The 115,368-nt window shown below is 42.1% G+C and overlaps 8 protein-coding genes across 14 annotated transcripts; 6 read left to right on the top strand and 2 right to left on the bottom strand.

Moving 5' to 3' along the window:
• The first annotated feature begins 2,359 nt into the window (after positions 1 to 2,359).
• rorca (RAR-related orphan receptor C a) lies at positions 2,360 to 14,801 on the top strand. The gene is made up of 10 exons (XM_028403809.1): positions 2,360 to 2,691; positions 8,203 to 8,288; positions 8,451 to 8,592; positions 8,747 to 9,187; positions 9,283 to 9,404; positions 9,822 to 9,954; positions 10,796 to 10,903; positions 11,050 to 11,160; positions 11,591 to 11,703; positions 11,833 to 14,801. Exons 1-10 carry the CDS (start codon positions 2,685 to 2,687, stop codon positions 11,992 to 11,994), a joined length of 1,425 nt encoding a protein of 474 aa, XP_028259610.1. The 5' UTR covers positions 2,360 to 2,684; the 3' UTR covers positions 11,995 to 14,801.
• A 1,219-nt stretch (positions 14,802 to 16,020) lies between these two features.
• Positions 16,021 to 26,729, top strand: sh3gl1b (SH3-domain GRB2-like 1b). 4 transcript variants are annotated; one of them, XM_028403681.1, is made up of 10 exons: positions 16,021 to 16,065; positions 19,701 to 19,769; positions 20,245 to 20,317; positions 20,397 to 20,540; positions 20,786 to 20,919; positions 21,071 to 21,229; positions 22,628 to 22,731; positions 22,822 to 22,955; positions 23,515 to 23,562; positions 24,829 to 26,729. In XM_028403681.1, the coding sequence occupies exons 1-10, from the start codon at positions 16,021 to 16,023 to the stop codon at positions 25,020 to 25,022; spliced, it is 1,104 nt and encodes a 367-aa protein (XP_028259482.1). In that variant the 3' UTR covers positions 25,023 to 26,729. The 4 variants fall into 4 exon arrangements, with proteins under 4 accessions (XP_028259482.1, XP_028259485.1, XP_028259483.1 ...); XM_028403682.1 differs by lacking the exon at positions 16,021 to 16,065 and adding an exon at positions 19,541 to 19,576; XM_028403683.1 differs by lacking the exon at positions 16,021 to 16,065 and adding an exon at positions 19,602 to 19,625.
• A 1,082-nt stretch (positions 26,730 to 27,811) lies between these two features.
• On the bottom strand, positions 27,812 to 34,187 carry mpnd (MPN domain containing). The gene is made up of 13 exons (XM_028403711.1): positions 33,526 to 34,187; positions 32,865 to 33,067; positions 32,457 to 32,678; positions 32,111 to 32,210; positions 30,518 to 30,596; positions 30,324 to 30,420; positions 30,170 to 30,242; positions 29,974 to 30,050; positions 29,684 to 29,852; positions 29,203 to 29,273; positions 28,999 to 29,088; positions 28,830 to 28,922; positions 27,812 to 28,757 (listed from the first exon to the last, which is right to left on the bottom strand). Exons 1-13 carry the CDS (start codon positions 33,527 to 33,529, stop codon positions 28,671 to 28,673), a joined length of 1,365 nt encoding a protein of 454 aa, XP_028259512.1. The 5' UTR covers positions 33,530 to 34,187; the 3' UTR covers positions 27,812 to 28,670.
• A 2,611-nt stretch (positions 34,188 to 36,798) lies between these two features.
• Positions 36,799 to 39,295, top strand: armh1 (armadillo like helical domain containing 1). Its single transcript, XM_028404330.1, has 11 exons — positions 36,799 to 37,133; positions 37,297 to 37,365; positions 37,446 to 37,612; positions 37,687 to 37,883; positions 37,954 to 38,038; positions 38,140 to 38,256; positions 38,389 to 38,461; positions 38,651 to 38,780; positions 38,911 to 38,988; positions 39,070 to 39,152; positions 39,222 to 39,295. Exons 1-11 carry the CDS (start codon positions 36,928 to 36,930, stop codon positions 39,229 to 39,231), a joined length of 1,215 nt encoding a protein of 404 aa, XP_028260131.1. The 5' UTR covers positions 36,799 to 36,927; the 3' UTR covers positions 39,232 to 39,295.
• Positions 39,296 to 39,556: 261 nt separating this feature from the next.
• mutyh (mutY DNA glycosylase) lies at positions 39,557 to 43,491 on the top strand. 2 transcript variants are annotated; one of them, XM_028403794.1, is made up of 15 exons: positions 39,557 to 39,743; positions 39,945 to 40,075; positions 40,277 to 40,316; positions 40,401 to 40,474; positions 40,555 to 40,596; positions 40,670 to 40,741; positions 40,883 to 40,996; positions 41,108 to 41,205; positions 41,278 to 41,422; positions 41,519 to 41,606; positions 41,679 to 41,861; positions 42,002 to 42,147; positions 42,232 to 42,381; positions 42,919 to 42,966; positions 43,054 to 43,491. In XM_028403794.1, exons 1-15 carry the CDS (start codon positions 39,638 to 39,640, stop codon positions 43,198 to 43,200), a joined length of 1,584 nt encoding a protein of 527 aa, XP_028259595.1. In that variant the 5' UTR covers positions 39,557 to 39,637; the 3' UTR covers positions 43,201 to 43,491. The 2 variants fall into 2 exon arrangements, with proteins under 2 accessions (XP_028259595.1, XP_028259596.1); XM_028403795.1 differs by having other exon boundaries at positions 42,002 to 42,090.
• Positions 43,492 to 43,638: 147 nt separating this feature from the next.
• On the top strand, positions 43,639 to 46,487 carry elovl8b (ELOVL fatty acid elongase 8b). Its single transcript, XM_028403663.1, has 8 exons — positions 43,639 to 43,933; positions 44,015 to 44,072; positions 44,512 to 44,699; positions 44,844 to 44,924; positions 45,284 to 45,340; positions 45,442 to 45,556; positions 45,750 to 45,877; positions 45,965 to 46,487. The coding sequence occupies exons 2-8, from the start codon at positions 44,015 to 44,017 to the stop codon at positions 46,127 to 46,129; spliced, it is 792 nt and encodes a 263-aa protein (XP_028259464.1). The 5' UTR covers positions 43,639 to 43,933; the 3' UTR covers positions 46,130 to 46,487.
• A 365-nt stretch (positions 46,488 to 46,852) lies between these two features.
• Positions 46,853 to 109,428, bottom strand: glis1b (GLIS family zinc finger 1b). Of its 3 annotated transcripts, XM_028403662.1 has the most exons (11): positions 109,197 to 109,428; positions 108,760 to 109,086; positions 82,457 to 82,649; positions 79,621 to 81,208; positions 63,274 to 63,435; positions 60,744 to 60,854; positions 58,589 to 58,730; positions 55,830 to 56,004; positions 49,079 to 49,212; positions 48,088 to 48,243; positions 46,853 to 47,998 (listed from the first exon to the last, which is right to left on the bottom strand). In XM_028403662.1, the coding sequence occupies exons 2-11, from the start codon at positions 109,037 to 109,039 to the stop codon at positions 47,862 to 47,864; spliced, it is 3,078 nt and encodes a 1,025-aa protein (XP_028259463.1). In that variant the 5' UTR covers positions 109,040 to 109,086; positions 109,197 to 109,428; the 3' UTR covers positions 46,853 to 47,861. The 3 variants fall into 3 exon arrangements, with proteins under 3 accessions (XP_028259463.1, XP_028259462.1, XP_028259461.1); XM_028403661.1 differs by lacking the exon at positions 109,197 to 109,428 and having other exon boundaries at positions 60,756 to 60,854; positions 108,760 to 109,159; XM_028403660.1 differs by lacking the exon at positions 109,197 to 109,428 and having other exon boundaries at positions 108,760 to 109,159.
• A 1,846-nt stretch (positions 109,429 to 111,274) lies between these two features.
• On the top strand, positions 111,275 to 113,785 carry dio1 (iodothyronine deiodinase 1). Its single transcript, XM_028403668.1, has 4 exons — positions 111,275 to 111,682; positions 111,762 to 111,905; positions 112,227 to 112,426; positions 112,644 to 113,785. Exons 1-4 carry the CDS (start codon positions 111,346 to 111,348, stop codon positions 112,707 to 112,709), a joined length of 747 nt encoding a protein of 248 aa, XP_028259469.1. The 5' UTR covers positions 111,275 to 111,345; the 3' UTR covers positions 112,710 to 113,785.
• The last annotated feature ends 1,583 nt before the right edge of the window (positions 113,786 to 115,368 follow it).

The following is a 115,368-nucleotide window of genomic DNA, read 5'->3' on the forward strand; positions in this document are numbered from 1 at the left end:
AAATCACAGTTTTTGGCTGTGGGGTTTGTGGCACAAAACCTTTGTTTTCATATTGAACCTGCAACCTAACCCCGTCTGAAAAGCTGACTTTAAGCACAAATGAAGCACTAGCTGGGCTATTTCTCAGGAGAAGATCAAAGTAAAAACTAGAAGGTGTAACACAAGGAAATGAAAGGGCTACCTTGTAGTTTGGCACACTGACCTAATGATGTGAACCTAGTGCAGGTAAAGGTACAAACCAGATGACATAGCCAGCCATACAGAGAGTCCAAGTGAGAGAGATTAGTGGGCATTTGAAAGAGGAGAAGGGAGAGGGTTTAGCAGGATGAGGGTGAGGAGAGGAGAGAGGATTATGGAAGCCAGAGCCAGGATCCTAAAATAATCCTCTCAGTATACTGGACTTTATGCCGTGTGGGCAGGAGGCCAGTTTGAGCTGTTAAATTTTTATTGTGTTCATTCTCCACACTTAGAGAGTGCAGAGAAGACTTCCAAATATGTGATCACCGCTACAGCAGCTTGTGATGAAGGTGTTTGATTTGATCTTTGGCTTTCTGTTTCATATGAACCGTGCATGTACACATGCACAAGCGCGTTTATTCCATCTGCCTTAATCTGGAAAGCCGGTTGAGAGCTACGTGCCCGTATGTGAAGCTCTAAGCACCTCCTTCTTACCATGCTCCATGTTCTAATTTGGGTATTGCCATGGTTACATAAGATTCAGGGTCAGGAGGTCAGTGACGTCGCAGGCAAACACCGGATGGATGTGTGTGGCTGCTTCACAGCGACACAGGGACACAAGATAACATGTGAAAGATGGCAGATGAGGATCAGGAAGGAAACAATCAGACTGACACAACCACCAAAATGGGAGGAAAAGGAAGTTTACAGCTGCTGAATATAATAAAGCTTATCGTTCATATAGCCCTTTCCCAGCATTGTATTTTTAAACTGTGCATTCAGAAAACACACTACACTACTGTTTTCTTTTTCTTTTGGTTTTTGTTTTGAGGAGTTGCAGAACCTATAGAAAAAACACCTTATATGTACACAAGCCATTGAGCCTGAGAGGGATATGAACATAAACCATGCATAGGTAGTGTTAAAAGAAAGTACATGCTGATGGGATCCGGGACAATGGTGTTCACAGTGGAAAAAGACAGAGGGAGACTCACCACGTTACACACTAGAAAGACAAGAGAGGGAGGGGTGTGAAAGCTCTGTGTTGCTCCACTAACCTACTTACCATAATCTCTCTCTTCTCCTCATTTCATAACTGTGCCTACGTTACATGATACACTCGTCATCCTCCCCACGCTTGCAAATCAATTATTTTCATCAGCACTGTTAATGGTTTGTGTCAGATTATCCTGTGCCAGGGGTGCTTCTGCTGTCATACATGTAAACACACCCACACTTCAAAAGAGAAACCATGACAAGAGCAGAGTTTTACCTGGAGAACGGTAATAAAGCAAATAAGGTGCGGTAGGTAAATTATATGCAGATGGACAGTTAAAAATCCGGACTGCAGCATGTAAGGAAGCAGGCGAAGAATACAGAAAACACAGCACAACAACTGACCACATAACTCCTTTACACAGATTAGTGTTTGTTAATCCTGTGATATAATAAAGACTTACAACGTAGCATCCAGCCAAACAAGAACCCTGCTTTTCTCCCTTGGGCCTGTGTATCTGTTGAATGTGGAACTAGAGAAGCACATAAAAATGCGCTTCTCATTTATTATCTTTTATTCCTATGAAAGTGTTATGGTTTTAGTTCTTTGTGGGTTTTTATGTATTTTATGTGTTTTAGTGTCTTTATTGGTAGCATTCCAAATAAATAAATGCATAAAGAACAATTTTCTGGATGTTTAACCACATTATACTTTCACTATCTAAGAATTTGTTGTTGGACTGCCATTGTTCAAGTATAGCTAACATAAAATAAAACAAATACTGGTAATAACATAATAATTCCTTCAAAAAAAAAATATATATATATATATATATATATATATATAAAGCAAGGTGTACAAAAAAACAATTTAACACTAGAGAAAACAGCACATTACTTTAACTCTATTTCTAAATGTATTTACGCAGCTCGTGATTTTTATGTATTACCTAATGTGTGTTTTAGTCTCTTTTTTAATGGGGAATAGAAACAGCACATCGCCGCAGGTTGAAGGAAAATGATCTGCCAGGGAATAAATGTGCGCCTGTTATTAAATAGTTCCCACGCTGGTTGACTGTCGGTCTGAACTGACACACTGCCACACTTTCCCACGCACGCGAGAGCCTCCTTAAAGCGCGCGGGGGGGTGGCGCGCGCGTCAGCTCACGGGGCACGAGGCGGGCGGACCGCGGGGTGAGGATCATGTGTAGTCCACGCGCCGAAACTAGGTTAGTGCGAGACTCAGACAGAGCCGGAGAGAGCTGCGACAACAGGAGCCGCTGCGCCAGGCTGTTATCTCCACGGTGTTCAGTGACAGGTTGCTGTTATTTGTTTGCAGGGTCCGCACGTCTGTAGAAAGGTTAGAAAATCCATATGAGGATTCGTCGTTGTGACAGTTTTCAGTTGCTCCGGTTTGGAGCGAATACGTGCGCGTCGCTGTCTGTGTTTCTTGGCTTCGTTTTCACCTGGAGTTGTATGAACCGAAGACTTGGTTAGACTTCGCCACCGAAAATGAGAGGTGAGCATGTGGGAATTATTACACTTGTTTGAATTTGCCTGTGACAGCTGCTGTCTGTAGCCTGCATGGCAACTTTGCGGTTGCTTTCGTGCTGGAAAGACTTTGAAAGTGCGTTGACAGCAAGCGCGCAGTCAAATAACCGCGGAATACATGCGCAGGAAAACAAATGTATTTCTTAAGGTTCCGTACGTTTTCCAAGTGCGTCATATTGAAGAGTTTGTCATTATTTACAGAAGATAAAAGCTAAATATGTGGATTATATAATGTTAAAAACTTCATTATTATAATTCCAGATACATTTTAAAGCGTGTACGCATGACAGTGTTTGGTGTGATGTGTTTTGTGCACTTTAGTTTTGCTTGTAGCAGGAGGAATGCGTTGCAGCTGCGGCTACTTTATTTTTGCCAGTGAGCGACTCCAGTTATGTAAGAGCGAGGGAAGGGAGGCAGTGAGCGGAGTGATTCAGAGGCTGTCAAGCCTCATAAAAATCTCTTAGTAGGGATTGTTTACTTTGAATAAGTAGTCCCTTTTTATGGATGTGTTGCCATTTCTTTCAGCATTGTAGAGATTTGAATACTTTTAAGATTGAATATCACTTTAGGTGACTCAGATAATGGTTTAAGGGTTTTACTGTTGACACTTGAGTCTCAGTGTTAAAAAATGTTACAGTGTCGTTATGAGTCGTGAGTGTGTTCATGGTTTGGTGTTTTTACTGTTATAGTTCACATTCAGAGTGTTTTTGTTTTGACAATCAGAAGTATGGCAGACAGTGTGAGGTGGGAGGGAGTGAGAGAAAGAGAAAGAGAGAGAGAGAGGAGGTGCTCCATTGACCTAGTTCTGTCATTGAGGATTACAGCAAATGTGTGCAAGAGTGTGTGTGCGTATGCGGGTGGAGGAGCCATGAGACTGTCATCATTATTGATGAAACATTGTTGATAATTTAAAGTCAGTTGTCAGGGAGGTGCTCCTTCCTCAGCTGCACTGACAAAGCAAACTTTATTGGTTTTGCATTAGCATTCATTGTGTGACAGAGATTTAATTTACAAATCACATTTACAATATTTGTTTTTGTTTACAGTGAAATTAACCAGTGTAAATTTTGTTATGTTTTGCTCTAATGTCAAACCACCACACCACTCTGTGACAAACAGGATATGGGCACAGCAAGCCCACATTTAACCATGAAGCCCAGCAGGGTTCAGTTAAGCTCAGCTTCCTCTGCCAGCTAGGGTTACTTACATCAACCAGCATGTATGCCACTCCAGTAAAGCACAGCTTGTCAATCTGATTTAGTGAAAACGCCACATATTTGACAGTGTCAATTTACAGTATTAAGAAAGAGAAATATAAATATAAGGACTCACATAGTACCTCTGTGTGAGCTGATGTTACAGTTGCAGTTTTCTTGTACTTACAGGTTGCTCCTATAAATCTTTAAATAAACTTTCATAAAAATCTTAGAGGTCAGACAGGGAAATTGCAGTGTAATCAAATAAAGTTCAATAAAGCAGATTTAGATTTTATGCCTCTGTCTGCAAAGTCGCAGCCAAAATCAAAGATATGATAGCAGTAAAGTGGGAAGGGCTGCTCTCTGTACTCGAAGATATGCCGCTGTGCTTAGCTCAGCCTCAAAGCCTCTATCTGTTGAGTGTGCAGCCTTGGGGAAGTTCACAGTAAGTTATAGTATGTGTCAAGGTGCCCTTTTTCTCTGACAGCTGCATGCAAAGATTCCTCTCCCTTTATCATAAGCTTTAACTTTTCAACCAAAAGGCGAAATGCCACCATCTATATCGCTACCCTTTGTGTATTATGACTATAGTTATTGTGTTGTAACGCACACAATGGTTGTCTAATATAATATTTCTATCTTGCTTAGACTCAGGGTCTTTTTGATAAGTGCTATCTGTTTATAAAGCATATGGATTTCTGAGTAGAGAGACTTTAATTCAAGGTGACTGTGGCTGCTGTAGCACAGTCCTAAATTTGTTCCTGCGGTTTCGAGCAGCATGCAAAATTACATGCTGTGAACTGAATTCCTCAGTCTGGTTTTGCTTGTGTTGCAGAGGCCCTCTTGGGTCCAGACTTCGAGTAGTGCTGTGCTGCACAGCACAGTCAAGTGAATCCACTTTATCTATTCTGATCAATGGTGCAGGATTACAGCAGTGCAGAGTACAAGTCCTGGTTTCTTGGCAGGCACAGCAGTGCTGTTCAGCTGTGAATATTTACTCTAAGAGATTTAAAGCAGTGCAAGTGTAATAGTCTAACAGAGAAAATGGATATGGTTTGCATAGTTTTTATTTATATTTATACACCATGCTGACATAATGTTTGTGAGCTGATGCTGATAAGTGCTAGTTAGTTATAATGCACGTTGCCAGATGTCTTCCTTTACATTTGACCAAGACATCGGACATGATTTAAATAACTGTACGATGCTGAATCAACTTTATGCTCAATTCAGCCCTTTAATTGCACATTAACTGCATCTGCTGGGTGATTTTCCAAAACATGCAGTTTTAGTTCTCATATTATTATATTATCTGCACCCTAATGATTGAACCTAATTTTGTTGTATTACAAGTACAAAGAAAGTAAAGATTCTGTTTTATATTATAATCTTTAGGCAAGTCAGGGTAACGAAAATATGCTCACACTGAAGTGGTATAGAAAACAGGTGGGAGTTGGGGCCCCGTATTAGGAGATAAGAGTGGCAGATGTTTGAAGTAGACACAACTGTATTTATTAAAATAACTGCTTCGCCAAGCCCTTCTGTCTGTAACCCAACCATACTGTATGTTGCGCAATACAGCATTTATGCCATTTGACCTGTACAGGCCCTAGGAAGTACACGTAGATGTAGATTAAATATACAGTGTGCCAGGTAAAGGTAAAATGCAAGGCAAATAGCACCTTGGATTCTGTTTGATTAGCTGGGATGAGAGGACAAAGTCTACCTCAGTTTACAGCGCTGGCCAACAGACACAGCGACACACTGACAGACTGACACTGAAATGACTTTAAGATTACATATGTTTGAGTTTAAAGGTTCTTAGTGGTGCTTACCACATATTGTTTTCTGCTCCAAGGTTCCAAAATGTAATAATAGCATGTGATTTTCCACACCATAAAACTTAATATATAAGATATATTAAGTTGGTCATGTGGTTGGATCGACTGGATATTTTTTCCTTAAGTCTAACACTAGTGTGAGCTAGAATTCACGCCTGTGTTTGCTCTTTAAACTCCTCTGTCAAAAACATATTGATTGTAGGGTTTAAGCACATATCAAAAAGCATAGCAAAAAGATTAATAAAAATTCTTTAAGTAAATACGAGTGAGAATAATGGATCTCTTGTTCATGCTCATGTTGCAACATGCCTGAAATTGAACAGCCCCAAACAGCGGCGTGTTTTTAGGCAATGGTCCCTTTATATGCTGTTATTTACTCTAAACAGTGTGCACTCCAGTGCAGTGTTGTGATTTTGCAACATTTATAAGCCATTAGACCAGGACTGCAGCAGCCAACTGCAGCAGAGTAAAAATAGATTTACGGTTCAACTCTCACAGCTGAAATTTCACTCAAATACTTGACATGCTGCAACAAGTTAGGAGCTACTATTAGCTATGTCTGTCTGTCCTACAGCTTACTGTACTAGACGCTTTTGGAAATATTTCCAGATGTTGCTGGACAAGTTGTAAAATGTCCAGTGGGACTGTTTGAAGCTGAGTTTTAAGGTGATCATCCCCCTGTAATCAAAACTCTTCACTCTTCAAACAAACATAAGAAGAGATCCAGCCTCCCCTTACTTACAGGCAGAGTCAGGATTAGTTCCACCTTAAAACCTGCAAGAAACCAGATTGTGTTTCTTGTGAGGGTGCCACCACAAGCACCTCCCCCTCCGCTGAATGGGAAACTGTGTCAGTGGAGCAGCTCCTGTTTGCTGGGCTTGACTGTGCCGCTCAGCTGACTGGCAGGTGAGGCAGCGAGTCACAGACAAACGCTTCCCACTCACAAGCCAATGGGAACGCTGAGGGGTGAGGGAGGATCTGCGCACTGTTGCCAGGACAACCACCTTTGAATGAGTGTGTTCATGGAATGCGGCCAGACGGCAGTTATATAACAGGCTGAAGGGCGGGGTGAGGCTCCAAAGGGGGAGTGATAAAGGGAGCAATGGAGAAAGGGTTTTTTTCCATTGCCCTTTATTTATTTATATCCCTCTGTTGCGATTAATTGGCCAGCACACACTACCAAACCTAGATTATTTTGCCATTTCACCTGCGCTGCACAAAAAAGCTTTTGTAGGCTGAAAATGCAGTGCAGTGTGCAGTCAAGATTTTCAGTGTAATGTCAGTCACTAACCTCTTTTGCTTTGCCTCTGTGTATGACGTAGATCTCTCCCCACACACAGTGACTCATGTGATTGGCCGGTTGTGAGCAGTTTATAAAAGCGCCTTTGGAAAAAAGCAATTTTCTGAAGAGCTGCAAAGCCTTTTCTGTGATTTACAGGTTACCTAATACTCTGTGTGACATAGCAAAAGTGGTTTAGGGGTTGTTTGGCATGCCCTGGAGCCATAGGCAAATCAAATTTTGCACACCATTTACACCTAAACAGTTAGTTGCATTGGTTTTGTGGCATACAACTGCAGGCCTCTAAAGGTTTGGTGCAGCACTTTTGCACAGCCTTTTGTTAACCTACTAACATTGTGCCCATCCCAACCGGAGGAGTGATACGGCGAAGGAGAGCTGTGAAACTTTATAACCCTGGGCCTCAGCTAATGCAATTGACCTGCTATTCTGGGCTTGAGGAGGCCCAGCTACTTAGATAAACAACATAATGAAAAGAACAGGCTGTTCCTGAGTAAGAAGGCTTGGGCTTCCACAATGGACACAAGGTGTATATTGTATACACCTTTTCTTTTTGTGTGTTCCTGACACACCTCGTGTTCACTTACTGTCCTGTAACATTATCACAAATGTAGTCCATTTTATTGTTGGCTACATGTCAGATATTGTTACGTGTACATGTTCTAAAAGGATATGTGAGAAAAAAACAGGAAAGTGAAGCCTCGGTTTGAGTTAAAAATCGTGATCGATAGATTGTTGTAAGATGCCTGTTTGGTTGGTATGGTTGAGGTGTTTTATTCACAGCCAAACATGAAAGGCCAGCCGATGCCTCTGCAACTGGCACTCAACTATTTTTATGATGTCTGGAAGTCCATTGTGTATAATATCCTGCGTGTTACTGCTCGACTCCACTCCATGTCTGTAACTGAGTTGTTTGATTATCCAGGAAACTTAAAAATATCTATATAAAGCATATAAAGTCTTAAGCTAGAGAGGCAGCTTGGCTTCACAAATGCATGAATTGATGAAATCATATTAAGTTGAATTGAAAGCTATTCTTATGACTGCTGTAATACATGACAGCAATTACTAATTAATTATATTATTTTTCGTTTTGTTTTTTACATTTGTTAACAAATCCTTTCTCTCCATTCTTTTCTCTACAGCTCAAATAGAAGTAATCCCCTGTAAAATCTGTGGGGACAAATCATCAGGGATTCACTATGGTGTCATAACCTGTGAAGGCTGCAAGGTGAGCAACATATCCATGCAATAGTGTGTTACAGAGATAAAAGACAGGAAAAACTGGTATCCAGTGTGCTGTCAGCACCACAGCTTAATTATTCAGAGTTTGATCAAAGCGTTCCATGATCTACAAAGAATTCAAATGCTCACAGTCTGTCTGTGTTCACAGGGTTTCTTTAGACGCAGCCAGCAGAACAATGCTATGTACTCCTGCTCACGACAAAGGAACTGCCTAATTGACCGGACCAACCGTAATCGTTGTCAGCACTGCAGACTGCAGAAGTGTCTCGCTCTGGGCATGAGCCGTGATGGTGAGTTCAGTTACTCGATCTATATTTAATCAACTCAGAGTTTCCACCTCCCACTTTTTGCTTATCACAATGAATGAGTCATGCAATCCTTGTCAGCTTACATCCTACGTGATTTCACGTTTCATTTTTATGTCTTCATATCCTCTTGTTACAGCTGTGAAGTTTGGCCGAATGTCCAAAAAGCAGCGGGACAGCTTGTATGCAGAGGTCCAGAAACACCAGCAGTCCCAGGAGTGTGCAGGGGTTGGCGCCCAGGAGGAGAACAGTGACCTGGTTGACCACGGCCGCACCTACAGAAGAGGCTCAGCCGCCACACTCAGTGATCTGGGTGACATTACCACACTGCCTGAGGGCTTGCTTTTTGACCTCCCACTGACACCAGAGGATGCAGGTGGAGAGTACTGCAACCTGGACATGCTGGGTGGAAGCGCAGGCAGCAGCTCTTCCTCTCAGAGTTCACCAGAACAGACCAACTTGGACTTTGTTGATGGCAACCACAGCATCAAGCATGAGTACCAGTTGCTGCATGATTCTGGACTTTTCTCACATGCTATCCTCAACCCACTGCCTGAGGGCTGCTCCCTGCTTGATATAGGTCAGTATTACAGTCGATAAAGCTAATAGCTACAATTGGTTTTAACTTATTCTAATAACATTCCAAAATGTATTCCAAACATTTCTTCCATTCAGATCGTATAACCCAGAGTGTGGTGAAGTCCCATATTGAGACGAGCCAGTACAGCACAGAGGAGCTGAAGAGAATGGCATGGACCTTGTATAGTCCAGAAGAGACACGTGCATACCAGACCAAGGTAAATGTTTAATTTTCTACTGAAGAGACCATCAATTACAAGAGTCCAGAGTACAATTCTCCACCAACTTCCTGCATTTATCATGAACTGCATTGCAAGATATGACGAGTGCCTCAAATTATACAGCTTAGACAAGAAATAAGCCATTTAAAACTATTGATTTTAAATTAAGTTCTGATCCTTCTAATCAGAAATAAATTCATAAATAAAAGACTGCAGAATGTCACTATTGTCAAAAAAAACTATTCTTACACGCAAACACTTTTTTATTTTACTGTCTCGCTAATCAAGGACACAGAACTAATAGAAATGTATGAAATTGAATCTACAAAGAGACAAACCATGTTGAACAATAACATACAACTAGTGTGATTCAGTTGTTCATAGTATTTTCCTGTCTGGCTTTCCCTCTTGCAGTCAGCTGAGGTGATGTGGCAACAGTGCGCCATTCACATCACCAATGCAATCCAGTATGTGGTAGAGTTTGCCAAGCGCATCACTGGCTTCATGGACCTCTGTCAGAACGATCAGATTATACTCCTCAAAGCAGGTCAGTGCATGACACCAATATACACACACCCTGTGGGCTAAAATCTGTTCTACACATTTTCCACAACAAGCTCTGTGTGTATGTTTGTTACTTTGCAAACTTTTAGCTGTGATAAAGAAAGTTGTTGTCCTGTGAACCGTAAATCACCCTGAAGTGGTCGCTGACTTCACAGGACTTCAGTATCACATGTTTGCTGAGTGACTGTGAAAAGGTGCATGGTTGCTTTTCCAAAGAATAGCTGGCTTTGTTTAAATCATGCAGCTTTTTCTGTGCTTCTTTCTCTGATCTTCCTACTGTAAAGGCCCTCAGCCTATGAGGCTGGTGTCTTTATGTACTGAAAATTTAAAACCAGTGTTTCTGGTGGTGAGAGCCAAAGCAATAAATGTATTGCTTTTTGAGTGGCATCCAAGCATCTGTTTTCATTTTATAAAGGTTATAAGAGCATGCACACAAAGACTTTGTTATACAACATGTAATTACAATAATTCAATGCTTCACTGAGAAACCTGTAAAGGTGCCACCCATAAACAATCTGTCACAACAAAACATGATCAAAGAGCTCTGTCTAGCCAACATTTTCAGTTTCAGGATCCAGGGACTTATCCAATATTATCCACATTTATTTAGCTATTCATAGTGTTGCTGTCTTTCATATGTTTACCCAGAAATTATACTTATATAATTAAATACATTTTGAATTGTTATTACACATACAACATACTGAATTAGCATTTGTTTCTAAATCACAGCAGTCCAAACATATTGTGTGTTCTTAGGTCTACTGCACAGCATCCATTTAGATGCTCCTCTTAAAACTTGCTTTTTCTGTGTGTGTTCACAGGATGCATGGATGTTCTTCTGATCCGTATGTGTCGGGCCTACAACCCCATCAATAATACATTGCTGTTTGATGGAAAGTTTGCCACTGCTCAGCTTTTCAAAGCTCTTGGTGAGTCTCTCTTACTCTGTCTCATACAAACTTTACAAAGAATCAGAAATTTTAGATCAGACTTTTATCTCTTTCATCTGTCTCACTATCATCACAGTCAGTAGTTCATGTTTTTAAACACTTTTTTTTCTTTCCCTCTCCTCAAGGCTGTGACGACCTTGTGAATGCTGCATTTGACTTAGCTAAAAGCCTGAGCCGTCTACAGATGTCTGAGGAAGAGATGGCTCTCTTCACTGCTGCTGTGCTGCTCTCACCGGGTGAGAACACATCTCCTAATGTAGTTAACCTAGTATTTCACCTGCTGTAAATTTTATAATTATTTGTTTGGTTATGGTAAAAATCAGATTTAGTAAAACTAAAAATCACATTCGCATTTACTTGTTAAAGCTGCTGCACATGTTTTATGCACAAATGCTGGAAAACAACATTTTTTTAACCACTGATGTCTTGAACTATTTTATACATTTATTATTTTGCAGCTAATAGACTGCTTTGGTAAATCAGAATATTTCTCAAAGTTGAAACCTACTAGCAAAGTTGTACTGCTGAAGATTTAAAAAAAAGATTCTAAAATTGGTTATTGCAGTCCTAAAATGGTACATCTTCCATCACACTATATATTTGTACATTGTAAAGCTTACTATATGATGATTATTGACCGTGTCATGTCCCCACCTTCTCCTGCAGACCGGCCTTGGCTGACAGATGTCCAGAAGATCCAAAAGTTGCAGGAGAGAGTTTACGTGGCTCTGCAGCGCTGCCTACAAAAAGACGGAGCATCAGAAGAGAAACTAGCTAAGGTGAAAAGCCTGTTTTGTCACACGGATGAAAATAATTGACGTGATATGTTGTTGGGCTGCTGTATCAGTATGTTTGGAAGTATTCCTGTCATTCTTATTCCTCCTTTTCTTTCTGTGTTTCCTTTCTAGATGGTGGCTAAACTTCCCATAATGAGGTCCATTTGCAACCTTCACATCGACAAACTTGAGTTTTTCCGTTTAGTTCACCCTGAGACAGCATATACCTTTCCTCCTCTGTACAGGGAAGTTTTTGGCAGTGAAATCACTTTCCCAGACTCCACAGAGGGCTAGCACAATTTAGCTGAATAGCTTGATTCAAACAGTGTCATTGAGGTAAAGGGAGAGGAAGATAAAAATGTGTGACCAGCTGAGGCAAACCAACCAGCAGCTAAATGACAATCCTGCACGCTACACTTTAGCACACACTCCTCTCACCTCTGAACTCCCAACCCTGTGGAGTAGCTTTCACTGCCCTGCAAGCCAGTCCGATCTGCTTAACTGTACAGGACCTGCAGCTTGGCAATCAGTGCATGCTACCTCCTTTTTAGGGAGTTAAAGACATGATTAAAGTAGCCTACATCATTTGTACTCTCAATAATATTTTCCTATCAGAAGACCTTAAACCTCTCAAGTTAAATTCCTTTCAAATATGAATCTGATGTTCTCACAGTTCCTGTAAGCTATTGTTGAATGTAACCCATTTTCCCTTACCCATTCAGCACAGCCATAGGCTTGATATAGAATGTACATACTTAAAACCCTCACCCACTTTGTGGAGATTTGCAGTAATGATGCCTGTTTCAGTTGTCAGTCTAGTAACAGTTTATCGTTTCATTCAGTATTTTTTGTAGCACCCATATTTTGCAGTTTAGTAACCTGAACAAACTGTTTAAAGGGACCATGATCAAATTTTCAAACAGATAAGTTTTTTTTAACTGCGAATCATGGGCAAACATTCAGGGCTTCTTGCCATGCACCTACAAAACTCCTGCACACAGAGCCCAAAACATAGCACTTATGCTGAAATCATTGTAGATGCTTTTACTAGCACACCCTCAGACACTGATGTAAGTGAACTCTTTATTTTTTTTAATGCAATCAGCGACCTCAGTCCTAATACCTTTTCCCTTTGTAAATGCCACTTAGAGAGTAAGAATATTTTCAGATATATATACACACAAACACAGCATCTATATAACCATGTATAATAAGAGAAGTTGTGAATTTATACTAAGTGATGAAGGAAGGAGGAGGAGGAAATGTGCTCAGGTCTCTCAAGTAGAAACTGCCTGCCCTTTCTGGGGTTCTGGGATAGAAAGATTGTTACTCAAATTAAAAAAAATCAGGATAATCAGCCCTTATAACTCAAAACATAGCACTTAATGCTGAAATCATTGTAGGTATTTTACCAGCACACCATCAGACACTGATGTATGTGAACTCTTCTTTTTCTTTAATGCAATCAGTGACCTCAGTCCTAATACCTTTTTCCTTTAAAAATGCCACTTAGTAAGAATATTTTCAGATGTTCTTTACATGTGTGTGTATACACATCTTTACCATCTATAACAACTGATGAGAACTAGGGGGAGGAAGGCAATGTGCTTGTGCTCGGGTCTCTCATATAGAACCTGCCTGCCCAGGATAATCAGCACTTACAACTGCATGTTAGAATCCAAAAATGAACTCTTGGCACAAGAATCTATGGGTTCACAGTCAAACCTGCATCTGTAAAACTTTAAAGCAGTCCAAAATGTTGGACCACTACAGACAAGCTGTATGACTAAGGTGCTAGGAGGCCGACCCCTGTGGAGCTATGTGCTCTGAAGATGAACCAGCTCGTACTGTCACACCTCAGCTCCCTCTGCACAAGCACCATCTCAACCAGGAGGTTGGGAATACAGAAGTGCTGAAATGAGACAAACATCTGGGGCAAAGAATAGAAAGTGGACAGGTGGACGACGGTGTAATTTAAGCTTCTTAGACAACAGTAATAGGGGATTTACTGTCGGCGTCAACTTTAACTTTTTTTTGGGTCGGGCAGATTATGCTGCCAGTAGCAGCCAAGGTGTTCTGATTGAAGAATTAAATCTTCTATTCCTTATTCCCCACTCCCTTACTACCTCACTGTCTACAAACACTACATGGCACAGTAAAGGGTTGACAGAGCCATCAGCTACCCCCCTGAGTCAGTATTTCTGCATTTATATTAAGAGAGCTTCTTTAAAAAATACTGGACAGAAGACAAAAATTATAGTAGATATTGTACTGAGGACCTCCTCTGACTGCTGCAGAGCAGTCCAGGAAACCCAGTATAGATACACATCTATCTGGAGTGAAGTCACATGCGGTGTGTCAAGACTAAACCTCTGAAGCAGGAGGATATACTGGATTCTATGAAACACTTTTGTATCATTTAAGCAGAATTAGTTAAGTAATTTGAAGAAACACTGTTATTTCTATCTTCATCATTGAAGACAATCACGTCAGTCTATGTAGTATTTAAGCTAGTTTTGTTTTGCACTGCTGGGACAGTGCTGTTCCCCATACACCATGTTATCTCACATGGTGTGAAGGGGTATTACCCTTGTCTTGGTACTTAAGACAGTGGCATTGTGGGATTGTGCAATAATGTCTTTCCCATTGTTCTCAGTATGTTGGGGCCTTCGTTGCCATGCGTTTCAAAAGCACTCCAGCACCATAGTAAACTCAGATACACAGTCAGTCAGTCAGTCTCTGTTGCAGATGGCCCAGTGGCCTTTACAGATTATAACAAAGTGCAATACTTTGTGTGTCAAGCCTGAGAATGTGAGCTGATTTCCTACAAAAGAAAAAAAGAAAAAAAAAATCAGTGTACTACAGGCTTAAAACTGATCCCTGAGGCAATACTGTGGTCTACACTACACATTTCCATTCAGAATCACTCAGGGAGATAGCTGGGCTCTCTGTCCTACAGTGTCTGCAGTTAGTCTAGCTAGCAGGACACCTTGCACCAAAATAGAAGACCTTTAAACCTTGATCACTGTGTACAGTACATGTTCGTGAATGTTTGATTACAGAAGTATCAAAGATTTTACCCCTGTCAAATATCATTATTGCAAGACTTTTTTTGAGTTTTTGAGTAATAGATTAAATAGGATATATATATATATATATATATATATATATATATATATATATAAAATAAATATAAAATATGGATTATAATCTCTGAAATCTTGTGTTGGTTTTGTTGTGATCTTTTGTTTCTTAATTTTTATCCTTTCATTGTACTGTTTTTTTCTTATCAGTTTAGTGTCCTTTTTGTCTTGAGAGATGTAATTCTATTTTTTTTAAAAAGAGCGTTTTTAAAAAATGTCTCCCTAAAAGTTTCTCTTTTTGTCATGATCCTTCTGTTTATGATATTTTCACTCTATTTTAAGATTATTATTATTAAATCAAAATAGATTTTAATATGAAATAATTTATGATATGGATATAAAGCCCAAGAGGTTTTAACACAGTGAAGTGTTATTGCACAATGGTGATACTATATGTGGATTAAAAGAATGTAATAAAAGTCTTTTTACAATTAAAAGGAACATGTTTTGGCTTGACCTTACATTTACTCTTGTTATTATTGCTTATTATTGTTGTGGGAGAAGACATGTTGATATTACTGTAATGATTTGGGAAGCTTTTATTGTACTGGTCTCATATTTATTTCAAATTTATCTCCCACAGAATGAGGACTCAGGGGCACCACATGAACCATACATGACTAAAATAATAATATTGATTCATTATAAACATACATTGCATTGTAAAGCACTGAAAATTAAGTTCTATCCTCAAGACCATACTTAGTAATAAGGCCCCATCTCAGACTGCTTCTCAGAGGAGCGTCTACCTGCTGCTTCCTGTAGGGGGCAGTGTGCGCCAACTTTACATCCATACAGCTTCACTTCATATTTACTCGGAAAACTGATTTCTTAGAAGTGGCTAGTGCAGATTTGGTGCTCGTTTTGTACAACACACTTGTGTTTCTACTAACCCTCTCGGTTCCGGATACAGCACTGTAGATTTTGGCGAGTTTTAGCACGTTTTCCCTTCCGTTATCCCCTGTGACAGTCAGCGGGAAGAAGAACCCCTCTCGACGTGGACGTGGTCAGTTGGCGTGTCCTGACTTGGAGTGACGGTTGTGCAGTCCTATGATTCCCCCGAAACATTTTTTTTTTGCACTGGCCCATTTTCTCATAAACTGTATCGCTAAGTTTTCGTAGTATATCGCGACCTATTTTCACCTCCGTTGGAAGCTGAAGACCTCTGGTGCTCAAGATGTCTGTAGCGGGCTTGAAGAAGCAGTTTTATAAAGCCAGCCAGGTTTGCAAAACTTTTTTTCTCCCTCACTGCTAGCTAACTGTCATGTAGCAGCTAGCCTAATTTAGCATCGTCAGCTAAGCGGATGAGCTAATGTTTATAACGCTTTGTAAATGCAAGTTGATGCCGTCAGTGTGTGAAGACAGCAGGAAGGCACCGCTTCAAAGTTGTTGTTGTCAGTCTGTGAATGTTAGTGTTATTTTGTTTGTGGTACTTGTGTGTTCTGCAACAACTAGCGTGAAAATGAACAATATTTGCCAGAATGCTAACTACGGTTAATGTAACTTTATTGTTATTGTGCTGATGGTGGTTTGTTTGAATTTCAGAGTTTCCTTTATGTTACACCGCAGTGCTCCACTTCAGATTCACAGAGTACTCGTCTGTGGTAAACATTAGCTGTGTTTGCCTTAGGGACTCTCCGGTGAGTCAGGGCACTGAGAGTAAAAAACATCGTTTTACTGTAAAAAGTAGAGCTTAATCCCGAGGAAAGATTTAATCATCTACGTGTATCATTTGTGCTGTTTATAGAAATTCCCCTCTCACTGTAAGTTGCACACTATATTTCAGCTTTGAAACGGAGACACCTTTTTTTTACAGCTGTGTATTGTATCTGTTTTTTGTCACGCAAGCCAGATCAATATGTTTAAGCCACAAAACCTACAAAAAAATCAGAGATCATACAGTTCACTGTTGACTAAACCTTGGTGTGAATGTTTTTAATTTGGACCAGCTCTCTCCAGTCATGGGAGGGGACCGTAAAAAAGTCTCTTTTCTTCTTACCCCTGCTGATCTAAGCAGGAAAGACATTTGGTTTCTGCCCCAGTTTCCTGTCAGGAACAGACTCAGATCCCTGTTGGATTTTGGTTTTGAGAAAAAATAACAACATTTCAGTGTTGTGATGTTAAGACTGTTGTAATGTGCTTGCTGTAATGAAATTAATCAACAGTGGTTTGTGAGGATGAGATTGGGATTAGTACATCAGACGGTGAAGGAAGGAATGATGCAGAGAAGGAGGAGGAAAGTGTGCTTTCCCTTTGTCTGACTGCATTGCAGCTTCTTTTCTTGCCAGAATTCTGAGAGTCAATAAAAGGCGACATAGCTCAGTTTTTCTTTGCTGGAGGCATGCAGGGAGTTGGCTGCAGAGCTCCTATCTGTGTCTTTTAGCTCACACATCCTTGTTTTTTTATTTTCTAGGTAATTTGTTTTTATCATTTAGTATCATTTGGATTCAAACCAAAAGTATCAAAATCTGTCAACATTTGACAGTCCCTGATAAGTACTGGTATGCTTACGTGGCCAAACACAGTAAGACATCATGAAAAAATAATGAATTGTATGATCGTAATAGATGATGCACAAAGACCAGGATGTTGCAGTATCTAACACAGATTAGATATTAGTGCCTGGGTGAAACACTGAGTCTTCTTTAACCTTACCTTGAGATAAATGGGCTTCTAGGAAACAAAACGTATCTTTTAGCATTGTCTGGTTACATTATTTATTTACCTTTTGCAGGGCCAAATCAATTGTCTCTGCTAGCTCTGGAAAGTCTGGAGTATCTTTCCGGTTATTCGTGCTGGTCTAACACAAACTGTACATCTCACTAGGTGTTAAGACAATCAGGAAGGATTAGTTTACTTGTAAAAAGTAGATTACAGTTTGCTGCAGACTTTATCTTTGACTAAGCTGGTTTATAGGAATAACATTTGGCCTGTAATATAATCCTAGATTACATTTTATTATGCTTAACATTGATCACTTACTAATACATTTTAATGAAAGTTAAGGGACAGTGGCATTTGCATTGAAGGCGCCTGTCAGCATGCTAGAGGTGGAAACCAACCTTTATTTGATTAATAGATAGATGGTGGCTTAAACAGCAAAAGGCATGTCTGCTATAGTGTGAGTTATACTGTAACTTGCTAAAACAAACATAATGTGGTTCTCCCCATGTTCTGATCTAGGTCACTGTATAAATCAGCTTCCTGGGCTTTGCAATCTTCATGTCATCTAAAACCAAACAAAAGCTTAAACTAGGATTTGTGAACAGACACCCAGTCATTATGACAAAAGAATACCTGTTATAGTCTTATCCCTCTGTGTAGCATGATGAGCTGTTTATACCAAAACCTGATGATAGGAGTATGATAGTATTTTGTGGCTGTTTTGGTCTTTCTCTCTTAGGTTTGAGTACATGTAAATAACAATGTTACACTGTTATGTGCATTTAATATTTCCAAAACATCAACACATAATTCCAACAAGGTGTCAAAACTAAGAAAAACTAATCTCTCTACTGTAATTCTTTTTTAGAAAAACAAGTTCTCAGTCATTAGTTTCATTTTGCTGTTCTGTCCTAAAATATAACAGTAAAGGTTTAGGAATGCAGATTGATATCTCTTGGTGGGAGTCAAATGCTCAGTAGGCTGCGAGTTGTGTCTGTGTCTTTACTTGTGACCTATCTCCCTCAAGGCCCCTCTGTCATGTGCTTTCCACATACAGTAGAGACACAGCAGTAGCGTAGCTACCACAGACTGGTGAGCAAAAACCTGTCAGCTGCTGCTGAGGTATAGTCATATTCTTTTTAATTTCGCAAAGAATTCTAATTTATTTAATCTGTATGTCTCAAGTTCTTTCTGCAAACACATACACCTCACCAACAAATGTTTTGAGTCATATAGGAAATGACTAAAAAGAGCTGTTGTGAATTAGTGTCAGGGAAGATTTATTTCAAATAGTTTACGATTATGTCTTTATTCTGTTTTATTTACTGTCCAGACTATTGCATTTTTCTATCTGTTAACCGGGAGAGTTAAACTGTTTAAATATTATCATTAAGGTTGTTACAGCTTCCCTCAAAAACGTCAATGCACAAAAGCAAGATGGATTAACATTACATTTTATTACTACTAGGGTATTATGGACTGAATCGTAGGTGATGACAAAGAAGTCGTTTAGAGTTTATCTTTTTAAAACTGGTCTGCAGTAAAACAGTAAGAAAACAAAAAGTGGCTTAAAAATCTTACTGGTGCCATGATACCATAGCCATGTAGCTCAAGGATTCACCATTCAGGATCTTTAGGAATCAACCTGAATTAAGTATAATACATACTCACAAAGTGAGAATAACACTTTTATGTATAAAGTTATTATTATGTAATCACACCTCTGTGTGACTCATTTACGCCTTTAAAAAAGCAGTAGAGTTTTGTTTGTTGACTTAAACATGCTGACAGATCTGACCAGATACAAAACCTTTCAACTGACAAGATCAAAGCATTTGCCTTCTCCACTTGCAGCTTACTGATTAAAAGAGAAATAGTGGTGTTTGCTGTTTTTCTTTGCATAACAGTTCAGGATGTCCAAGTTGTAGGCTATTGATTGATTGTTATGGGTTATTCTGCATCCTACTCAACAGTCAGCCATGAATTTAGGGTAAAGGTGGTACTTGCACAACACATGACACAACATCACGCTGTGCTTCACACATGGCATGGTCACAGAGCAGGCATTTGTAAATTACAGATGTGTTTGGGCTTGTGTCCCACTCAAATATAAACCTTGTGAGCAGCATTACTGAATTTGAACTCTTTCTCATCTTCCTTTATTTTCCCCTCTCTCTCTCTCTCTCTCTGCAGATGGTTAGTGAGAAAGTTGGAGGTGCAGAAGGAACTAAACTAGATGATGACTTCAGAGACTTGGAACGGGTAAAAGAAGAGTCTTTCTGTTTTTTTTTATTGGCAAAATTTCTGGAATATCTTGCATGTTGCACACCTCTTGGAGCAAAGTAGAGACCAACACTGAAATTGTGAATGAACAAGTGTATTTTAAGTTAAATGCAAAGGAGGGTGCTTTCTCAGTGTCTTCTGGTTTTAACAGTGAGGCAGACAAAACAAGCAAGCTGTTGGCCTCAACTTGCACATTTTGTAACTTTCCGTGGTCATGTTACACTACTATCTGTTTTAGTACAGACCAAACAATTAATGATAAAAAGGTCCAGAATGTTGAGCTGTGTGCAGTGTCAAAAGTTATTTTAAAGAAAATACTAAAGGATGCTTTTTAAATGCTTTTAACTAACAATCCGTTAACAAAGTGTTTCACCTCCTGTTTTATTTTAGCTCTCTGTGACTAGTGGCTGTTGTAAACCTGTAAACCTGTGATATGTGTTTGCTTGGTGTGTAGAAAGTAGATGTGACCAGTAAAGCAGTAGTGGAGGTGATCTCCAAAACATCAGAGTACCTGCAACCCAACCCAGGTGAGACAAAAACCTGCCTTTTAATTTATAAATTTAAATCAATCAGTACATTCTAACTTTCTTTCTCTCACTTCCACAGCGTCTCGGGCTAAACTGTCAATGTTAAACACCATGTCTAAGATCCGTGGTCAGGTGAAAAATCCGGGCTATCCTCAGGCTGAGGGCCTGCTAGGAGAGTGTATGTCCAAGTATGGGCGAGAACTTGGAGAGGACACTAATTTTGGTAAGATATGTGTGCTTGTGTGTCCATTATCTAGTTAAGGGAAGTAAAGTCTTGGCAGAGGAACATCTGTGTGTGATTATTGGTTTTGCTTATATGTTGCCAATAAAAAGACTGTCCTGGAAATGTTTTGACTGTGTGCGGTTTCGTTGCGAAACTGTTTATTTGTGAACAAATAGCGATAGCTTTTCTGTGGTACTGCACTAAAATTTGTCACTGAACTTTAAATCTCTGTCTGTGTGGTCCAGGGGCAGCTCTAGTAGACGCAGGGGAGACCATGAAGAGACTGGCAGAAGTCAAAGACTCTCTAGACATCGATGTCAAACAGAACTTTATTGATCCATTGCAAGGGCTTTGTGACAAAGACCTCAGAGAGATACAGGTACCTGTTGTACTTTTGTGGTGTTGCTATGATACTTAATTTCTCATTTACAACTTATTTGTCAAATCTTTGAGTAAAGACGTTTTGTAACACTTTTAATCAGACAATTAGATACCAGAAACCAACTTAATTTTGTCACTGACCACTTAAGCACCACCTGAAGAAGCTGGAAGGCCGTCGACTGGACTATGACTATAAGAAAAAGCGTCAGGGCAAGATCCCAGATGAGGAGGTTCGACAGGCCCTGGAGAAATTTCACGAGTCAAAGGAAGTGGCCGAGACCAGCATGTACAACCTGCTGGAGACTGATGTGAGCACTCACTACTGTTTAATGTGTCATGTCTGCATCTGTAATCTGGAGAACAATTTCCAGTCAAGGTTCTTTCTGTGGCTTCTTTCTTCAATTATGTACAGTGGATGGATTATGAAGGCATTCCAGAATTTGTGACATTTACCCACGCAGTCGAAAAAAACATTTACATGTTGTAGACATGCAGACTACTCACGTAATTCATTATTTACCATTTACAGCAAATCCAGTTCTTTTATTCTAAAGGTTTGTTTTTTTAAAATATTAATCAGGAACATACTAAAGAGCAACTACAGTTATTTTCTGCCGGAGCCTTATTATATCTCTACCACAACTGTACAATGTGGAACATTTAGTGCTGTACTTAGGGCTGACAAATAGACACCCACCCACAGGGCAAACATGCTCTTTAGTTACACCTGAAAACGATAAAACACACCTATTAAGCACAGTAATTCTGTCATTGGAGATATTAGTGTCTTGAAATAGCTTCAGCTGCACAGTTGTATCCTTTAGTCTCTATTGGATGTAGTAGTTAAGACTATAATCAAATTCATTGTAGTCAATTATTGCATCATAGCAAATCAGTGTTTTGCTATGATGCTTACAATACCAGCACGACTTGTTCTGTTAGGAAAGAAGTCTGACTGTTTCATATTCCCTTCTATTTCTTTACTGCTTTGTTGTGGGTGTGCACAGTGGTGCAGTGGTGTGCACTCTCCCCTCACAGCAAGGCTTCAATCTGCTGGTCAGCTGGGGACTTTTGTGTGCAGTTTGCACATTTTCTGGCTTCCTCCTATATTCCAAAGACATGCATGTTTGGTTGACTGGGGACTCTAAATTGGCCATAGAAGTGAGCATGAATGATTGTTTCGCTCTGTATGCTAGCCCTGCGATAGACTGGCGGCTTGTCCAGGGTGTATCCTGCCTCTTGCCCCATAAAACACTGGGATAGGTTCCAGCCCTCCGCAACACGGTACAGGATGTAGCCGCTTTAGAAAATTGATGGATGCTATATTGTTCCTTACTACTACCAATTTCTAGCATAAAAACATGAGGCCAGTTGATGCTCTTTGAAAAGCCTCTGTCAGCTCTGGCTCAGTGACTTTCCTTCTGAATCAGTTTTACCCACTGCCTTCATATAAACCCAAAAAGAATTTAACTTGCTTACATCATAAGGCATGGTTGAATGGTCCAAAAAAGCAGGTTAGGACTACTCTGTCAGTTGAGTGTAAATTATTTGTTATGCGATACCTTCACAGTAATGTATCTTTAGTGTGCATTAACTACCTGCACACAGTTACTGAAGATTTTATGTTCATTTACATTATGGGAGTGATCATTAATTGGAATAATAGTAACTATGTGATGTGTTTAAATATTGCTCTGTGTGTGTAGATAGAGCAGGTGAGCCAGCTCTCGTCTCTGGTGGAGTCTCAGCTGCAGTACCACAGACAAGCTGTGCAGGTGCTTGAGGAGCTTTCTGACAAACTCCGAGACAGGTGCAGTGTGAAAGCAACTGTGCATCTGACTTTGCAGCTTTCAGCTCGGTATTGATTCTCCAACATGTTACTTGTAATTCTTTTACACAGGATGAGTGAAGCTCAGTCTCGACCACGTCGTGAGTACATACCAAAACCCAAGCCTATTTTTGACTTTGGAGACAACAACCATTCAAATGGAGGCTACTCAACCTCAATGGCCCCTCCACCTTCACGCAACTCAGGTAAAATATAACCAAATATTTCATTTTGTTTGGGAGATCAGTCAAAATTACAAAAAAATTAATTGAACCTGTCTGTGTTGGCATCTTGAAAAAAATCTCTCTCCTTCATCAATTTGTATTCTTCCTACTAATTGCGTTCTTCTCAGTGCCACACAAAAGAGCAGCATAAGATATGTAAAGATGAGCTGTTAGACCAGAGCTCCAATAACAACAGAACATGCAGCTGTTTTTGAGCAAAAATTCTCCTCATTGCCAACATGATTGCTCAACAACTGCAACCAATCAGTACCACTAAGCAGAAATATGTGAAACACGTCCAGCATGCATCTCTTCCTCACTTCCTCATGCATGCTATCATTTAGAGAGCCTCTGAAGGCCCTGTAAGGCATTTACCAAATGATTGACTTTGTAAATATCAAGACTACGCATAGTTCATGAGAAAATGGACATGTTTGTCATTGTGAGGGGGTGGAGGGACAGTGTGTGTGTGTGTCCTATTCTGTCATCTGGCTAGTCTTTCTCACAATGACCTTGTTCCCCTTTCCTGTGACATCATCAGAGTCATTTTTTCACATGGCCAGATTGTCCTTTCGGAAACCAGGATTGTGTGAGTCACAAATTGTGTGGGCCACTTTTAACCGTCACAGTTGGTGTCATGGTCTTGAAGTGGGCCACTGTGTTTGTGTGCATAGCTTCTGGTGTGAAATAAAGGGCATTGGACAAACGTTGCTTCTCACAGGTTTAGACATAGTCAGAGGTTTATAACAACCTGCATGTGGTTTCAGCTCCACATCCTGTCTTTAAATGCTGCAACCTGACTTACTAAAAGAATATTTTTTATCGTTGGTTTTAGCTACGCCCAAATAAATTGTTTGCTGTACTACTCTTATTTATGTATTTATTAAATTTGTTTTTGTGACTGATAATTGCTTGATTAAAAACAGAGTAAAATGTTTTGAAATTAGGCCTGTTGGTATCAGGCTACTGCTTAGTTTGAGTACAGCAAATCAATAACATGAATCTGTAACATGGTTTTATATGTTAATTTGCCTCTTGTGAGTAGATAACATTCTTGGTACTGTTCAACTAAATAGTGTTCTTAATCTTTGATAATTGTTTGTGGTGGCATTTCATTTAGTATTAACATTAGTGAAATGAACCCTAGTTGTAACCCCTGTTGAGTGTTTATCACAGTAATTGTAATAGCAATTTCTATTTTTCTGTTTCACCACTGTTTTGCATTATTTAGGGGAACGAGATTTCTCATCTGTTTATACACGAGGGAACAATTACACTTTACCTAAAACATTGTGAAAAGCAAAGAGTAAGAAAAGATTCTCTGACATGTGACAAAAACTGATTTTGATCCAATACAAACTAAATAATTTCATCTTCTAATTAAACTTTCTTTTGTAGATTATGATAATGTTGCTTCAAATTTGGACTCATGTCATTTGTTTACTTTATTTTTCTGCCCTTGTAAAATAATACACAGAATGAGTGGCCAAAGCTTTTCCCATCTCTAGCCTGCCCAGCAGTGTGCTGGGTGAACTTGATACAATGAGAAAATTGTTTGGCAACAAAAAAAGCCTAGTTTGTCTGTGTGTGTAGCTCCTTCTCCTCGGCTGATCTGTGTGAGGTCACAGAGAAACAGACGGAGGAGGGGGAGCGACAGGCCTTACAGAAACATGGTGTCAAAGGAAGTTGTAGTTGACAGTCAAAGATTCAATTTATCATCAAAGTTGTTCTGCATGTATCATATATTAATGTTTTACTAACATATTTAATGCATGGACCACTGTACAAAGTGTACAGCGGGATATCCTTTTCTAACACTGAAACTCTTAACATGTTTCTTCCTGTGTCTTGGCAGCGCCAGAACAACCAAGCTGTAAGGCGCTGTATGACTTTGAGCCAGAGAACGAGGGAGAGCTGGGCTTCCGTGAGGGCGATATCATCACCCTGACCAATCAGATCGATGAGAACTGGTACGAGGGCATGCTCAACGGCCAGTCAGGATTCTTCCCTCTCAACTATGTTGAGGTCCTCGTTCCTTTACCACACTAATATTAAGAAAGACTGATGGCCGGGAAGGAGAGAAGAGGGAGTAGATTTAGTAGGCCAAGGGGTTTCATTTTCACCTTCAGCTCCAACATCGTCATCACATATGAGCTCTTTTTGTCACCAGGAGTTCTGGAGAAGATTTCAGAATAGCAGTCATTTTCTTTAAGGGAAGGGATCTAGACTAAAATGGAGACAAAAACCTGCTATCTGACAGTAAGAAACATTTCTTGAGTGCTATTTGATGAAACATTTCAAAGCAATATCTTTATAACCACAAATTAATGAAATAGAATAAGAGAATTTGTATTACATTTGATATATACAGATGAGGTGACACATTCATGTCATGATATTTGTGTGACTGCAGTCAGCTCAGGTAGTTCATCTACTAAACAGTCAGTTTTTAGACTTAAATGTCATGTGTAGCTTGACTGAATACTGTCCTCATTTCCAAATGTGCCTCCTAAGGAGTAGCACTGCTCGATGCCACCTGCTGGCGTCAGAGAGAATTACGTTGACCCAAATTAAAATGAAGCTACACATGGCAGTTAACAGACATGGACAGTTCAGCTGGCTGTATTTCAAAAAGGAGAAGCCAAACCTGGCGTCCGTTTTGACTGTTTTCAGGTTCTGTCTATTTCAGGCTGTGCAGTGGTAACAGCTGTAGTAGACAGGCCTGATTTTTTACTACAGTAGTTTTAAAAAGTTGAACTGGTTACTCAAGATGTGAAAAAATGTTGCACCTTGGTCCTCAAATGAGATTGATGTGTGTTTGACAGACTTACTCAACAGAGACCCAAAGGCAAATGCAGAGGTTGCACCTTTTGTCACTCGCATGTGTTTGTTCTCTAGAGACACAGAAAGAGTAGTGGTTGTCTTGTAGTCTGTTAAATACAGGAGACAGAGCCAAAAAGACTTTATAAAATAGAAAACATATCACATACTGCACCTGTTCATGACTCTGTAACATAGCCATATATTCATTTCGTCTCTGGGCCTGTTTTTTAGTAGCCTTTTCTTCTTTTCAGTCTTCTTCCCCCTGTTTTAGGCACCACTTAACTTCATGCAGTGCCTGAATAGACGAAGCTGCTGGCAGCGACTCTGTCTTATATTCATCATTTACTGTCCTGTTGTTACTGTGTGTCCTCGAGTCTGAAAGAATGTGAAACTTTGTGCTTGGAAATGTGGTCTGACCCTGTTAGTTCTGATCGTTCACATTGGCTCTGACTGGATTGATGTGTTAGTTTGTTGGGCTGACAGAGAAATATATTTAATCTGTTTAGACAAGGCTGGCTTCTTGTTCTGGATTTAGACACAACCCCTACCTGTAGGTAATCCCACAAACACTGCACAGTATGAGGGAACACCTTTAATTAAAAGGGAAAACATCAAGGGAATATGAAGGTAAGCTGATATCCATTTGGATGAATTTGGAGAATTTTGGTTACCAAACTTTTAGTCCATCTGATTCTGAGTATAAAGATGTTGAGAGTCAGAATGTGAATGTCAGACAAGTGCTCTTTAACTGTTTAATTCTGATTCTTTTCTCCTCCTTTATGTGTTTCTTCATCACTCCAAACCTTTCCTAGTCCTGTGTTAGGTCTAAAAATGTTTACATCTCTACCACATTTCATTGCTTGTATGAGTTCAGGGCTAAGAGTGAGCTTTCTGGATCAGGCTGTTATAAAAAAATAAAGTCCTTACTATTTCTGTTTTAGTGTCGTTGGGAGAGAAAAGAGGGAAAGACACAATTTATAGGGCAACCAAATCCTAACCTAGCTACTTAAAAATGGTCAAGAGTTTCCTTTTTTTACACTTTTTCTTCTTGCCAAGGGCACTTTCCTGTGTAAAGGTTATGTGCATGTGTACATATGTCTGCACATGTATGACACTACATGCAGTTTCCTGGACTTTTGTTGAGACTAGTTTGAGGTTTATCAGCAGACCACCAGTGGAAACTGTTTTTAATGGAGATTTTAACTGTTTTAAATTGTCCCGATGATTTCTTTTCGTTTAATCAGTCTTAATTGCTCACAATTAAAGCATTCTGGCTCTCTATAGTATTATTTTTTATATACAAGACCTTAAAACATTTAAATTAATCGTTGCATGTAGTCCTATATTACATCTTGTAAGTGTATATCTTAGATTTAAGTTGCCTTTTTATTTCTGGTATGAACACAGAATTTAACCGCAATATTTTTGTCTTTTATTATTGCAGTATTTGTATGTGCTTTTTTTCTTGTCCCCCGGCCCCACATTCTTAAAATAAATAAAAGAAAACATTCATAATGTTATTGTTGTATTTGTAGCCACATTATGGCTCTCATGTTGTGTTGCTTATAATTAAATAGTGTGGGGAGCACACTATCATTCAACTATAGTCGTTCATGCTTCGATACATCATTTAGCCACAACATTATTGATTGTGTCGTTACAATGCCATCTGTTAATGGATGTGTTATATCTGACAACAAGGGAACTGTTTATTGTTGTGGGCAAGGATAAGAAAGTGAGTGAAATTGACAAGGACCAAATGGTGATGACATCACCAAAAAACAGCAGTTGTGGTCGGGTGTTTCCAGTATGATTGATTACATGGGTGATGCAAAGAAGGACAACTTGTGAACTGATGACACGATGAGTGTCCAGGGTTTATTAATATCCCTGTGGTCCACTCATACAGAAGACCTTATGTTAAACTTTTTTTGCAGCACTGGGGGAGACTTCCCACTGTATTAGGCAGCAATAATTTCAGATATAAGTAAACAAATAACAGACAGACAGTTGGGTTTGAATAGTTCCAGTGTGTATATTTTAATGCTTTGTGGATCATCAATCAGCAGGCTTAAGGCATTGCTCTGTCTTCATATGTGTATATCACACAATCCACAGTTTGTGATAAATACAGTACAGATAAGTAGGAAGCAAATCTGCCCTAACCGACAGGGCTCATGTCTCACATAACCTGACAGATAGACAGTAGACAGGCACCTTCACGACACAACACATGCACACACGCACCTGGTTTGTTAAATTAAGAAACGATGAACTTGCATGGCAGAGTGGATCTACCTGCATGCACACAGCAACACTTCAGTCTGACTGAGGAACACAGACATTCACAGAACCTGTTGCAGTGTTTAGGTCGAACACAGGCAGCTCTGCATACATTGCTAATGTACTGTTGTATATTTTGCACTACATGTTACTTTTTTCCCCAACCACTGTTCCCATTGGTTTAGTCTATAAAGGCAATTACAGATTTACATCGTACATATCTGGCAGTATCTCCTCATACCACAGGGTACTGGCACAGATAGGCACATAGGTCCATGTGTAAAAGAGGCCAGGCAGGCAGGCTGACTTCAGTCTATAAAATGGTTTATCATCCTTGGTTTTGCTAGTTCTTGTTGTAATGCTGTTTGTTTTTGGGATTCACTTTTATTTGTTTTTCGCCACTCCTGATTTAACTTCCAGGAGCTGCTCTGAAGTGTTTAAACTCACAATAATCAAATCAAATCAAAATTAAGTATCACTCAAGATAGAGAGCATTCAAGGCATCTGTATGTTTTTAAGCAGGTTTTACATTATACGCCTGACTCAGTACTGCAGAATAAGGTGTTTGAAACTCGGGGACGCCAGAGGGGTTCAGTGCATGCTGCTCAGCTGACTGTAGACATGTTCTAAGATCTGAGAGTAGGCCTGGTCTTTGGGGGCATGGCAACTTAGAGAGCCCTAAGGAGGAAGACAACGTAGGTCAGCTTAGGAGGTCACCTGCAAGTATAACACAAGCTCCATGTGCCCTACCTTTATCTTGTCCAGCATGGTCGTATCAGGACACCAGTATTGGTTGAAGTGGACGAGGTCAGGAGCTGCTCTGTAGTACTCAACTAGCAGCATCTGTGGAGGAAAGACAACCTTTATGTAATAATTTGCATCTTCCTCTGCAGTATAAGACAGGATTTATTGTCATTACCATCTCATTGAGAACATCACTGGTGAGGAAGTTGTCCTGTACATATGTGACCTCTACAGCCACTGGGATACCGTAGTCGTTTGGCCGTTGCTGCAGAGAGGAAGATGATGTTTAGCACTAAAGTCTGTTAAAATAACCAGCGTCAGAAGAACAAGAAGGCGAGTGGCTTAAAACCTCTTAAGTACTGTATGTCTGTGTCCTCACCTCAGGCGGAGGTACAACCCAGAAAGGAGTAATTGTAGATGCAACACCTTGATTTCCGTGATAATATGGACCTGGAAATAGGAGTTTAAAGTAAATTGACCTAAAGTAGATGCAGTTTAATTCTGAGTGATTTTCAGAGTCTATACAGGACCACACATATATTATTTTTTTTTTTTTTTTTTTTTTTATTTTAGATACTGTATTAATCCCAGAGGGAAATTCGTTACGGCTGCTGCACAAGCAGTGTCATACAATGACTAGCAAGGCGCGCCACAGGCTACGGTGAGGTGTCTTGCCCAAGAACACACAACAGTGACTAGGGAGGAGTTGGGATCGAACCACCAACCTTCCAGTTATTGGACAACCCTGCTATCCCACTGTGCCACTGTTGCCCCCAATGATCTAGGTATCCCAACTGGTTGATCCCTACTTCTGGCACTAAACTAATCACACCATCACCATGCCACATATCTAAACTTACCACAGATGATGCCCAGACAGGGCTGGAAGCCATTGTTGGAGCCCTGCAGCCTCAGCTGATGGTCCATCTGGGAATCGATGTCTTGGAGCGACGGCAGGGCTGGACCTCGTGGGTGACTGTGGTACCAGCCCACCAATGACAGCCCACGCATAAACAGGTTCTGACAGATCTGAATGGGGATACGCACACACTGCTTTGACCAGACGTGGCAGATCTGTTATCTTGCATATCTATGCATGTTGATATTTGCTGGCTGCATGGACACAGTGATTCAGTTGTTCGTGTGTTACCTCCTCCTCAACAGCAGAAGCCGCCTCTCTATCTCCCAGCCTTGTCCGACAGGGGAAAGCCCTTAAGACTGTCAGCACTAAATAACAGCAAGGGCAAAAACAAAGGAGACAGATCAAGAAGCTTCAGTCGGGTCTTCTTCTATTTCCATACCTTGTGGCAGATATGTTCTTATTTCTGGGATAAAGGAACACTCACGTTGTGTGTTGGTGTCCCATCGTCCTCCGAGATATCCCACCACCTCACTGGTGGTAAGGTGACAGTGGAAGTCCTGCAAAGGACAAAGAACAGGTAGGTTTGTCTCTTAGGTGCTGACCAATATTTAGCAGCCGTCCTTTAAGTTAATGCTCACCATTAGCAGCAGTACATTACTGGACACAGCTACATTGAAAGGCTGGAATCTATTGATGGCCGAGAAGGCTGACAGCTCCACTAGTGTGTGTGGATCTCTGAGGGCAGAGGTTCAGCACCGCACTTTATTTCACTTCACGCACACTACTGTATACTGTGTAAGTATGTACAATGCTGTGTAAAAATGTAGAGTACCTGGCGGCATCCCTGGTGCCCAAGCTGCAATATCTGACAGGAATTCTCTCTCTGTCAGTTCTCCGTGAAACCATGACGTCTGTAACACAGTGAAGATGACCATTTGAATATACAGTAGGAGACAAAAGTATTGGCACCCCTGTCAATTTGACATGTTTTGCATTAAGCATTGGTTTAATGCAAATTGTTTTTGAAGTAAACTAAATGAACAATTAAAAACGATTATGTGATCAACAAATAATAAAAAAAAAATTTGCAAAAAAAAAAAAAATGAATTGCTTGATGACAAAAGTATTGGCACTTCAAAGTTAGTATTTTTTTGTATGTCCGCCTTTGGCCTTTACAACAGCTAGTAATCTGTTCTTGTAGCCTGGCATCAACTGCCGACACCTCTGCACAGGTATTTTAGTCCATTCTTGCTGGCAGTCTTCAGTTCAGTCAGACTGGAAGGCTTTCTTGAAGCAACTGCAACTTTCCGATCTGCCCATAACATCTCAATGGGGTTGAGATCTGGGGACTGGGAGGGCCATTGTAGAACAGAAAATGTATTTTTATTCAAAAATTCAGTTGTTGATTTGGCTGTGTGCTTTGGATCGTTGTCATGCTGGAAGTAGAAACATCGACCCAGTAGCTGCCTTTCTGATGGGAGCATTTGATCACAGAGTATTTCCTGATTCATCGTGGCATTCATCTTTCCTTCTATGATATAAAGACTGCCAGTGCCTGCACTACTGCAGCATCCCTAAACCATGATGGAGCCATCATTGTGCTTTATAGTAGGCACCAGATTCTTTACCTCCAAGGCTTTTCCTGGCTGTCTCCAAACACAGGCTGTTATTTTGGAACAGCTCTATCTTCGACTCGTCTGACCACAGTACTTTTGAGAAGAAGCTGTCAGATTCACTTACATACCTCTTGGCATACTCCAGTTGCATCTTCTTGTGGACAGCTTTCAGGTGAGGCTTTTTGATGGGTCGACATCCTCTGTACCCATTTGTTCTCTGTACAGTTCTTGTGTGTACAGATGTTCCAGATAGTCTCTCCTGATATCCCTGGCTGTAAGTCCTTTTTTTGACCTTTTTGACCTCTCGCACAATTTTTCTGGCACTGCTGTTGTCACTTTTTCTTGGATATCCAAATCTGGGCTGGTTTTCAACTGGGGCAGTCATGATAAACTTCTTTATAATTCCTCTCACTGTTGACTGAGGGATTTAAAAACGTTTCTGTAATTTTCTTATAGCTGTTCCCTTGCTGGTGGTCAGTTACAATGCACTTTCTAACTTGCAAATTGATGTATTCAGACTTCACAATGATGCTTAGCTAGTGGGTAATGCAAGTAAAATAAACCTTGGCTGATTCCTTTTTATCTCCGAGCAGAACCTTCCAACAACCTCCGACAGGTATGTCAACCCTGACCCTTCCCCCCTGACCCTTCCACACCTGTCTGCATGATTTAGTCTTGAAAATGTAATATAATGATGAATGAATGAATATAATGAGTGCCAATACTTTTGTCACCAAACAATTATGTTTTTTGTAAAAATTGTAAAATTACAAAATAAGAGGAGAGGAGAGGAGAGGAGAGGAGGATACCATGTAATCCAGGTTTGGTGTTCTTATTCTTCTCGTCTGCCTGCATAGCTGTCTTTCCTTCCTCTTCATCCTCATCATCATCCTCTTCACTCACCAGGCTCTGGCATCACAGGAAATGAACACAATATTTGTCAAAGGGAGGTTAGGAAACATGACAGGATCTATTCAGTCAACTGTGTCTCATTAAATTACATTTTTCTTCCCCTGTGTGCAAAGACAGGATCTGTCACTTGGTTTTTCTCTTCTTTTCTCTGTAGTTAAAGCACGTTTTAATCTTTTTGTCATCTGAATAAAAAATGACCTGGAAATACATTAGGGCAGGGTATTGCCCCTGTTCTCAGCTCACCATGTCTGCGCTGGGCTGATACTTGTGCAGCCAGGTGGTTTTGTACTGGACTAGCTTCTGGCCTCGGTAGCGTACTGACGCCCAGCCACAGCCGGATTTCTTGGCTGGGTTGACCAGGCGTTTACAGTGTGTTGCCCAGGCACTGGGAGAGTTGAAGATCTGACCTGTCTCCACCCATCGGATTTTCCCATCATTCAACAGGTCCCCAACAAAGTTCTTACCCTGAGGGAAAACACACAGAAAGTCTCAAGAAAAGTTTGTGGGGTTACTTCTTTGTGTTGTCAGAGGAACACGGCAAAGGCACGACATTGTGCACAGCTGTGGGTCAGAGAAGGAACTGAACCCCAGGTAGCTTCCACTGACATGATGAATAATAAATATAATATAAGAGCAGATGTGTGTTATTACCAGGTAGTGAATGGCTAGCACGCCGTCTCCTGGCTCCACCAGGCCGTCCTTAAGCAGAACTCTCAGGGTGATGCCTCTGCGGGTCAGCAGGGAGCCCCGGCCTGAGCTGGACCGCAGGTCTGCCTCCTCCCCTCCGCTCAGCTCCTCCTCATCCTCCTCGCCTCCATCCTCCACCACCTGTGGAGAGCTGGGTGGTTCTGAGTCTGAGCACACACACACACACACATATACACCAGTGCTATGTGAGGGTCATGTTAATACTGAAAACCAAACCTAGAATCCTGGCTAGTTAAGTGATTTAAAATTAGCTGAGCAGCTGACTGCTAATAAAACATCTGCATGGCAAAGTTACATCAGCAATGTAAATGACCATTATTTTTAATTGTGATGACTTTCCAGTAAGAGCCCCACTGTAATGGCAGCCGGCCCCATTCATAACTGCAGCAATGCTAAAATGATAGCAATCCTGTCCTGCTGAGGGGAATCTCCAGGGGCCAGAAGAGCCAGAAGATGATCTAAATGACATTAATTACGGCTAAGCTATGCTGCCCTTTGTTTCCACCTCCCATTAGGGCACGGCTGTGTTCGCAAGAAGAGGCCTGCTCCCCTTCTGTTAATTTCACTCACAATCACTATTAAAGCCCTCTTTCATTATTCTCACCCATATCTCTGAAAGCGACGGAGAGCGCCTTTAAATCCAACTCGGTCCAAAGCTGCTCCTTTCCGGGGCACTTGAGGCGGTGCTGGGGTCGGAGCTCCGGGCAGATTTCACAGATACACTTCGCCACACTAGCTCCGGCTATTATTCAAAAACATAAAATGAAGGCGTCTGTGGCTCTGCAGTGTAGTTTCCTTGTTGTGTTGCTTTAATGTCAGTTCCCCTCCCCTTTCTTTCTCCCTCTCCCCGTCCTTGTCACTCTCCCTGTGTTCTTCTGCCTGACGTGCCATGCCGGCTCTGCGCTGCCATTGTTTACTCACACATCAGCTTTTAGAGAAATATAAAAGCTTGATGTGATCTTCAGCTCATGTCGGGACTCATTACGTGTCTCAGATGTTGTTAAAAATGTAAACAATGCCCGCGTTTGCTCCGGAAAAACCAAGTGTCGCCCCGTGCACGTGAAGCAGCCGCCGATTAAAAGTGTATCCAGCAGGTCACTGTGCGTCTCTGTGTGGGAAATACCACACAGCAGCTACACGGAGTGACGCGTGTGGGGATAAAACACGACAATAGTCTGTAGAAGATGTTATTTTACTCTTCATTACGCCGAGATGTCTCTTCTTTATCTCACAGAAGAAGCACCGGGAAGCAGCCTGCGGAGGGCAGCAAACCTCCAGCAGTCAGAGCGCGTCCTGCGCTTATCTCCACCTCCTGGTGGCAGCGCAGGCCTGCAGGTCAGTGCGCGATCTCATTAAAGCTGTGCACATGTCGATGGCCAAAGCGCAGGACCTCCTATCTGCAGGATTTTCCTATTTGCTATTTTCCTAAGGAAGCAATACTTTGTGTTAATATATTAGTGCTATATTCTAAAAAAATAGTGTATTAGCCTATTTATTGTGTATACCTAATATAGGCTATAGTATTTTTTGTAAAGTACTTTCTTGAGAAAAAGTACTTTTTCTCAAGAAAGATAGGAGGTTTTGGATCGATATGACGTTTAATCCTGGTTTGAACATACTGGCAGCAGACCTAGATATATGAAGAAGGAGCTTTCCATGCAGGACAAACTAGATTATAGCTGAGTGAATTCAAATCAATGTTATTGTGTTTAGAGAAACAGCAACAGAACATAATGATGTCATCATATTTGTTTTTTAAACAATGTAACTAAAGGTAATTTTACACACATGAAACAATGTTTGAATGCGTGCATAAAAGTACCTGACTGCAAGCCACATGTTCCGTAATGTAAATTAGCCTCAGTTTTGGACAGAGTTAGCTGCAGCTAATAGCTAACCAGTTAATTCATTCAAGTGATGTTGGCAGAAATAACCACTCAGGCGCACTGTAGAGGCCTTAATCACTTTTTTTTGCAGGTGGAAAATGCAGTTCATGGGGTGTATTGGCTCTTTAAATGTGTTTTAACAGGTATAAATGGGCTGGTTGGATTATAATCTGTTATATCACAGACAAGAATGAAATCAAGTAGTTTTGATGCAGAAATAACCACTCAGGCACTCTGTAGAGGCCTTAATCGCTTTTTTGCGGGTCCTCCTGCAACGGAAATCAGTTTTTGGCAGATTGAGGAGCATTAAAGGCATGCAACACTTCACTCTTCAGTAAGTCATTATTCTTTTTGTTGAGCAATCTGTTGTACTGATATATGCCCTTGCATACAAGCACATGCTGTGAAAAGTAAAGCAGACACTGTTATGAACAGGTTTTTGGAAATCAGATGACTATTGATCTGCTGGAAAAGTGACTGAGTATGCCTGTGTGCAGGTGTAGTCTCTGGGTTTTGTCTCCATGGTTTGTCAGTGTAAATCCTGGGTGTGTAGACACCAGCTCTGTACTGAGCATCCTGAAGAGTAAAGCACTGGACTGAAAGCCCTGCATCTTGCCTGTGTGATACTGTGGACTGCCCAGTGTGTGCAAGTGCTCAACTAGTATCATTGTGAAAGCAATGAGCTTCAGTGGGACCTCAGGAAAAGTCTGAACTAAAGTTCAGCCTCATTCTGAAGTGCTGTCAGACCCCAGTCAGCAGCCATCTTCAGAATGCAGAGAGCAGAGGACTCAGTGATCTCAATTCCTCTGGTGTAGATGTACCTGAAATGGAACATGTTTATTAGAAAGGTTCATCTGTTTCTGACTCAAAGCAAACATGCTGACAGTGACTGCAGATGACAACAGGTTTAAGAGGTTTGGTGGAAATGTCTCACCAGTCAAATGTGTTGGCATGCGACCTGCAGTTAGACAGGACATTAAGGCTGAGGTTGGTGAAGCAAGGCTGTGAAGCTCTGAGGTCTGGGTTGAGAGAAAGGATGACTGTGAGCACAGACTGTCTCCACAATGGTACTACCACTGTGATATTCCACTAAGTCACAGTCACGTCCACAGTCAATCAGTTCTCCAAGCTGATGAGAGAGGTTCTCACTGTGGTCCAAAGTGTATTCATGGGGAAGGTGTTGTCTGTTTTTTTTTGTTAGAGATCAAATGTTTTGTTAGAGATCAAATGTTAAAAGAAATTCGTGCAGAAGTTCATTTATTTGTCAGTGGGAAATTCTGATTTATTTATTTTTACAAGGACTAGCAGCTTGCTCCAGCTCCAGCCTGGTCTGGATGCATTTCTGGGAAGGTTTTGAAGATGGAATATGATTTTGACTTTGTGTAGTTTGAAAATGTGACGTAGTCTTTGAGAGTTGTGTCTAGAGACATTTCAAGTCTTTAGGTCTTGGAGGACTTCTGCAGGATTTATTTTGTTGGCACCAGTTGAGAAGATTTGGAAAACACGCTGAACTTTCTATGTTGAAATCTGTTAGCAATACATAACGCACCACAAAAGCAAATGAATGAGGTATTCTACACTGAGTGGAATTATATTTATTCACTTTAACCATTTTATAAGTGCTGCCCCTTTTTTTAGAGGAATTTCAGTTAATAGTAGGCTGCTGGGTGGAGTGTCAGTCAGATACAGTCCCTATGTAAAGAAATAACCTGTCATCAGGCTAGAGCTTGTTTGAAGAGCAAAACTACATCATGGGTTTTACCTAAAGGTGAAACAGAGTAAACAGAGGGCCTCTCACTGTTAGCTTATTATAGGATGAGACTGGCTGTAACCTGTGCTGCATTTATGACACATTTTCTTATATTCTTTCCTTCCGCAACCCGCGCGCAAATATCGTCGCAAAATCCTTCCTCGGGACGGTCAGTATGCATTATGGGGATTGTAGTTCTGGCGTTGCTTGGCAACTGCTCCATCTTTGCAAACGAAGGCTAGTAAAGGAGGAACTCAAACGAAGACGAGAACCTGTCCTTTTTGTTTTTTCCTGTTTTACTGTGAGAGTCAGTGCGTCTCCACTGCGGCTTCAGATGCGTTCTTACGCATGGAAGCAGGAAAACTAAGCGATGTCGGCACAGAAAGGACAAGCCAACATCGGTAAAGTGCTCAGTTTTCTTCGGGAGTGGGACCGAGGTGACCGGACGGTCCGCAGCCGCATGTTGAACACATTTCTGAGCCACAACTCGGGGAAGACATTTTATGAGTTGGAGATGGAGTTCGCACAGGTTGCCAGCCTCTTCCTGGCTCGACTCACCACCTGGATGAGACTCACGTATCCTTTAGATTAGATTAGATTTACTTTATTAATCCCTGGTGGGGAAATTAAGTCCTTTGTGCAGCTGTCTGGGTTGACCGGGTCGCTCTTTGACTAACCTAACCTGTCCTTCTTTCCTGTCCTTTTCGCATGTGATGAGAGTCCTTCACTGAATATTCAGGTATATGTTTGGGATATTCTTGGGGCTCCAGCTCAAAGCAGTTGGGATTTTCCTGTCTGCTTCTAGTCAGTGAGTGAGCTCAAATTCACCATCAGAATGTTTAAACAACTGCATGACTTTCAGTGACCCACCTGTCTGGTGCTTCTCAGTGATCAGTACCTGATGGAGTTTCTTGCGGATGGAGGGGTTCTCACTCTCTTGGACATTCTGAGCCACCCTCCAAGCAAAGAGGACGACAAAGCTGAAGCCCTCCGTCTTCTACTCTGTGTCTCAAATGCAGGACGCAAGCACAAAGAGATAATCTGTGAAAGCCATGGTAAGGACCAGGTGTGACCAATAGCTTGCTTTGTTTTAGCCCCATATTAAATACTTTTTTCTACTTTGTCTTAGGTGTTAAAGTCATAGCACAGTGTCTAGCAATGTCAAACTCAGAGGAATCCCAGGAGGCAGCAGGGGCCCTGTTGGAGTCTCTATCACATGGAAACCCCAAATATGAAGAGCAAATCTACAAAGCTCTGATCGCTCTCATGACTTGCACCTCACCTAAGGCCCAGCAACTGGCCCTGCACACCTTAATCACTGTGCAGGTAAATGCAGGTTTTGCAATGTGTGTATTTTATTTAAGTCCATAACCTGGTTCCTGTTTTTGTCTCATAGCAAAAATTAAAGTCGGCACACCACAGTATTGTAGAGCCTGTGCTCAGTATGCTCAGGTCCCTGCACCTGGAGGTCCAGGACGAAGGTAAAAATGTTGTATTGGATTTTAATATAGAACACTGAAAAGCTTTGTATGGTGGGCCAAGAGCAGTTAATCATGATCTCCTCTATGTGTCTGTCTGACAGCTACTAAACTGATCTTACACCTGAAGCGGTATGAGGTGAAGACCATGCTGCTCAGTGGACTGCTGACTCTGTTAAGGCCCAATAAAGAAGAAGTGCAGCAGCACCAGATTACAGAAGGTGATGCTTTTGTCTGGTTGTCTGTTGTTTTGTGGAAGTACTGCCAGCTGTTCCTTAAGACTGGTGTATAGCTGAATCGTGCATAGAACCTAAGCAGTTATTCATCATGCAATCCTGTAACATTCCCTTCAGAGGCAGAGCTGATCAGAATGACTGGATCTCTACCTGTGTTTGTGCAACAAGCTGCTGCTGCTAAAACTATACGGTAAGAACCAGGTCCACTGTGTGGTGGTATCTTGTCACTCCCTCAAAAATGATGCCTGCCACTTCAACATAAAAACATAATATGCTCTCTCTTATGATGCCAATTACTTTCACTTGTCTCAGTATCATTTTAGCTATTGTAGTCTATGTACATGTATTCACGTTTTTGATGATGTCTGCTGTGTTGGAGGCTGTTGGCTGAGGAGGATCAACAGCTCTCTCGTGAGCTCCTCTCCCTCGGAGTGATCCAAAATCTTCTGTGTGCCATGGGGAACAGGGAACACACTGATTCCCAAATACAAGCCAGCTTAGCCTTGGAGGTACATACATGCCTTGGGCATAAACATTTTGTATTTTGCTTTTTCTAGTACTTCTACACCTCAAAGTATAAACCCATAGACACGTGCAGACAGACATATAATAACACTAAATGTTTGTTGTCATCAACAGCACTTTGTGCGTTCATTCCCAGCCGTTGCAGAGCCGGTACAGAGGGTCATGGGCAGCACACTGTTTGCAGATTTTATGGTAAGCAGTACAAAACACTACAACAGTCAAAGGTTCACGGTGAAAGCTGGAGAATCAAATGTATTCACTGTCTTTCCACAGACCAGAGCTGACACTTTGTACAAGAGTATGGATGAAACACAAGCAGAAAACCTGCTATCAAACCACATTGCCTTTTTCACAAGGTAATTATTGTTATATATTTTATATATTTCCTGTGCTATGCTATCATAATTGTGTTCGTTTGTTTCCAGTTTCAGCTGATAACAAGTCACCCAGACCTACAGATCACTTCATTAATGCAAACTAATAAAACTGAAAACTTTGTGCCACTTCTGTGTTTGTATGTTAATAAATATTCAGTCATAACTTTGCCATTTGTCTTCTGTGGAATTAAAGGGAAAAACATTTCTAAAACACATTCACGTCTTAGTGTTTTTGCTTCTAATAAATAATCGATACAAAATGATGCTTGTAAAATGAGACCGTCTCATTTGCTGACCTTCCCACCGGAATTACGTATGATGCACGTCACCAGCCTTCCGTACAGCTGATTGGACGAACATGTTCCATCCTTCCTGAACGTGGCGGGAGCCGCAAATGAGTTCCAGAAGTAAACAATCCCAAAATAAAAACAAATCCCTATAGACTATTATATTCTTTAATAATTATGAGTGGACTGCGTTCAGCGATGCATAAAGGAAAGAGGGCCGGACTGGAGGTGATAGAAACAGCAAAGCCGAAGCGGAAAAGGTCGAAGACGACTGTAAAACAAGGTAGCTGCCATGTTACTTAAAACACTGTGGCCTGTTTGTTTGTTTCAGTTACTTTTTATACTTATGCTATAAACTACCAGTCTGTCGTTGTTTGTCTTATTAACGGTGCCTATAAGGTAATTATAAACTCCATGTAATCCAGACTCGTGTTTACACAGTCGCAACGTGTGTGATTAAAGTAAACATTTCTTCCTTTTTTAGAGGAGAGCACAGCTGTTTCCTCACCGTCTTCATACCACACCTTTCCTGATCCTGCTGATGTTGTGCAGCTGCGCTCTCAGCTCCTGAGCTGGTATGACAAGGAGCAGAGAGAGCTTCCATGGAGGACTCTGGTAAAAAGAGACAGTTTGTTGTGTCTGATTGTCTGGTACAGACTGTGTGAAGCAAAGTAATGTGAGATACTGAAGTGCAAATATTCCATGTATAATACAAATACTTTGTTATTACACACTGAATAAAATGCATTCATAAAACTGTCCTAACACAAACATTTGTGTGTTGTCTGTCTTCTGCTCTCTGTGTGTCATCTCCAGGCTTTAACAGAGTCAGACCTCAACATCAGAACCTATGCAGGTAAATCAATCACTTTGGACAAAGATACTGAAGTTTAATTTCAACATACACTCATGTAAAGGATATTTATTTATTTGTTTTTAGTGTGGGTCTCAGAAATAATGCTGCAGCAGACTCAAGTTGCCACAGTAATAGACTACTACAACAAGTGGATGAAGGTATTGTTGGTTTGTGATGTATTCAGTCAAATCACTACAACAGTTATGTATAATTTGCTCTCTTGTTTGTTGTGCTCTAGAGGTGGCCCACAGTGCAGGATCTTGCAGCTGCTACACTGGAGGTGATTCAACATACCAATACAGTCCTTTTAAAGTGAAGTTGAAATGAAATGTGTTGATTATATTGATGGGTAGGAGGTGAACCAGATGTGGGCAGGCCTCGGCTACTACTCCCGTGGGAAAAGACTGCATGAAGGAGCTCATAAGGTCTGTGCTGCGTCAAACCTGTTTGTTGTTGAAATCTCCATTCGGTCTTGTCTGTGTCGCTACTTGTGTGTTCTTGTGTCATTGTGCAAAGGATTTTAAAGTACTGGTAATTGAACTTTTTTATCTGTTTTATTGTTTCAGGTTGTGTCACAGATGAAAGGACAGATGCCTCGGACAGTGGACAGCCTGCTGAAACAGTTGCCTGGAGTGGGACGATACACTGCTGCAGCTGTAGGCTCTATTGCACTGGGGGAGGTTGGTACTGAGACACCTGCAGAGCTGTGCGTACCCGTGCTCTGAAGCAAACTCACAGCCCTCGACAGCCACACTCCCTCATTTATCGCTGACAGCTGTTTTGTTGCCTAGGTTACAGGAGCTGTGGATGGAAATGTGATTCGTGTGCTGTGTCGTCTGAGGGCCATTGGAGCTGACTGCACAAGTCCTGCAGTGACAGAAGCACTTTGGTGAGATTAAGACTAATCTAATCTAACTGACACGGTGATTACTAAAATAAATATGCTGTAACTTTTTTTCAGGAGTCTAGCTAATACCTTAGTGGACCCAGAGAGACCAGGAGACTTCAACCAGGCCATGATGGAGCTAGGAGCACGAATCTGCACTCCTAAAGGAGCACTGTGCAGCCAGTGTCCTGTGCAGACTCACTGCCGCTCTTATCACAAGGTACAGTATGTGTGATCTTGGTTTGTAAACACAGGTGATGCCAGTGCCAACATAGATTGGTTGGTTTGTGATTTTTAAGATTGTGTGTCTGTGCAGGTTTGTGTCAAACAAGAGCAAAACTCCAAGAAGCTGTTGAGGAAGGGTGGCAGAGATACTTCAAACCTGCCTGATATAGAAGACTGCAGTAAGCCCCACCTTGTCTCCTGTTTAGACTCTGAAATGTCTGATATCAAAGTGCTTTTCTTTTTGCTCTCAGTAAACAACATTACATGTCTGCTGTGTCCCTTGGAGCCCTGGGACAATGAGTTGGGTGTTCAGAACTTCCCCAGGAAGCTGGCAAAGAAGCCTCCCAGAGTGGAGCGAACGCTGACCTGTGTGGTGAGCAGGCCTGGAGAGGAGGGAGAGGACGAGTACCTGCTCATACAGAGACCAAATAAAGGTCAGTGTCCTGCAGCGTTTGTGGAGCATTTATGGTATCAAGTCATTCATCATCAGTGCATCTAAGTAATTATTCATGGGTGTGGCAGCAGGCTATATAATTGTGGTTGTTGCCATCATTGTTTTTGTGTGTGTGTTCAGGTTTGCTGGCAGGCTTGTGGGAGTTTCCAAGTCTTCTTCTGGAGGAAGAAAACTCTGAGATGAAACAGAAGAGGTCACTGCGTGATGAAGTAAGCAGAGTACTGGGAACCCATTTGACTGAAAACCTCCTGCAGTATGTGGGAGAGGTACGTTTGACATTCTGCACATATCTGCCATCCACTTTTATACACAAATCAGCTGTTTCTGTAGCTATACTGTGCTCTTTGCAGGTGGTTCACATCTTCTCTCACATCCACCAGACATATGTGGTTTACAGTGTGTGTTTGAAGGAGGCAGACACACACACACAGACTGAAAACACACAGTGGCTCACCAGATCTGCCTTGCTGGAAGCTGCCGTATCCACAGGACTGAAGAAGGTTTGTGTTTTTCTACACACTGTTGGAGTGTCTGAATCCCTGCTGTGTAATTCAACTCAGCTGCAACAAGAGTGGACTTGATTGTGACTCGCAGAAAGCAGCAGTTGGTCCAAATATACTGTGAATACTGAATATTTACTGTGCTCAGATGTGAAACACACCTTTAATCAAAGTGGCCAGTCTCTAAGACCAGAGTATGCAGTGTATGTTCTCTTTTTCACAAAGACACAAAACAGATTATAGATTGGAAATAAAACCCAAAGCCTCAAAGCCAAATAATGCTTCCTCTCTTAACAGCAACACCTGATGCACCTTATATTCTTAAATACTGACAACAAATCAGGGAAGTTACGCTTGTCAGAACAACCTGACTCCTATTGTAGAGACTGATAGAAAATTTTATACCACAAATAATGTAATTCCAACAAAATCTGAGGAGTTTTTATAAAAAAAAAAAAACAATGTTATTTTTCTTTAAAATGTCACGTGTCCACATGTGGTAGCATGTGGTCTGATGGTGGTCTTACTCTCCTGCAGATTGTAAAGCTGTATGATTCTGTGGACTCTGTCAACAAAGCCTCTAAGGTAAGTTCCTGTGTATTTCATAAAGCTGCACAGCCTATGTAATGTTCTCTATAATCCTTGAGTAATATGTTTATTTGGCTTGGTCAGGAGGGAAAAAGGCGAAAGCACACAGACGTAAAAAAGGACGAGAAGCTACAGAGTTCGAAAAAGAAAGGACTGGGTGGAGCTAAGAGTGGAGGCCGGCAGCTCACCCTCAGCTCCTTCTTCAAGACTGTGAAAGAGGAATGTTGTTAGTGCACATACCGCATGTGTACAGGACTGTGTGTCCTATTGTCACTGTCACTATGTCTCCACCTTAGGCTGTAGTTATAGATGCAGTTTTTTAATTGTTATATTCTCATTTATAATGTATCATGTAGGCAATGCATTATGTTTTAAGGACTTTCACTGTATCTGTATCTCTGTTTTACCTCACACTGCAGGAAGTCATGACAGATAACTGCATGTTTTACATTGAAATGTGAAATGATTGTCATTTTTGTATGATAAAATTATTTTGCATATATATAAGTACAATAAAAATATAACCGGAGAAAACAACTCTGTGATATATTTTAATGTTATACTTTAATGCTGTTTATAATACAGAGGCCACAAATGGCTGTAGCTAAAATGTAAGCTGGGAAACAGTGCCCCCTAGTGTTCACACATGCAAACTGCTCCAACCCAAAGAGGAAGGAACAGGAAGTGGTCTCAGTAGTTTCTCCGTTCCCATTCAAATTTGCCTGGTAAAAAGGCGGCTTTAGGTTGTAGCAGTGTTTAAAGTATTTGTTGTGCTTCTGTTGAAGCCGCTAAAGCAGTAGCCTGCGGGGTTTCTGCCTTTATTCATTACTCCAAAGTCTGGGTCCATATTTGGAACTGTCCATGTTGGACTTTGCTAAAAATCATTTGGCAAACAATCCCAGTCTGTGTCCAAAGGTTGTCCAACGCTGTCGATCAAGTTTACTGCTGCAACAACGTCTACAAGGTGAGTACTGGTGAGACGAGTCTTTAATGCTGCTCTGAGTTTTTTTTTTTACTCCTTCATGAGGGTTTCTCTTGTTTTCAGATGGCTTCCGCTTGGCAAACTGTCCTGTCTGTGCACCAGAGTATTGTGGAGAATGGAGGTAAGGCGGTGGTTTTTATTTTTACCATATTCATTGTGCTTTTAGTGCACATCTATTGCACAAAGTTGTACAAGAAATGACTACAAGACAGTGTGTGTGTGTGTGTGTGTGTGTGTGTGTGTGGGAGTGAGGATCTGCAGATGAGCTGTGCAGCTTGGCTTTACAATGACTTCTTTGTGGTTTGGCACGTGATGGGGAACTTTTTTTAAATCATATTATCTGGATGCAGCCAGATTAGCAGTGGGCATATAGCATTAGGAGGCATTAGGAGGGAACACATTTTCAACAGAGTGTGAGTAAACTAAACAAAGTGTCCAGACTCCAGGGAAACATGATGATGGCAGCTGATAACTCTAGCTGGAGATGTTTCCTGTAAAGTGTGTGTTTGTGTCTGAGTAACGTCTGAGCGTCCATGACACAGAGCTGTTCTGTCCCTCAGACAAAAGAACGGACCCCTGGCTGCTGGTCTACTCCCCTGTCTCGGTGTCACTCATCTTCCTGGTTTACCTCTGTGTGGTCTGGGCCGGCCCTCGTCTGATGCAACACAGAGAACCCGTTAACATCAGAGTTTTTCTTATTGTTTACAACTTCGCCATGGTTGGCCTGTCTGCATACATGTGCTATGAGGTGCTTCTGAGTTGCTTTGTGTTCCACTGTAGCAGGTTAATAGTTCTGCACACAGAGACAGGACTTGTGTTTCCATGCATGCTCGTGCCTTTTAGCAGCTGCTTCCACCGTTGTTCTTATATGTGATTGCTCAAATGTTTTCAGTTCCTGGTCACATCCTGGCTCTCAAACTACAGCCTCCTCTGTCAGCCTGTGGATTACAGCACCAGTCCGCTCGCTATGAGGGTGAGAAGCTGAATTTTGTTGGTTTTGTGCAGTAAAAAAAACCCTGAACAAATCCATAAACACATTTGAATATTTAATTAATTAATGTAGGCATTATTTGATTTATAAAATAATTTAAATACACTTTTTTCTGTTTTATCAACTTGTGCTAGAGCTGTGAATTTACTAAAAAAATATCTGACTAATAATTGTACATCTGGCTTTTATTTTCTTAAGACTGAAGGCTGTAATGATTCATTTTTATATAAAAAACTGCAGAATTAACATGAACTTCCAGCCTTTCTTTAATCCCCAGTCAGAGAATCACTTGAGTCATCTGTGTATTTTTTTAAAATGACTGATCTGTTTCCTGCCTACAGATGGCCAGGGTGTGCTGGTGGTTCTTCTTCTCAAAGGTCATAGAGCTGAGTGACACGGTACTGAAACATTCCTGCCATCAGTCACATTGATTAGAGGTGTAAGAATGCAGAGCTGTACTGTGACACGGTGCCACTGTTGCTCTCTTCTTTACGAGCAGCTCTTCTTCATCCTGAGGAAGAAGAACAGTCAGCTGACTTTCCTTCATGTTTACCATCACGGCACCATGATATTTAACTGGTGGGCAGGAGTCAAGTATGTGGCCGGAGGACAGTGTAAGTCTGCTGCTGTAAGATTTGAGCTTTGTGACCACAGTGGAGATTCTGGCTTTCAGCTAATCCCACGAAGACCATAGTAAACTAGTTCTTATTTATATTAACACTATTTCAACATGTAGCCATAATTGCTCTGTATGTTGGATCCTTAAAAAGTTTTTCTTTGGTTCTTTGTCTGCTGCCTGTCCTGCAGCTTTCTTCATCGGGCTGGTCAACACCTTTGTCCACATCGTGATGTACTCTTACTACGGCCTGGCTGCCATCGGCCCTTACATGCAGAAGTACCTGTGGTGGAAACGATACCTGACCTCTCTGCAGCTGGTAAAGAAACGTGTGACAGCTCCTGCACACCCACACACACACAGTGGTTGAATATTTGAACTGATCCTAAGTCTGTTTACTTTCCAGGTACAGTTCCTGCTGTTCCTCCTGCACACGGGCTACAACCTGTTCACAGAGTGCGACTTCCCCGACTCCATGAACATGGTGGTGTTTGGCTACTGTGTCACCCTCATCATCCTCTTCAGCAACTTCTACTATCAGAGCTACCTCAGCAAGAAGAAGAAGAAATAAGCTTCACACTGAATGAGGAGTGAAGACAGAGGCATTTTATACAGTGAAGTTCTGGCTGCAATGTTAATCAGTGTCCACTAGAGGGCACAACATACCCACAGAATGAAGGTATGTTTTTTTTATGGTGCTTCTTATACACACACAGCTGATTTGAACAAAGTGCATGTAGTGTTAACAGAAACAGACATCGAGTGTTCATTCATGTATTTATTCTTTAAATTGAGAAATGACAAACATTCAAATCATTGCTGTAAACAAACTGTACATTTTATACATTTAATAATAAAGTTGTTTGGTTTCTCTGCATCATTGCAGAATTAATGAGGCCAAACGATCACAAAGCAAAAAAAGAAAAAGAAAAAATACAGAAATGCAAACGTTTCTTTTAAAATCCACTGCTAAAACATCACAGCAAAACGATATATTCTTCCTACACTTCAGCCTAAAAGAATGAAAGATGCAGATGAGAGAGAAAAACACAAAGATGTCTTTAACAGTGTGAAAAGATATCCTGTGTATGAAATGTGTTGTTTGTGTTCACATTCTTGGCGATGAAGGTGATTCTGAATCTGAGATGGAAGGTTATGATTTACTGAATAGCAGATGTTTTAAAATACTGTTATTCAGTTCCATGTAATTCTTCCTTCATTTAACCAGATAAAAATAAAAACAGTGTGTGTGTTTAAATATTTTCCTTAATTAATAAAAGCCCTTCTGTCCCAGAGGTCCCCACTTCCCGCCTGGAAGATTCATGGAAGATTTTTTTGTTATTTGGAAAACTGGCCAGCAATATAATCATTCTCAGCATTTCAAAAATGCCCAGACGTTTGCAAACATCTATATTATATTGAGATGTTAAATATTAAAACAAATGTCCAGACGTTTGCAAACATCTATATTATATTGAGATGTTAAATATTAAAACAAAATCGTAACTATGCATATTATTATGCACAGCACAGCCTTTTGTCTGGTCTGGGTTTGGAGGACCAACATCTCAGGACCTGTTCTACCTGTATTCATATTACTTACCACTGAATAAATAATTTATATTGTTGTTGCCCCCATTTAGTCTTACGTTAAACCAATTAAATAATCTTATTTACTTATTTATTACTTATTTACTTACACTGAACGCAGGTTTCCCTACATTGCTAAGTTGACATTGAACTGAAGGTTGTATCAGTTGTGACCTCATCAACGCTAAGACATGCTTCATATTTCTGACACTGCACAAATACAGTTCAGACATATTGCAGCATCTTCTTTTAATTAATTAGGTAGTGGATGACAGTGGATTTGTTGTTCTGCAGGCTGATGTTGATGTCATGTTTTTTTTTGCAGCGTCTCCAATAGCTCGGAAAAAAATGAACAATTTATTTATTTGTTATTCTAGAAAATTCAGTGTTGGAGAATAATACTGGTAATAACCTTGAAACACTTTGAATATAGTATTTCGTTATGTGTAGGGTATTTTTTAAAATTTTAATGGTGGGAAATGTTCACCTTAAAATAACACTGATCAGAGCTGGTGTCACAAACAGTTAAAAGGTCTTAATGGTTGGGGACCACTGCTGTAGCCTGCTTGTAGTTTTCATCTGCTACATAAGCCATTTACAATGTGGGCTGTGTTTTGTTGTGGAAAATGAAAGGAGAAGTGAAGATGCATGTGAAAGGAGGAGGAGTGCAGAGCGGGTGTGATGAAGGTCTGCTGTGCCACTCCAGTGTTGCTTTATGTCTCTGTGTAGACAGACGACATATGGCTCAAACTGCGGTCAAAGCTGCCCACCTGGAAGAATATGCTCTCCTCTGGGCTGGAGGAGAACTGGCACCCTGCGCCTCCTTGCAGCTCCTGGGTCAAGCTGAAGCCTGGAACAGACACAATGAAGCACAGTTTGTTCAGGCGTCTGATGAAATCACTGAAAGCTTTATGATTCTGGCAAAAGAAATGTCCTCACCTGCAGAGCCAGTGTTACTGGTGGACATGTGAAAGCCATTGTGCTGATGGGAAGTGTAGGCGTGAGAGTCTCCTGGGACATGGATACCACCGACGGTCGGCTCCATCCTGTAGGAGTCTCCAAAATGGAAGCAGCTCTGGAAGCTGCCTTGGTATTCTAGGAAATGAAGGAGGATGTAGGAGGAGGAGGAGGAGGAGAGAGAAAAATAGAAGCCAGACTTGATATGCTGCCACCAGCGTTTACGGGTGATTGTTCTCAAGGTCATCCAGCTAAATCTTAATGTGGATCTTCAAATTATGACAATGCTATATTTGTGCTCAATGCTAACGCTGCCAGCTCCACAGTATGTAGCATTTGTCCCCATCGTCTCAGTTTGTACTCTGAATCGACCGCAGGAGTCATGATAATGGGAAAGCAGCCTTTCTTGGAGCGTTCTTACGCAACTCTGTGACCACAGCGTGGTTTCAGAGACGTCCATGTGTAGATCTTTACAGAGAAAACAGTGTTTAAAGCATTAGGAAAAAGGCTCAGGAGTGACAGCTGAGCCTGCCATGTTAGGGTGCTGAGAGACAGCTGAATACATGAGCCAGCATTTTGTTGGCTAATTCAGCGCAGGCAAAAGGCTTCCGGCATGCGGTTTTCCCCACTCTGTCTCTACGACTCTAATCTCTCTCCCTGTCCTAAAAATGCTCTGACAGAGCCACAGGGCTGTATCACTGCTCGAGGAAATGACTTCCCCTCTCTGCGGCCTTTCATGTGGCTCTGCTGGTACAATGAGAAAGAAAGAACACAGGGTGTTCAGAACTGAATCCTATTCAGTCATGCAGTTATGTAAAAAGCTACCAGACAGGCTGCATGTTGCTGCATCACCTGCCACAGGAAACGTTGTAGGATATTAAATTGAAACACCAATGAACATTTTCAAAGTAGAGCCAAAACAGATTTCCTGAAACATGCTCTGTTCAGCCAGGAGTCTGTGGGCCGGCCTTACCGTCGTTGGCAGACTGATGATGGTGATAGTAGGGCTTGTGCTGAGCGTGGACATGCTGTTTCTCCAGCTGTGGAGGAGGAGGAGGTGGTGTTGCTGTTCCCTTCATCCCAGGTGACAAGAGGGGACCCGACACCCTGTAGGAGGCACAGACACCCATGGGTGAATTACACATTTCATTTACGATTCTATTCCCTTCTGTACAATCTCTCTGTAATTTCTCAATAAAAATTCTTCATGCATTATGACATCCCGATCACAGTCGGAGCTGCATGCCGCCCTGCTAAACCACATGATCCAACAAACCCAGTGGAGCAGTTAGTGATCCTAAACACACAGAAGAAGAAAGAGTCCAGGCGTGTGGAAACTTGGGCTCCCCACACGTAACCGTCCTCCTACCGCATATTGTGATCTTAAGTCAACAAACAGCAGCGTGTGCATTTAAATGAACACTCACACACACACACACACACACTGCTGCAGTAACCCCTGGCTTTGTGGCCTGGACACAAACAGCACAATAGTGTTCTTTAGAGGGAAAGAATATTAAGTTATAACATGGTGACTCTAGATTTTGTGGAAACTGATAATGTAAGAAAAGATGTTGGACATGTGATGACCACAAGATGTTTGACTTCTTCCAGAGAAAATAAAGCAAAGTGGTTAATTATTACAGCCATAAAAGCTGAATGTAATTCAGACATTTAGCATCAGCTAAACTGGTTCATGAAGTTACTACATAATACTACATAATATAATGCTGTGAAATCTTTGCTCTTGTGAAAATAATTTCATAATATTTTTATGCTATCCTTTTTTTACCACAAATTTGATTTCACCTTCAGACTAACTGCTTCAGTGTTAAGACTAGCTGCGTACAGCAGCACACATGAAAAGCCTTTAACATGTGCCTTCATCACATCATGGTGATAAATGTACCCAGAAGCAGCACCATGTCTGGTCTTTAGTCAAACATGAGTTCACACAAAACTCATAACGACCATTTTAATGACTTAATGTTGTGCACTTGACATTAACTTAATGAAACAGCAACATGGTCCAGATCCCGACTGATGAGCAACAGACCTGCCTTTAAAAGATGAAGCCGGCCAATCACCTCTGCAAATATTCAGCAGCTACTTACGCCTGCGTATCAGGAATGCCAACACATAAACTGCTGCTGTGTTACTGTGTGCCGCTGTGCTGCACAGGCATATGGTTTGCACTAAGCGCTATATGAATGTGATGACAGAGTGTTGCTGGAGGCGGTCGAGCCCTCAGATGACTGCTCACTGCTGGCCTGGCTGGAGCCTACTATATGACCTACTGCTCTATGCATGATGGGACGTCCCACCCGGCACTCAGTAGCTGGCAGTGGCTGTGTGCAGGGCATTTGGCAGAGTGGCTGATGAAGGGGAATGGTAAATGAAAGTGCAAGAAGCTGGAAAGCTTTCTCGCCAATGGATTTATGTTACATTTTATTCAGCTATGGGACGGAGCAGCAGGCTCACAGTGCTCCTGCCTTAATCAATGCAGGTCATCATTAACTATACATGCTCCTTTAATCCTTTTGTAAGAGAGGCCATGTTTGTTCATGTAACACCTTTGTGTATTCATCAGTGCCACAGAATTATTATTTTCATGTTCATCCTTTTACCTACTCTCTACCTACTGTCTGTAACATTTTTCCACAATTAGAAAATCGATCAATACTGAGTGCTTCCTGCTTGCCATCGTTTAATCACCTGAGTATCCACTTAAAGTGCATGCATTTGACCTGAGTGTCTTTTGCTACAGCACTGAGGATGCCTGTGTGGCACCTTGTGTTTGTCCAGCTCTGGGGCGATGCTAGCAGCTAGCGAGTGTGGCCAATCCATGTGTTGGCTCAGGCCCAGTGTGTAGCCATGTGTTCCTGCAGAGAGCAGCATTCCCCCAGGAGCTGCTGTCAGCACAAACTCAGGAAACAGTTATACTGTTCATATTTTTACAAGCTGCCTCTATGTGCAGCTAAAGTGAATCATAAGCTAATCACTGCCAGCTGCCCCCGGCCCCGCTCTCTCTCTAGTCTCTATCTAGCTAGCCACTCAAGCTCAAGGTATGAGGGGAATCTTTCATATGCTGCATTAATCCCCCCCCCCCCGAAATTCATCTTTGCTGACCATCCAGCGCTGCTCTGCTTTTTCCAGCCAGCCCACCCACTTCTGTCCTGCTGCAAAGAGAGAGCGATTTGACCTGACGAGCTCTCAGGTTGGAAAGAGAGAAGGATCAAACTGAAGGTTAGTGTGAAGGTACGGTAAAGAGTTTGTAGAGATGAGGGCTCACAGAGTGCTGCAGCAAAATCTGAAAGTGCATTCCAAATCCCTCGTCCCAAAATCAAGTATTTAGAAACTTTAACTCAATGTCAAATGCTAACAAGTGTCTACATCGCACTACAAAGGTTACCATTGCAAACATGTTGCATGGTTCACTTGGCCCCAGTGAAGCAACCAAAAATATGGCTCATTTTCTCCAATAATCCAAAAGGCAAGTGGAAAAATCCCATCGGCATTTTAGGGAACCAGACTGATGCTAACCTCCAGGGTGGCCTACAAAACCACGTCATCCCTCTGTCGCTCTGTCAGACCTCACCCTTTGTTCACACAGCTCACTGAGCTCAGTGACCTCGAGCGGCTCAATTTTTCTTGAGTACTATGTTAAAGCTGACACCTTTCTGGGAATGGGATTTTATAGTGTTTTAAAATGCAACAACGCAAACATCAAAAGGAAAATCAGTCCTGAACTTTACACAGCTGCCCTGAAGCCAAACAAACAATACAATACAATACAATGTGTTTAGGAACGTGGGCATGGACGTCATCACTGCTGGCCTGGATCTGTTGTCCAGAGACATTGGAAGAAGAAAAACTACTGGTGAAGACTTGGCTGTCTGTGTGGAGGCGTGATGGGATGGAAAGAAAACCTAAAGATTCATGAAGAGAGCTGCTCTGCTCCTCGTTCATCTTCCTTCACCTGCAGCTAACTGTCCCACATGGGAGCACGGATCAGACCCCATCCTCCACAGACCCAGCGATCTCCACAAAACACCCTCTGCCTCCCCCTTTTGTAGCCCACCATTAAGCCTCTCTGATGGATGACAGGGGCTTCTTTGGCGCAGATCGGTGGGAACGCTTCTGGTTCTGGTTAGTAAACTAAAACAGAGAGACAGACTGCAGCATCCTGGCTAAAGCTAAGCTAAAGCTAAGCCAGCCCTGCAGGCCCCAGTGTGAAGAGCACAGCCAGGGCTCAGGATGTCTTTGTGGGCCTGAAAGCATTCTGTTCAGCCCAGAAAGAAAACGGTCTCAAACACAAAGGATCCATCTTTAATCACCATTCCCCTCAGAGGAATTCTGACAGTAAATCATCAGGATCTTCTCTCTGAGTTAGCTGTTTGTGCAGACAAGCTAATTGAAGACTACACATTATTAACCGAGGACCACAGAATGAGTGACTGACCACAAGCTGCCATGAGCAACTGCCTCAAAAATGTTTTTGTTTGGGTAGTGAGATTGACACTCATTTTCTGGATCACTGGAGAATGATAATGGCTGGAAGACAGACAGTGTAGAGTTACGAGACGTGAACGTCCCCCTTCAGAGCAGGAACTCTTAATGTAGCTCTGTGCCGTCTCTGCCGCCACTCTAATTCAATTAGCCTGTGTCAATCACTGCCGAGGTATCAAACCACCTCAGACTAATATTTGCAGAGGGGCTCTAATATCAATACACAGGTAAAGGCAGTAGCCTTCCCCGCCTGCAATTATATAACCACATATGGCCGAAGCAGTGAATGACAACATTTACCACCCATCTCTCTGTAGCGTGGGCCGCCATGGTCGAACAGCCGCCTCTGTGAGAGAGGGCCCTGCGCTCTCACACACACATGTCCTCGTGCCACAGCAATTGGCAAATGTATTTGAACTGGCATATCTTAATATTAGCTTCAGAAAAATGACACTGGTATTTACAAAGTAAAAAGAGTCTAAATGGCCCATTTGAGCCAGAGTAAACACATTTAGCTATGAGGTCAGAGGCTGCCACACTAGAGGCAGGTTAGTTTGATAATTTTGTCAAAATGTTTAATGTCCTGCTAAACCGTTTGGGAAAAACAAGTGCGGTGCCGATATTGACATTGGCAGCAGCCTGTATACTCAAGGCTTTAAACATGTAAATCAAATGCTCCATCTTCAGGCAAATGTAAGTAGACGTTTCATGCAGCTCTCTGCCACAAGTCGCTTTTTGAGTCTTCACCCCTCCCTCTGTGTGATGAACAGATACAGAGTGTGTTTGTATATGTGCTTTCGTGAGTGCTTCTGGGTCAAACATCTTGATTTGATGAAATCTGTAAATTTGGAAATTGCTGCCATTTTAATGCAGTGTTGTCATCACATCACACGCATGTAGGAGCGTAAGGTGGGGAAGCAAAGATATACATACATGAATGAGGGAGATTACTTATTTTTGGGGATTTAGGTTACATATATAAGAGGAAAAAAGGGATTCTCACCACATCCACACACACATCTACACACACACAGAGTGATCAGATGTTCCTCATCAAGCACCAAGAGGAACAAACCCATGTCTCACATCCAATATGTCACCCTGCCTGTGTAACCCAGTCTCCCCCTCCTCAGGTCCTTTTCACTTTCCATGCCTGTCCTCGAACTGGTAATTGTGCATGCTGCCGAGAAGAGAGGCACACAAACCACAAGGTAATTTCTACAGCGTTCTCCTTCTGGCTTTCAAGGCTTGAAACAACACACCACCTTCCAGATGCTTCCACTGTTGTCCTGACGTCTCTCAAGCAGGGCGCTCGGACGTTTACATCCAGACGCTTTTCACTGCGCTGGCCTGCTGAAGTGTTTGTGCTGGATGTCGAGTGGTCTGCTGTACCTCACACCCCAATCACATGCAATCATGTGTGTTTCCTGGACTACAATGTATAAACTCACACACACATATACGCCAATGTATGCACAGCTCAAACCTTATCCTGTGTTGTATATACTCCCCAATAAAGCACATATACACACACAGACACCCAAAGAGCAGACCACAGAGTTTAAAGAAAGCATGTTTATGTAACACAATCACTTTTGTAACAGAGAGTTTGTGACGCCTGATTCCATCCACTCTTTCTCAATGTTATCAAACTGTAAAAGACTGTTTTCCTTCTCTGCCTCCCCAGTTTTAGACACATCGGTCCATACAGCACACACTGTGCCTCCTGACGACACTCTGCTCTGCAGGCTCCCTGGGGAAATCATCTGCACTAATAGGAAACATGCTGCAGCGCGCACACACACACACACACACACCCAGGAAAACAGAAAATTATATGAAAAGAGCTATCTATCCCTGCTGAAGTGTCCTTGAGCAAGAGCTTCATGAATGGTTGTGTTTTGTTAGTTAATGAATTCCTGTGACTGTATGTTAAATGGAAAACATATTTGTCTTTGCAAACACTGGCACACTTACCAGCATCTTCGGGTTTACTGCCTTTTTCAAAAAAAACATCTCCACATGTACTTATTTTCACAATTATCCAGAAGATGCATCATTGTTCTAGTAAATATCATTAATAAAGTGTTCTGTTTTTTGTCGTATGACAGTTTATGCTGGTCTATAAAGCCTGTAGATCCACAGTAGATTTGAACAATATGAATCTTTGGGCTTAGGTCTGTGGAGGATAAAACAGCCAACAACATAAACACTGGAGGATGATACTATCATGCTGCTTTGATATTTACACTCATTAAAGTGTGAATCATGGAGCTGGTGACGTGTCAGGTTGACCGTGTGGTGACCAGCACTGCCCCTCTTCCCATGAGGGACATCTCAGGGGTTGAGAAGTTGACTTTGTTTCCAGTAAGAAAGCCAAATGGGTTTGTCAGCAGCACCATGAGGCTTAACCTAACATGATCTAAGAGGGTTCGGCCTGGATTCAGGATGATAAATAGGTGAAAAACAAAGAAAGCAAGGGGTGAGAAGTGTAGTCAGATTATCAGGGTAGGGCTTATACCAGAGGAAGAAAGCTTGGTCTTGACTCGGTGTTACTGATCTTTGTGAGTATACATACACACACTGACAGACTGACGTGGTTTGTGGGAAATGAGGGGGAGAGTTTCTGCTTTATTATTTGAGGCACACTGGGCCTGTTGATGGCATTGGCCTTTATTGTATTATATTTGCTATTAAAGGTTTACTTTATGAATCCACAAAGTGAAGATGGACAAGTTCTATAAGACGTTAACAACAGGCTTACGAAGAGTGGATCTGAAGCTCAGTGTAGAGCGTGAGAAGAGCTCTAAGACAGGCAGATAGCGATCTTTATTATGCAAAACCAAAAGTGTTTTTGTAGGATGTTTAATCTTCTATAAAGTCAGCCATATTAACATGGAGGTCTGTGTGGACTGAGCTACTTCTGAAGCCTCTACAGGTCATTTGAGGAACTTGCAGCTTCTCAGCCTCAGAGGCTGTTCCTTGACTTTTATCTTACATATATAGGTTTAGTCCAGTCAGCTATGGTCATGTGACAAAGCCTTACATGAGGATTTGCAGGATTTTCCACTCATTAATCAGTATAAGTGCACTTCTATTAATGTTTATATTTCCCACCCTGCTGACACATTTACAGTTTTCCCACCCTTCGCAGTGACCCAGTATGACACATCTGAACACACCTCCAGCATGTTACACATCCACCGAGGACTCACCCATCTCTCGTGGCGTCCATCGCAGCCAGTGGCGACAGGTGATGAGGGCTGCTGAGGTCCCGATCCAGCCGGTGCTGACGGGAGGGCAGGTCAGTGGCTGAGGTGGGGTTGGGGGTGGAGGAGAGGAGCTCCACTGGGGCGCTGTGATGGGGGGTACTGGAGCCAGCGTACAGCCCTGAAAGACAAACAAAGCTAATTCAGTAAACGTGTCAAATAAACTCACAGGGCCTGCTCTCCAGCTTCCCTTTGAGGAAATTAAAAGCCATTTCATGGCAACGGGATTTTGTTTTGACAACCTTCATTCAATCACAGAGCTTCGTAAAATAAAATGTTCTGTGTAGGAGCTGTTTGTAATTTGGGGTACATTGTTTGCGCTGCCACGGGGATTGACCTTGTTTGTCCTTTCAGATATTATTTCTCATTACACAATAATAAACTAAAACGTTACATGTGTTTGAACACTCAGCTTGAACTGACGTGCATTTCAAAGGAGGAACTCTACAAATACATATTACATGCAGGAGAGAGGAAGAGGACATTATAATCTGCTGCTTTTTGATCATTTTTAAATGATGTTTGATTTTGTTGATGCACTGATCTGTGGAGGTCGTTATTTTCTAACCATGTTGGCAGCATGTTGCAAACTTTTTATGCTCTTTTCAAAGCTGCAAACAATAATTAAACACGGATCCGTTTTCTTAGTCACAATGACTGGCAAACCAGGAACTGTAACTAATAACTGTCACTATTTATTTATTTGTGAAAATGTTCCCAGAGCACCAAAAAATGAAAACATGAAATGTTTATTTTAGGATCAATTTTTGTGCTTGAGCACATTTTCTCTCTTCAGTGTTCATTTCACAAATCTGCTGCAGAGCTTTTAACCCTAATTTTCCAGCAGTTCAATTCCATCAGTATCTACAAATGTTCTCCTTCATTCAAGAACATGAACAAGAACAATGTGAAAACCAAGTTTTGACTTATTCTGCTCTGCTTTGTTGGATGATTTCTTTCCCAGCCTCTACGAGGAGAATGCTGTGCGGACTGTCTGGAGCTGTTAACCAGCAAGGAGAGCAGAAGACAGGAGGAGATGAAAGGAGAAGAAAAGATTGGTGCTCCTGGTTTTGCAGTTTCCAGGCCCAGCTGTTCTCAAGTGGAAGCATGCAGAGACCCGATCTGACAGCACTCTGAAATGGTTACAAGCTTGATTCATTACCCCCAAATCATCAATCACAGACCTTAAATGTTTTCCCCTTTAGCCCCAACATCTGCTACCACACCGGCAAAACAGTCGACAAATAATGGCCGTGATTGCCTTAATTTCAATGCTGGTTCCTTGCGGAGGTAGACGGAGAGGATCTGATGGTGCTCTTTAAGCATTAGAGGAGGATTTTTTTTGGAAGATGTTGTGGAAATGCTCTGAAAAACTTCTAGGTGAGAAGTCATTGTGTGAGAAGGAGATGGAGCGGTACATCAAGTTCTCAGCAGAGCAGCAGGAGCATGCAAAGCTCTGCTCTAAAACCAGATAAGTCCTTCCTCTGGTTAATCAGGGAACACTCTAATTACACTCCATAAAACAGAGAGGGGTTTCTCGTAAGCCTTGCTGCAGACATGTGAATAAGAACAGACGTATAACCGGCGAACAGGAAAACAAGTTAAGCTCTGACTGGAAGCATGACTCATTTTCTGCTCCACAAGTGTTAATGATGGGATGGCTGCCCACTTTACCCCGCTTCTTCCATGCATCCTATTGGCTCCAGAACAAAGTGAAACTCATGTAAATAGAGATCCCAAAAGCCAACCTGCGACATCTTTGCTGCCCTTGAATAACACTGCATCCTTGAATGCTTTGGCTCCACGAGCGAGCTCCTCGGGGGGCTTTAAACCATTTAAAACAAGAGAGCAGGCAACGTCCACTCAGAAACAGAGGGAGGCGAACAGTAAAAAGTCAAGACTCAGAGGCCTGCTTCAACATTCAAAGACAAGTTAAGCGTTCACAGTCGTCAACGAGTTCCAGCAACAATAACAGAAGGCAACGGGGAGCCTGGACGGGGTACAGGCAGAAAACAAGGACAGATGTGTCCATAAATGGAGGAAGCTGCGGGGCATCTCCCTTGTCTTTAAGGTTGTTATAATCCATTTATCTCTCTCTTGTTCCCTGTCCAGTGTGGCGCTGACTTTCAGAGACGGCCAAATTCATCAATTAGAAAAATGGAAGTTTAAAGGGCCACATGGGCTGAATAACATTTTCCACTTGTAGCTGCTGCTGCTGGTTTGTGCAGCCTTCGCATGACAAGAGGACAGGTTAACGTGACACGCTTATGAAACACAAACCAAACAAACAAAAGCATGAAGCCGTAACACTTCCTTTATAAACTACAAACCACGCCGCTCAAATGTTGATGTAAAAAGTGCAGAAGCAATTAAAGACAGATTATGTGGGGTAAGTTGTTTATGTTTGACCAAAGGTATGATTTTCACTGCCTGAGAGCACAAAATGACCAAAACACATCTGCAGGAATGTTGACATGGATGTTGATTACCGCCTATGACTGGGTGATTGCTTTGCCAGGTGTTGGGATTCCTGGCGGTCAGACCTCACTTGCTGGCCTGGTCTTCTGTTTTGGAGCAAATACTCAGCCAGTTTCATGCACTCACATTTGAATCTGTTTTTATGAAAATGTAACTTGAGCCCCTATTACAGGGTTACATAATGTGTTTGTAAAGGGCAGGAGTTACACAGGAATCAGGGTGAGCACCTGTGAAGATGTCTTGGCCCAGCGCAGGAGAGCGGCCGTCTTTGCCGTTGTAGAGATGCTGTGAGGGGGTGGAGCTCTGAAGGTGCTGCATGGACAGACAGTCACTCAGGACGTCCTGCTCCAGGTGAGGACAGGGTCGGAGCTGCAAAGAATAACAGAACAAAACAATGAACTCTGCCTCCATTTCTACACGGCAATGTGTTTTTTGTGTTTTCTCCTTCTGCAATAATATGATTAATGTTAATGTGAAACAGTGATTCAGCACATGAGAATACATCGTCAGTGAAGGGGAACCAGAGGGAAGATCGTATGCCCCTTTTTGAGTCATACATTGGCATTACAGAGAGTGGGTAATCGATCGCTGTACCATCTCTGAGCCAATCTGAGATTGCTTCTGTTTCTTTCTCTGCCAACAGTAATGGGGGCAAGTGAAGATACATTTCAGCTGGATATTCCATCATACGCCACAAAGAAGAAACTTAAACCTGAGGAAACTTGTGTCAGTTGTTGAAATGGGACATCTGCCTTATGGATCAGTGGAACAGCTGACCTCTGCTGCATACATCAGTGGATTTCTCTGTAGTAAAATATTATGGTTGCTGAGGTGCACACAGGGCCGCACTAACAACCTTGTCTTTCTCCTGTGCTCGGGAGATTTAGCTGCAAAAGTCAAGGCAGGGACTGGGACACTTCTACCAAGATTATCTGATTAAGGCAGGAAAAAGGTACATTTAAACCACAGTGAGCAATGCAGTATATGGTCAGCCAGGATTAAGACAGAAGTCAAGTAAAGGTTGTACTGTAAAATATTAAAAAATTCGACTTGTACATGTATCCAGCGTTTATTTCTAATTTTAATCCAGTGATATACTTAAACATCTGTTACAACTTGGCTAAGTTTGAGCAGCACGTGAGCGCTGCGATCATTTAAATCAAACATGTTTATTTTATTACAAAATGAAACTGTGAACTTAATGTAAATCAAAGTTTGTTTTTGTCATCATGCTGTGATATGGATCATCCTGACTAATACATATTTCTTAGTGGAGTGCATAATAGTAAGAAGTGCTAACTTTATGATGCCAGGAAGCATAAAAAGCTGGCAGTGTCACTGTGAGACAGCTGACACAGCAAGTCGAGTGAATCTTACAGATGACAGGGACACGCTTTTCCCCTTTATCATCATTACAACCTTTTCAATCATTCTGTCAGCCTGTCCATCCACAAATCCAGCCTTTTATTATTAAAAAAATCATTTCCACGTTTTGATTTGGTGGTGGACAGTGGGTGGAGACATTCTTCAGGAGTAACATCACAGCATTTTCTGTGATTATTCCCACAGAGTTCATCCAGCAATGAGCTGAGTGGAGAGATTTTTCTCTATCTGGTCCCTGATCACAGGTTATATTTAACAGTTGTATAGCTGCTATCATCCATGTTTGGATTTCTCCTTTAGATACTGTATATCCGTGATTGTGTGTGTGTGCATATCCTCCCAGGATCCTCAGCAGTGCCCTGCAAAGCATTCATCACATGTAATTGGTGCTCTGTTTTCTCCACAGTGACACTCGTAACAGTTTTTTTTTGTCTGGGCCAACTCCAAGAGTGGAGTAAGAGGGTTTGTTTGACATTTGTCCATAACATCTGGCCACTGGGGTATTCCGCACTACAGCTTATTAACAATGCTACAAGCACACATGTGTTTCCCTTTACGACTCTAAAGCAAAAGGAACACATCATCCAGCCTGCCACTATCCAACCCTTTCCACAACAATGAGCCCTTTCTCTGCTGTTATTTACCCGCTTCCAGTCAGAGAAAGAAGGGCTTTTGACCGTGAGCATGATGAAATGTGGTCAAACCTGATCTACTGTTGAGGAAACGATTCTCAGAGATACCCTGTCCCCCAGCCCAGCCTCAAAACCCCTCAACTGAAGATGGATCTGTGGACGATGCACATCAGAACAGGGCAGATTATAAAGAGTAGTCTTTCATATTGAGAGTAGGCTGAGGAAAAGATAAACAGTAGCTGGAGCTGTTGTGTTGTAGTACACAGCCTAAGCCACCAATCAATCAGAATTATTTGCCTCCATTTATCAGCAAATAACAGAATTTTGGTTATTTTTTCCACCATGTTAGACCCATGCAGCCTCTTACCTTTCTACGCACCTGTTGCTCTTTGGCTGAGTGGATCTTGACATGTTTGCGTAGGGAGCTGGGGTCCGTGTATCGCTTGGTACAGCCAGAGATCTGACATGCATAAGGTTTCTAAGAGGAGAGAGAAAATATTTCACATCAGTGATTTAATGAAATTATTCGAATTCACTTTACTGCAAAAGAAAAGAGGCACAGAACAAAAACTATGAGTCACCAAAATGTGAAAATAAGTGGTTGGATACAGGTAATATGAAGAAAAGAGCAAAGAGCAGGTCCTACCTTTCGGCTGAGAGGAAAATGAAGAGCAGAAGACGGATGAAAAGAAAAGAGAGTCAGTTGTAAAATATTCTGATTCCAAAGCATCTCCATGCAAGGCAAAGTTGTGGTTTTTATTTGCTATTCAGGATTTAAAGCTGATTGGACTGTATTGAGTTGCATGTACAGTATCGGCCCCTTTTTCTTCTCTCACTGCAATAAGGAAACTACACTCTGCTGGCAACATCGATACTGCATGATTAATAATGTATAAACACCCGAAACACTGTAAGAAATATATTAGGACATGCTTGGTTGATTCAGAAAATAGAAATGTTAAAGGTTTATTTTAGAGTACACTTGATACTGTTGACTAATAGAGAGTGTATACCATAAGCCTGTGTGTGTGTGCTGACACACAGGCCATTGAAGTCAGATTAGTGTAACAGAAATGACATTAGTACACACCAGTGTAGACCTTCCTCATCATTTCTCACATTATTACAAATTCAGCCTGTAGTTTGCTGATTGAGGGATTTTCCCCTTCACAGAAACCTTTTCAGCCATTAAAGTGTAACAGGATATACGTCTTTATGAGCTCTGCCTCCGTACCTCATCATCCTCTCTAAACAGCTCATTGTTATTCCAAGGCGCTAACAGTGCCATTCATCTCTGCCGTGTTTGTTTTGCCAAGCAACGTGCGCAATACAGCTCAGAAGAAAACCAACTCGAACTTCTGTGTAGGATAAATATCATTATAGCTTGAAAATGATTTTTTTTTTCTCCCAAAGTGTTTCTGGCAGGCCGGCCGGACGGCTGGGCAGGCTGAGTGAAGGCCTGAGCAGGGTGTTAATGTGAAGCCATAAGCATCGGGGTCCCAGATTAGCTGTATCATTTGGCCTACTGTGGAAAGAGCGGGTAGTGGAGGAAACTCCTGACAGACTAACACAAGTCTGCATTCACGTTTAGGTGAAAATTCTGAAGGATTTACTATGATAAGCAGCAAATGTATTGGTGGCTGGCCAATGTGGGAACACAGGAGAGTATTCTGGTAACATAAAGATTATATAAATACAGTTAAATTGAATTTGTTCAGATTATTTTTTATAGAAATAAGCGAATGTAAAAAAAGAGTTTAAGGTTCGACACAGTGCCACTAAAGCATTACTGATTTTTCAGTAAGCCTGAATCCACCTAAAGTAATGGAAAAACGTGAAGAATTCTTTCCACAGTGCCAAATGAAGAGACTGTAACACACTGAATGCTGGGTTAGGGTTTATTTATTTATTTTTTTAGGACTTCTTGAATATTTGCTGTTGGATTTTTTGATGTCCTTCATAAGTGTTCCTTTTTTATTTTAATGCTCTTAGCAGCAGTTTAGGGATTCATAATTAAAATTAATTTCAGTTAATGTGACTGAATTTGACACTTTGGCAACAGAGGGAAAAAAACTACTGTCTCTAAATGGATTCATATAAACACCTGCTTCACAAATGGATGCATTTATTTTACTTTTAAAAATCTCCCCACACAACATATAATATCAGAGCTAGAAGACAGAATACAGAAATTATTTTCAAATGTAGGGAGAGAAAAGTGAACAGTTCCCTTGCATGGCAGAGAAACCCAACTTACTTAAGTACATAATTTGAGCAAAACAACGTATTTACTGCCTGGCTGTACTGGCATGTGGACGGTGATAAAGTGGGTGGTAAATTGGTGGGGTTACCGAGACATGACGAGTGTCAGCAATGGCTGACTCAACCTTTCCTTCCCATTTCCACAGGTCAGAGAAACAGGCGAAGCTCTGTGTGAGCCTGCAGCCCCAATCCAAGTCCGTTATGGTGCAAGCTGCAGCTTGGTCTAATGACACTGATCGTTTAATGATCTGTGGCATGTCACCGCTGAAGGAGAGAGAGCGAGAATGCCACACGGCTCACTGACTGACAGCAAATTAAAGTCTAACACTGTCAAGATGTGGAAATAGCCGTTGAGGCTTGGAAGGCAGTGCTGATTTTAATGTTGTAAAAGCAAAGGAGGGGCACAGTGAGAGGGGCTATTCACTGGTAGTTACTCAACAACTAATTTTTAATTCTTGCACACAGTCCTGAACACGTTTGTTAGTGAGTAAATGTAGCCTTTATCTGACATGTAAACTTTCATAATCTTATGCAGACCACCTGGTCTGTTTTGACTGCTGGCCCAGTACATGTTAAGCATCAATCCACCCTGGTGAAACACTGAGAGGTGAGAGAGCACAGGCTTCGTTTCTGACCGTGTCCAGGTGAGTGCGCTGATGCTTGGCTCGGTCGCTGGAGTTGCTGAAAGCTTTCTGGCAGCCAGGGTGCTGGCACAGGTACGGCTTCTCTCCTGTGTGGCTCCTCAGGTGGATCTTCAGGTTCTCCAGACGAGAAAAGGCTTTGTTACAGCCCTCGAACTGTAGAGGAGGGTAAACAGAACACACACACACACACACAAAGATTAGTACAGCACAAGGAAAGCCATGCTCAGGCAGGTGTGCACAGGACCACACATGGGAAATAAACACAAAACCTACATACACGCACAAAGTAAAGAAATCAACCAGTTTAAAGCTGGTAGGTCTTGGTACGATGTGGGTTCTGTATTTATGTGTGTGTGTGACTCATAAGTTGTCCCACTCTTTCCCTCACTCACACAGATGGAGCCCGCTATCCACCACACTTGTTATTAAAAAAAGAAAAAGAAATAAAATGCTTCAGAACATGGGTGGTGTAATTGTGAGCATTTTTCCTTGGCTCTTGAATTATGCTTGCCAATCTGAGAACCTTTGTTGAAACCACATCTACTTGAAGAGCAGCAAGCCTGCATGACAGTGCACCTGCCTCAGGGCTGCCATCTAAATTGCGGGGGGAAACTGGAGTGTGCCATACAGCGGCGGTTAATGGGCTGTAATGCATAGCATGAGATAAGTGCTCAGGCTGTGTATAGTGCATTAGACTGACAAGTGACAGTGACTGTAAACAAGCTCATATCCGACCCTGCTTGGCTCATTTGATCCCAACCACTCAGCCAATGAACACCACAGATTTGTTAACATGTGAATGATTCATGAGGCTTCTCGCATGTCATTAAGCAGAGAGCACAGCTGATTGGTAGACGTGGCAGTCGCTGTCAAGACCTCCTACAGGGGCTTGATGTAAAGAGTCACAGAGTGTATACGCGTACAGCACTCTTACTTAAGTCAACATGATGTGCCGCAGGAGCAGGAGAAGGTGTTGTATCAGGACTCCGCTTCTTTTATATGGGTGTTTAACTCTTCATACTGAGTTAGGAGAGTGACCTCGAAAACACTGACTAAGATCTGGGAAACATTAACTCAGGCCAAAACATGACCTCAGGCTTTACCTCAAAAGTCAGCATCTTCTAATGTAACAGCCTCTCCCCTCCTAAGTCTTGCTTAAAACCACTTTTGGGAAGGAGCTTGGTTGATCTCACCACAAATACTTCATCTACAACCTGTTGCAGAGCCGATACTGTCTCTACTGTCCATTGTGCCCTGACCTTTAGTGAAGCCCGCTGACAACAGGTCGGGTTACAGCTAAGGAGAGAGTGACACCATTCTTCTAATGGGCCTTCAGCTGTATCCTAGACTCAATACTCATCCCTGGTCTCCTTCATTCACTCACACAGCAGAGGCAGAGCCTTTCTATTCACTGGGGCTCCATTTAATACAGGAGAAACCTAAGCCCATCATGGTAGAGCCGTTTTGGGTGACCACGCTGATCTGCGGGTTTGTGCGTGTGCCTTTGCGCTCTCGGTCTTAATCTGCCCAATTATGGCTACACAGCACACAGCTCCTCATGAAGTTTGTAAGACCTGTGAGCAGAAACATAAGCTTCCTTTCACTGTGATCAGAGAGATGCTTTTCCTCTCTACGTCAGGTTGCAAAACTAAAAGTTTCAACTGAGGTTACCAAGGTGATTTCACTAAACATGCAAATGCAACAAAGGGATGTGGCAACTGTGTGTCCTAATAGAGCTGAAAAGTCACTTTCATACATAAACAGGATCACAAACCAGTTCCAAAATGACATATATGGTCGTTTGGCTTTTTAATGACCATTAAATCCAGCAATGAACTCCAGATTTTCACCCAGACACGAGTTTACTTTTCTTCCAAGGACCAAAACTACCTGGTTATGTTTAGGAAATGATCATAGTTTGGACCCATTCAAACACATATCCCTGAGAAACGCATAAAATGATCTCAGCTTAATAAAAATGGCTGACTGCTCCACTAGACAGTAAGACACACTCATGGTAAAGAGGCCTGAAATGAAGGCAAAGAAAAAAATATCACTCAGGTTTCCTCAGCATTACACAGACACATGCTGTCAGCATACAGCCATGGAAAAATAGGAGTTCACATCGCACAATGCTGTACAGCGGAAACATATTATTCTAGAGTCATGCCAATCAAATGTTTTGGATGGAAACACGGGAGGCAGCGACGGTGGGAAAGTTTAATAAAAATCTCAGAGCAGAGGAACATCCACACTGCCATACCAGTCATGACAGACACGGTCCATGCGGACTGCTGAAATACGGCGCCGAGCTTCGAGTTTGGAAAACAAACACGGCTATTATTGACATGCCAAATGTGTGTATTTATGTGTAAAGGAATAATCACTCTTTCATTGCTTTCTTTTTTCCGAAATACAAATTTGAAGCTAAATTATAGTTAGAGGTCCATGGAGAGAAGCGTGTTAATCGTGTAGAGCGTATTATTACTCGGGGAGCGGGACTTGCAGGGAGACGGCCTGAGTATGAGGTTTTCCTGTGTGCTGAGAAACCAATAGGCACCGCCACCTCTAGGCATGGATGTTACCCAGAAAACCTGCATGAAAAATTTTATGCTAAAGTAAGACGTTTAAGTGTGGCCAATCTGCTGGTTTAAATGACTCCTTTCAGAGACTGTCAGCTTCATTTTGGATATCTGAGGCATACCTTTCTGTTAAAACACTCAGCTGCTGCTGGCAAACTGTGAGCAGGAAGACTAGATACACTCAAACTAAATTCCGATTTTAAACTTAAATTTTTGAGAAAACAAATTGAATTATAACTTTAACATTAGAAGCATTTAAAGCCAGAATTATGACCTTTTTGTTAAAGTGACCCTGATACTTTCCCACACATGTGCTTTTATTTTAGTAAATTGACCCATGACAATTATATATCAGTGTGTTTTCATTGATGTTAGACTGACCAGTTAAAAATAAGATAAAAAATAATACATGCACACAAGAGTCCTGCATCATCCACTTCATGACTTCATCTGTGTAGAAAGTACACACAGGATAAAGTGGTATAAACAGAGAGATGTGGTGGTCGAGGCTTCTCAGACAGGGTTTATTTTAACTTTGATATTACCTATGCAAACATTTTATAGGGTGCTAATCACATTAATTTCTTTAAACATGTTTAGTTTTCCTCTCCGTTCAGGGTAAACCAGCATGAGGGGATCAGCACTGGCAGTGCTGTTTGACACCGTCTCACTCGTGAGTGGGGGGGCTCAGCAGCTCGGTAAACATTGGGGATGACAGCAGGGTCCTGACATGGCTGAAGGAGGCAAGAGTGGGTTGAAAGGGTGGACAGGCAGCTGATCACAACAGACAGATTATGGACCCAGCATGCAGGCGAGCGGTGGTGCGTTGAGCTTGAGGCCTTCATGGGAAATGATTCTTGACTGGCAGGGAAAAGGCCAAACAGTGTCAGTGTAAAAGGCAGCAGTGTAAGACTCTCCTCACATGCAGCGGCTCATTAGCGACCTGCGGGAGCAGTGTATGATGGGAACAAACCAGCCGTTATGGAGGGGCGCTGGAGGAAATATAGCCACTGACATGCATGGACAAAATGTGATTAAAAGCCTTAATGAACAGATGCAGGAAAAAGAGAGAGTCAGAGGTTTATATCTCCTTGGAGCCAGTAAGGTCATCACCTACAGGAGTCATTTTTTAGCTTCCAAGAATAAACTCTGGCATTTTCTCTCTGGACACTCTTTCATTTTTTAGAAGTCATAGATCTCCTTTGATATCTCCTTCAATCGTAATCTCTTTAGCCCTCTGACTAATGATGGAGAAGTTGTATTCAACTAGTTCGCCTGCTAACTATCATGAAATTCAACATTACTCTTGGTGAGGGGCCCCCCATAAAAGAAACGAGTTCTCAGAGCGACCGCCATATTTTTTTTCTGTGATTACTTTTACCTAGTTTTCTTTACTGCTAAGCCTGACAGACAGGATGAGGGGCAAAGAGCCTCATGATCATAAATGAAAACACTGCCAAATAAAACATGTTAAGTGCCAATGCTCAAAAGCAGGTTGTATAACACTATAAGTATGTAAAAAAAAAAGAGGGCTGCTTTATCACAAGGTGTCCTTCTCTGCTCTAACCAACGAGGAAAACCACCAACACTTCAGGATCTGTTCGGAGGGGAGGCTGTGGAGCAGAGTGCCCCGGCTGCGGATGAGAGAACATGTGCATTTAATCTAGCTGCTTTCAAATGCCCTGTGGCAACCACAGCAAAGAGCAGAAAAACGTAAATGGATGAAATTATATCCATATGATTCAACGAGACAGCTAAGGAGAGGCAGGTTTCTCATGCGCTTCGTCAGGATACGAAATTAAACACAGCTTGGCTAAAACATTCGCATTACATAGTTTACACATATCATTTCCACTAGGAATCGGGACCCTTTTAGCAGCCAGACTCATCTGTGGCGAATAGGGTTTTAATTAGAATCAAAGATAGCCGTGAGCTTTGTTTCTGTTCGTCAAAGACAGAAATTGACACTTGCTTCGCGTTTCCCTGAAGCATCTTTTCTCCCGGTCTCCTTTTGCTTCGACTGATTTTTTTAGGAAGCTTTGATTTATGAATGGTGAGATATGAGTACACACACACAGGGAGGGAGTGTTGTCCAGATGCGAATGAACAAGAAAACAGAGCGAGAGCTCAGCAGATAAATTGGTGGGAGGAAGTAGTCATGCAAATGACTAAAGAAATTGTTCTAAACAGCCATTTTGCACTCACGCCTGAATAGTTTTGGGGCCAGATTAAAAAAAAAAAAATGTGGATGGCACAACAGGAAGCATTCCTATGATGACTAAATGGTGCTGCTCACATAATGAGGCAGTCCAGCTGTTTAGTTCCTCTCACAGACCTGAGGAGGAAGTGCAGTGATGGATCTGAAGGTTCGTTCCTGCGGGGTAGGCCTGGCACGGTGCAAGCCTGGACGCACAACAACATGGTGAGCTTTCATGGAAGCACTTAACCTGCCGTGATTCAGAGGCCTTCATTCAAATGTCTGCCAGCTCTGCATCAGATTAGAGAGCTAAGATGTGATTTCCTTTAAAAAAAAACAAAAAAAAAAACGGGCAGCCGGGGGTTTACCGGTTCACCAGGTTGAGAGAAAAAGGAAAACAGGGTCACACGTTCTCAAGGAGAAAAGGACATATTGTGTTAGCATGCAGCAGAAAACCAAGCCGAAGCAAGCTAAATTGCCCCGGCACATTTAATTTTCCTTCTAGAGTGTCAAGAAATGATTTTCACACAGATATATTTTAACTGCATGAACATGAGCCAGATGTGGAGTTAACTTTGAAACAGGCTCTATTTATAACTAACACCGGATCATATTTCTGATCGCATCGAACGTTTCTATGGAAGAAAGACTGGAAAAGCAGTTGGCAGAATTGAGGCTGCCACACTGATGGCTTCATTTAACTGTTAAAAGAATCAGTCATTTAAGCACGATGCGCGGCGTAGATCTTCTTCCATCAGTATGAGAAGGATTTTATGGTGTTGACTTCCGTGAGGAGACATGATCCTGTGACCTCTCCCTCTAAAAGAGCCATCCTCCTTTGTCTCATGACAGCATGTTTATGCTCACAGCAATCCTAATCATTTATAATGGCTAATTAGAGTGCAATACAAAGCTTCCAGGGTCACAGCCATTAGTAACCATCAAGGCATTAATTATAGACCCATTCACGAAATCCGAGCCCACCATGAAAAAGACAGACTGGGGGTTACGCAATGAAAATCCTAAACATGATCTGTGTTCCGAGCCGGCGCCTGGACTGATGTTACTGGCAGTCAATACAGGATCCTGTTTGACAGGCCCAAGAGCTACGGCGTCCTCTGACACCCGGGCTTCAACCTATTCAGCACCTTTCACTCACACCTGCCTCCATTCTCACTCTCGCTTTCTCTGGCTGTCTCTCTTCTACCCCCCTTCTGCCAATAAGCTCCTCTCGCTCTGCAGTGGGGTGTTACATAGATCACTGTGCTCCATGTCTCCATTTTAAACTGCTGGGATTAGGAGAATGATGGACGACAATTCACAGACGGCCAGCAATGACAACTGAATTACGCTTAATTGATCTACTTGATCTTTCTTTTGTTGGGCTTTTTGACAGATACTGTACGATCCAATTTGTTGATTAACCTCTTTTTATTAGATCATTATAATCATCCATTTGAGCATTTTTTCTCTCTGGCTCTCTTTTTGTTTTAACTGTAAGGTTTCTTGTCAACGTCTGCTTAGCCTTAAATAAAAATTGTCTGTGCCACCCTCCTTGTTCAAAATGCCTTACATTGACTGCATGTCATTTGAGTCTATTAAGGCTGCTCTTAATGGAGAAATTGGCTTCTTTGGATACTGTCACAGGTCTGGACAGATGCCCAACAGCTGCTGACATTAACCATTCATGTGCTAAGAAAGAAACAACATCCATGAGACCACAGTATCTGCCCAGAAATTCAAAGTACAATGCCAAATGTAGAGGTTTATTTTTCCTCCATATGGATTCTTGTTGCGGTCACAGATATTGCTGGGTATCTGCACCACAGAGTACACAAATTTTGGGCCTTCTCTGAATAGAAAAGCATTCTCATATTCATCTCCTATTTTCACATTAATAACATAGCTATATTTTATGATTATATAGTGCTCTATGTGTACCTGATGTGTGTATCTTGTATCTCTGCCTTTAATAGTCAAAGTGGAGTAATCCAAGAAAATAACATGAGACTCACGTTTGTCCCCTCATGTGAAAGACCATACTTACCTACAGCATATTTGGGTCCAACCCGGTCAAGGAAATGGTGAGTCTGAACCCTTACCATGTGATGAAAGCAAGCACTGCAGTGGATCAGTTTATCAGGGTCAAATCGGTTTAATTTTTCTACATATGTGGAGATTTAAAGGAACACTGTTTGCTATTATATTTGTTGTTTCAGCTAATAAGACGTGTTCCTAGCAGCTCTTACATTTTTGTGTGACAACCTGACATATTGATACTGGGGCTGCAGGGTTCCTGTAGTCTTGTTGGGTAAAGAAACAAAAGCCCTTCGCTCTTTCTGGCAAACTCTCCGTTGTCCACAGAATGCAAGAGTTGACACAGCTGTCTAAAGACTCACGCCTACACACAGTATACACTGACAACTCTATAACTCCGACGTGACAACAAATAAACATTGCAGAAGTCCAGCAAGTTGCCAGGCTAAATACCTTGATGCCAGAAGTACTATAGTGCTCAGACAGAAAACATGCCAGCAGAATTAAACAATAGGTCAACATGGCATTGTGATCAACAGCAGCCCAAGGACTCGAGCAGGGTGAAGGGGAAAAGAGTGCATTTATGCAACCTTTTGGAGGGGGACCAGACCACAAAGCCTTCTGGGTAAAAAAGCTGCCGCCTAAGAAATGTGGTGCAACTTGCAATGCCACGGTGCCCTGAGATGTGTTCACTCCTCAGCGTGCCAAGGTTGTGTTCTTTTCTGCTCCCCCTGGGTTTCAGGGTCCAGTTTCCAGTTATGTGGCTGGTTGTAATATATAAGACATTCAATGTGTCGAGTCCAATCATGGCTCAGGCATTCTCAGCAAGCACATCACCATTCCTTCACATTTCAATAAATCAGTCCACCGCATTTCACAATATAGCTCTCTATTCATATGCAATAATTCAGTCTACACGTACACGCCTGTGTCTACTGTCCTGTAGGAAAACACTCCCCATTCCTGTGCAGTTACGATGCACGCAAGCAACTCGCCAACGGCAAAATATCCAGACGTTCCAATATTCACTGGTATTCTTTGGTAAACATTTACATATTTATAGAATATTTCCTTCGTCAGACGTATGTTTATGGAAGTGGTAATATGAGTCCATGCCTGGTACTCACTGGCCTCACACATTTTTCCTTATATACGATATTTATTTCCTGACTGTGCCTTATGACCTAATTGATATTTCTTGGCCTTCTTGTTTTGCCTCTGACATGGATGCAGTCTAAATGACAGCTGCTATGTGACACAGTATGAAAGGCTGCTGAAAAACAAAGGGATATGCTTTGACTTGGAGGCTTCTTACTTCTACTGTAATTCAGCCTGAATAACTGAATCAATCTGGTTCTAAACATTTTCACATTGATGTTAAACTAATTCTAAAGCTGAACAGATCAAATGTAAAGCAGATGTTTTTGGAAGAGAACAGAAACGTGGAGAGAGCTTCTTTCTGGAGACAGATCATTGGGACATAAAACTCAATGGGGGAGAGGTAAATCCCAGTTTAAACATCAGAGTCTCTTAATAGTGCCAAATTTGCTTCTAGTAAAACAGGGTCATAAGAAACTGGATCATTTTGTGTAGCATGTCCTTATAGATCCCACTGAGAAGATATTTGGTCTTGTCTATCCAGTTCCTCCCTCATTATCAATCATTGCGGTGGGTGCGACTTCACTATGATCTCTCAGTTTGACACAGCCTCAGGGGCTAAGAAATGAAGCAAACAAAGAAGTGCCCAAAACTACAGTTCCTCAAAAGGCCACTTGAGGCTGACTCCAAAAGCAAGTCAACCTCCTCAGACCTCTATGTTAAAGGCTGACATTTCTGAGCCTTTGAAATGACCAGTGAGTACATATCTGCTCCACCCTGTGGTTCTATCTACTACATGTCAAATGTTTGTCAAAACGTGAAAGGTTTAATGATCAAGTGCCTGTTTCAACGCAAACCTTAGTCTTTATCTGGCCCCAACCAAATATTTGTAATTTGTAAAGTTTAAAAAAATGGAAATGAGCACAAAATGTTACATTCTGCCCTGCGACCTGTCCAGGGTGTACCCCGCCTCTCACCCATAGAGAGCTGGGATAGCCCCTGCACTGCAGGACAAAGCGGGTTCAGATAATGGACTTTGCACTGCTTAAATAAAAGAAAGCTACAGCACAAACTCAGATTTAAATGCATATAGATGAATGGACCATGGTGGTTAGTTGGTGATTATTGACCGGTTTTACAGCAGAAAGTGTTTATATCCTGGTACTAAATGTTTTGGGTTTCTACAGAAGTACCGTTTGAATGATGTCAGATCATGCACCATGAAGGGTGTGACTGCTTTGTGTGACAGGTGGATGCTGTGTAACATCACCCGCACCCTGCTGCTTTGTATTAACCAGCAGTTCTCCTCAGGAAACCTTCGGGTGACGTTATTGAGGGTTTGTCCTTTATTTTATTTGGAGTCTATGCTTTCAACACCACAATCGATGCCTCGTTTTTTATCTCAATCTTTCCATTTGGACCTCTCTTCATTCTCTCACTCTCTAGAGGGCATTTGAAACCACAGGTTTTTGACAGTGTAAACACAAAGTCTTGCATTGGAAAAATTAGATCTAACACTGCAGTTCTGTGTGTAACCTGCCACGCTAATGCTTTAAAAATGCTCTCAAGTCCGCATTCAGTGCATACCAAATCACTTGTCATGCACAATGCCTTCTGATGAATTCTGGGCAAAAAAATGGCGTTTTTGGGATGACATCAGTGGAGCCGGATTGCCTGTCTGGCTCTGTTTCTTTCAGCCTTCACTTCTTCTCTCAAACATTCAAATTAAACCCGGCACCCTGACCACAGAACACTGCAGCGCATAATTTAAACTTGACACCCTAAATGTAAACATGTCTTTCGCTACATAATTTACTCATACTTCTCTTAGTGTTTATTTTGTACGGTAGCAACTCAGTTTCTCATGTACGTATTTTATATTCAGCTTCAGGCTAGTCTGGTGTGGTGTGTGCCTGGCTGGCGGAGGAGTTGCCCCGGTGTGTATAAATGTCCTTCTTATTTGCTTGTTTGGTTGGAGATGTAAAGGCAGGCCGGGGGTGGATGTTCTCTGGACTCAGTTCCACATAGTGACCTCTGCAACACTGACAAGTCAGCAAAAACAAACATCTGGATGCACTGGAGTGATTTACCTCTGTTCAACACACACAGAGTGCAAACACACTCACTACCAACGGACCAGTTCGGCGTGTATGTTTGCAGAGTGGCTGCTGTGGCACAAAAATACATCTGGCACAAAACAAGGCCGGTGTGTGAATATGAGGAGTGTGAGAGGATGGCAGCCTCAGAGGAAAAAGAACCTGCTATGTCTCAAAAATGCCACAAACTATGTCTATAATTATCTGTTTGACTGTCGCAAAAAAATAGTTACGCACACATAATGCACATGGTGCGTGACGGTACACATGACAGTCTACAGCCAGATGGCAACAACCAGAGAAAACTTTCAAACTCTCACAGAGGTCCCACAGTCATTCACCATCCTCTCTCTGCTGCCTGCATATAGTCCCTGCAGCCCCCCTGAGCATGATGGAGACCCCCAAACACACACACACAGCAAAGCGTCATATCTCTCATGTATTAGTAAACTGATCTGGCTTAGCAGAGAGGTTAAACTGATTAAGGCTTTGGATTGGAAACAAATATGACACAATCTCCGTGCAATGTATGACCGGCCATGTCCCAGTGGTCTTCAGGTTTCTGATACCAGAGTGCGATTAAATGTTGAGGAAATGGGGAAACTCAAAATACTGCATTCCAGAAAAATGCAATTAAAGATCGTTAAAACTATCACATGCAGTAAATCCTGCGTGCTTTGATACCTGGTTATGGGCTATAAAGCGAGGTAGCTGCAGCTGACCTTCTGCAGTTTGGGTTCACTCTACAGTGTACAAGATTTTGTAAAGAAAATGCTGCACAGCAGTCATGACGTTTGGCTGTATTTTAAAAAAATAACAATCACTCAAATTCAAGATGCAGCAATCTGTTCTGCTAACAGCATACATGTGGTTAATCCAGCCAGTCACATTATTTTACACTGTAGAGACTATGAGTTCTGACTCTATACTCTGGATGCTCCAAACCTGCAGCTGAAGACTTTCCAACATTTGACACATATTTGCACAAATAATAGGTTACTGCATTATGCAAAAACGGCAATAATGTAATTTTCATCATTGTATTGCCGCTGAATGTTTCTTGGAAATTTGACAAATGGAGCTAAAGGTCTGAAACACAGAAGATAACAGGGCTGTGAGAAGGTTCTGCATTTCTGTTGTGCATTTGCACAACGATGTACCAACATACTGATCCTATTTTGACATGTCACTATGGATCATATGAACAAAGACAGACATAGCGAAAGTTGAAATAGGAAACTACTGGTAAAAAAACCACACTGACTTTCAGTGAATGTAAAAATTGGAAATAATGTTATATTTATTTCATCGATCACAACTGTTTTAACCTTGTACTTTTGCCTTTCAATACTCATTTGTTTACATCAACAGCACCCAAACACAGCCCTTTTATTTGTTCTGATTAGCTCTGTATTTAATTAGGAAGAAATTTTTAAACCTAAAAAATTCTTATTTAATTAACTGTGATATTAGAAATACATTTGGTTAATTTAAGAATAAATGTCATGATGTATTTCATTGAAGTTTAATGAACAAACAGGACTCTCTTCACATGTCGAATCTTATGAAAACACCAGTAAAAACAAAAGTTTCATCTCCACATCAAAATCCTACTAACAGTCATTATTAATGCGTATCATATTATGTAAATATTATGGGATAATTCTGTCAAAGAGTTATGAGGACCATAATAAACCGTTTTTAAAAAGTGTTGAATGAAATGATCGAGGACGTATCATGCTGTGGTTGTGTAGATGCATAAGGTGTTGAGTGTAGTTTAAGATCCAAATAAAAGATAGCAGGAGAGACGGCATGCAGGAGGGACGTGAGGGTGCTGCTGAGTACTGGACTACATTAGTGCGAAAGATTGACTCGAAAACTTTTTCAGCCCGACAAGAAGTTGGCCTGGAACGCTCAACAAGGAAAACAAGCAACATTCGTCTATCCAGGGCTTTCATTTGTCTGCCAAAACATCAGTGGCAGAGCCTCTGCGCCAGCAGTTTCATCATACGAATATCACATATGGACAGTGTTGTGTTACTAACAGCGTGACGGCTAGATCGCCAAGCGGTGCAGCAGATCTGACAGGAAGACACAGGATAGCTCTGGCTTGGGATTATGGGTTAGTAAGAAATTAGACTGTGTGGCTACCTGATGATGAGCTCATTGTCAGCAGCAGAGGCACAGGGCCTGCACATAAAGTGCTAAAGGAGGCTCTCTGCCAGGTCTTTATTTGGTCCTGATTAGGTTTTTGCATAATGTGCCAACTTCACAGGCTCTGTTTCTGAAGCATGGAGCTGCTCCTGGCATACTGAATCAATGCCCTTCCTCGCCTATTGACCCTGATTACTTTAAATGAGCCATACCTCTTCTTGCCCACTGAAAATGTCTGTGTGCAACCAGTTGGCTGATCTACAACATTTGGTAAAGGAAATGCATGGGTCTGTTGTGGTGTAACAACATTAAAGAAATTTTATTTTGACCCACATCATTGTTCCAGAGAAGTCAGCAGCAGTTCTCTTCGGGATCAGATGGCTGATCTCTCTGTCCCTTTGTTTCAGGTAGATACGAGCCACAGTGGATCAGAAGCTGGTCTCAGCGACTGAAGCCTCTAAACTGACCAAACAGACCAAAGAGTCTCATATGGGCACAGGCACATTAATATCAATGTCATTCACCACCCGCACCCAGAGCCCAGACAGCTCCAGTTTCAGGCGGCATTCAGAGGAAAAGTCGGGTCATGTGCTGAACCTCAGTTTTAATTAGCTAATGGCACTCCTTGTTTTATCTCCTGCACCTGAGCTGATTGCTCACAAAAGACTCCATTTACCCCCGAAAACACACGGCATCTTGGCAGCCACCCTAAGCCCTGTGTTGTGAGTCTCAACGTCTGCTGCTGAGGGATTTTGCCACTCTTCCAAAAATCAGTCTAGTAAATCTAAATATATATGTTAGCTGGTTTCACACCAGTGAGAAAAAAAGAGGAAATTCCATGATCTACACATTTTTCCAGCAGAACTCAGCATCCAACTTTCCTTCAACAAGTGGCTTTACTGTGTATGTGTGTGTGTGTGTTTTGGTGTTTGTCTGTGTGTGCGCACATGTGTATGTGTTTGGACAGAGTCCCATTAAGCAGCTAATACTCACTGTGTTTCATCATTGTGATGCTCACTGTCTTTACTTTGGCTCTGTGTAACACAAAAACCTCTGAATCTTACCTAATAAGAGACTTTTGTGTTAACACACCGCTTTACGAAAACAATTTTTAATGATCTCCTTGCTTTAAATTAATCAAACACATACATGTGCCATGTGTGCTACAAGATCCACATTTTTAAACATCTCAATCCTCCTAAAAGATCATAAATGTGAGCATAAAAGCAGAATGGCATGTGGTACAACTCAATCCATGCTTCAAACCACAGGCTAAATCCTTTATCCCACAACAACATAAAATCCTCTAATAACATTGAAAACACAACTGTCTTACATCCAACAACTGACCAAAACAGCCACGCCAACCAAACCAAATAAAGCCCATAATGCTGTGCTCTTGCCTGGAGTTACTCTTCCATGTAAACGTTCTGTCTTTTTCTGCTGCACAGCTTCAGCAGCTCAGTGAGATGTTGTCTGAACCTCATAGCTCACAGTGCAGCCTTCAGACACTTCAAATCCGCCTGGTCGGCCTCTGACAAAGCAGAGCAATATCAAAGTCTAGGACCATGACAGGGCTGCTCTTGTTGGATATATTTTTAATATTTATGCAGACACAGGAAAAAATGTAATAAACTAAAACAACAAGTGAATTAGGCATGAAACACAACAGGATATTGCGGAGAGATTATGTTGTTTCCTTTCACCCGTGTGTCCCTCAGCGCTTGCTTGCCCTACACAACAACCCAGCGTCGGCTTTAATTGGCGAGGGGGAGTGGGAACCGAACATACTTTCTGAAAAGGTATCAGAACTTTTTAAGAGCCTCAAACTCAGCCATGCTGCTTTAAAGAATTGGGAATTTCTTAAAATATTAGGCAGGTACGGACTGTGACAGGAACACGCAGGGGGCGAGGTATGACTTGTGTGTTGTGATAATGACTTTTTCCTGCCAAGACGCAGCGTGAAGCAAATGCTGTGCAGCTGTATGACGAGAGGAGATAGAGTATACTGTATGTGCGGGGTGAGGGGTTAGAGGGAGAAAGAGCAGAGAGAAGTGTTATGTTTGGATGTGGAGAGAGGCCTGCTTCATGAGCGCCTGCTGGAATCTGCTGCTGGAAAGATAATAAAAGGATTAGTCCTGGTTTCTGCTCCTAAAACAGAATGTGTCATCTGTTTCCCCTATGTGAATTACTTGAATACTTGAATGCCTTTGTCTATTGCATGAGAGCACAAGAGGCATCGGTTCAGCACACGCTCAGGCAAAAAGAAAATAACACAACAGAGGTACGTGAAGCATGCTCGTTCCTCTCAGACAGAAACAACAGGCTTCCTCTGAGTGTAGAGCACTTACTTAAATCCATATTGACTGCAAACACAAACACAGCTACAAATACACACACACAGAGTGTGTTTATTTTCTCTGGGCCTCCATGTATATCTGCCAAAGTCCCAGACCAACATACATTCAATCCCCACTGATTAGAAGTGTTGATTCAAGCTCAAAAACATTTCACATTTATGTTTAGGTTCTGTCGGATAAGCAGGAGTGTTAGGACCCGACATACTGTACACGGAATCAATACTTCCTATTGTGAGAGTCAACGGACACAATGTGTGCATTCTTACATTACTGAGTTGCTGAGAAAGTGCGTGTGCTTGAAATGAGGGTGATCGGGAGGTTAGGGTGTGTTGCATGGTTTCACGTCAGTGGACATAGTCCAGTGGCTCGTCCACACTGAGACGAATTGTTCTCCTGTTCACATATGGCAAACATCTCCAAAAACACAACTTCTCACTGCAACACTAACATACACCATATACAACTGTGGAGTATAAACATTCACACGGCGTCTATGTGCTGTGTGTCACCTGCTCTTGCAGCAATGACACTACACAAAAAGACAAAAAGAAGCCTGATTTACAACATACCGTACTCTACTCCTCAAAATTAACAATGTTGGCACGTACAGCACAAAAAAATGACTTCCACGTTTTGTTCACACTGAGCCAAGGGAGCAGGAACACAGACACAGAGCAGGAAGACTAGATCAACTTGTGTCTTTTTGGTTTTTGTTGTTTTTGGTTCATATATGTTCAGTAACTCGTATCAGAATCAGCTGTGAAAAAAACAACAGATAATTTTACAAGCCACTGTTATTTAGAAAAAAACAAACAAGTCTTGAATTTTGAGACAAAACAGGTGCTGCAGCAGTATTACACACTCCACTTCTTTTCAATTAGCATTAGGATTTGGATGGATTCCTAAACCTGAGGAGGACCACTTCTGACAGGGAGCTCTGGGTGAAGCAGTGAATTGAGCAAGACTAGCAAACGTTACCGACTATCCCTCTGCGGCAGCCTTCTCCAGACTACTGCATTTCTCCTCATGTTTGGCTTGGACATGAAGCCAATTCACTTAATACTTGTGGGACAGCTAAACATTTAAAGCTCCCATTTAAAAGGATCAAGTGTAGGCATTGTTTGGTTATGTTAACCATATGTGTTGGCTTTTCATGATCTGAATCCTCTCTCAAAAAACTTGTGCTTGTGAAAATAAACATGGCTTTGCCCTACACAAATTGTGGACTAATTGTGTATTTGGACTAAATCATTCTTAAGGTTGGAGGCCTTTTTCCATTTTTGAAGGGACGTGGGGGGGGGGGGGGGGGGGGGGGAGTGACAGCTTGACATTGATTAGTGTGTTGACTTGTGGAATTGGAGCCTTACCTGTAAAGAATACAACCACAAATCTATTTATACTGATGAGGTAGTGCTGCTCTTACAACAGCTCACATCTTCAGTGGAAAGAGAAAAAAAAACATGTTCCACTAAAAATACAGGAATTACAATCATAACTGTTTCTCAATCAAAACAAAATAAAAGTCTCTGTTGAAACATAATCAGCAATGAAGCAAGTCCAGTCTTGTTTTTGGACACAATGTATCGTGCTGATAGAAAAAAAATCAGCTTGTGAAATATGTGCTTGTGTTAAATTTATACAAAAATAACAGATGATTGCTATTATGAGACTCATATTAAATCAATAAATGCAATTTGATACCTTAAAATTACTAAAGACTTTCTTTCCTATGTGTCTTGAATGTGACTTTTTTTCTTTTGTTTTTTTGGTTAGATTATTATTTTTTTTATCTGGGCTGTGTTATGAACACTCACCATACACTTGTTGGGTTTCTCTCCAGAGTGGACCCTCATGTGAATGAGCAGCTTGTAGCGGGCGTTGAAGGGTTTGTAGCGGCGAATGCAGCCAGCCCAGAAACAGGTGAAGTCCTCACCTTTGCGTTGGTCGATGTGGACCTTCTCTATATGTCTCACAAGCTCCTCCTGCTGCTCGTACGCAGCGCTGCAGTCAATCCAGCGACACACCTGCTTATCCACCAGCGCCCCTCCTCCAACTTCATCCCGCTCTGCGCCTGTGTGGGGCCCAGAGGGGCCTCCAGAGTTCGGTTTGAGTCCCAGGGAGGATGCTGGTGCTGTTTGCTCGTTCTGGTGGTGTGGCGGGCCCCCAGGGCCGGGGCCCACATACTGGTGCAAGTGGTAAGGTGGAGGCATGGCAGGTCGAGGCGGGTGATGAACGTGACGAAGGTGCCCGCTGCGACCACTTAAGTAATGATGGTGATGATAGTGGTGCTGAAAGAGTTCGTCTTCACTGGGAGAGAAGTCATCCAGGGGCTCCTGCTTGAGGGAGGCCCCGGATCTTTGGCCCCCATCGAGGAGACCCCCAGTTCCAGGCCCCGAATGCAGCGTTCCTGACATCAGGGTCCCACTCATCAGGGTCCCACTCATCAGGGTCCCATTCATCAGTAGCCCCAACCCGTCTGAGCCTCCTCCTCCTCCTCCCACCACTCCTCCCTCGGCCGTTCCTCCGGCCCCACGCCCCTGCAGCATGGAGCCCTGCTCCTCACACAGCCCGAGGCGCTGACTTTGGCCCTGCTCCGGCTCCACTAGTGACACTGAAGAGGACGATGAGGACGAAGAGGAGGAGGAAAGGGACAGCAGGCAGGTGGCAGGTGAGGACAGCTGACAGCTCCCCTGTAGCGAGGCCTGCTGGGGGCTGCTGTGAGGCGGGGGCCTCTGGGGGGCTTCTCGTGGGCAGGAGTTAGAGGGAGGGGATGTAGAAGAGGAGGAGGAAGAGGAGGAGAAGCCGGCACTGCTGGTCTGGCTGGGCGAGAGGTTCGTGCGGAACCCGTTGACGCAGGCCACCATCGACTGGGAGGAGGAGCAGATGATTGCGGTGATATTGATCTCCTCAGAAGCAGCGCCAGAAGCTGATGGGGAACTTGTGGCAGCAACACTGCCGGTGCCAGCAGCGGTGGCGGACTGTGAGGCCAGGGACAGGCAGCGCCTCTTCAGACTGTTAGCACTGAGCAGTCGCGCTGAATGACGGGAGCCTGTCGTGGACAAAGCAAGCGGGGAGGAGTCATCTTCATTATTAAACGGCTGCACTGCGTCTCCTGACACAGCACTGCCTACACCGCTCACTGTGCATACGCCATTACCGTTGCTGCCATCATGCAGACTTCCAACTATATCGTCCCTCGGCACGTCCAGAACATGGTCTGCCCTACAGGCCTGAAACCCAGCCTGAGATGAGCTGTGGACCCCCGACCCAGTGCTAGAGATCTTGTAGCCCATTGAGTTTTCCTGTTTAATTGGGTATGGGATGGAGGATCGAGCTCCGTTGGCACCGCAGCTCAAGCCCGGTGAGGCCCCCGGCAGGGTCCTTTGGAAGGCAGGGGAGGATCTGTAAGGAGAAGGACACAAAGAGTATTTGAGCGATATTACCTCAGTGCCTGTTGACAGACACAGGCTGGTTCATCCTTCCCACCAGCAGCACTGTCAGTGTTTTTCCTCCTGCTACTACTCCTCCTCCTCCATCATCTTTTCACCCACATAAAAATCATGTCATCCTAAATGAGCACCACTGACATTAAATATTTCACTAAGACTCACATTCATTGTATTTGGTCAAACATCAACAATGTGGAGGTCATGTTAAAGTTACAGCAGGAAAAGGTGATGCTTGACATTAGAAGGTATAAACTGATGATGATGATCCAACTTCTTGATTTTATGAGTAAATGAAACAGGATCTTTCTGTAGTGAGAGGATATGAATGGGCATTTAAGACTAAGAATAGAAAGGGGGGTCAGGATGGCTACTGAGACCGAGAGGCCACTGGCTAGAGTGTCCATGTGACAGGCTTTGATGACACAAAGGGGTTAAACCCAACCCAACATGGAGATAAATAGGGAGTCACCTGTTTTGGTGGCATAATTGCAGTCTATGAAGGGTCAGCATTTACAATACTGTGTATTATGGTGGGAATCTTTGCCCTGCTGAATGGGGACCCCAGGTCAGATTTCTCCATGCGTTGCTGTGATCTCCTACATAATCATTCCTGTCAGTTGGCTCATTATGGATTTTGTCCAAAGCCCCTGAGTGATGTGAGAAGAGCTCTCTTTTCTCCGGGCTGTCTCATGAAGGCACTGTCTTTGTCCCTTCCCCTGAGCACAAAAACAGAGCTAACGCTAGCTACGACCGGAGAAAGCCACAGGCAGACTCTGTCGTTGTTGTTGTTAATAAAGACTTGATCTCCCCCCACACCCCCCCCCCCCCCCACCCCCTCTCCTTTTCTATTCAGGAGCGCCATTTCCTGTTTGGCTGTAGTGAAAATATTGAGAGACAATATGAGAGACCTGAATGTCTGTCCAGAAGCACTTTTAGTGGACAAACACTACAGTCAAGAAATTCACTGGAAATTCCTTCTGAGTTGACCAACAGTAGTCATGGATTGCAGAAGAATCACATTAGTGTAACATAAATGTTGTACTTTGGACCCCTTAAGGAGACTGCATGTGTACATCTGGTCCAAAACAGCAGAGATAATTGACAACACATTGTACCTGCATATTGTTAGAAATAAGACCAAACAGGAAACATTCACAGCCTGAGCCGGGACAAAAAAAACACACACACAAAACTGGTTTACCTGGTGTCTTGGTGAGTGCCCTCCTGCAGAAGGAGGTCAGGTGTAGGTCTGCTGCAGTGGAGGCTCTGGGGGTAGAGACCCTGTGAGTGAACCCCGACTGGCAGCGACAGGCTCTGCCCACATCGCATCAGGGCGCCTTCAGCATCACCCAGCTCAGCATTAGCATCCTTCTGTGAGCAGTAGGCACTGTTCACTGGAAGAAAAAAAGGCCAGGGACAATGTTACAAAACAGGCCACTTCACAAATGATTATTTTTTAGTCACATTTTGGCAAACTCACACCCCCTCATTAACAGTGCTACATAAGATTATGACTTAAAACTACATTTAAAACTAACAAACCTATGTGGGCATCAAGGAACAAGAAACATCAAGAAACAGCCACACAAACTTTGGGATTCTGCTGGTAGAGACTGAACTTGACCTTTCTGAGAAAAAATTATTGCACCCTTCACATGATTTGATACCACAGAACTGTTTTAGCAAGCCCAGCAGTGATCCAGTGTCAAATTAAAACTGGCTACGCAGCTCACACTCAGTGCTCTGCTGACTGTCCTGGAAGAACAATCAGTTTACAATGGGATCTGTTCCATCAGTGACATGCTGAAATCATATTACATTAGGAATATTCTCCTGAGGAATAACTGCTGGCTGCCACAACTTTAGGATTTAGTGATATACAGAAAGCTCTTTGGCAGCATCCAACTGGTGGCAGTGAGACTATTGCCAGAGATTAACTGCCAAATATTGTTAGTGGAGTATTCCAACGGGCTGAAAGAAGACTATATTGGAACATATACATGGAACACTTGTACAGAATGTCCATCTACTGACAGTGTAAATGTTTTATCAATCGGGGATTTTAATTATATATCTCAACCGGTTGTTTGAAAGTTTATGCAATTGATGCGTTTGTAATAACGGTGACTTCATTATTTTAGTTTCATATTTGGACAATGACCGGGTTAATGAAGAAAAAAACAAGGAGATAAATGCACTGCAACATTAAAATCATCCACATTTACTTAACTTCAGCTCAACTGTGGTATGTTTTTGTCCTTAGGCAGTCATTTTAAGATTTTTATTTTTATCTTCCTAACCTGATTATTTGATGAACTTTATAATATAATAAAAATAAAAGAGAGGGAGATGGATGTGGGAGAGGACGGGGCCTGAAGTATGAGGAAATGTTTGTGAAGGGTAAGCCGATATCCCCGCACACTCGTGTGCAGGCGACCACGCGTCCCCTGTTCCAACTCTCTTAACTCAATTTCTCAAATTAAATTTTCTCCTAACAATGTTATTGATAATGTTATCACACAGCATGAGCTATTATTAATAAAGTCACCCAAACATTCTGTATGTGAATGTAAGAAAAAGGACAGGAAACAAATGAAGAAAGAGTGCAAAAAGGCACAAACAGACTAACAAAGGAAAAAGAAAGATAATGCAACAGATTGAAAAAAGAGCATAAACAAGGGGGAGAGAGAAAGGGAGGAAATGTTTTGGAATAAAGGTTAGAAGAACGAACAAAAGAGAAAACAAGGGCACTTTGTGGCCACGCTGTCCTCCGTTTAAAGCGAACATATCCCGCCTACAGCTGAAGTGTCCACAGTCTCCTCTGCATTTGTCTTGTCGCGGGTCACAGCACAAACACAAAGAAGTAGAGAAAAGGCAAAGCGAGCAACGCAAACAGTCCAGCATAGCCAGGGGACCACAGGAAGAACGCTGGTTTCACTCAAAGCTGTTAACAGCAGGCAAGATGTCTTTCAGCTCTGGTCTGTTTTCAAGCAATACAAATCGTTCTGTTTATCAAATTCTGGATTGTTTTTTGGTTTTATTCTTCTTTTTTTTTTCCAACATTTGTTGGCCGAGCATCTCCACCAGTTAGTATATACAAGTGTGTTTCTGTATGACCGTTTCAAGGCCTGCTGATGTGAAGCCAAGTGTTTCCCTGCCTTGAGTCAGAAGTAATTTAATCAGGATGGAGTGACATGAATCAAGATGGAGATGACGAACATCATCAGAGATCTTTTAATTAGGCCTCAACTGTCCATGCACACAAAGACACAAACAACCAAATAAAAACACTGTCATCATAAAGTGCTTAATGGACTGGCAGTTGGTCAATGTGGCCTTGACTGGATGCACATGCTCGCTCTCACACATATCATACAGATCCGCAGCAGGCAGCCCTGTAAATCTGAACTATGAGACAATGCTCACTGCTCTCTTCCACAACACAGAATGGATGTTAGCCAGGAAAACGTTCCATTTAAATGAGTTAAACGCAGAGAGAGAAGACAAAGACGGTCTGAGAACAATGATTACCTATCTGCACTTTGTTTTACAAGAACAGGCTGATAGTTCATCCATTGTTTCACAGCACAGTCTTTTCCAGTTGCTGGGCCTGAACTGCCAGACATCACTGGACACCGATTGTGCTGTGTCTTTTGTATATGGCTTAGAGATTGATATGGAACCTCAATGCTTTTCTCTAGTAAAGAAAAAACCTGAGCATCCACACTTTATATATCGTGCTCTGTTTTTGGTCTCTACCAACTCCTGAGGGAAATGTTTCGTTTTTTCCCCTCATCATTCAGTCTTTTTGCTGTTGGTGATGAACAGTTTTTATCTGAGAATAGGTTGAAAAAATAGACGTGACTGGAGAGAATGAACCGAAACAATGGATTTGTGAGCAGCAAAGCTAAAAATAATGAAAGACCCTGAATCACACATGATCTGCATGAATCTCCTGCGGGTCCACCAAACCAAAACGCAGCCTTCACATACAGTCCAGTAATCCAAGATTGGAAAAAATATATTTAATAAAACATATTTATAACAATTTTGTGCACTTTGGCCAACTCACAAAATAAAAAATAAAAATAACCAGTGACGAAAACAATAGAGAAGAACATTTTCTGAGCCTCCATGCTTAATGGCAGCTTTAAAAAACAAACTTTTTTGTATGATGATTTTTCTTGTTGTTGTTCTTCAGGGGATGAGTTGAGCATCTGACTTTCACATGTGTTTGCGTAACAAAAGTCAACTGGTCACCTAAGCCCTTCTTGCCTTCTTGCATGGCTTTAATTTACTTGTTCATGTACAAAGGTAATTGATGTACTGAAAGGGTTACAAAAAAAGTGACCTGCTTGGTTGGCTGCTGTGTCTGACATACTGGTTGAGTGTTGAATCTAAGTGGACTCCAGTGTCTCCAGGATGTTAAAGTCAGAGTGTTAAATGAGTGTTAAAGGTCTTGATCCTCCCCGCTGCAGAGCGTTAGCGCTCCAGTGATTTAGGTCTTTGCTACATTAACTGAATCAGTCATGCTCCGCTTGGGAAAACTGCACTGCTCCTCGGCATATGGTGGCTTGGATGAGACCCAGCAGTAAATTCAGTTTATATTGAATGTGCCATGGTAATTCAGCGTTGAACATTTCATTGTGTGTTAGAGCCTAGTTTGATCAGGAGGTGGAAGCCAGAGAGAGATCATGAGGGACTGAGGTGAAATGTAAGACATCCAGCAGGAGTGACAGGTGAGGGGAGAGAGAGGCAAAGTGTGTATGTGTGAATTTAAGAGTGCGCCACTTTATTTACTTTATGGGTGGTCTGGTAATCAAGGCAGATATTTGACATGTTACAGTGAGACTTGTTACTTGTCGTTTTGTTCCAGGTTTGCTTTTTGTTTATTTTCTAGTTTTTTTCTTCTTTTATTTTTCTTCTAGTTTCCATTTGGTTACGTTTAGGAAGCAAAAATACTTGGGCAGGTTTAGGAAAAGATCCTGGTTTGGGTTTAAAATCTACATATTCATTTTTTGGGTTATCAGGGTAAGAGCTCTTGGACAAGCCAGCATGTATTTTTTTTAGGCAAGAGATCATGAAGCTCAGTTACCTACGTTCTACTTATCATTCATAACAACACATGACAATGCACCTTCTGGGCTAGAGGTCCAGCTAAAAAAAAAGTACAATATCGTGTGAACTCTCCCACAGGGCTTCCTGATCTGTCACAATCCAGTTATGAAATCTGGATTTAGTTTTGTGTCCAATCCTACTTAGCACTTTCAGGGTGGGATGGTCCTCTGATACACACAGTTGTAAGTGTTCAGGCCCAATTAGGAGTGACGCTGTGAGGGTGTGAGATCGGGGATGCTTGGGCAGAAAGAACGACAGAGAAAGAAAGAGGCAGGACAGTGCCAGAAGCACCAGGGGCTAGTGTTGTGTTCAGCACAGAGACCACGTACAGATGTGCTGGCTCATCCTCACAAAGAGCCACTGATGTCAGCGTTGCCAGCTAAAGACGCAGGCACAAATAAGGACCCTATTGTTATCAGCCTCTGAAAACAACACCCCTACACAGAAAAAGAAACAGAGCCTGCTCATAACATGGTGTCTAATAATACTCTGTTACATCTAAAGTGGTATCTTCCGTTCCATAAATGTCATCACATGGTATCTATTGCTCCCTCTGCCTCCTCTCCTCCTGTATAATTAAAGCACCACGTTCCTTTCAGTGAGCATCACTAAAGGATGACGGTAAACTGAGGAGCTCACTGAGACGTATAAGAGGACAAGTACGATTAAAGGAGCAGTGCATGCCAGTATGTATGTACGCTCCATTGGACATGAATACACATAAGCTAAGGCTTCAAAAAAGATTGTAATTATAGGGGGATAAATGTGGTTATTTGAGAGCTTGTTTTAGGACATGTTTGATTATTTTTTGGCTGAAGCTGTGGAGTGAAACAAGGTTCCAATCACCCTCCAATACACCCGCTCTGATGTCATCCATTTGTCATGTTTCAGATCCAGAACACACCACACCATGCAGAGTTACAAAACTCAGATGCATCGTGATCGTGAGTGGAACGGGCTTTCTAATCTGCCTCCTGCTGATTAATGCAGCCACTGTGACCATGGAGGCTGAAAAATAAGACAAAAGACAGGAACAACGAACAAACGCAGACTCGATAATTCTGATAATTAGGGCACGACTCACTCCTCAGTGGAAGTTTGCGGTCACCGTGACTGTGATTACATTGATTGTTAAACACGCTCCACATAACTGGATGAATTTCACATTGCGGATCGCGGCCAGTTAGGGTGTGCTGTAATTGTACACCTATTCAGGCTGCCTCAGGGGCTGATGATCAGAGTGGTGTTCACGTTCAGCAGTGTTGTGCCTTGGCTAAAAAACTCTCTCCTGACCTCAGTGACTAATAAATGACTAATAAAGCAGAGCAGACATATGTCTTCAATCTAACAGAACTTAACCCCTCTGAAACAACGTGGCTATTACTCAAGTTATGCAGTTATGACTGCATTACCATACAATGCATTCCAATCTATACACTTCTGAAAGATCAAACCACATCATCACACTGTTGAAAGTCTATGTCGCTGTCTCCTTCCATGAATGTCTCTCCTTCTCACTCTCTTTGGTATCATTATTTCTCTTCAGACAGTACTAGTGCACCATCTGATCAGCAGATGGTCTGGACAGCATTATTAAGTGTAATTGGTGGTAATCTGGGGCGATTTTTTATTTTGGTGACACTTCATTTTCTATAATTCTCGCCTCTCCCTTTTAAGTCACCTAAGCGCTGTGTTAAGTGCCAGAGCAAGACTGCACTTGTGCCAGCGTTTAATGCGTTCAAGTCTTCAGAGACATGCAGGCCTCAATGAAAAGCAGATGTGCGGATGGATAGATGGTTTAAGGAGAGCGATCAGAGGTGTACTGTACTTAAAGTAGGAGGTGGAGGGGAGGGGTCAGGATGGGGGGAGGAGGGGAGTCGTCAGGAGTGTGATGCAAACATCTTGAACCCAAAGGTACAACAAGCTGCCAAAACCGCAAGACAGATGCCTCTGGAAATCCAGTGTGACACCTCAACTGGCCCCACTTTGGCTCCATAAATCATAACATTCAGCACTTAAACAGTTAATAATGATAATTTTATTCCTGTCTGCCCAGACACCACCACCTGCCATGTCTCCTTCCTCACTTTCAACACGAGGCAGGTCAACACATACATACAGAGTGTTTGTGACTGCAGACTGTAGGACTTTGTAGTGGGATGGTCTGGCGGTTGTGTGTCTTGTCCGGTGCAGATGTTGTGTATTAGGGTCCAAAGCCTTTCCCGGCTTCTCTGAATCTCATAACTCATGTCTATATTTGTGTCTGCGGCATAGGCCCGGAACTTATTTGTTTGCTTAGTAATGGATGTATGATTGAGAACCTGGGGGCACAAGTAAATGAAAAATAACAATGTCTAGGGAGGAAGCTCCTCTTAAAGCAGGTGCAGAGCGAGGGAAGGAGAAGAAGAAAAACTCTATTAAATTACAGTCCGAGCACAGAAATGTCAGTGTTTTTGTAGCAGGATTACCAGTACCAGCAGACATGAGAACTTTCATGAGGATAAAATCAATTTGTTCTGGGTTCTGTTTCCCTCTCACAACCAGGTATCTGCACTCCCTGGTTTTGTCATGGTCAACTTGGTCACATCATAACCTGAAATTAGCTGGTACAAAGTCAAATACGAAGGATCAACCATCCAGCTGCACTCACTTCAGCATTAAAGGAATCATCGGTATACTGTAAACAACAACCGAGACCTGCTGTGAGCCTGAACCGTGCACACAAACCTCTGTGCGGATATGACTGCCCGTTCCTACTAAGTGGCTACACAGTTTTTAAATCATGCTGATGAATGCAGCGGTCGGTAAATGATTAGCTCTCCTGTCTTTTAGTGAAGAGGGAACATGTTGTGGGAAGCAGGCGTCCCTCATAATACCGTGCTCTCCAAATGGAGCAGTGCTAACCGCAGTCATGAACACAAACAAATAGTTGGCAGCCAACAGCCCTCCCATCCTAGACCCCATCCCAGACCCCACCCACCCGATTCCAGTGCCAGACTCTGTGCCCGCCAAGTCCCAGAGAATGACTGCTTTTACCGCACTGCAGAAAGACGGGGGCGCTATCAGTCAAAAGGCAAACACAGGAGAGAATGTGAGGACTCCATGCGCACACACACACACATACACACACACCTCACACATACACACACAACCAACCATTAAAACAATTACAAATTGACACACGTGCAGAGAAATATGACACAGAAGGATGCTCTCAGATTATCCCTCATACCTTTCTACAGCTTGACACCTATAAAGACAGCCAATCATCTTCTCTTCTGTCTGCACTGATTAACATAATTAAAGCTTTACACTTGTGCATGCCACCACCTGGTGGTAGCACCTTGTCACTGGTGGGGTCATCCTTTTTAACACGATAGGTATACGATCATGTGATCCCTTTCTGTCACTGCCATCAAGATCATCATTTGAACGGGCTACATGTGAGTCGTAGAAGAGAAAACAACGGGGAGACTTGCATACCAGGAAAGGCCTCATAACACTCAAAGACATTGTTTGCATATTGACCTTTGAGAAGGGCTGTTACAAGAAGCTCAAAACAAAACACCACAGCAATGATTGATTATCACAAAAATAAGCATATCTTCTATCGTCAAGTCAAACTCTTTAGGTGGAAAAATGTGCATAGTCAACAAACCACATTAAAGCCGCAAGTAGCCACAGCACTGTCCTGACGATCACTATCATAACAAGATCTTGCCCACACACATCTGTACACTGCCAGGATTAATCACTGACAATCACTAAGTTTTACAAGGAGTGCTCAGCCAAACCACATCCTACAATTTGACAGAGAAGCCGCACAACTGCAAAAAAAATAGACACAAAGCACCAGTCAGGACCCTGGAAGGACATGATAGACCAGCAGACTGACAAATCATGATGCACTTGGCTGGCAGACATGACGGGTACGCTTGGCTTAGTGATAGACACCTTTATATGGCTGGTGAACAACATGGCTCCGGAGCCAGGCCAAGTGAGCTGAAAAACCTCGGCAAGGGATAAGGAGGCGCTTCAAAGCCAGACAAGAGGTTGCTCTGTTTGGAGAGGCAGCAGTAAATACTGGCAGCGTGATGTAGCCAGTCCACAGTTTAGGGGACTGACGAGCGCTCAAAGCACCACACCCTCAGAGAAAGTGTGAAATAAGAGTCTGGTGCACTTCTCCGTAGAAGTTGTTTCTTTCAACGACTAAATATAAATGGTGTTACAAAGTACTTCAAATGTTTTAAATCCCTGTTTATTTAAACAGCTTTAGAACCTCTCTGTGTGTGCTGTAAATGCGGCATTGACGGCCTGTGTTTTTCTACGCGTGTTTGTTTGAGTTCACTCATGAGAATATCCAGTGTGTATAAATCTGCTGCAAAAAATAAACATGTCGATTTTAGTTTTCCTCCTCAAACAATAGGCCTCAGTTTGTCTGTGTGCCCACTCCAGTCGTATCAAAACAAGGCAGACGTCCCTCTGAAACTGCACTGAAATCAGATCCGCTCGTCAAACATCAGTGCAGACCTCTATCTGTCACAACTGTTGTAATGGCACAATAAATCTGTGGTGTTGAGAATGGCTGGGTTAGGAAAATAACTTCATCAATTTGAAACTAGAGCCTTATTCTCATTTCTTCCATGTAACACAAAACTTGTGACAGAGCACATATATTTTTCCTATTTTCCATGTTTTAAATCCAGATGACATAAACTAATGTCAGAGGCTAAATAATGCGCAAGAGAAATTTGCAGATTCAGTCTTTTGTTCGACATTCTGTGCACTAAAAGCTTAAGCTGACTTTAACCATTACATATGTAACCACTCCTTCACATCCTCATTTTCTAAAAGATACTGATCATTTTCCAAAGCACAAAACAGTCAGGCAACTGAAAAGATTGGCAGCTAAGTTTAGAGTGATATGTAGTAATAATGACATTGTGTATAAGAAGTACAAACAATATTAAACAAGCTGGATGTCTCCAAATACCTGTCTGATGTCAGCATGGCGACTTCCTCACATACCTGTGTAACAGCCTGATAATGTGCAAGGACAGGAAATACTGTAATGACTATACAAGGATTTATATATATATACACATACTCACCAGTTATATTAAGGCTACACATAATTAAAGCCACACTGCCACAGGTTATTGGATGCCTTAGCTCCACTCACACTCATTCTTATGCATTCATTCATTGCTTGGTGAGACACAGATGTGTAAAACAAAGTGGTGGATTGACCAAAAGATTCCAAAAAACATCCTAGTTAAAAATAGAAAAAAAAAACTTCGGCAAACAAGAGCCAGTCGATTTCCTCATCAGTAATCTCAAACATGAAAGAATCTTTTTCCAGTCACACACTTAGTTGTCCGGCTGCAACCCAGATTCATGAGGCTTTGTTCGCTCAGTCATCCCTCTGCCAGTGGCCTGTTCATTACGGTCTGAGAGGCTGTCGGTACAAAACTCACAGAGCGCCATCAGTCCTCTTCAGCCGGCACCCAATATTTACAAGCAAGGCCAGATCTGTGAGAGAATACGATTGAACACAGATGGCAGGAAATTCCTCTGAAATGACAGTGGCCAAACTCAACCACACAACATGAGAATATCTCCTGTAGCAGGCGCATCCAGGCCTGTCTGACACATACTCTCTCTTCTTCTCGCCCAGCACCGCCTCCTGCCATCGATTACAGTTTGACAAGAGGGCAGATTTACATGACTTCTGTAAAACAAGTGATCAATTTGCAGCAATTACTGTATATTTTTTTAAAGGTTTAGAGGCAGCAGTGGGGGAGAAATAAATGAATAGTTAGGAAAACTTCTGGAGGAAAATTCCCTTGATGGTCGGTGGTCCAACTGAGAGGCAGAATTTAAGTGTTGGTAATTAGATCATATTTGAATGGAGCAACATTTGAAAATGATTATTCTGTTACCTACACACAGTGCACATAACCTTCTGTTATTCTCAGAGGGGATGCAAGTTGTTTAAAACAAGGGCCAAACCAGATGTTTGAGGAACCAAAGAAGGAATCCGATTTCACTTCCTACTTCTTCTTTTCTTTTTTGTAACTTTTTGTTGTTTTAGTGCAGGAAGAATAATGGAATGTTACTTTGTGAAAAGGATATGTTTAAAGCATGCATAGTAATTGCTTTGGCTTTTGAAGTTTCTGGTTAAAGCTGGGGTCAGTTCTTCTCCACAGTGTCCACAATGAAAATTAGCTAGTCAAGATGACTGGGCCTTAACTCAGCCTGAAAACATAGCTCTTTGAGGAAAATGAATTTTTCAAAAGCCCACAATTTGCTTTGACAACCAAGGCAGAGGGGCGCAGATTCATTTTAGATTTGATTATTGCTGTTGTTTCATGTGACCAAATCCTAAAGCCTTACATTTCACCACACAAATGAGCCGAGTCCCCAAAACAAATGCTCTCTCACACACAGGACACATGGCACTTTTCCATAAAGTATTTTAAAAATACTAAAGCTCATTAAACAGAGTTTAGGATGATAAAACATGTAAATCTTCATAAGGAAACCTTACATCAGATTGACTTTGTATCACAGCATTAGAAACCCAGCTGGTGTTAGGTTCAGGTTCAGTTGTCAGGATTTGTGGCAATGCTAACGAATACATTCATTTTTACATTAATAATAATAATAATAATGATATTTTTGAGTTTAGCTTTATTACCTTTATACATCAGCATCAGATTTCTCTTTGGTGCAGTCTGGTGTAATAAATATCTGTAGCCGCTACGCTCTACACAGTGCCATGGTACACTGTGGGAGTATCGTGGTGCACAACATGTGCGGTGTGTTGCAGTTTTTTTATTTGATTTTAATTTTGTAACACCCCTGCTATTCATTATACTGTTTACCTTTTACAACCCACAATAATCTTACAGGGAAACCAACATCAGAACCATGAGATGTAGCTTAGTTTCATTTAGCTGGCTATGGTTAGCTTGCTTTGTAATTAGCAAAATGCAGAGTCCATAACAATCATATCAATCAATCATCTAAATGGGCTGATCTGATCAGTAAACTGGTTAGTTTACATACACTATATGGATCAAGAGTTAAAAATTTGTATACGGTAAGCTGAGTCAATTGAGCAGCCAGGTCAGACCTCTGAGTCTAGAGGGATTACAGTTTGGCTGTGTTAACAGGGAAGCTAAAATCAGTGAAGAAAAGCACTTTAGAGTGAGGATAACATCACTTCTTTTGGATTTTGCACAAATTCTGAACAAAACAAACTAGTCTAAATGTGAGAAATGTATTTGAAAAGGCTCAGACAGAATGGGCCAGCTGTTTGTAAAGTCTTTACTTTGCAGTTACGGACCCTGGATAATACTTTGTAATTGATTCCTGAACAGTGAGGAAAAGTGCTGTTGCACAGCAGTGTGCCAGCAAAGGGCATTAACACAGTTTAAAAAATGACCATAACCCGGCCCGGGGACCTCCTCCTTGACTCAGAGGGCAGCACAGAATTGAGGTTTTCATAAATATACAGAATAAATAAGAGCGGGCCCCAGGTTTTCCACTGAGCAAACCTGTGTTGAGTTTCAAACCACACATACCTTAGGAAGTCAGCAATACCATTCTTTTATTGTGCGGGGAGTCCTCCCTCACCAATTGCTTTGAGGAACAACCCACCACCCCCCAACAACCACACACACACACACACACTCTGGTAACTTGAGACAGACAGTGAACCAGACATTATATATCACTTAACATCAAACAGAGCTCCATGACGCTGCAGTGAGGAGGATTAAGGGACTGCACTCCACAGTCACCCCCTCATCTACAGCCTCAGGAAGAGCCCACTGCTGGCCACCGCTTGAAAAGTGATGGCATGGCTGCTGAGCCCCCCTGCGGTTACAGGGACCAAGGCACCGTGGGGCCTGTAAAAACCCAAAATGGTACCAAATGACACTTATGGAAACACATTCAATCTTGTGCGGTGGGAGGTCAATGCACAGCTATTTACACAGACAGGAGCCCTGTGTGTTGGAACGGACAGGGCCACCATCAAAGAGCTTTATGGGCAAATATATTCTCACTGCGTAAGCATTTCAGATGACCAGGCATTAAAGCCCCCCTGTGTTTTCCCTTCTCTTGTTTAATGGCTGTAATAAGATTCCTTTTGTTGTGATTTCTGTTCTCGCTGCGTCCCTACACCGCGTGAGACGGCTCATACGTTCCAGCCACAGTGAGACCTTGTGTGTCACATTCAGTAACATCACAATACCTGATAAACAGGATATAATGGAATTTTATGTTAATATATAAATTCTGACAGAACAGGTGGTGTATTACATCTTCAGCAAAACACCACACACCCTCCTCTGTAGCACCAGAAGCCATATATGGAGTTCAGTCCTCTCATGTTACCGGGAGAAAAGAGATATCTACAGATATGTTTAGGACGGCCCCTACGGAGCACATTATAGGTTTTACATATTTATCCATCACTTTGATCTGTCTTTTATTCTTTGAAGGATTTTTGGCAGCCCCTGAAGAGCCCAAAGAAAAACCACCAGTGCCAAAAATTCTCATTTAAATCCTCTCTGAATGAGTGTAACAGTAATTTGTCAAACAAGTGCAGACCAAGCCAAACACAAACCTGAATAAACCGTGCCAGCAGTCACCTCCGCCCTCATCAAGACTGCATTCAATATTTATATACATGTTTTCTATTACATGCGTTAATTGGAGTTTTATTTACTTGGACATTACTTATTTTTAATGAAATACAAGGAAACTGTCATTCAGACATGTCATCATTATCTGGTCCAATCAGGACCAACTCCAAACATTCAACAACGTACATGCATCTCCTGCAACAAGAAGAAGATGAACAAAGAGTCCTGCACCAGACCCTCTGGCTGCAAACAGAGCCCTGATCTCTGCATGACAGCCTGGGATTACAGGATGAGGCGCTGAGGCAGTCTAAAGCTAAACTCTAGCTTAAAGTAGGCGCTTCCACACACCTCGGAGGAGCCATGACTTTTCTGTGGATTCGTGTCATTCCAGACTTTATCATCTTTATGACTCCAGCAGTTTGTTTGAGGGGAACTTTCAGTTCAGACACCTTCTTCATATTACAACATGATGGATGAGAATCTTTATATTTAGACTTTTGACTTATTCCTTGTTGAGTATGTGAACTCGTCCTTGAATTATGCAATGTCACCGCTGTCCGCTTAATAAATGGCAAAATATCAACCAGGATTGCTTCTCTGTTCAGTAATGCTTTATGGATCCACAATAAGAGTGACAGAAATTTATATTTCAATAGCTTTTGCTTGGTCCATGGTGAGAAGGAGCCTAATCAGATGATAAGAGGCAGAAATAAAGGAATGATTCTACACTGAGGTCTTGGCCTGTGCCATGTGTGTTGTTTGGCCGCTCTTGGCCAGAGTGTGTAAGGGCTGAATAAAGAGGGAATCTCAAAGGGCTCTGGCCTCTAGCATGTGTCAAGCCTTTCACATAACCTGGCATTCATTGTGAAGCTCTTTTATGAACCATAAAAAATATTCATTTCGCCCCTGACCTGTTTTCCAATATAGTCTCCAAACCCATAAAAGGGTTTGCTTTTCATTTATTTTTATTTGAAGAACTTTGAAATGCAAATGTTTGTTTCCTTGCACGTAAAAATTGAGAGAAGCGATCTTAAAAGAGAAATTTGATGTGAAATATGAATTCTAGCCATTTTACATCATCCCTAACATAAACATGCGGGTTCTCAGTGCAAGTCTTTTTGTGCTGTTAAATGAGTGTGTTTTGGCAGGCTGCAGTGTACATATACTGACGCTCTGCCTCCCTCGCTGGACTCCTTCATGGCTCAGAGCTCTTGAGGCTTGTAGAAGACTGGCATCTTTACAGTGGCCTAGATTGGCCATACTTTCGTGTCAAATGACAGGTCTGGCCCTGTAAAAGTGGACGCTGTGGTAAACTATGCATTTACATTTACAGCTGAAGCTATCAAGGGCAGGGCTAACAAGTCCTGTTGACTTTTGTGGAAGTGCGGTTTTGAGGGCTGTGCATTAAACATTTTAACTGCGGCCTTTGCTGCATCGTTACTGTTGAATTTTTTTCTCATTGGAATCAAAAGCAGCATTTTTTAGAACAATAAAAGAATGTTCTATTGCAAAAATGGTCAAAGAGTTATTGTTCCCAGTGTATCAAATTCTTCTCAAAGATCCACAAATAAAAAAAAAATAATAAAGATCTAAATAAACTAAATATTTCTCACAGGTGGCAAACTACACCACTTACCCAATGACAAATGTGTGTGGGATTAAAACTAATGCATTTTCTTACCTGACAACATACCACCATTTATCACTACTACCTTTGTCATTTGGTAGAAATATTTGTTTCAATTCATTTGTGGGTTAGCAGCAGGCAGATCTTGGCTGTGTGTTTATGTCAGTGTAGGTTAATGCTCTAACAGACTCATTTTAACAGTGTACATCATTATTTTATTATAAGAAATGCAGCCCAACTAACATCAGGTTTTTGGCAAATGTACAAATTCATTCACATAATAAGGTATTATGTGAATGAATTTGCATGCCTATATACAACTGTATAACATCTTTGAATGCAAAAAGCATGAAGGACACAACTAACACTGGAACAAGTCCAAAAATCTGGCCAGGAGACCATAAAGGCTAACCAACGGGGTGGACAGTGGCTGTGATGTTGTTCCAGATGTTCACCCAGATGGCTGCAGTTCTTGTCCCTGTGGAACTGTTTTTACAAAGTTCTCCCACCTGCAACAAGTTTCTATGGCATTTTCTTGGTTAGTACAGGAATGGGACCCGACCATTGACAGTAAAAACTATGGACAGAGCTTCCGTGACGTCACCCATTTGTTTCTGAAGAGCTGTTTTGAGGCTCAGTGGGAGGCTCCCGGACGCTCTGACCGCCGCCATGTTTGCAGCGTCACGTCCGCCAAAACTCAACAAACAAAATGGACAAAGAGAGGGGGCACGGGCAGAGTTTAGGGGGCGGGCGATCGTGGAAGCAGGAAACTCGCGCTGTGATACAGCAACAACCTGACATTCAAGCAGCAACGTCCATAATTATGCGTAATTTTTAGTCCAAATATAATTAAAACAAGTGAATTGAAAAAAATTCACCCCTCATACAACTGACACTAGAAGGGAACCTATCATTTGAGACCAGAATGTTTTTTTTGTACCAAGCTCTAAACTTGTTCATTTCTGCTGTGAAGTTGGCCATTTTAACATGGGAGTCTATGGGAAATAACTCGCTTTTGGAGCCAGCTCCCAGTGGTTGCAGCATGAACTACACGTTTTGACACTTCCGCATGGGCTTCAAGTTTGAGCCCCGGAGGTTGCCGCTTGGTCCCGACCACCACCTTCACATGTACTACATTCATACGAACACAAGAAGGCGATAGGTACATGAAAACAGACCGTTTTAGTGCCCTTACAGTGCCCTGCTTAGGACTGAATAACAGCTGTTTGTGACAGGGTTATGTTATAAAGATATATGATGATAACTTTCAAATTCACAGTGAAGGTGCAGCATGTGCTGCAACTGCTGCACACTGAGTACTATAAACAGCACACTCTGCTGGATGAACTGTGAGAAGAAACACAACTGGCAAACTAACCCATGTGCTATACTTGTACCTATTGTAAAAGTGCAGCTGAACCTGCATTAGACTGAGACGACACGGAGAGAATCAAACATTACACTATAAAACTCAGTCTGTGCAGTATTTCTGTGCTTATTTTTGTTCACTTAACATGTCCATGTATCATTTTACCAACAAATCCTAAAAAGCCCTGTAACACAGTAGGTCTGTGTGTTCCTCTGCAGAACAGCAAACGCACTGTCAAACTCCATGAAGCACGGCAGAGAGCGCCGGGCTGTGTAATGCTGTGGAACAAGCAGCAGGTATTTGTTAGTTAATCAGCGTTTGCATTAAGCTAGAGGCTGAGGTTGTGTTCAGGAGCAGCGGGGCTGTTTTGACTAAGCCATCTCAGCAAGGGCCCGGTCATGGAGACTCCCAGCATTTGTAAAAGATTAGCGGCCTAGTCCTGATGTACTGAGCTCAGGTCAGGCAAAGTGCAGGGCTTGGACGCAAGGCGAGCTTCGCCCTATCTCTTCCATCTGCAGCTCTCACACAGCATATCTGCTAGGCCCGCTACATGAGACACACTGAATAATGTGATTAAAGTTTTCGGAGTCAGGTTTGGAGTTCACCGAGGGGAGATTATACAGAAGTCGTTTCTTTGAGGAAGCAGCATTACCAGGTTGATAGACATCCACAAAGGTCATGCCACAGAGGCACATGCAGCCTGCATAAGGTAATAAGCATATCAAGTTAACAATAGTAGGGTTTCCTATGCTGACACTGGTTTCTGTTCCATAGCAGTAAACCATCAGATCTGAACACTCCAGTCAGAGTATGTTGAAGAGAGGAATAACAATAGTGCACATGCAGCCTATCATTAGCCAAAAGACCAAATGAAAACCAACTGTGTAGGAACAATAAAATAATTTGTCAGGGGAGAAGGGTGCAGATAAATTCTGCAAAGCATTTTCCAATTGGCTGAGGCTCCAGAGTGCTGGGCCAAGTGCTCAGCACCTGGCTGTCACGGCTTTGACGCTGACTAATTCATTTCAACTTTCAAACACATGCCTATTAGATCACCGACGATACAAGCAGAAACTGCCTGATTAGTCTTTTTATCTGTATTAGTCAACATGTGCAGCGAGCTGACTTTTTAAAAAGGGCAAAAGTTAGATAAACAGAAATAAGAGACTGGAGAAATGTTGCACTCCTTCCTTTCTTCACTCACTCTGTTGCTCCACTTCCACTAAATCTGTGACTCAGCTTCAGTGAGGACATTCTGGGGGAAAAGCCAGGTACTCATCTTAAATATTCTTGTCAAAAACTCCTGGTGATATATAAGAGACATTTCCTGGTACGTGAAGGATTTTTTTTTGAAGCCGTGTGAACCCAAGTGTCTCATCTGTGTGGATCCAAGAATCTCGGTGTATCCATTTCAAGGTGAATGAAGCTCTTCTTCGTGGCTTTGGCTGCGTCGTAAAGGCTGACACAGAGCCGGGGGTGTAAATGTCAAGTCAGACAGGACAGCTAGAAGCTGGTTCAAATTAGGCGAAAAATCTCTATCATCTATTTTTACTTAAATCTGTCCACCACCACCATCTTTATTAACTATGAAAGAAATCAAGCTCTGGAATGTCCAGCATCTTTCCAAAGGTAATTGCTAATCAAATAAAGTATGTGCAAATGCACTCACGCACTAAAAACTTAAGTGCCCCAAAAGACTAAACAAACCATAATATCTTTTTGGCAATTAACTTGGTGGTTGAAAAATATTCATGGCTCAGCATTTTTCTTGCCAAGATCTGAGATTTTCTCCTTTCAAAAACAAAGTTGTGTGTTCCGTTTTGGAAAATGTGCAACAAGTGGCCGACCAGTGTTGCAACAGACTTCATCCTCCAGCCAAATAAATACACAAATAAATAAATAAATCAAGCACAATATATTAACCCTTTTCAATAGTTGGACAGCAGCTTTATGAACTTTTTATGTTTGGAGTGAGTTTGTCCATCTTGTCCTCAGCTAACACACGCACACACGCACACACAGTTTAGCTTTCTACTAAAACAGTCAACCAACGAGCCCCATAAGAGATCTTAAGTCCACGACATGATGTTTGTGTTAAGCAGTGTATTATAGGAGCCGACTTCTGGGTCTTGGGGGGAATGTTAAGCATGTTAATGAAGAGTGCATACTGAGGCTATTACTCAGTGTAATATGGACCCATTTAACACACTTACTGCACAGCACATTTGAGTATAAATGGAGAAAAGAAAGTCCTACAGCTCAGCAGCAGTAAATCAAAGAAGGACAGAGATTCCAGCAAATCTTTTCCTTTTTTTTCTCTCATTTAGGACTAAAGTTACAGCCAACAAAATGAGAGCTGCACAGATTCATTCAAATGCAATTTGATACAGGCATTGTAAAACAGGCAGATATTACAGCAGCCAGAAGATAACAGATGTCTCTGCTGTTTCCACTGGAATCCTCTGGACAGAACCACCAGCTCATCTGAGAGATGTGGTTTGCAGTTGCAGCTAGGGTGAAATCAAGCCGACGGCTCCAGTAGGCAGCGACTTCAGTACAGCAGCTACAAGCCAGAGTTACTTTAGATTCCTTCAACTCCTGGTTTGGCAACTATTCTCTCAACGATGAGTTAACATTGACAAGAAAGACAAAAGAAGGCAAATAAACAGAGAATCCTCTTCAGGAAACAGACAAGGAATATAAATCATGATGCTCACGCTCCCCTTTTAAAATGCTGCCTCCTTAAGGCTCATCTGTCTGTGGTTGTAGTTTGATAACTACCAGGTGTAAAAGGTGTGAGGCAATGCAAAGGAACAATATAACATTCTGGGAGAAGAAAAACCTTAATCTATAAAGCACAAGCAAGCACTATGCAGATTAAATCAAACTGGTGTCAGTTTTCTTCGTGAAGGTGCGTCCGCGAGATTTCGACCGAACATCTAAAATGTCTGGAAAAGACACTATGAGTCCTTGACAATGGCTCCTTTCCAGTCAGATAATCATATTACAGACTTGTTAGTAGGAGAGCTGCGGTGCAAACCATGATCGTTTCTACAACTTTCTGCCTTACTCTGAGCAAACTGGGACTGAAAGCAACAGAAAACAGCCGGATAAAGTGAAATCGAACACTGAATGAAAATGTAGGGGTCTGTGCTCGACCTATGAGAAACCTTTGCTTGTTTCAAACGCAGAAACCCGCACAATTGTAATAAGACAAAAAGTGAAGCTGACCAAATGTCCAAATGTGACCAGTTTGGTGTTAAAATGTCGTTACATCACACAACCACAGGAGGGCATGAGCTTCATAAACACCAGCTCAAAATATAACCACTGTATTGCCATTTTCCTGAGGACAGGCTCGTCCTCTTTGCTGTTTTCATGGGAAGTTCTCATACACACAATATTCCCACACACATGAAAAAAAAACTGCACTCCACAACACCACATCATGGGAAATTGCATCCTCTTATCAAACACACTATCTCCCTGCTCTGATATTAGTCCACTGGAAAAAAAACGCCTTCTCTTTCAAATATAATTGTCTGTAAAAAGTCTGTAAAAATAACCCTAAGCAATGCAGATCACAGTGCTGGCATGGAGCCTCTAAACTTTATTAACATCCACAGTCAGCCTGGCCAGGATCCCAGCTCCCTGCAACTTGGACTCACAAGTATTAACCTGAATCGGACAGCAGCCTCGCTTTCCCAAAAATCCTCCTCTTCCTCCTTTCATGCACAGCTGTGCTATCCAGATTTGCTACTATTTTGACAAACACTGGTCCACCTGTGCAGAAGGACGATATCACTCTAAGCTATTCAAAGGCCGTTATAAATTTAGACTCAAAGGTTTCTTTTTGGCGTCTTAAAATATGTCCTCTGAAAAATAATTCAAGAGATATTGACTGTGTTGAAACTTGGCTCACTGTGTAGAACGATAAAGATTTACATATGGCAAGACGTAATTGACGTTTGAATAACTGAGTCCAAATCGGCAAAGTAGATGAGTGCATGCTGTCACCCTGGGGGTTTGTGAGTGATGAGGACCGACATCATTCAGGGACGAAGAGTAAGAGTGAAGTCGTTTTTCTCTGAGTAACCTTCATTCCATCTCTGCTTTGTGCACTTATAATTCCTGGTGAGCGAGTGAACGCAGCGCTGGGACCAGACCACTCTGCACATGACCAAAGAGAGAATAACTAATTCTTCCAGAACGCTGGGCTTCTATTAACGAGCACTAATAAAGTATATAAACTGCACTATTAGACTTTATAATGTCTTTCATAGTCCTCTGGGGCAGCGCCAGCCAATGGTGCAGGGAGCTGACTGGGCACTGCCCCATGGCAGCTTCCTGGCAGAGACAGAGAGAGAACAAGAGAGAGGATAAAACTCAGGCTTCTTGGCTGCTTTCTCCCCCACTCTAATGAAGGCATTAAAACAGCCTCAGCTCACATCATGTTTGCCCGTTTGTTTTTGACCACTCAGTTGAAGCCAATGTTTGATTGGCTGGCTGATTTATCTCCAAAAAGGAAAAAAAGGACATTTCAGACACCATTTAAACAAGCTGAGCCTGATTATTTGAAAACTGTTTGCTTGTAGCATATTTAAATGGTGATCTGCTGACAGAAGCATGCTCTCTGGTGGAAAAGGTGAAATGGTAGTCTCTGAGTTTGACTCAGATAGGCAACACTGCCCTGCTCTGCATCTTTCCGCTGCCATGCCTCTCTCTCTCTCTCTCTGACAGCTGTGAGGGCTCAGTCAGCCCCACTCTGGCTCAGGCAGCACAGTGGTGGACGGCCGTCTTAACTGCCACAGTCAGAGCGGAGCAGATTTTTCTTTGATGAAACACAGCACCTTCGAGCCAAGAACAGCAAGTGGCACAGCCGAGATGTAAATCAAAAACCCACCCATGTGCTAAGTCATACATAGAGAGGGCTGCGAGGAGAGTCGCTGCCATCTAAAAATGCATGAGTAACACAGACTGTATAGACATGTGGTCAGCTGCAGCATTCCTGTCCAGGCAAACAGAATCAGAAGAGTCTAAAACAAATGATTCACAAAACCTGGCAGCTTTTACCTCTCATCAGCTAAAAGTACGTGAAACTTGTGCGAGTGCATCTGAAGGCAAGCTTGGGGCTAAAAATACATTTTTATGATGAAATATCTGAGCCAGCTCTGCAGCTTTTTCTTGATTAAGCCGAGGCCCCTGAGCGCATTTCTTCTGGTATTCCAGAGATATTTCGACACTTACTCAAACCAGATCATATTTTTTTGCTCTGTGACTGTTTGGATACATTGGCAGAATGAAAGTCAGAATGCCTTTGGTTAGAGTGAGATGCCGTAGTCATACCACACTGGTCACATAAGAATGAGAACATCTGACCTTACTGACACAGAGAAAGAATAAAAAAGAAGAACGACGGCTAAACATTGAGGGTTGTTTGGTGTGTTTGTGGGTTTTTACAGGCGCATGTTCATTCTGTAGCTTCAGATGACAATCAGGCAGGAACTTAACAGCTTCCCATAAATCTCCGTCTTTGAATCCAACCTCAGTCAAGTTGATGCAACTTCTTGTCTCTTCTCCTGCCACATATCTCCCGTTTCCACACACGTCATCTGCGTTTTTGGCCAAGTTTGATTGAGGTGATTCAGCCAAGCAGATGCCAGACTCGGGGTGTTCTCTCACTCTCTCCCCCTCTCTCTCTCTCTCTCTCTCTCTAGTGGCTGTGACTCAGGAAGCGCTCTTATTCCATTACCCAGCATTCCCTCCTCAGCTTCTCAGGCAGACAGAGGTTTTACGGGAATACCACTGTAGAATCATCACCGGGCCTCGGCTTTATGAATCAATGGAACATGCTGCAAACATTACACCCTGCAACACCCTTCCCAGGCAGCACCCTCACATTTACCCATAACTCACTGCTGAGCTCATACAATGTGCAAAGACGTGGGCGAAGCTCTTGAGCTCATGGGAATGACTGGTGAATAAACCCATGAAAAGAATGTTACTATCACAGCTCTGATATACATAAACTGTGTACGTCCACATGTTACAGAGAGGACTGTCTGCTTTTGTTGACACATTCCATGTATAAAATGCCAAAATATGCACTGCGTAATCTTTTCACTATCTGGTGAAAAACACTCTTGGTCAACCTCAGCAGTGAGTGAACAGAAGTTCAGTAAAAGGTCAAATCTCTTCCAGCAGCAGCAGCAGCAGCAGCAGACAAATGGTTCTGAGCGTTGATCAGTCCTTCATAACATCTGGGAGCAGCTATAAGCTCGCCTGGTTACCACGACGACCTGGCACAGCAGTGATATTAGGATGCTGAGTTATTCTGTCAAACTTCAACCACACTGAATAAATTGATATTTTGGTTGCTTCGCCGTTTCAACAGAGAAAGTGATCTGCAGGAGCGCCACTGATTTAGCATCATGCTGACATTACGGCAAACACACAAACGGTGTTAGTGTTGGAATGAGAAAGTCATGATTATACTGTTGTAATTTACATTCAGCCAAAACTCATTTTTAAACTATCCTACAAAATATTTTTTCTAGAAAGAAGAAAATATCAATTCACTATCTTTGGCATTAAGGTCTGTTACAGTCAGACACACAAAGACCCAAAATCCACACAGTACAGGACACACATTTAGACAAAAGGGTGAAGAAGTGGTAACCACTGCATGCCTTCTTCATCATGAGGAAGAGGAAATTATCTGTGGATGCCCTATGAGGTGATGACGGACTGAGCTCAAATCCACAAAGGCTGATGCTGCTGACTTACACTGAAATACCACAATAGCTTCACATTTTCTCCACAATCACTCAAAAGAGCTGACGTGCATGAGCATATAATGAGAGCGATTTAAAAACAGCAATGCAAGGGATTACTGCGGAACAAATTATTACCGCTGTCGTTATTGTCGTTATACGCTGTGTTGAAGTATGGACTGTAAGCTTGTATCTGTGAAGGCTTGATCAGATATAATGTGACACATTTTTCAGCAGAGATGTTGGTGATTTATGGCTTTAAAGACAACACAAAAGGTAAAAGCTGAGGTTGTGATTTATCTGTGACAATCAAATAGAAGCTGATGGCCATGCAAGCTGCACACAGTGGGAACATGTTGCTGCTTTACAGGGAGACTAAACGTTTAACAACAGACCATCAATGTGTATGAAAGTTGACTTCATTAGTAAATTAATGCATTATTTATACAGTGTAACTGCAGCTATGTTCTCCCTGTCTCCCTAGACGTATTGATTGGCAGATTAATCAATTATCTGCTTTTCCCTGCTCCAAACTACCATTTTTACCTCTGTTCATCAGCCCTATAGGGAGAGCAAGCAGCCACTGATTTAACAGGATTAACATTTTAACAAGGTGCTCTCGTTTACCATGACCAAAACTCACTACATATGATGCACACACACCGATATAAAGAGTCGGTTTGATCTTACACATCAAGCAGCAGGTTAACTTACACTCTCCAGTCAAACACATTATGTTCACACCCTTCAGCATGCAGCAAAAATGAGCTTAACGGCGTCACAACCGGCTCTCCCTCCAACACAAATACTGAAATCCAAGATAAATAAATGATATCTTCTGTGCATAGATGAAAGCCAAACTTAAAGTAATTAAATAGCCTCAAATCCAAGGCAATTTAGGAAATTTAAAACCTCTTGAAACAGCTGAAGCAAACGTTTTTTCCTGAATTATAGCTTTAAAAACAGTTTATGTGACACAAATGTGATGATTTACTCAGCTGAAGGTCACCCAGAGGAGGCATCGGAAGACAGACATTTAAATGTGACCACCAGTGGTCACTTTAGATTCATCTGAACATCATATTTACAACTTTTATTGTGAAAAAGTGGATATTTATGGAATGCTTAATAAGTCTTGCATATCAGAACTTTTTATGAGGTCTACTGAGTCTTTAATGATATTCATCCCCGGCAGCCTTCCCACTGTCTTACAGGCAGAAACCAAAGCCAAAGGCCACTCTTCTTTCTGTAACGGATAATAAATAAACCACATTTGATTAGGGTTGCTGACTCTACCAAAAAGCCCTTAATGTCTTTCTCGTAACCAAAACTATTCGCAAGCTACTGGGAAGCTGTCATTAATCGTTTGACACTGGAGAGACTCAAAGCGACGCTGTAATGGTCGGTTGTTTCTCATAACAGTCAGATTATCGCCCCACAGTCTGAAGTCTACAAATCCTGCAGGGGAAAACACAGGAAACCAAGTCAGTTAAAGGGAATTCAGCGTCAGTGCCAGTGCCACTTCACACAAAAAGTGTGCATACTTTATGTATGCATGGATGCTGGTGTGTTCCTTCATACAGGTGTGTGTGTGTGTGTATGTTTGTGTGTGTGTGTGTGGACACATAAATAATACAGCGGTAAAGGAATGTACATCATCCCAACAAAGATGAAATAAAAAAAATCAACTATTACTCAGACAGACCTTTGCATTTACCTGAGAGAGAAAGCAAATGGGGCTCCAGCATGCATGCACACACACACACACAGACACAGTCTCTAATGCAAACATGTTCCTCAAATAAGCTCACAGACTCAGCAGCATCGTTCCAGCCAGGAGAAACTTTAGTAAGGTATCAAATGATGCTAGAGTACACACTCTATTCAAACCCTATATTCCTTTTCAAGAACAGGTCAAGTGTTTTTCTTTGCAAGCCAAATATTTTCTTTGCTGGTGGGCACTAATATTTATAGCCCAGTAGTCTTGCAGGGTTAGGATGATCTGCTGCTGTTCCACTCACACGGAGCAGTGTGAGCGGTTTGGTTTCCAAACTTCAGCACCAGGTGTGACATCGGTCGCTGTGATTTGTGCATCGCTTAAAGAAAACTAAGGAACTATTTCCCTTGATTTCATGCTGGCAGCTCTTTTTTAAATACATGAACTGAGACTGCGCAGAAACAAGTAAAGATGTTCTGAATTAATTTCATGCTCAGTGTGTATCACCACTTTTGTTGTTTCTGCCTCACACTCGTCCATCTACCACTATAGTTTGTACTTTATACACACACTGACATAATTAAAAATACTGTCAGCAAGGATTTCAATTTAATGAAATAAAAAAAAGTACCAAATACCAATGTCTCATAACACCGCACACTGCAGCCTTCCGGCGAGGATTAGATGAAGCATCACAGATTCCGTTTTATCACTGAGCAAGAGGGCTTTCTTTGCAATCACAGGGGTGCAAGTTAAAGGTCAGAAATCTCCAGTCTGAGGTAAGTTCTTCCTCTCCTGCATCCATCGGGATAAATATTACAGCCTGCATTTGTTCCGAAATTCCTTTCAGTATAAATCTAAAGCAATGGTTGAGAATGCAGCTTAACCTCCAAGCTCTGTCCCCAAATGGGAGTCACGTAATACGATCAGCCTGAAATGAGGCATGATACAAAAAGACTGATGAGTACTGAGATCACTTTCATACTCCGTGCTCACAAAAAAGAGGCCATAAAGTGACATAAAAATGCCTGAATGCAGCTCATACACACGCAGGCCAGACACAGATAACTTTAACTATACTGCTGAATGAATAATGTCAAATTGAATTACTTTCAAATCATTGAACGCTGTTGGTTAAAGTGTATTCTAATTCATAAACACAGCAGATATGTGAATTATTAAAACATCACAGAGTGAGAACAAAGGCCAGTGACTGTGCTCGCTTCGATGTTAATCCACACAACATAATCCACAAACACATCTTGCATTTCCCACAAATTTACGGGAAGCGAGTTCAAAAGCGTCACAGAGACAATGAGACGATTCATTCTGGGCCGGGATGCTGGGGATGGAGGGCTGAGGGCACAACTGTGCTCCAAGAGAACTCATAAATGCTGAGACACATTCAGCAGACATATGGTTTGTGTTTGGGAAGAAGAAACAATAATCAAATCCGTTGATCCTCTTCTTGCTGCAAGGATGATTGCTAATATAAAAGTCTGTTCAGACTAATCATAATTTAGGATGGGGCTGTAATTACCTCCACCCTCTCAGTCTCACAAAACAACACTGTCTAAACAGGATGGAGCAGCCTTCCACACACACACACACACAGAGCCTTGTTTCCACTGCAATTATTGTTTAATAGTCTTTGTGTTGACAAGTGAAGCTGTGCCAATATTTTTTGTTTTATTTTTATTTTATTGTTGTAGTGCACAGATTTATTTAGAGCACCATTTTGGAGGTCAATTCAGATTAATTTCAAATTCTTAAACGGAAAGAAAGCGGAAATAAATTCATTTTCACTTTAGTTTAACTGTCAAAACTAAATAGAGCCAACATCCCGGCGCACTAAACGCTGCTATGCCTTGTTAACACGCAGGAAATGCGCATTTGCTTGGCAGCTATTCCACATGCTGTACAGCCCGTCACATGGCTTTCGTGTGCAAAAGGAGAGGAGACTTTGATTCTGCTTTTATTTATGAACTGGCCGATGATCCAAGTGAGCTCTGCATCTAATTAACAGGCCTAATCCGCAACTACTAACACAAACACACACGGCACAGCTGTGTCGGAGGATGCTCTGCATGAACACACATGAAGCAGTTTGATGACTTTTTTCTGTTTGGTTGTGTTTTTTCTTTTCATCCAAAAATGACAGATTCAGCAAATCAGCGTCACCTCCTCAGCATTAATTACTAAAAACCTGCAGCCTGGGTTGACATATAGTGACGGAGTCTTACCTTGCACCGGTGGGAGAGAGAAGCAGAGGCGCGGGGATTTGGCTGACAGATGCGTTTTCTCCTCGGACGCACTGAGCCGCTTCGGGCTGGCACAGTTCATGTGCGTCGGGGTGTCTGGGGAACTCCGGCAGATCTGAGATCCGTACGCATTGTTCCCGGCACGGCGCGCACAGATGTCTGCCTTGCTGCCGTATACGGAGAGCGTCAGGCCGGGAAAGTCCGTGAACGCTGGGGTCTGGCAGTGGCTGACCATCCCGAACAGCGCTGAGGAGTTCTGCATTGATGACTCGGCGTTCCCATGCAGTGTGCGGCCGCTGCTCACATTACCTGAGCGCACGGACACAGAAATCAGCTTTGCGCTGAAGAGTGCAAACATGCATTGATTTGAAGAGGAAGAAGAAGGACAGTGGAAATCTCAGGGATGTGGTCATGCCTACCTTGTCCAATTAGCTTATGAGGAGCGGGAGAGGTCTTATAACGCACATCAGCATGTTTGTCAAACTGGAGAGGAAAGCCTGTGTAAGCCTGATCGATAGCATCATCTCAGTGAGGATCAGACATCAGCATCCGACTCTCTCTCTCCCTCCCTCCCTCCCTCCTTCTCTCACTCACTCCTTGTTTCTTTCTTTCGCTTCCCCCTTTTTGTGAGATTGACACCCAACAGCTCCGCTGGCCTGCTGGATCAGGAGCACCAATGAAGACCGTGTCCGTGTTTCTGTGGGAGGATAACAGCTGGATCAGGACATGTAACCCACAAGAAAGTCCGTGATAACTGTTTTCACAAGTAAAGCCTTAAACAGTAGTTCATTTAAAAAAAAAAAAAAAAACAGAGTGGCACTAATTCAAGGGGAAAAGACATTTTATGCTCATATGAACCTGAAAACCAGCCTGTTCAGTTTTTTTTTAATTATCTTAGTAATAAGTCATTTCACTTTAACTTTATTTTAATTATTTTGAATAGTTATTTCTTACAACTGCAAAACATCCTAAACAGTTTGTCCCGAGTATGAACAGACAACATAATTAAACAGCTATTATTTTTGTTTAACAACAATCTCTGATGGCTCTGTTTAAAGGGGCGCTGCGTTTTTTTGGGGAAGTGTTGTTCTGTGTCGCCATCTAGTGGCTGTTTCAGGGAAGTCCGCAACAGCGCGTCAATGTTCTACAGACAGGTATGAGGGAGAGAGACAGCTCCATAGTAACAAACCAGATGCTGCCTTTATGTGCTGTTGGAAATAAGGTTTAGGTAAAATAATACAAATGACCAGCATTACATTATCGATCAATAAACCAGTGTATAATCATTATTGATTGGTTGTAGTCAATATAAATGACAAATATCGGTGACAACATGTATTAGAAAGAATTTTCTCAAAGCAGTCTATCTGTAATGTACAGACAGACCACTGGAGGGCAGCAAACTCAAACCAAACATGTGGGACAGTCTATCGTCTTATGTGCTGGCAACCATTTATTTTATGCAGTATTTAAGTACTGCAAATAAGTTAAGGTAGTATATGTGTGTCTGTTACATATAGATTCATTTTGTGGAAGTCGTTAAGTGAATGTCAAATGCTTCTAACAAATGATCTCAGAGCTGGGTTACTGTACATCCTGTGTCTGTAGTGGCTCACTCCCTCATTTAATCCATCGAACAGGAAATAAAAATAATCAAAGAAGCACAATCTTTAAAGTGACGTTTTTCCATTATGGAGTCAGGCACTGTCTGTAATGTAACAACAGTCCACTCAGCAGCTAAATATTAAAGACTGAATTAAATTAAGGTGAAGACACACTAACGCTGTGTCTGTGTAAGACACAATAACGCTGTGTCTTCATACTCTAACATCTAGTGGAGCATATCTTGCATTAGGAAGACCTGTGCTGTAGTCTGGGCTCATTAAACTGTCATTCATTCTATGAGGCGCTGCTCTGATTGTCATTACTGCTGCTTCCCTTGACTCCACCTGCTGCTGTCAGCAATATGTGATCGTTGTTAATGTAATTGAGCTGATGTCATGATCCTGCACACAGCTGTAAGCATCCTCTGATGCTTCACCGGCTGTTGTGTTGGCAGTTTGTGAGGGTGCATCCACATTATTCATTACATTACTGATTTAACATGGATAACCTTTGATGCTTTTACACCCCCACTGTCCCACTGCTGCTTTTTTGGAAATGATAATAGAGACACCTGTGCTTGCTTCCTTACTGGATCCTTCCTCCCATCATGTTTGTGTTTTCTAAAAACAAAGACACTGCACACATACAGATGGCTGATTTACATAATGACAACTATGACATTTAAATGTCTGTTTTTTGTTAGTTTTTGTAACATGGTAGGAGACAACTGAGGTGCGACAGGCAGCCACCTTTGTCAATAAACTGAGATTCTGTTGAGTTGGTCTGGTTTGTTATGAAAGCAAAGCACACTCGCACTTTGCAATGAGCAGTCTGGAAAGTACGACCCAGTAGGAGCGGCCCTGAATGCAGCAGAGTGGGTGGTAACCGAGAACTTTAACGAACAGTGTCAGCTTTGCAGAAGACGCCGTGATATCAGGACTCCTGCACCACCACGGCGCCAGCATGTTTCTGCAAAAACTGATGATTTATCTGTCCACAGCCTACCAGCTGTGCTACATGCTGGGGCTCAGTCTCACCCTGAAGATCATCAATTCCCTCTCCCCAGGACTCGCCAAGACGCTGATCCTCCGAATGGGAGAAAGGATCACCATGACCCAGAATCCAAACTTCAGGTATGAGGATTGGGGTCTGACTTTTATGACTTTTACCTTCATTAGAACTGCAGGTAAACACATGTGGCTGTCGCTGGGAGAAGAGGCGTTCATGGGAGGAAAAGCTCCAGACTCACCCGTGGTCACCATGGACGGAGACGAAACCAGCATCTGCAAGTACTTGAAAGGTCCGTGAAGGTTTCAGACGCCTCTGCGTCCGTTCTCTGTGTGTTTGTGTCATGTCTCTGCGCTCCGTCCTCTCTGCAGGCAACAGGCCGCTGGTGCTGAGCTTTGGAAGCTGCACCTGACCCCCGTTCATGTACAAACTTGACGAGTTCAAGCAACTTGTCGAGGACCTGAGGGACGTGGCTGACTTTCTCGTGGTCTACATCGCCGAGGCGCATTCAACAGGTGAGACAGGCAGGTGGAGCTGTTATCGCGAGAATCTGCGCGAAATAAGCAAAACGTCTTCTTCTTCGTCTTCATTTATTATAGCAAAAACACATGCGTAAAACTTCACACTTCACCCCTAAATCAAAGATCCGATTTCTGTTGCTATGTAAATAAATAAATTAATAAATAAATAAATAAAGGTCACATCAGATGTTTCTTCAGACTTTGCTGCTGTTTGGGTGCCACTGCCACCTATAGTCATTGGATTGTAAGAAGGTTGACCTGTTCATGACATGATCTCTGCAACTCCAACAAACGCATTCTGTGTCCCTATTACAGATGGTTGGGCCTTCACCAACAACTTTGACATCAACCAGCACCAGAACCTGGAGGACAGGCTGTCCGCAGCACAGATATTGCTCCAGAAGGAACCCCTGTGTCCTGTGGTCGTAGACGTGATGGGCGACACCACTGCCATAAAGTACGGCGCTCTGCCCGAGAGGCTTTATGTGCTGCAGGCTGGGAAGGTCGTCTACAAGGTGAGATGTGTGCAGCCAGAGTGAAGCCTCTGAACTATTGCGTGTGGAGAAACAGACACAACAGTGGAATTCTTGGCATGGAGCCAGCCTCAGTTTGGACATGTAGATTGCATGACAAAGGTCCATCCCTGAAGTGTTTATCATTGTTGATCAGTCACTGATTCTCCTTAACATTTGTTATCATTGCTCCTTTAACACTCCTCTCTCTCTTCTTCAGGGGAAGAAGGGGCCTTGGGGCTACAGTCCACCGGAGGTCCGAGCTTTTCTGCAGAAGATGAAATAAGAAGATCTGTCCTAACAATATGATATAATACAATTTTTCTTTCTCTTTTTTTAACCCACATCAGGACACTGCCACAGCTACATGTAGTTCTGTAGTCGCTGTGACACATTCACTGAGCAGAAATATTATAAATATTCAACCTAGTTCCTTCAGCGCCTCTCCTCTGAAACTCAGCCTCTGAGCTTGAACACCTGTCAGTGTTTCTTAGTGACGGCTGCAGATTAAACCGTCGGCCTCTGCAGCCAGATGAGGTGAAACACACAGTCAGGGTTCATGTTTGAGGTGTTCAGCTCGAGTTATACTTCTGTGTCCTGAACATTTATCCTCTCACCTGCTTTGTAATGGTGCTGCAAAAAAGTGTGGTTTCTGTGCCACACCAACACCTTTTGTGGCCTATTATCGCACACTTTTACATTTCTGAGATGTCAGGCCACGTCGAAGGCTACAACTTCTAATGTAGCACCAACATGGTGGAGGAGGAGCACAGTAAATCTGCCTCAGAAGTATAAATCAAGTTTAACAGACTTTCCAGGAGATGCAGAGGGTGTCTGTGTTTTGTTTTCTTAATCCTGTAGGTTAAAATATCTAAAAATTGTTTGTTTTCAACTTTCAGGGTCAGTTATCATCAGCATCATTTTACTAAAATGACATACAGTACAAATATATATATATGCACTGTATGTCAATAAATACTCTGATTAGTTCCACAGCAGGCTGCTTTTACATGACAATTACAGTGCAAACCTCAGGAAACTGTAATTTGATGACTTAAAATGACGCCTTTCTTGTGAATATTAGAGGATACACTGTTAAGTGTCTTTAAAATATTCTTATGTAAGAAGTGATTTTTTTGTATTATTCTGCAGTAATATCATGTGTATCCAGTGTATTGTTTTCTCTGCTGTTGTTCATCACAGAAAGGTTAACACTTTGATTCACTTTGTTCCATGTTATTACCCTCTGAACTGTGGATAAGCCATTGTTTTGGCACACTTTTGTAGTCGTGTTGCTGCTTCTCTCAGTCGCTGTGACTCAACAACATTCCCCGTCAGCTCATGACAATAGAATAAAACCGCAAAGCAGAAGACAACGTCATTATATCATATTTCTGGGTAGAAAACTGTGTTCCAGGCATCATGTTGACACTCACGGCGGTCTTCCACCACATGAGATGCAGCCTGATATTTGCTGTCTTGTCTGGAAGTGATAAATGCCCTCTATGGTATGCGGGTTACGCAAGTTCAGGGAGTCCTCTGCAAACACGTGTGTACATGTGAGCTGAGCTGTGTGGCGCTCAGACCCTGATGTGAGTTAATATCTAACTGTCTTATCTCTGCACTGACTTTAGCTTCCAGTATCTGTAATGTTACATAATAATTTGATCAAAACAGGCTTATCAACGGTGTAAAAAGGCAAGATGTGTGGCCTTTATCCATTGAAAGGATACGAGTCAGATCAAAAGGATAATGAGGCTCTTAACTGATCAGAGGCATATATGTTTTCCTCTTGTTTTTGTTGCTTTTTTTCTAATTTGGTTCAAATTGAAACAATTCCTGCTTTGCATAATAGTACATCCAGTTATATATTTCAATTCATTAAGCACTAAGGAACTAAAAACAAGTCTTCTGCATGGTAGATTTTGTTGTGAACAAAGCAGCTTTCACAACATTAACTGGCTCTGAAGTTGGAGAGAAGGTTTGGCTCCTGCCCAGCCAGGCCACATCCTGTGGAGACCAGCCAGTAACAGCTCAGCCTGGTTTCCTATTGTTAGACAGGAACCAGAACACTGAGATCCTCCCAGCATGGACTTAAAAAAATTAAATTCACATCAGACGCTCAAAGTAAAACTAAACCCTTGATGTGCAGTTTTACTCCTCTGCTTTCAGAGTAAATATTGAGTCAAAGTTGAAGTCTCGTCCTTTAAAGCCCACCAGAGGGCAATGTGAGTTCATGAAAAACAGTTTCTCAGGCTAAATGTGTGCACTGTGGATGCTTGTGACAGTCTTGGCCATATTAACCTTTAAGACAACATGCTGCTTATTAAGGAAGTGAAGGACCTTTCAGAGTGAAACAGTTTTCTGAATAGGTTTGCAGAAGTTCTTCAGTTTTCCAGATTAAGATTAGAAATCTAAACAGAAGTAAAGCCCAAATAAAGTGATAAATTAAGGACAGAAAAGTGAATATCATTGTAATATGATTGTGATTCAGCTGGCTTTCCCTGCCTTCCCCAGCAGGTGGCCATGAGATTGAGAATAAACAAAACACAGCCGATGTTATGGAGCCACTGTGAAATGTAGGTTATGGAAGTGTAAGAGAAAACAGCACACGAGAGTCTGAGCAGCAGCTCAGCAACAATTCAGGTGTACAGGTGTAAAAGTTGTCTTTCTTTGATTTAAGGATGTATTGTAGTATCACATCTATAACGTCAATCTCTTTACAGTGATGTAAAATGTAGAATTTAGAGATTCATGCTCTTACCACTCAGTCTTTGTGCCATTTGAACACCTTTATCTGACATTGAAATCTAAATAAATAAAAGTAGAGTTTAGTAAAGTCTAAATAAAAGTAGAAACATTAACACACTAATGATGTATTAACATGTGTAGCAGGTCTTCCAGTGTTGACAAGCATTGTACTGCTGGCCCTTTTATGTCAGAGC

This window comes from Parambassis ranga, chromosome 4 (genome assembly GCF_900634625.1).
Source record: "Parambassis ranga chromosome 4, fParRan2.1, whole genome shotgun sequence".
Taxonomy (NCBI): domain Eukaryota; kingdom Metazoa; phylum Chordata; class Actinopteri; family Ambassidae; genus Parambassis; species Parambassis ranga.

Bases quoted from the DNA above. Each gene is read 5' to 3' on its own strand.
- rorca (XM_028403809.1), top strand. The intron at 8,593-8,746 runs GTGAGTTCAGTT...CTCTTGTTACAG, and splicing joins TCTGGGCATGAGCCGTGATG to CTGTGAAGTTTGGCCGAATG. The intron at 9,955-10,795 runs GTCAGTGCATGA...GTGTGTTCACAG, and splicing joins GATTATACTCCTCAAAGCAG to GATGCATGGATGTTCTTCTG.
- sh3gl1b (XM_028403681.1), top strand. From the start codon at position 16,021: ATGTCTGTAGCGGGCTTGAAGAAGCAGTTTTATAAAGCCAGCCAG. The intron at 21,230-22,627 runs GTGAGCACTCAC...CTGTGTGTGTAG, and splicing joins ACAACCTGCTGGAGACTGAT to ATAGAGCAGGTGAGCCAGCT. The intron at 23,563-24,828 runs GTGAGTCACAAA...GTGTCTTGGCAG, and splicing joins CTTTCGGAAACCAGGATTGT to CGCCAGAACAACCAAGCTGT.
- mpnd (XM_028403711.1), bottom strand. The intron at 30,243-30,323 runs GTGAGCATTAAC...TGTCCTTTGCAG, and splicing joins GTAATGTACTGCTGCTAATG to GACTTCCACTGTCACCTTAC. The intron at 29,853-29,973 runs GTAACACACGAA...ATCCCCATTCAG, and splicing joins CTTCTGCTGTTGAGGAGGAG to ATCTGTCAGAACCTGTTTAT.
- armh1 (XM_028404330.1), top strand. From the start codon at position 36,928: ATGTCGGCACAGAAAGGACAAGCCAACATCGGTAAAGTGCTCAGTTTT. The intron at 37,613-37,686 runs GTAAGGACCAGG...ACTTTGTCTTAG, and splicing joins GATAATCTGTGAAAGCCATG to GTGTTAAAGTCATAGCACAG. The intron at 38,989-39,069 runs GTAAGCAGTACA...GTCTTTCCACAG, and splicing joins CACTGTTTGCAGATTTTATG to ACCAGAGCTGACACTTTGTA.
- mutyh (XM_028403794.1), top strand. From the start codon at position 39,638: ATGAGTGGACTGCGTTCAGCGATGCATAAAGGAAAGAGGGCCGGACTG. The intron at 41,206-41,277 runs GTGAGATTAAGA...ACTTTTTTTCAG, and splicing joins GCAGTGACAGAAGCACTTTG to GAGTCTAGCTAATACCTTAG. The intron at 42,148-42,231 runs GTACGTTTGACA...TGCTCTTTGCAG, and splicing joins TCCTGCAGTATGTGGGAGAG to GTGGTTCACATCTTCTCTCA.
- elovl8b (XM_028403663.1), top strand. From the start codon at position 44,015: ATGGCTTCCGCTTGGCAAACTGTCCTGTCTGTGCACCAGAGTATTGTG. The intron at 45,557-45,749 runs GTAAGTCTGCTG...CCTGTCCTGCAG, and splicing joins GTATGTGGCCGGAGGACAGT to CTTTCTTCATCGGGCTGGTC. The intron at 45,878-45,964 runs GTAAAGAAACGT...TTTACTTTCCAG, and splicing joins ACCTGACCTCTCTGCAGCTG to GTACAGTTCCTGCTGTTCCT.
- glis1b (XM_028403660.1), bottom strand. From the start codon at position 109,135: ATGTTTGCACTCTTCAGCGCAAAGCTGATTTCTGTGTCCGTGCGCTCA. The intron at 56,005-58,588 runs GTGCTCACCCTG...TTTGTCTTTCAG, and splicing joins GGGCCAAGACATCTTCACAG to GGCTGTACGCTGGCTCCAGT. The intron at 47,999-48,087 runs GTGAGGACATTT...TGTCTGTTCCAG, and splicing joins CAGTAACACTGGCTCTGCAG to GCTTCAGCTTGACCCAGGAG.